General features: G+C 47.8%; 1 protein-coding gene and 1 long non-coding RNA gene across 31 annotated transcripts; one reads left to right on the top strand and one right to left on the bottom strand.

Moving 5' to 3' along the window:
- Window positions 1-12,317: 12,317 nt before the first annotated feature.
- Window positions 12,318-125,882, top strand: LOC139361225 (disco-interacting protein 2 homolog C-like). Of its 30 annotated transcripts, none has more exons than XM_071089784.1 (6): window positions 12,318-13,828; window positions 62,048-62,126; window positions 63,273-66,571; window positions 80,775-80,984; window positions 83,478-83,612; window positions 107,474-108,460. In XM_071089784.1, exons 3-6 carry the CDS (start codon window positions 66,550-66,552, stop codon window positions 107,671-107,673), a joined length of 567 nt encoding a protein of 188 aa, XP_070945885.1. In that variant the 5' UTR covers window positions 12,318-13,828; window positions 62,048-62,126; window positions 63,273-66,549; the 3' UTR covers window positions 107,674-108,460. The 30 variants fall into 30 exon arrangements, 25 of the variants coding, with proteins under 25 accessions (XP_070945885.1, XP_070945891.1, XP_070945889.1 ...); XM_071089785.1 differs by lacking the exon at window positions 12,318-13,828 and adding an exon at window positions 59,968-61,651 and having other exon boundaries at window positions 64,509-66,571; XM_071089782.1 differs by lacking the exon at window positions 12,318-13,828 and adding an exon at window positions 59,968-61,651.
- LOC139361227 (uncharacterized) lies at window positions 66,258-69,026 on the bottom strand. The gene is made up of 2 exons (XR_011618790.1): window positions 68,936-69,026; window positions 66,258-66,655 (listed from the first exon to the last, which is right to left on the bottom strand). It is a non-coding gene; the product is annotated as an uncharacterized lncRNA (long non-coding RNA).
- Window positions 125,883-133,371: the final 7,489 nt, after the last annotated feature.

Genomic DNA, 133,371 nt, shown 5'->3' with positions numbered 1-133,371 from the left:
CTGTCAACTTTCTGTAAGGTTCTTCAGTTCTTTCCTCTTCTGTGGTTAAAAAACCATCTCTGGGTTTAGTCTCAGCCAAGTTCCTCTTATGAGGTTGCCTTACATTTCGCACAGCTGTTGAGAGTCTTCATCATTCGTAGTTAACTTGTTAAAAGCAAAACCTTGTACTAGTTAGATCTGGGCACCTTGAAGGCAGGGCTCTGTTTTATATTTTTAATAAGCAGCAGGGTGATGGCAGGGCTAGGGCCCTTCATCCCATCATGCATTCCTCTGAGCTTTCAGAGCTCTCACTGCATGCTGAGTGGTGTTGGCTGTTTAGGGTTTAAATAGGAAGACGAGGCTCTGCGACTTGGGACGCTCTTACTACCTTCATAGAGAGCTTGGTGACAGTTCAGCATGACAGTTTGTGCCCCTGCTGTGTATACTTTGTTACGGCCTCACAGAAAGGGTATTGATTTAAACGTGACTAATTTCTTCATGTTTATTTTTGCCTTTATTCCTAGTTACAGTCCTGATAATTTTTCTTCCTTTAAAATCTTGCTAATGGTTAGTGAATTAGTGATAAACTATATTTACGTGTTCTCTAAATCTAGCGATTTAATTGGAGGTCATTCTTCTTGCACCATGTGTCAGTGCTATGTCAGGATGGCTCAGTTTTACATTGTCAAAGGATTAACTAGAGCAGGATGCAGCCTTACTGGAAATTGCTCGTTTGTGAAATACAGGCACTTTATTTTTTGTTATACTCGAGGTGTGTTCAAATGTAAACATTTTGAGCCGTGTTAGAAGGATATACAAGATTGTAATGAAGAAAGCAGCAACTTGATCAAGTACTAGCTAATGAATTTTATGTTTTAAGTATATGGACTGTGGACCTTGGCAATCAGTTCTCATCTTGACCTTTTATTGTTTTATTAGAATCTTGCTCTGTCACCCAGACTGGAAGGGTAGAGCCCAGGAGTACAATCTCCATTCACTGCAACCTCTACGTCACAGGTTCAAGCGATTCTTATGCCTCAGCCTCCCTAGTAGCTGGGGTTACAGGGTGTGTGCCACCATGTCTGGATAAATTATTTTTAGTAGAGATGGGGTTTTGCCATGTTGGCCAAGCTGGTCTGCAACTCCTGACCTCAAGTGATCCACCCACCTCAGCTTCCCAAAGTGCTGGGATTACAGGTCTGAGCCACCATCGCTGGCCTGACCTTCTGTTCTAATATTGGTTATTCAGTCTCGATGATAGCACCTGGTTGTATTAACTTGGGGTAGAAAGCACAATTGCAATGAATCTGGTTGTGTATATACGTGCTGACTTAGCGTTCATGGCAGCACTGTGAGGTGGGCATTGTTCCTGAAGGAAGGCCGATGGGCAAGTCGGGGCTTAGATACGGGACTTGTGGGCAATCACTGCTGTCCCATGGCTGAGATCAGGCCTGTCTGTCGCCTGTACCCTGAACTCTGAACACACAAACGAGCAACTGTCAAGAGTCGGTGCTCGAGTGTGATGTGGCCTGTGGTGTTTGCCTCGCAGCGCTGCTTTGGCTCGGGGCAACAGGGCAACAGCTCCCTCCCTCGTTCGGCTGCCTGGGAGTCCCAGGAGAACCCACTGATACCGTTTATAAATGCCGGACATCGAGCGTTCTCCTTGGTACCAGCACATCTGGAATTGGACAGCTCGGTTAGATTCTCGGCCAGCAAACCTGTACAAGAGTGTGTGAACTCTGCGTTTGCTTCGCCCGGACAAAGGTGAATTCGTGGTCACTACTGGATGGCAACAGGTGTGGCCTCAGGAGCAGCACGGAGACAGGCACCCGGGTGCAGGAAGAGCATCTGCAAGAGGGGGTGGGGAAGGTGACAGACACAGGCGCGAGTTTAGCTGTTACCGTGGATGGGGGGTGGTTGGGTAAGACCAGATTTTCTCATTGTTGCCCCTTTCTGAAAAAGACCCTGAATTGACTTCTCTGTGGCTCCTCGCGCCTCCTTGTCAGGTTGGAGGAGACTGCTCTCCTGGCTCAGGCCCTGCTTGCGGCATCACGGAAGCTGCTGTTGCTTGCCCTGCCCTCCCTGTGACGTCCTCTGTGCTGTTGTCCGGGAACAGTTCTGCCGAGCAAGCTTGGACTCTGCTCCCTTCTGCTCTTGGATTTCCTGTCTGGAAAGCTTGTGTTCTTTCCTGATTTTTGATGATGCTGAGCTATGTTTTTGCAAGGATCACGCGTGCCTATAGCAGGGAGAAGCCCCTTTGCAATTTTAACATCTTGACGCTCTCAAGCAGAGCTTGCTATCGAAGTTGACAGCCTCCTGTGTTTTTGTTTTGGCAGAAACTGAATTTCAGTCCTAGGACAGCTTCAGCACACTTGATCCTAGCTCTTCTCTCTCACTGCTCCCCTCGTGTGTGGCAGAAATCATATGCCCTGAAGTTTACCAGTCCCTTCATTTGAAAATCAGTTAGTGTATGTGATCCTCATGAGAATTTTACTTTTTATAAAAGCAATCGCAAAGACTGGGTTTTGCGAAACCAGTGTTTTATGTGTATATTAATTGCACTCACAATAAGCTTTGTCTTCTAAATATTTCATGTTTCAGATTAGCCCTGGAATCATGCCCTGGAGTAGTTTTGCTATTCCGCTTTTATTTTTGGCTAAGGTAAAGTTGAGAACATTGTGATATTAGATGTAGTGAGTCCTTTTAGTTTCTTCTATGTCTGTTTTCCTTTAAGCCAGAACCAGCAGACTGATACCAGTTTGTGAGCACCTGGCATCTCCCAGGCCTTTCCTGGGTCTTCCCTCCGCTGTCTTGTGGACAGGGCAGTCATTGGTGGAAGATGAACTTGAGAATCTGTGTGTGGAATTAAGTAAATGTCATAGCTCTCTTCTGTGACAAACTGAATGACATTAAGCCCAGTAAATTGTAACAGCAGACTTTGCACATACAAAGCATTGAACACCAGGAAGGTAACCAGGCTGCGATGCTTCTGGTCCTGCACAAGACCTCCGGTATCACAGCGCATTTAACATACTGGCAGCATTGAGTGTTTGAAAATGTTGTGTATGTACCATGTCCGTGATTTTCGAGGGCCTGGATAAACACCTCTGGTTATCGCAATCTTTATCAATGGGAGCTTAAGGTTAGTACTGGGGCAGACTGTGTTTTAAAGAATTAAGGTGTCTCGAGTATGTTTCAGTTTTCCCATGAAGAAGAAACATGTCAGCTGTTCTTTCCTAGACTGTGGCTATCACAGTGCCCCACCACGGTCGGTCACATGTTTACTTCCCCTCCATTTAACCGGGCTGGGCTTGGGCCAGAGTACTTCGGTTGTCAAATGTCATATGAGGCTGAGGAACTGTCTTCTGCTTCATCATTAGCTTATGGAAACACTGTTTTCCAAAGCATACTCTCCTTTATCATTTGTGTTTATATAAAATAATGGAATGGTTATTTTAACTGTGCAGTTTCCTATGTTTGGTTATTTAATTGCAGAAAGATAATGGTTTTATTTTGCTAAAATCTGTGCTAGGAATTGTGCAAAATCTTTGTGAAATGCCCAGTTTACTAGCTTAAGTTATAGATCTTTGTATAGAAAAGAAAAAGCCTATTGCTACAAGGAGCATTGTCTTTATCGATGCACAAAGCTTTAAACTTATTGGCCGTGTAGTAGGTAAAAATGCATCAGAATGTGACGAAAATTGAGAAAAGCATTGAAGTTTTAAAATCTGCTCTGCAGTTTTCTTCAACTCCCTTGCAAGATACTTAATTTGAATAAAAGACAGAATAAAGTGTTCCCACTGAGGAAAGTGGCAGGAGGACTGTTTAGAATGTGTTCTGAATCTGAGCAGTCCTGCCACACTCGTCTGTGATGTGGTGGTGTCCATGGTGTCACTTTTACAGAACTTTAAGAATGCCTCTGTGAATAAAATACATTTTATTCTTAGTATTTCTGTTTTGAGTTTTGAGGTGTGTAAAACATGTTAATGGTTTCTTTCCCTTACAGAATTTGCTTGTTCTTTTTTTTTTTTTTTTTTTAAATGCCTACAAGACTCTGAAGCACATTAATCGCTTAAAAAGGAAAGAAAAAAAAAAGGGCCAGGCGTGATGGCTCACGCCTGTAATCCCAGGGCTTTGGGAGGCCGAGGCGGGTGGATTGCTTGAGCCTCGGAACTCGAGACCCAGGGAACCAGCCTGGGCAACCTGGTGAAATCCCATCTCTACGGAAAACACACAAATTAGCTGGGCATGATGGCTGCACACCTGTAGTCCCGGCTACTCCAGAGGCTGAAGAGAATCGCTTGAGCCTGGGAGGCGGACCTTGCAGTCAGTGGAGATCACGCCCCTGCTGTCAAGCCTTGACAGAGTTGGGACCCTGTCTGAAAAACAGCAACGTTCATAACGTATGGGTGAACTGCCCGGCTGCTCTGTCTAGAGTAGAATAAATCTAATTATGTTTTTGCCTTTTATTAGCATTGAAATTTTCTTAATTATCCCTTTGTTTTCATTACATTGTAGCAATATATTGCCGCTTAGAGTCTGGAACAAGTAGGCTTCTCTGGATCAGGTTCTTACTGGATGGCTAAAACTTAGAATGATTTTTCCCTTCCTTGGATGTGACTTATAGAACTTTGCCTTTTGAGGTGATGTGCTGCATTTGATAGCGGACACAGGAATGCCCGAAGAATTCACTTACAGGGCTAAAATATACGTGCTTTGTAGTGTTTCCCTCCTAGAATGAAAACGGTACCTCTCATTTGTGGGTCGATGATGCTATTTGCTGAAAACTTTTAAAATTTTATTTATTTTATTTTATTTTTTTCAGACGGAGTCTTGCTCTGTCGCCGAGGCTGGAGTGCAGTGGTGTGATCTTAGCTCTCTGCAAACTCCGCCTCCTGGCTTCACGCCATTCTCCTGCCTCAGCCTCCCGAGTACGTGGGACTACAGGTGCCCGCCAGCACGCCTGGCTAATTTTTTGTATTTTTGGTAGAGACGGGGGTTTCATCGTGTTAGCCAGGATGGTCTCGATCGCCTGACCTTGTGATCTGCCTGCCTCCTTCTTCCAAAGTTCTGGGATTACAAGCATAAACCGCCGCCCCCGGCCAAATACATGTTTGTTTACTGCCTCAGTCCTACGTTGGGTAGCCCTGTTCTTCGTCGGATATTCAGGGAGCGGGGGCATCTTGAGTCTTGAAAGGTGTGCTCTGCGAGATGGGAATCTTCCGGCTGCTTATTTAGGGAATCCTGCCGGCTGTCATTTACTGGAGAGCGCAGTTTCCTGGCTGCCCTGGTCTTTGAGGGGAGGGAGACTGAGGGGTCATTTTCCCACCTGGACCAATGTGTTTATTAAACCTGGTTTGTGTATCATTTGGATCTTTTTATGAAGGAAAAGCTACATCTGTGACTTTCAGATGAGTGGAAGTCATGTTAAAAAATATATATATATATATAAATATATATATATATAAATATATATATATATATATATATTGGCTACTATGGAGAAGTTTTGTTCTTGTGACCTGTGAATACAGTCACAGGAGAGCAGAATGTTCACGGTGTGGGTGCTTACAGTGTACATGCAGAGTCACATTCTTCACTAGTATTACGTTAAAAAGTGACAAATAAGAGAAAAATATTTTGCTCATTACAACGTCGGTAAGAAGCTGGCAGCACTCTTGTTTTTGGAGGGGTGTGAAGGGAATATTGAGAAAGTGTCATCAACATTAGACTCGCCCACTCTGCAAATCCTGTGCCAGCTGGAGTGAGGATCCCGTGATGGAAAGATGCACCCCTGTTCCCGGAAGGAGTTGAATCTTTGTAGCGCTCAGGACGCATGGTTCATCTCTATATAAAGGCAGAGTGTGAAACGCCGTGGAGGCTGAGAGAAGCGATGTGGTTAGCAAGTATGAGTGAGACGTTTGGGGCTTGTTAGCACCTGGCGTGTGTGCAGCAAGCTTTGCTATCTGCACATGTGTGATCCTTAGAACACTGGCGTCTGGAGCCATGGGGGCTGTCGAGGGCCCCAGCTCCCGGCGGGCTGAGGAGTTCCCTGTTACCACCAGGATAACCGTGATTTTTGAAGGCTGTCACTCAATCCCAAGTCCTGGAAGGGGGCTCCTTTCAGAGAGGAAAACACCCCTAGAGCCTCAGGCAGAATTCAGTGATTTTTCTTATAATGTTGCTTAGATTTCGCAAACATGAAACCAAGAACATATTTCAGAATGCTTATGGTTCTTTTGTAACCATGGAAACAAAGTAAGTTGCAGTCGATGGACAGTTTGCGGAAGCTGAACTGCCTACATCGTGAGCACGGCGCTCTCCCTACCGCCCTGGGCCTTGCTCCGGTTTTCTGGGGAGGCTTTGCAGGGCCTCTTGGCTGGGATACCTCTCTCATGTCCAATGTTGCTACCCCTGGTCACAGCCATACTGCTGGGCACCTGCGACGTGAGGTCACTGAGTGGACACGGAGCCGCGGGGCAGCAGTTGGTCAGGAGGTGGCATCCACATGGTCCGAAACAGGTTTCTGTTCATTAAGAATGATCATTGCAATAAAAACAGAGTGAAAGAAAACTCTACTGACCTGAGAATGCGTCCGCTGAGTTGCATAGGGAAGTGCAGTGAGGAAGGTGAGGGCTGAAAGGAAATGAGGGAGGGAGAGGAAAGGAGAGAAGGGAAGCGAAAGGGGGAGGGCGGATGGGAGTGAAGAGGGAGATGGAGGAGGAAGAAGAGAGAGGGCGGTGGGCAGGAGCCTGGGAAATGTGTCCCAGAGCCGGTTCCTGACCGTCGTGGGTGCGTCAGAGCTGATCTTCCAGGAGAGGTGGCCTGGGAGGGCTGACCCTTAGGAAGTGAGGGCCAGGGGGAGCTGATTTTTTGGCCCTCAGCGGGGCTGTTGTTGACCTGAGATACAGTCGATAGTTTTCCTGAAGAGATCGTCTGCACAGCCACCGTTTGCTGCCAGGTTGGAGACAGAAGTGCTCCTCCCCATGGATTCTTTCTAGTTTGTGGATTTTTCCCAGTTTACCTGAGCAGCCTGTCAGTGGAAATGTCGGGGATTACTAACATGTCTCCATTCTACAGAGCAGTCGACCAGCTTCCGATCCTGTAGTTGTTGGGGGCACCATTCCGGTCCTGTCAGTGCCGGCCCAGCGTGGAAGCCGCAGCCCGAGGCGCTGGGAAACCTGCGGGGCTCTCACTGCCAGGGTTCTGATGGGAATCGACCGCTGGAAGAAAGATGTCCTTAGGGCAGAGCCTGGCGAGGAGGGGGTGCTGCTGTTGCAGCAGTACATGGAATTTCAAATGACAAATGAAACAAGCTTTTAATTATGACCAGAGCCCTATGCTCTGCGTTTCTTCAAATGGAAATGTTGTGCTGAAATGAAATTGCTGTTAATCGGTTGCCTCATGCAAGACGCAAGACGGAGGGCTGGGAGCAAAGTAGAACGTGGACTTATCTACAAAGCTTCCTCCTCTCAGACTATCATCAGCTGGATGGTGCTACACAGGAATATGCGAGAATTCGTGTGAGAAAGGTGATGGGTGCAGACCTGTGTGACCGGCAGGTGTGGGGGAGGTTTGAGAGAAGCTTTTGGCTGAAGTGATGTCAGATGCAGGAGCTGAAGTGTGATGTCTGTCTGGATGGAAGAGCACACACGCCTCTGGGCTGCGGGAAACAGATAAAGGAGGAGGTGGACAGACGTGAGTCGTGTCTTAGGAATGGTAGCAATTCAGGCAGACCCAGGATCAGGCTCCCACGGGGGAGGAGTGGATATCAGGACCCAGGGAGCGTGGGGCGGGGGTCATGCCCAGGCCTCTGCGGGTCTTGCTCTTGTGTCAGCAGGGCCCTGTGCTTGCCCTCCTTAAAACTTTCCTGATCCATAAAACGGGCACGACAAAATCCACCTTGTGACACTGAAGCTTAAATGAGATGATGTACATGGTGTCTTCCTTCCCTTCCTGACACATCCTAGACTCACAGCTATGGTAGCAGCGACAGACTGGATGGAATGCTGGAGCCCCCTTGCGCCTGGTGAAGCCACATGGATTTGTGCAGTGCTGGCGACTGTCTCTGAAAGCCTTTGGTCATGGCAGTGGCAGCCTGGAGTGGCTCCTGGCATACTTGAGTCTGTGGAGTGCAAGGTTGACTGGAGCTCCGGGGCCATTGATACTGTCCAGGGGTGAGCTGATGAGGCCCTAAAACATGGGGGGAAGGCCGAGAGGACTTGGCTGCCAGAAGCATTGTAGATTTCTGGCTTCGAGAACTTGCTGACTTATGGACATAGGAAGGTAAACCCAGATGGCTCCAAAATTGTAAGTCCAGAAGAAAGGTGGGAGGGTACAATTGCTGACTAGGTCATGGTTGCCCTGTCCCTTTGTTTCTGGCCATCGTTTCTCCTCCCTCCCCCTGCCTTTGTGGGCTGGAGGGCCTGAGCCTGCACAGCGGTCTATTTCATGATGACAATGGCCGATTATTACCCTGCAGTAAGAAGTCTCTCCATTTTATTTGGCAGCAGTAGTTAAATAAATTTAAGGAGTGATGGTGTAGTAGTATTTGTTTTGTTTGTGCTTTTTTTTTTTTTTTTTTTTTTTTTTTTTTTTTAGTGTCATTTAACTGAATGTTATTTCCAATTTCACTGATCACTTTGAGAGGCCAAAACATGCTTTGATTTGTTATTTTGTGTTTGAGCTAGTTTATTGCCTCACAGGAATGCCAAGTATTCTGTTGTCACACATCATTAAGTATCTCAAATTGTGTTACTATAATACTTAGCTGAATTACCTCCCTTATTTTGGCTTTTAAAAATCTAAAATCTGTGTGAAACACAGGATGGTGCATCTCCATTGAGGGTTGTTGAGAAGTGTGACTTTTGCTGGCATGCTTGAGAATCAGTGACATTATTTTATAGAAACACTTTGTAACTGACAGCAAAGCTAGAAGCTCCTGTAAAGGGCAGAGTAGGCAACGTGTGATGCTTTGAGGGCCATAGAAGTCTCTGCATATATTTCTTTTGTGAAAACGTCAAAGTGTAAAAATCACTTCTGGTTCCCTGGCCAAGGCTCGGTCGGGGATCGTGGTTTGCAGACCCTTGACAGCAGCTTAGCTGAAAGCTGGTCTCCCATGCGGTGAGCAGGAGCCTACCTCATTGCTTCAGCCAGAAAGATGCTGCCCTCATGCTGAAATTTACTTCAAACAAACTTGAAAGCTCTGGCACCGCTGCTCATTTCCATACTGTTGCAGGCTATCTAAAATACGGAGGATGCCGTGGCGTTTTGATTTTGTTACTCCTCTTGAAGGGCTCTGAGATGGCTCATCGCGAGTTAGACATTTGCAGAAATGATCAAGCAGAGCTGCAGTCATCTTGCAGATCAAGTGACGCTTTTTCTGAAAGCTTGTTACAGGCTTAAATTTCTGATCCCGTTCCATCCACTGATCTTGTATGATTGGTTTTGTTTTGCACCCATTTGGGTCTGTGAAGCGTCTCCCCACCGTGGTAGAACTTTAGCTCTGATTTCATGCATGATTCGATATCCTTACTCCTCTTCTGTGAGGAGAAAGCGCTGTAGCTCCTGCGTGGTTTCCGGCCCCTCCCTGCACGCGGATGGATTGGGAGGTATTTGTGGTGTGTGAACTTGCTACCCCCAAAGGCTCCTTGTTGACTCCCCTGGACCAGACTCTTCCCTACTCCCATGGACTGCACTCCTCCCTCCTGGTTCATTCCCCGGACCACATTCCTCCCTCCTCCTCCCTGGCTCACTCCCCTGGACCACACACGTCCCTCCTGGTTCACTCCTTGGACCACACTCCTCCCTCCTGGTTCACTCCCTGGATCACACTCCTCCCTCCTGGTTCACTCCCTGGGTCGAACTCCTGCCTCCTGTTTCACTCGCTGGGCCGAACTCCACCCTCCTCCCTCCTGGTTCACTCTCCTGTGTCCCCACGCCTCTCTCCTGGTTCACTGCCCTGGGCCCCCACGCCTCCCTGTTGGTTCACTGTCCTGGGCCCCCATGCCTCCCTTCTTCTTCACTCCCCTGAGCCCCCACTCCTCCCTACTCCCCTGGGCCACTTTCCTCCCTCCTGGTTCACTCCCCTGGGTCCCCACTCCTCCCTCTTGGGGTCGTGTTAGTTTCTGCTGTGCTTGTGCCAGCACGATAAGGCTGAGTGGCAGCTCCAGGGCTATGGCTGCGCGCGCAGCTGTGGTGTTAGTGCAGAGAACTGTGGGGATGCAGCTGCCCTTGCTGTGATGCTTCGAGTGTCACAGTCGGTATGGGAAACTGGGTGGGATGTGGATGTCCCAGGAAGGGACAGGAGCCTCCCCTCAGCCTCTGTCAAACAGTTCTCAGCCAGGCATGGTGGCTCATGCCTGTAATCCCAGCCCTTTGGGAGGCCGGGGTGGGTGGATCACCTGAGGTCAGGAGTTGGAGACCAGCTTGACCAATGTGGTAATTTTTGACACGTTAAGGATTAAGGAAAATGACTCTCACTCGTTTGCCTTGCTTTTTAATTGATGATTGGTGTAGCCCAGTAGTCTGAACTTGTTAAGCAACCATTCTTACTGAAAGACTAATGTTTAAAAGTCTCTTCCTCTGGACACGTCTTTGGCTGCTGTAATCAAATGCAATGTAATCAAATGCAATGTAATCAGCACTGGTTAATGGCTTTCCTTGTTTGGCTAACAAATGCTCCTCAGAAACTTTGGTTTCTTGTTATTTTTATTTATAATTATGTTTTAAGCCTTCTAATTTTTCTAGCTTTCCTGCGAGTTGGGAATAACTGTGATGGGTGCTTAGTTTGGGATGTTGACGTATACTCTATGCCCAGCTACTATGCCATTGTGTGAACACTGATTTCTCACTTTCTCATGAAGACTGATTTCACCTAGTTTGGTAAATTCTATTAATTTTAAGGAAGGGAGTGGAATGCCACTGCTGTTAGGAGGCTTTTTTAAGGATCGGGGAAATGTTGCCATGATTATTACCGTTACAGAAGGAACATAAAAATACGTGCTGCCTTCAGTCATGATGAATATGTAAGTCCGCGTCTGGGACTGCAGAAAACGGCAGCCCCAAATCTTAAAATCGTGTGGATGTACCAAGCCCATCTGCAGGGCACTGTGGAGCAGCCTGCATTAGCCGAAGTTGGCCCACAAGCCCTGAGGGATGGTGTCTGAGTTATGATAAGGCTCTGACTTGGGATTTAACAGATCTCCTAATACTGTGATATTCTAAACAAAGACACGATACTGCCCAGGGAGCCCAGTGGGCACCTGTAGGCAGTGTAGGTGAGAAAAGGTTCCAAAGAAGATTCCTGCAGCTCAGCTAGGAGGATTCTGTAAGGCAGTAGACACATCAATGTTCACATAGGAGTGTTGAGCTATATTCATTCCTTTTAAGCAGCCAGGCTTGTGTGTGTTTTTAGGGGCACTCACATAGCGCCCCTTCCACCCTCACTGCCGGTTGTGCCTGTTTGATGTTGCGGATTTCTGTGTTAAGTGTGTCCACTCTCCAAATGTATCTCTGTCTCTAGAATATTTTAGAGTAGATCATTTATTGTTTAAACGCTTGCTTTTAGTGAGGAAGAAATCTTTAAAACGAGCCATACAGACCCTGCTATAAATGTTGAACAATGGAATGTGTAATGTTTAACACGTCGTGTTTAAAGTAGAAGACAGTTTAATTTAGAAATCCTGTTGGAATGCCAACTTAAATTACCACCATCCGTATGCATATGGAAAAGAATGAGAGAGAATGTGTACAGAATTGGAATTTTGTCTATTTTGTCGAGATTCTGTAATGTATCAGGTACAAGCCTCACTTCATGATTTAAATGCATGAAGCTGAAATTACAAAACTTGACAAAAACATGCCTTTGAATAGTGAGCCTTTATCCTCCTTGAAATAGTGATTTATTCACTAAAATGTCCACCTGCAACTTTGTCAAACACATTTGTTGCATTAGTTCTCAAGTGAGCTCAGTTTTCCAGACAGGGAGATTATTATTGCTTAGTGTTTGTCCTGATGATGTTGGTGAACAGGGAAAATCCTATGATGTGGATCCTCTGTGTGTGTTACACAGCAGACGCGGCCTGCCCAACCCTCTGCCTGTAACTGGGAACCTTGACTGTCAGGATCATTGTAGAGAACCTTGAGGAAAGCAAAACAAAAAGCCTCTGGAGTAGCAAAAGATGTAGCTGATTTCATGCAGTAAAACTTACACATTTTTCTTTAAAATGCATCCTTCGGAACCTCAGTTTGCTGATTATTTTAGAATTACTGTAGTCTGCTGACAGCAGTCGTGGGAACAGGTGCATGGCCCGGCTGGTGCAGGGGGTCTCAGAGGGGAGTCACACTGCTGACACCGAAGGAGGGGCTGGAGCCATCACGCTCGTGACTCGTGCAGATGGCCTTGGCTGACCTCCAGAAGAGAAAACGTCAGTATCCAAGGAGGAAAAAGTCTATTAATTTCATGAGTGTTTGCCTTCGCAGTGGCTACAACCCTGAGTTTGTGGCACCTGCTGTCTCTGGAATGAGGAGTCTTCCCTTCCTGGCAGACAAGCTCTAGATGGGCACAGGAGCTGTGGTTGCTGGATTGAAGAGGTTTCCTTCTTGGGGAGGTGGCCTTCGAGCCTGACATGAAGGAAGCTGTGACTGGCGGGAAAGGGCCTTGGAGACAGTGTATTTACCAGCAGGGTCAGTGACTGAGAACCATCCTGTTCCGAGTGTTGCCATTCTGGTTCTAGAGTAAACTTGGGGAGAAACAACAGCCAAAAGCCTCGAGGAATATTCTGTGATGTTGATCACGTTTGGTAGATTTGTTGCTGAGACTCTGAAATGAGAAGCCCGGGAGGTGCAGGTCTATCAGGCCGTGGGACGTGGGAGAGCTGCTGCTTCAGGGGTTGGAGTCCCCGTGCCAGAGGCTCAGTCCTGCAGAGACTTTTGCACAGTGGGCAACTGCTGCCTCTGGTTGATTGTGAGTCCCCCAGATGAATACCCATGAAAGGTACCATGTCAGTAAAGAGTCAAACTCTGTGAAGCATTTGGAGGTTTATTCTGAGCCAAATGAGTTACCATGGCCCTTGATATTACCCTCAGGAGATCCTACGAACGTATTCCCGAGGTGGTCAGAGCCCAGCCTGGTTTTATAGCTTTTAGGGAGACATGAGACAATCGATCAAATAAATGTAAGATGTACATGGGTTTGGTCTGGAAAGGTGGGACAACTGGAAGCAGGGGTGTCCAGGTCATAGGTAGATTTGAAAATTTCCTGATTGACAGTTGGTTAAGAGAGTTGTCAGATAAGGGGTTGTGGAGACCAAGGCTGTGTCATGTGGAGGAAATCCTCCAGGTAGCTTCGGAGAGAATAGATTGTAAATGTTTCCCATCAGACTAAACGTCTAAGTTCTGTCTAATTCCAGAAGGGAGGTAGGGGGATGAGGCAAGTCCGACCCCCCAGCGATCATGGCCTGGACTAGTTTTTCAGATTAGCTTTGGAATGCCCTTGACAAAAGCCGGGGCTGTTCAGATGGCCAAAGTGGCTTCGAATTCTAATGTTTTTACAACCAGAAGGTGATTGTGTTTTTTTCTGTGGATGACAGCCAGTGTGGTAATTAATATTTTGTTAGCAGATTAAGTTGGAAGTCAATGTGTTTTCATGTATGTTAATTATTAAATCATCAACAAACAGAGAAGGGCTTACTTTGAAACCAGCCTGAGACTCAAGAGGCTCATCAAAGAAAACGATGGACTTGGGAGAACTGATTCACGTGTTTACTGCGCCAAGTTTCAGGCATTATGAGAAGTCTGTGCTGATACATTGTGACTTGAGAACTTAAATCTTGATGGACTCTTAAGAGTGAGGCTTTTTTCTTTTTCTTTTTCTTTTAAACGGTCAGCGTTTCTGTCTCCTGTGTTTTGTCTTCCAGCTGTGGAGCACTTTAGGTTTGTGTTCACGTGGCGTTGTTCCCTGAACCACCAGGTTTGTGGCTCCGCGGTCCTGCCCGCCTTGATCGCGTCTTCCCCGCCCCGTGGGTTTTATCCTGAGGACGGTTCTCCGCTGTGTGGAGTGGAGGATCAGTGGACAATGGCTTTACCGACTCATTTTCTATGTAGCTCCCAGTTTCTCAAAATCATAATTGTCTTGGATTCCCTGTGAACTGGGAGTCAGGCCTTGGGCACAGTGCTGGGTGGCCTTGGGTGCAGTACTGGGGAAGGAGGGAGAGATGAGAATAGGAAGGATGGGTTTGTCAGGGGAAGGACCCCTTTGCCGCATTCCTGTGTCTGTTTTAGGTTAAAGATGAATGGCCGGGTGGTGGATGTCTCCCCTGCTGTGGCTGGACCTCGCTGTGCTGAACCCTGAGCAGGGGCCCCAGCAGCTGCCTCCTGCCAGGCCGGGGCCACAGGGCTGGGCTGCTGCCTCTAGGGTGGGTTGCGAGGGCTCGTGCCAAGTTGCAAGGGTCTGCACCGCTCCTGTGTGACCTGAGGGGCATGGGGGAAGCTGGTCTGTGCTCCTTACCTGGGAGAAGTTGAGCTCACCTGGGCCAGAGCCTCTGGGGAGGTATTAAGGCAGAGGCCTGGAATTCCTGCTTTCCCCAGACAGCAAGAAAGCTCAGTGTTGCACCTGCTCTGAGATGCCCTCAGCAGCCATATATAGTTGACTTGAACATGAGGGAAGGTGCCAATTAACCCGGCTCTGTGGAGAGCTTTGAGGAGTCCAGGCCCTGGGCCCCGGGCTTTTTAATATGTTCCTTCCTGAACAAAAAACAACAAAAGATCCCTGTGGCTGATGCCGACTGCATGGGGTAGGACATGCCGAGCTTGCGTGGGGCTTGCCCCTGAGTTTTCCTGGTGCTCCTCCCAGCTCCCACGGACACCAGCCTCTCCAGGCCGAGGCTTGTCCTGTTTAGACCCTTGTTGGTGGGGTCTGTGGTCCTGGATCGAGGGCCCAAGCACTTCTTTCATGATTATAAATGATTCACCAGAGACGCACGGCTGCCCCCAAACATCTCACGAGCATGAGATACAGCCAGTGTCGCCGCCGCAAGCTCATAATTCTAGTGGAAAGAGGAAATTTTACTTTTAATGTGCTCGTGTGACTCAGATGCAAATATTTAATTCCCGTTCAACTTTCAAGACCTTGAGAACCTCTGAGATTCCTTGAAAGCTGTTCCTTTGCCCCACGACTAACTCTCCTGTGGAAGGAGGCTGGGGTGGTCCGCGGCGTCTGGGGTCCTGCTGCGTTCTCCAGGATTCCTTAGGTTTCATCATTAGTCCCAGCTCTTCAGCAGGTGGAGCTGATTGACTCTGACATTTCCATTATATTGTTCTTGTGTTGCCTCAGTTAACTTAGAATAATCAGTATTTACCAGAAATAATTGATGGCGAGATGGGAATTATTGGTGATTCCCTGACACAGGCAGCCTGTATAGATAAGCGTGTTACACGGTGTCTGATTTCTGAGATGTTGGTCCAAACCTTCTCAGCAACACACTTTGAAGGGTAGATTCCTGTGCAGGGGAAGCTGCTTTTCCCCGAGACGCGGTGGCGGCCCCTGCACTGGCATGGCAGGGTGGGCGTGTGACTGGGCAGGGCTGGACCTGCTCCTGTCCGCCCCTGTGCTGGGCGCGTACCTCCGCACCACATGTGTGTCGAGGGTGCCTGCCTTTGTTCCCCCAGCTCGAACTCATAGAATTGTATACCTTCCTGACACATTCCTGCATAAAGATGATTAGATCTGGGGGCTGAATCTCAATCTCACATGCATGTAGGTAAATTATTCACGTAAATGACTTGGGTCCTCCACCTTCAGGGTCAGGAGGCGCGGGGTGGGTTTGGAGACAACTGCCTGGCCTCAGGAAGTTTCTCTCAGAGCCTGTTTCTTTCTCTAGCAAAGTAAATGATGCCTACCTCACGGGGCTTGACACACGCTCAGTACTCAGATGCTGTCTGGTCTTTATTATAGTTAGTATTTGGGGAACAGCATGGCTGGTAAGAAAATGCGTTATCTTTACAATTTATAGAATGTCACACAAGGCAAGCGTGAAACCGGGACTCTACCCTAATCTGAAGGTGCTGGTGCTTAGTCTTCTGAAGCATTTTGTTGTAATTCTGGCGTGTGTCAGCCAAGTCATATGATGGCACCGCATGCGTGATGCCAGCTCAGTTACCTTGGAACGGGGAGCCTGAGGCTGCCAGGGAGCAACCCTCCTACCTCCAGCCTTCGGCGGTTTCTCTCTCTCCTTCCCTCTGTCCCTCCCTATCCCCCACTCCTCCTTTCCACTCCTGCTCCCCTCCCTACCCCCCTCACTTACTCTACAACAGAGGTCCAGACTTTGACAAATCCCAGCTGGGCCTATTTATCACTGGGCTGGGAAACCAGAGGGAAAGGGGCCCAGTTACTACAAAAATAGAGAATTGAAATAGAATGTGAACTACTTTTGCGTATTTTTTATTTTAATCTGAATATGAAAGGCAAGTATCAGCATAAAAAGGGTGCTAACTGCGCCACACAGCTCCAAGTCTGCCTTGTCGGGGCTCCGTGGGTTCCCACGCCCTGGCCTTCTCTATGAGTGTCTGGACACGCCGTGGCTGCGAAAGGAGCATTCAGTTATGGTCCTTTGAATGTTGCAGAGTCATGTTTAATAAAAATCTTCACGTTTACCCACAGCCAAGTCTTGATTTAATAACAGGTACTGCAGGTCTCTGGGTGGGCCTGAGCCTCTGTTTTAGAAGCAGCCGCACCATCCGAGGGGCAGGTCCGTGTGGGCTGGCAGGCGGCCTGGTCCTTGGAGCACAGGGTGGACCTGACCCAGTCCTGGCAGTGGGGGGCCTTGCAGTTCTAGAATGTAGTGATGCAACCTGTGGCATAAATAAAAAGCCTCATGTGCCCCCATGAGAAGCTGGGGCTTCCCCTCAGTAGTGTGGTGTGCTGTGTTTGTGATCGTGCAGATGTAAAAGGGTGAGGGAGATGTCTAAAAACTAGGCTCCCAAAGACAGCCCTTCATGTCGGGTGCTTTCATGTGTGTATGTACACCTGTTTGACGAGTGTACACCTTCACGCGTGCACCTGTTTCACGCATGCACACCTGTTTGTGCATGTGCCTGTTTCACACTTGCGCCTGTTTCGCGTGTGTGTGTGCCTGGGCATTCCCCTTGTATTGCGTCATACGTTGTATTTTACAGATTGTTTTTTTTCAGTTTGTATCGTGAGCTTGTAACGACGTCGTGAAGAAAAGAGGGGATCCTGGCAGCCTTTGGCTCTGAGAAACGTGATGTCACGGGAACAGATGAGACAGCCCGGGTGAGGCCGGCAGAGGCCATCGTGGCCTGGGAGTCCGTGCACATCCACTGTCTGTCGCTGTGTGACAAGTGACCACAAAACTAGGGGCTTAAGGCAAAGTACACGTACGACTGTACAGCTTCTTCAGGTTGCAAATTCAGGGCAGCCTTGCTGAGCGGCTCTGGCCCAGTCCCCCGGGTCACCGTGAAGATGCTGTCCAGGGCTGCAGCCATCTGTAGGCTCAGCTGGGCTGGAGGTTCTGCTCCAGGATGCTGTGCTGACGTGTCTGCGGGCAGAGGCCTGGTCCTCCACACCTGGTCCCTCCCTGGGGCTGCCAAGTGCATTCCTGCCCAGGGCCGCTCCTTTCCCCAGAGACGTAGCAGTGCTGGTCTTATGCCCAGCGTCAAGGTGGCCGGGTCAGGAGCAAAGACTTGTTTCCCCTACTCGGCGGCTACTCCTGCAGGGCTGGGAGACAGTGGAGGTCGCGCAGGAAGGTGTTCGCTGAAGACCGTGCTCTGTGACTTGACGGGTGTTCCTCCCAGGAGGGTGAAATGGAGACTGGACGCTGGGAGCGGCATCCTGCGTGACCCCACGTGTAGTGGGCTCACAGCAGAGCTAAGTCCTTCCTTTACAGATACTTTTCAGAGTTTGCCCGTCTTTAGATTCTCTGATTAACATGTCTGAGGAGGGTCCCAGGAGTCTGCCACCTGCCAGGCCAAGGAGGTTCCCTACATGTAGCTGGTACCCTGACACCCTGAGAAATGTGACTCGAGAGGATCATCTGAGTTTCCTAAATGAGTCACCTGCCTTCTCTTCCCTTTGCTTTTATGCCTCCCCCAGGGTGGGTCAGTCCTGTCAGCCGCAGCGATACCTGCATGCTGGGGTTCCAAGGAGATTGGGGGTGTGTCGGGTCCCCCAGGGAGATTCGGTGACTGAGGATGCTGTCATAGCAGCCAACATGTCCCTATCGTTTTCACTTTTAATGAAGTTCAGTTACTAGGTTTTCTGAGGCACAATGATGTCCTTGTGAAAAATTGGTGATCAGGGAAGCAAGCAAGTGTGGGAAAATGATCCTGCCCTTAAATCTAAAAAATGATGAAACAGCAAAGAGCCCTGAAGAGCCCATGAACCTCCTCATGGGGCAGTGAGGAGACACCTCAGTAATGGCTTAAAAAAAAATGAGATCATACTGAAGAAAAAGTACACTAAATTTTGGGTCTCCTATGGGTAAAGAGATTGTGGTTTACATTTTGGAGGCATGCATTTATATACTTATTTATTTTTCTTTGCTGGATTTAGAATTAGTTGAAATAATTGTGTTTTTTAAATTTAAAAAAATGGGGTATACGAAGTCTAATCTCTTTGTGACATTTCTGTACTGTGAGACTCCACATACAAAAGTGAAGCCCAGACTGTCTGTCTCTAATGAGCCAGAGACAGGTGGTCATCTCCTGCAGGCCGGTCTGGTCTCCAGGCATCTGGCCATCCTCCCAGTCTTGGGCACACCTGCATCACTGGTGCTTCCTGCCAGACTGTGACTCTGCCCAGGTTTCAGGAGCACCCGGAACTGTTTTCCTAGGGCCTCCTGCTTTGTCCTGGCTCCTGGAAGCACAGGCTTTTGATGAAGGACTCTCCCCACTGCTAGGTAAATTGGTGATTGCCCCACAGTCTGTGTTTCTTGCATGGGGCGCAGAGCGTCTGGGCGTGGTGTCGTGGCCCTGGAGCCAGCTCTAGGACTGCCCGGCGGCCTTGCCTCCGCCCCTCATCTGGGAACAGGGCGGTGGGGAGGAGAAGGAAAGCAGGGTCTTGCCCCTTCTGCGTCTCGAGAACACGGGAACACATCGTCCCATTGCCTCGCACCATTCACAGCCCAGGCTTGTGTGAAGTATTATTTTATAACCTCCCCTGACAATGATGTATTTTATATAAGCAGCACATAAAGTGGTAATTTAATACCCTATCGAGGAGGATTAAACAATAAGGAGCAGATATCGCTGTAGAAAAGTTACTTTATCCGGGAAACATTTATCTACTGCAGGTGGATGTGAACCATGGCTTCCTCCTCGGTGGCTCCTGACGAGCCTATGAGATTCTGTCCTGTTCGCCACTGTTAGTTATAAGCTACACCTTTCCTTCTATGATGTTAGTTACAAGCTCTACCTTTCCTTCTATGATGTTAGTTATAAGCTCTACCTTTCCTTCTATGATGTTTATTTCTTGCCTGTTCACCACTGTTACAGTTAAAAGCTATACTTTTCCTTCTGCGATGTGTATTTCTTCCCTATTCACCACTGTTAGTTACAAGCTATACCTTTTCTTCTGTGCTGTATATTTCTTGAAGGCATGGACTAAATCCTAATTCCACAGTATTTGATGAACACGCTCAAGAGATACTTGTTTGAATGAATGGATTAATGGAAAATAGAAGTGGTGACTTCACTTTTAATTCATTATGTCAAACTTTGTTTACATGGAAAATTTTATGGTCCTTTGGATAAACAGGGCCTCTGTGCAGGGTTGTTAGAGATTGTGAGAGTGCCTCAAATGGCTCTGTGGCTCTAGGCCCACAAAGGTCTTTCAGGGACTTGGTGGCGGCACCTGTGTTGAAAACTGAGTTCTGCAAATCCATTCGAGTGACCTGCCAGCACACACAATCCTACTTCCCAATTGATTTCTGCACAGAGGCTTCTCCTGAATGCCCCAGGTGAACGTGGGTTTAGCCAGCACTGCTGGGCTTCCACAGCAAGCCAGGGTGCTGCAGGGATGAGAGAGAAGAGGGGCAGGACCAGGATCTTCTTGGGACCCAGTCCCCGTGTGGGGACGCTGCCTGGCCTGGCTCTTCTGTGGGAGGTCAGGGAAATGATGGCATGGAGGGACTGTTGGCACGAGCTGCTTGCTCAAACATAGATCCCAGTTCTGTGTGAGAGGCAAAATAGAAATTTATGTGGATATCATCAGTAACATAGCAAATATGGGCTTCTTCCCTAGGGTGGCTGTGACCCTCTTGCTCATCTGCTGAGCAAAGGCCAGGCCCGGCCTTCTGGGCCTCCACAGTGAGCTTTTCCCAAGCTCTGTCCACTCCGTGGAGATGGCCAGAGCCAGGGCAGACAATGGGGTGTTTGCCACTTTTTGTTTTTCTTTTTCGAGACGGAGTCTTGCTCTGTTGCCCAGGCTGGAGTACAGTGGTGTGATCTCGGCTCAGTGCAAGCTCCGCCTCCCAGGTCACGCCATTCTCCTGCCTCACCCTCTCGAGTAGCTGGGACCACAGGTGTCTGCCACCACACCAGGCTAGGTTTTTGCGTTTTTAGTAGAGACGAGGCTTCACCGTTTTAGCCAGGATGGTCTCGATCTCCTGACCTTGTGATCCACCCGCCTCGGCCTGCCAAAGTGCTGGGATTACAGGCATGAGCCACCACACCCGGCCAGGTATTTGTCGGTTTTTGAAAGCTACATTTAAAGAATGAAATAGACTGAACAGAATTACTTCCTTTTGAATGTTTAATACTTAATCTACCAGAACACTTAAATACAGTTAATGTATTCAAATAATAAGAAAGAACTTTCCCTCCATTTCCAAAGCAAAAGTATAAACAATCTTTTACTTGGCAGGGATTTCACTATGTTTCTTAAAAGCCGGCAAGCACTTTTCCTGAAATAGACCCGTCTCTTCCTCTGCATAGATCCTATGAACATTTTAGCTACATTTCTGCTATATCTTGATGTGTGATAGATTATAGAAAATTCCTTGCTACTGGAACTTCACGATGCTTTCCTTTTAAACATCAAATAGAAAGTATGGATAGTAAATCTCAGATTAGTTGCCATTCTTGGTCTTGGTAGAGCTGCCACCAACAGCCTCTGTCAATTACAACAGAGTGTGTCTCCCCAGCAACTAGGTTTAGATTGCAGACCAAGCCAGGATCACCCAGGATTCAATGCAACGTCTTCCAAAGCTGTAGCCACTGCTCCTGGAAAAGATTTGAGAAGCCCTCCCTTTGATGCCTGTGCATGGCTGTTCTCAGATCACAGCAGCTGCAGCAGCATCTCGGAGGATGCCGGCAGGGGTGTCCTGGGTACTGACTCCACGGCAGGGGCCTGCAGTATCTGAATGAAATGGCCGTGACACTGTGCACCCTAGAGGAATCCACAGCCACGTTTCAAAGGTGCAGTGGCCCGAGGTGAACCCCAGAGCACTGAGGAGCCTGGAGTTGACCTGTCACAACTCCATTGAGAGAACTGACTGAATTCCGAACCTGTGCGGGCAAAAGATGGCTATTTGCGCTTGGCTCCTTCCCAGGACAGGGCAAGGGAGGTTGTCTGTACAGCTAGTGGGAGCTTGACTCTGTTCACACTCGGGGTTGAGTCACGCTCCTTTCTGTGAGCCCAGGGAAGATAGACATGCCTAGCTTTCCTGGAAGAGGGCCCTGATGAGTCGAAGCTGAGCTTCAAGATGTTCGGTGTTGTGGTGTGCGTGGCGGGTTCCGAGTCGGTGTGTGCTGAGTGGGGACCCGGCTGCTGCTGTCGCTATTGGGCTCAGCAGACGCTGCGGGGGAAGTGGCTCCTGTGGTACTTGGTTTTCTCCTCACAGAGGTGGGTTTCCCTGCGGTGAAGGTGTTGGTGCTGTGACAGGCAGCCTGGCAGGAGGAAAGGTGCTCGTGGGGTTGTGCCCCGAGGTCCCCTTCCACTTGAGGAGTAGGAAGTGGGTTTGGGACCCTGCTTCCCGCTGCGCTCCCTTGCTAGGTTCTTGGCCTCGGGGACCGGGAGAAGCTGAGTAGAGGCCTGAAACCTGGACCCCTTCCACAGCCTCCGCGGCACTTGTGGTGGTATGCGGGACATGGCCCTTGGAACTCCAAGCCCTACCCTGGCATGCCCGCCCACTGGGGCGTCTCGGGCACCTGCTGTGTGCTAGGCTCCGTGGTGGGGTGGGCGGTAGCAAGGGCTGTGGGGTAGAGTGGACACGGTACGCGGATGATGAGAAGCGTCAGGGAGGCAGTGAGAGCACAGCTGAGACCTGCAAGGAGGGGACTGGCTGTGGGTGTTGGGGCTCAGGGAGCTGCCTCTACCCAGAGCCACAGTGGCCAGTGAGGGCAGAGCAGGGGACCGAGGCCCAGGGAAGCCGTGTGTATGGTTCGCATCAGGTGTGCGGGTCTGCCGGGCTGTGCGGCCCTTCTCAGTCCTGGCTGGGCCTGGGGTCCCAGAGGGAATGGAGGGTCTTTGCATCTCCCTCCTCTTGCTTCCCTGCTGCTTCCTGGTCAAGGGATGCTTCTTTATTGCAACTCTGGCAGTTATTGTGCATACTAAGAGGAGTTTCACAAAATCATAGGGGGAGAGGCGGACTAGGGATTCATTTTTTTTTCTCCCCCTGATTTTATACGGAGGCTTCTACTATCCCTTAGTGTGGAGGCAGAGTGCAGATGCTCTACAGTTCTCTGTCCAGGAAGAGAAGAGCTGCTGGGAAGCCACAGAGCTGATCATTGCAATAGCTCTGACATTTTAAAGTGGGAAAATGCTGATGTCTATAATAATCAGAGTAAAACTTCAGTAGCTTCAACATAAAGATTCTGAGATGATCTTAGAGCCATTTCGTCCCTAGATCCTTCTACAGTGTGGAGTGTGACATCTCTACCAGCCGCTGGTCAGTGGCCGCCTGGGGGTAACTGAATGCTTGAAGTGTAAATGAGAACTTCTAATTTTATTTAATTTTAGTCAAATTTAAATAGCTATATGGGCCGGGCACCGTGGCTCATGCGTGTGTTCCCAGCAGTTTGGGAGGTCGAGGCGGGTGGATCATGTGAATTCAGGTGTTCAAGACCAGCCTGACCAACAAGGTGAAATCCCATCTGTACTTAAAAATATAAAAAATGAGTTGGGCGTGGTGACAGGCGCCTGTAATCCCAGCTACTCGGGAGGCCGAGGCAGAAGAATCACTTGAACTCGAGAGGCAGAGGTTGCAGCAAGCCGAGATCGAGCCACTGCACTCCAGCCTGGGTGACAGAGGGAGACTCTGTCTTAAGAAAAAAAAAAGATTTTAAAAAACCCTACATGCCCCTAGTTGCCTCTGTAGGAGACGGCATGGTTCCAGAAGGTAGACTTTGTGTTGAGGACTCTGCAGCGTCAGGCTGGAGACAGTCTCCCTTCCTAGCAGCGTGGGCCGCTGGGTCCTCTACCAGAAGGGATGGTGGCGTCTCTGGGAGGTATTTGTGGACTCAGATCTGTGTGGATTAGTGACTTGTGTTACTCACAGATACTTAATTTTATGGGTAAATGAATACCTGGACTGGCTGCAACTTCAGGGCGAGATTCGGGAGTAGGGAGTGAAAAGTGACGACGGAACCCTGGGCTTGTCCTGCCATCCCCAGGAACCGGTCGGGGTGCCTTCTCGTCTGAAGTCCCAGCACGTGGTCAGGGTACCCCTCCCCTCTGAACCCCCCCGGAAGTGATCGGGGCACCAATCCCCTCTGAAGCCCCAGCACCTGGTCGGGGCACCCCTCCCTTCTGAATCCCCCAGCACATGGTCGGGGAGCCCCTCCCTTCTGAATCCCCCAGTACCTGGTCGGGGCGCCCCTCCCTTCTAAAGCCCCCAGACCTTCCTGGCCTGCGGTGCTGCTTCTCCAAATTCTGCCCTTGGCTGTTTTCTAGGAATCACCTGTACCCGAACAGGCTGCGTGTGTCACTTCTTGTCGGATCTGGGTCGACGGTGAAGCTCATTTATCTTGTCTTCCTCCTCACGTGCCATATCTCACCTGTTGTCTGTCTGAGTTTGTGTGAGTGCGTGTTGTGCGTTCTCAGGCTGTGCTTGGTGCTTAGGTGACAAGAACGTCTTAGAGCAAGGGACTGCCTGCTCCAAAGGACGCTGTGAATGAATGGAGACACGGTTTACTTGTGGGGTTTAAATTTCCTTGGTGTTGGAGGCAATTAGGGGGAAACAAGGTCTAAAAAAGCCCCTGGGGATGAGGAAGGCAATAATGAAAGAAATTACTCTATACACACTTAGCAGTTGGTTTAATTTGTAGGTGAATTTTGCATTTTGAGAACTACTAAAGCTATTGTTTGTAGGGATTCCTTGATGAGCTTCTTGTTTTCTGTCAAGTAGAAAGTAAAGTGGATCGGTTGTGCCTTTAATTCTGACTGACTAGAATCTACTTCCTTTTTCCCCCCCATTCACGTTAGGGTGGGGATTGGACTAGAAGAGCTGTAGGATCTCTTTATTTCTGATCTTAAATGAATTTTTTCTTTAATTAGTTTTTTTGTTTGTTTTGTTTTGTTTTGTTTTGTTTTCGGTGAGCTATTACTTTTTCCTTCAATGCACTGTTCTTTGGTTTGGAAAACGGGCTCTATTTGTACCGTGCTTTAAATGTACACAATGGTTCTAAATTGCTACTTTTCGTTAAGGTTAGATACAACATCTTAATTGAAATGTCATCCATAATTGAGGCACAGTCTGAGGCCTGGAGACCCCTCTTGTCACTTCCTTCCAGCCGTGTCTCCTTCTCTGGCCACGTTGCCCCTGGCCACATCTCCTCCCCCCACCACGCCGTGTCATCCCCCCACCACGTCACCTCTGGTCACATCAACTCCCTCCCGGCCACATCACCTCTGGCCTCACTGCCTGCCTCCCTCTCTCCCTGGTAGCCTCTGTGACTCCTGCTGTCTACCCTCCCGTGGGTCTGTTCAAGGCTCCTTCCCCGTTTTCCACTCCTGAGTGGGTCTCAGGGCCTGGATGTTTCACAGGATGCAAGTTTCTTCCCTTCCAGCCGCGGGTCTCTGAGCGACAAGTCCAGAGAGGGCACTAAGCTCTCCTTACCCACCTCGAGGTCCCGAGCCCTGACCGCCGACCACCAGGGCTTTTCTGCAGGGTGTGGGGCAGACTCATGCGTGAATTGGACAAAAAAGGTGCTTCTAGGAATCCTTGTTTTAAGTGCACTGGAGCAGAGATGGGGAGAGGGGACCACCGGGTTTGCTCAGAATTGGGCCCTGCTCACAGCCAATGAGGCAACATAAGCACCTCCTAAATGAAGCATTCCACACACTGATTTTACACATGACGGTTGTGATGGCTGGAAAAGGCTTCACACAACGAGTGAGTTTGAGCTGCATTTGAAGGAAGAACAGGTCCCTGTAGGTGGAAATGAAAGATAAGGGTGACCCAAGCCATCAGCAGCAGCGGGGGTGGGGTGGTACAGACTCCCCATGGATGGTGGGCATGGCTGAAATGCAGGAGAGGGCAGGGGTGCGAAGGAACAGCAGGGCGGCAGTAAAATTCCCCTGCAGAGAGGGGACGTGACTGAGATATTACCACATGTATACAACTGAGAGATGATCTGAGGATGATTTCTGGGAGCCTATGGGAAGAGCACGTGGTCATCATCAGTTCCCGGGATCTCTTTTTATGAAGTGAAAACAGTCATGCCTCTGCCTATCTTGTGAGCTGTTAAGATCAAATCAGATAATCTTCAGCAAGCCTTGTAAATGCTAAAGGTTATGACAGACTGTTCCAGCCCGCTTGTCTCCACCCTCCTTTCCTATTCGGTAACGTGAACCCTGCTGGGTACCTCACTATCTGCCTGGCTTCCTCCTCCATAACGTGAGCCTTGAGTACTTGCTGGGTACCTCGCTGTGCACCTTCCTTCCTCAGTAACGTGAGCCCTGAGTATTTGCTGGATACCTCGCTGCCTGCCATACAGCTGGCTGTAGAATTGTCAAACGCACTTGACTGGCACATAAACAGAAGTGCTCGCCAGGCCTTGGAAGGGCTTTCTGACATGTGGGTGCCTTCTGTTCCCTGTTAGGCTGGAGCTGCAGGAGCCCTCCTAGACCAGACAGAGGACCAAGGCTGGGGCCTCGGGGTGGGGGCTGGGGGATCTCCCTGGGTGTATTGTGTGGGTGAGAGCAAACTTCAGTCCCGCTGTGGCATTGGGATTCAGGGTTCCTTCTGGAATGTTCTGAGTGAGAAACAGGAAGTGTGCACAGGTGCGTCTTCTGCGGATTTTATGGTTATCTCTTGGGAGAGCACTGGTGCCTCTGAACTATGAACCTGCAGAACCACTTCTTCCACTAACGGCCGCCTTTATATAAAGAATGACTTACAAAAGATGCCACTTCAGATGGAGGTATTTGCAGGTGTGGCCTGAAAAATGAACAAAATGACTTTCATCTCAAGGAAAGTACCTTACATTATTCCCAATGATAGACATTTGAGCTTTCCAGCGAATATTAAAATATAAAAATCTTGTGTCTACCACTTTCTCATGTGATTAATGATATTGATGCGGTTTGGTTTGGTTTGGTTTGGTTTGGTTTGGTTTGGTTTTTTACATATAACGAAATGTGGAAGCTGCTCATAACTCTGAATTAGTGTTATCTAACCAATGTGTGATTACAAAATCGTGTGCTGGTAAAAGCCATTCAAGTGCAAGACGGACCAGTTGACTTAGAAGGAATTGGGGCAGAAAGGTCCAACGAGCAGAGCACAGACTGTGTTGCAGACAGCCTGTACGGAAGTGCCACTTGTTACATTTGGCAGCAGAGAATAACTAAAGTGATCTGAAAACACAGTGAAAATACCGCTTCCTAATTGTATATCAGTATGGGGTTGGACTTTCTTCATAAACTTCAGTCACGGTTCTACAGCCCACTGAACGCAGATGCAGGCATGAGAACCCTGCTGTCTGAGGTGCAGAGATGTTAGGTGTTTTCACAGCACCACAAACTGTTGCCACGCTGCTGCTTATTTTGGAAAATGGTTTCTTCTTTAAGACTGTGTTAAGATGTAATGACTTTATCCTTGTAAAATAAACTAAATTGTTACTTTTTTTTTTTTTTTTTTGAGACGGAGTCTTGCTCTGCCACGCAGGCCGGAGTGCGGTGGTGTGACCTCAGCTCACTTCAACCTCTGCCTCCTGAGTTCAAACGATTCTCCTGCCTCAGCCTCCCTAGTAGCTGGTACTACAGGTGTTCGGCACCATGCCAGGCTAATTTTTGTATTTTTAGTAGAGACGGGGTTTCACCATGTTGGCCAGGCCGGTCTCGAACTCCTGACCTCAAGTGATCCACCTGCCTCTGCCTCCCAAAGTGCTGGGATTACAGGCATGAGCAGCCACCACTCCCGGCTTGATGAGAAAGCTTTTTTGTGCTCTTTAATAAAGTGCAAAGGGTTCCTGAGACCCAAAAGTTTGAAAACCACTGGCTTAAACTGACAAAATTGTCCACGATTCTTCAGTGTATCTTCTAATCTGTTGATGGAGAAAGGACGGTAAGGGATGCTTTACTTTTTGCCTTTCACAACTCAGTGGTGCCGGGACAACTTGGGTATCCACATGGAAAAGGATGGACTGGACCCTTCCTCACCGTACAAGCAAAGCTCAACATGAATCCAACGTAAGGAGCTGACTGAGACCCATTCTGTCAGTCTGCTGGGTACCATAACGGACACCACAGACCGTGCGACTTAGACAATAGCATCTTATTTCCTTTTTCCTGGAGACTGGAAGCCTGGGATCAAGGTGGGGGCAAGGTTGGATTCTCTGGGGCCTCACCCCATGCTGTGTAGATGGCGTCTTCTCTGCGTCTTCACAGGTTTCTCTTATGTGCATGGAGCACTAAGGACTGTGTCTAAATTATCTTAAAAGAACACCAGTCATACTGGATCAGGCCCTACTCTTAAGATCTTATGGGACCTAAATTACCAAGCTAAGGCCCTGTATCTAAATACAGTGACATTTTAAGTTTCTGGGGTTGTGACTTTAACATGGAATCTTGGGGGGCGGGGAATGGGACAGTTCAGCCCATGACACCTTCAGGGGAGAATCCTCGAGAAACTGTTAGGTTGGATTAGGCAATGTTTCCTTGGCTGAGGCGTCTAAAGCTATAACAAGCAACTGAAGGGAAAAAGACGGTATCAAAATTAAAAATGTTCATTTCAGAGGATACTATTAAAGTAAAAAGACAACCCACAGAACAGGATACATTATCACGATAAGGACCTGATATCAAGAATATATTTTAAAGCTCTTAATAAAAATCCAATTTAAAAATGGAAAAAGGATTTGAATAGACATTCTCCAGAGAAAGACATATAAATGCCTTAAAAAGCACGTGAGATGTTTAGCAGAATTCGTCATCTTAGAAATGGAAATCAAAACCACTGAGATACCACTTCACAACCACTGGATGGGTAAAATCCCAGTATTGGACAGTGACTTGGTGGTGAATTTGGGAAAACTGAAATCTTGATATATTGCTAGTGGGAAGGGAAGTAAAATGGTACAGTTGATTTGGAAAAGTCTGGCAGTTCCTCAGAAAAGTTATGCATGAAATCACCATACGACCCAGGAATTTCACTCCTAGGCATATGCCCAAGAAAATTGAAAACATTTTTACAAACAAAAAAAAAAATCTTATGCAAGAATCTTCAGAGCAGCATTATTTGTAGTAGTAGAAACAGTCCAGGTGTCTGTCAACAGGTCACTCACTGTGAGATTCCACTCACCTTGGACGTGAAAGATGTCAGCACCGAAGGTCACGCCAAAGGTCATGCACTGTACGATTCTTCTCACAACAGATGTCCAGAATGGGCAAATCCAGAGAAACGGAAGTCGGCTGGCGATTGCCAGGTGCTGGCGGAAGGAAGGAGCAGGTGCTGACTCTTAATGGGTTCAAGGTTTCTTTGGCCCATGGTGAAAAAGTCCCAGAATTACATACTAGTGGTTGATGTGCAGCTTTGAGAATGTGCTAAAAAGACTGAATTGTATCCTTTAATATTGGGGCTTTTATGGTTTGTAAATTCCTTTCAATTTAAAAAGGAACTCAAGAACTTCTTTGGTGTTGATATTTAGATGGTGAAAGAGACAGTATCCAAAACAAGTTACTATGTAACTCACGTCGACAGAGTTAAACTTCATATTCTGAGGATCTTAAAGGAAGTGTGTGAGCCTAGGAGACACAACGATCCTACACTAGATGTTACACCCCATCTTACTGATTTCTATCTCTCATAACCATATTCAGGGAAAACCGACATGTAAACGTGAGCTACATGCTATGCAGAGGCACACTCCTCTTACCCGGATGATCTTTAGTGGCACAGTAAGAGATGAGGTCATAGCAACGTTAGTTTAGTTAAATTTCTATGGCAACAGAAATTTGGCACATCTGATGAGTTAGATCTCTCTGCACAGCTCCTAATGGGGTTGCCCATTTCTGTCTGGTGTCTGTGTATATTCTTGCTGTGGAAATAAGTGATAGCACCTGCACAAACACTTGCCCGGAAACGTGCACGAAGCTGGTGAAGGCAGAGGACAGGCAACAGGGAAGCATGGCTCAGCCCTGGCAAAGAAGACCGTTATTCCGAACGCAGAAGATTCAGGAACACAGTCGTTGGGAAGACTGGTGATGTCCGTGGATCTCACTGCTGTTGTGTTGTATCTGTGCAGCGAGTTACCGGAGCTGTCAGAACCGCACGTGTTGGTATTGGTATCATCACTCAATGCTTCTGACTTTTCCTGGTGCTGAGGATGACTGCATGTGGCGGAAGCAAAGTACTGACCTAGCACAGATCATCAGATCCCAGTTCTTTTTTATGAAGGGGGGCAGGATTAGAACCATCCCCCCACACTCCCCAATCCTATAAGAACTGGGATCTGATGATCTGTGCTGTTGAGAGAGGCAGGGTTAGAACGCCCCACTCCCCAATCCCATTGTTGAAAATAATAGTTGGCTTGGGAGGGTTTTTTCTCCTAAGGTTGAAGCTGTGCATTTCTGGAGCCTGGGCTGTCAGCCATGGTGACTGGGGAATGCTGGGGCTGCGGTCGTCCGGCCGCTGGTGGGTCCTGCCTCTTTGACACCGTTCATTTCTGAAGCTTGCTTTCCCCGGTGTTGGAAGTAGCAGCACTGGAAGAATGGCCGCCTTCCTACAGTGAAGCTCTGGCAGAAGAGGAGAAGACACGGAGCGTCTGTTCAAGGACGTGACGTTCTGGGCACCGCACCATGCGTTCTGCTTCTCAGCGGTGCCTCTTGGTTGATGTTACCATCACCTGGCATTTCCCAGGAGGTAACTCGCAGATGTCACACTGATGGAAAGCCGCAGCAGCGCGGTTCGAGTCCAGGGCCAGCTGGAGCACATCAGCAAGGTCAGGCTGGATACATGTGCTTGCTGACAGGAAAATGACAGGAAATATGTCATTTCAGGGAAATGACAGGAAATGTGCTTGCTGACAGGAAAATGACAGGAAGACGACAGGAAAGAGGCCCATGAGGAGAGGAACCAGTGGATTCAAGGCGGGGAACTGAAGGAGCGAGTCATCACAGGGTGGGAGGCTCAGGAGCCAGCAGGCAAGTGGGATGTGGCCTCAGGGTGCTGCTGGGTTGGTGAGGGGCCTTCTGTGACTTTTCTAAGAGTGCAGTCAATTGTAGGGGTGGGTGCCGGCTCCCGGCTCCCGCACATAAGAGCCAAGCGTCTTGCAGGAGACCAACGTGTGCACTGGGAGTTCCTAGTTGCGTGTCCCAGCATGCGGCCCAGAGGCCCCTGACAAAGCTCAGTGCACCAGGGACACAGTGGACTTTTGGTTCCTGACCCAACGAGGAAGTGAGGGAGTGAGTGAGGGCCGAGACACAGATGCAAGGATGCACAGGATGGGGTGCAGTCAGGTGGAGAGTCATGCTGTGGGGTCCGGGAGAGATGGGTTCGAGAATAAATGGGACCGGGTTGCAGTCAAGTGGAGAGTCATGCTGCTGGGGTCTGGGAAATATGTTGTGTTTGCTTCTATGTGAACAGCGGGACCTGAGCATGTCTGTGCTTTGACGTTTAATCTGTACACTATCCTTGGCAGGGTGTGTATCTCTGTGGCAGAGGACACCCCGGCCACAGTGGATGTCAGTGGCGGTGGCTGGACTCACGGTCCGTGAATGTTGCATGATCGAACGCGTTTGGTACATTCTCAGCTCCTGCCCAGGTGCCTCCCGAGTATCCGGTGCTGTGGCTCCCCACACCCTTCCCATCTGTGTGTAGCATGACCACCATCTTCCTACCATGTGTTTGTGCTACCACGGCTGCCATGTCTAACGGGCGCTTTGCTTTCCAGCTACTTTCCTATAACCAAACCCTTGAACGACTTTGCCTGCGTTTCAGAGATGATTAGGGTATTAGTCTTTCAAGATTGCTCTGAGGATTTCCAAAAGCAAATGCAACTTACAGGGTGCAAGATATTGGAAATGACAGTAATTATAGATGAGTTTTCTCAGTGTGTTGATTGCGGTAAAATTACATAGCACTCTATTTTTAAGTGTATGGTTTGGAGGCATTAAGTGTGTTCACACTGTGGTGCCACGATCACCGCCATCCATCTCCAGAACTTCCTGGTCTCCCCACGCTTGAAACTCGGTCTACCCAACACCAGCTCTCCTCCCGCCCCAGCTCTGGGAAGCACTACAGGTTGCTTACAAAATAGGCTTTTTCAGTAAGAGAAGGGGAAGGAAAAGAGCTCTAAAGACTGTCTTGAGATTTGAGGAAGTGTTTTAGGTTTTGTTGTCTGGTTCCCGGTGTAAAGGAACTATTGAAGACGTGGGAAGGCGAAGGTCTGTGATCTCAGGAAATGCTGGGCTGGGCAGCTTTCCCGCTGTGACGGGGGCACTTGCCCTCAAACCCGCCTGAGATAATCGCGTGAGGATGGTGCTGCATTGTGACAGCTCTGAACTTGGTCTCCTTGAACGTTGCCAAGTACATAAGCTTTGGCGGTTACCGTCTAATGTCTGCGGGAGACCTAGAATTTGAACATTGTTGACTTTAGAACACTCTCATTTTTATAACACTCTACCTGTTCTCAACAATAGGAAATATGCTGTGTCCTTTTTTTTAACGCCTTAATATTCTGTGTTGCGGTGGCAGTAGTTGCAGCGGACGCTACTTCTGGTTCATGGTCATCGCCAAACACAAGCTTCTGGAAACCGTGTGAAAAATGAAGGGGAAAGTGCTTTTCTGCAAAGGGCTTTTTTGAACATCCTGTTTTTTTCTGGAATATCTGTTGTGGTGTAAAACGTTTTCATATTTAGGGGTTTGTAACGTGTTTTATACTGGTTAGCTTTGAAACCCCATGTTTTTGCATGTCATGGGGCTGCTTTATCCTATTCTGTGATATAGCTGGTTTGCAAAACTATTGGTTATTTCACTTTAAAAACCAAAGCAGCTTACAGATTGAGTGTGATTCCTGTAAGAATTTAATTGTAAAATTGATTTGTGTTCAATAAGCTTACTGGAATGGCTAGATCCGTGGACAAAAAGATAAGAACATGTCAAGTCTCTGGGCCAGGAAGGACTTCCAAATAATACAAGTGATACACGGTAATTTCTTAACAAACAATTAGATTTAGTATATAACTGGTTTAAAACCTCTATATTTTCTATTATAGCCATTCCACAGTGCCCATGGGGGTGGGCTGCAGGACTGCCTATGGAATCCAAGGTCTGTGGGCACTCAGGTCCCTGCAATAAAATGGCATCGTGTTTGCATATGACATATGCACATCCTCCTGCAGACAGTCATGTCAGGGTTGCTCGTAACAGCTATACCATGCACATGCCATGCGAGTAGTTGTTTAATGAATAATAAAGTCTGAATGCTTAGTACAAACACATTAAAAAAAAATCTTGATCTATGGTTGGTTGAATCCACAGGCCTGGAACCCCGGGAGAGAGTACAAACTCTAGAAGCAAAACGAACAAAGCACTTGAGGTCAGCAGTGACGGGTGTGGAATCACACTGAATCTCATGTGTTTTGCTGTCTGTGTCACTGTGTCCCGTGTAAACGGGAATCATTTGTAGCTTAAGGTAAAATAGGTAACAGGAAACACTACAGAATGGGCACGAAGGCGCGCCACTCATTACCCCGTGTTACAGCCAAGCATCTGCCTCCTGGGGAAGGATCTGTTCTGTGGGGAGACTAGATGTTGATGATTTCCGCATGTGTGAAGGGAAACTCCCTCCGAGAAGCGTGGCTTTGGCCGGAGCACATCAGATGAGAGTTAGCGCGGCATGGAGTTTCCACAGTGCCCCTCAGGCCTGCTGCTTCTCTCCTCTCCCCACCCCTGGCCCTGACGCTTACCAAGGGAGGAAAGTTCAGCTCCAGCTGAGCCCCGCACAGGGCTGTGGGTCTCTAGGGCAGGTGCCACCTTCGTCTGAACAGGCTGTGTCAGAGGAGGGTCTGGCTGTACTTGAGCTGTGAGAGATGCTCTGAGAGATCCAGCATCCTGAAAACCCAGGTGCTGAAGGTTCCTCCTCTTCCACCATCCTGCGGGGAAGGGGGTCTTATCCTGCTTCCCCTCAACCCGAGCTGACTTCTTGTCTGTTCTGTACACCTAGGTTTTCAGAGCAGTTATTGTTAATCATCTAGCAGACAAACAACCATAAGGTGATAGCCTGGGAGGGTAGACGGCGCTGGAAGGTAGTTTTCTGAATAACAGCGTTCAGTTTCCTGTTTTGCCGTCATTTGACCCAAGGCCCCAAGATAATTGAAATACCGTCAGCCAAACACCGATTTTTTACCTGAGGTTTTTTTTTTTTTTCTTTTTAAGTTATGGGTGCAAACTTATAACCAGGGACCTGACAAAAGAGAAGGATTTATTTGCAAAGTGAATGTCGGGGATGGTTGGCATTTGCCAACTCTGACTAGCAGGGACCCAGGCTGCTTCCGTTCTGCCGCCCGACTCCTGACCCTCCAGCTCCTGACCCTGTTCCCACCAGCAGGAAGAGGAGCGGGAAGGTGCCTTTTCCCCTTTAAGGGGATGAGGTGAGAGTTGCACCTGCCAGTTTGCTAGTCCCTGGGGTGATTCTCCAGCATGGGTGGGAGTTGGGTTTGGAGGCCTGAGCCCCGTGAAGCTGGGGTTGCTGTTCCCTGAGCAGCAGGAAACTGGACTCTGGGAAGTGGGGTCAGAGGGTAGCATCCGCAGGAGGGGCCTCTCGTCCCGTTTGACATCTTCACTGCAAAAGGGGGTGTGGGCTTCATGGTCCATTGACAAATAGAACGTTATTTTTGTGTTGTTTTTTAAGCACATCGAATCCTAATTCCTTTGGCCTTTACTAAAGTGGCATTTTGTAATTCCACATGATTTCATTGATATACTCGCAGGAAAGAATGCTTCCTGTAAACCAGAAGGATCTCTGAGACGGTTCTCGGCCCATAGAGAGTTCATTTTCCCAAGGTGAAAGACACAGCCTCAGGCGGGGTTGAGGACACACTGCAACAGCCTCAGGAAGTCCTGGACATGTGTCCAAGGTGTTTGGGACACAACTTGGTCTTACACATTTTAGGGAGACGTGAGACATCAATATATATGAGATGTACGTTGGTTCGGTCCAGGAAGGGAGGCACGGCTCCAAGCAGGGATGGGTTTCCAGGTCACAGGTAGATCAGACAAATGTGTTTCTGGTGTACCTTTCCAGAGGAAGCAGCCAGATCCGCATTTATCTCCGTGTGCAGATGGGGACTTTGAATTCTCTCCTCTGTCCATGAGGAATTTCCTTGTGGATCGGTTGTGAGGGAGGTACGTGGCTTTTTTTCCTCCCCCCAGTAGCTGTCTCTGTTCGGAAGAGCATGGGAGGCAGGTTTGCTCTAAGCTCTTCCTCACTTTGACGTCCCTTTATCGTAGTGATTTTGGGGTCCTGAGATGTAGTTTCAACTTCATGTTTCTGAACACACTGGCACTGGAAACAGTATTGTAGGAGGCATCTAACTTACTTAGAAGAAGAATCTATTTGGAAGGACTTGAGCACATTCCTCCTTGAGAGAACCAAGCCTTTGTTTAGTTTGCTTTGCCCCGAGGCTGTTACGCTGCCCCAGGCTGTGCGGCCTTAGAAAGCTGTGCCCCTGTGAGCTACTGCCTGTGGAATCTGGTGACTTTGAAGTTAATCCAGCAGCTACATGTTTTGGAAAGCAGATTGCCTCTTAAAGTGTTGGTGATTATGATTCTAGCACTAGAATTTCAGTGTGTATTTTCCACCTTCTTACTTTGTCTCCTCATACACTGAGATACTGCTGCATTTGCCCTTAGGCTTCACGGAGGGAGGGTCAGTTCTCACCCTTTCTTAGATATTGATCTTGAACGGACAGAATCGAGATTCAGAAAAACTCTCGAGCTGTGAGAGTGTGCTGATATCTATGTAAGTGGGGTTCATGTGTCAAACTCAGGTTTAAGAAAAACCAATTCTAGGCTGGGCATAGTGACTCACACCTGTCATCCCAGCACCTTGGGAGACTGAGGTGGGCAGTTCACTTTTGAGCCCAGGAATTCGAGACCAGCCTGGGGAACATAGCAAGACCCTGACTCTACAAAAAATTAAATAGGAGTGGTGATGTATACCTGTGGGCCCAGCTACTCGGAAGCTGAGGCTGGAGGTTCACCCAAGCCTGGCAGGTTGAGGCTGCAGTGAACCATGATAGCACCACTGTACTTATGGTGCACTGTGCCTGAGTGACAGAAGAACAACCACCCCCCCACACACAAAGTATCAATTCATGCAGTGGCCAGTTCTGCTGGGACCACCTGTTAAGGCTACTCTGGGCCTCACGGTGTGAGAAGGGTCTGTCCAGCGGTGAGAAGGAGTGGCTTGAAGGCCTAAAAGCCAGTTGCTGTGGTTCAGCATGACTGCGGGTGTGGAGTTGGGGGAACGGCTCTCCATGGCATGAGTGGGTAAACGGATGGGCTTCCAGAACGAGCCCCTGTGACTTTGCCTGGTTTGCATCCGTCCAATACAAATCCACAGGCTCTTACTCTAGCAGCTTCTGCCGGGGCTGATGGACTGGCCTGGGGACAGAGGGTGCCCTCAGAGCCTCAGGGTGCTGTCTGGTTTAGGAAGAGCACTTAGTCACCTAGATCTAGGATTTATGACACTACAAGGGGACTTGTCACACTCGGAGCAGCAGCCATCTGCATTCTAGACTTGGTTCTAGGTGAAGTATTTTGGAGCCTGTTGGTACCCTGTGTTCTGTTTATGTGTAAAACAAGTTAGAGTTATAACTAGTTAAAACCTATTTTTAAAATTTTGCCACAGAATATGGCAATTGTGGTGGAGCCTGGCCAGAGACCCCCACACTTGGACGCTGCCATGTGCTGGGGCTGCAGGCGTTGACTGCATCTGCTGTCCCTCCCGGCGTGTCTGTGTTCTTGACACGGGCGCCCATCGAGGCTCGGCCTGTGAGAATCGTGCCACCGTTTGTCTCCATGTTCCTCTGAGGTTCCGCAGACTTCACGGTCCCATGGCAGAGCGTACGGTATCTGCTTGCGTACGCTCTGATTTCCCCAAACCCCAGGACAGGCCAAGAGTTCGTTACACACAACTGCAGAGGGCCCCGTGGTGTGGATTTGCGGTGACACAGCCTTTCCCCAGCTCGGCCTTCGTCTCCAGAGTTGGCTTTAGGGCGATAGAAGCTTCCTTCAGACTGGGGGGCCCTGAAGCTTTGGTGCTAGGAATTCGGTGAGCAGCACGGATGATACCCCATTTCTCTGCATTTGTAGCAATAGTTGTTAACATGACCACGAGATGTACAGAGGAAGGAAAAAGGAGGTTTTATTTTCAGAGTAACACTCTGTGCTTTGGGAAATGTGGTCTTGGGGGAGCTGTAAGCACACGCCCCTCAGGAGGAGAGGAGGCCGCGGCGTTACACGTTCCGGGGTTTGTTGGCTGTGTGTGTTCATCGGGCTCAAGGAATGTCTGAACGTTTACAGGGAAAGTGGGGTTTGTTCATCCGGTTCGTGCAATGTCTGAACACTTACAGGGAAAGTCTAGCACACATGCAGTGAGTTAACCTGTAACATCCATGTTCGCCTTGGGGCGAGCGTAACATTTGAAATGAAGTGGACTGGGCGTGTCATATACAAAGGTGAGCTGTTGGGTGCAGATGTTTATGCGCAGCCTCAGTCACAGCCAGGACTGGCTCAAGGTCTGCAGCTTGTGGCGGGAAAGGACACTCACGAGGTCATTCTGTCCAGTTGGGGCTGCCGGCAGGGTCCGGGGGGGGGGTTGTCTGGTCAGCCAGCGTCTGGAGTCCACCCAGGTCCCGTGGACAGCGTTCCTCTAAACCAGGCTTCTGATTGTGGAGGAGACTTCATGCTGGTTAACACACTTTACAGGAGTACTGCCGTGGGGCTTTGGGGTTGACCTTCCCTATGATGCCAGTTACATTTCTCTCCAGATCTCATCATAGCCACAGAGATTGTACCTCCTCTGACAGCTGGGGGTGCCATGTTGATATAGTAATTTATTGTATTAAACTTTTTATTACTATTTTAATAACCTTTTTTTTTTCTTTTTAAAGAGATAGGGTATTGCTGTGTTACTCAAGCCAGTCTTGAACTCCTGGCCTCAAGCAATCCTCCCACCTCGGCCTCCCAAAGTGCTGGGCTTATAGACGTGAGCCAGTGCGCCCAGCCTACAGCCATGTTTTTAAAACTCAGCAGTTTAAAAATCCTACTCCTTTCACCCCCTCAAGCAGGCTGGTTGGCCTTGTGCAAACTGGGGTGTCACGATCTTAGCCTCCCCCTTTTATTTTTCTCTTTGGCCTCAAGTTCTGATGAGAACAGCAGTTACAAAATGGGCATTAGGTGATTCTTCCGTTACTAAAGCCAGAATTCTCACCAGTTGGAGATGTTTGTCCCCAGGATCCCAGAAAGCTGTTTTGAATCAAGCCCGTAGTAAATAAGTAAGGAACTAAACTCTTGGTCCTCTACTTAGTACCAGGGGAATGGGTTAGTTGCTGATGCCCTTTGATCTGTGCTCACGTGCTGCATCTCATCACGGGAAGCAGAGTTGCCCTGTGGAATAAAGCCCGGCTCATGGTGGCAGGTCGAGACGCTCGGGGCTGTCAGTCCCTTATACAGCGGCAGACTTGGAGACTCAGCATCGCGTGCAGAGCCCGGGCAACCGGAGTGCATCCACTTTAGAGACCACACGGACGGTCGGTAAGGTGGACGTCCGGGCATATGGCCTTGATAGGCCCACTGCGAGATGAATTAGGAATTCGTTAGCAAAGAAATCAAACTCGCCTATGGGTCCCAGCTGCTTGGAAGGCTGAGGCGGGAGGATTGCTTGAGCCAGAAAGTCAAGGCCGCGATGAGCCATGATTGTAATACTGTACTCCGGCCTGGGTGACATAGCGAGACTCCAAGTCAAAAAAAAAAAAAAACACAAAAAAACCCCTCAAACCTTACTCTTCATAGCAGGAGGGAGAATTTGTCAAAGTAACTGCAACAAAATCTTAGATGATATAATTTCAGTGGCTAAGTGAGCTGTCCATCCCACGTGGCTGGCTCACAACGCAACAGAGCCAGGTGCTGCTGCAACTGCCCCCCTCCCCACCCGATTGCTTGTGGACATTTTCTGTTTCCCCATATCTCCCTTTTGGATACATAGCTCGCTACTTTATAGCTAAGCATCAGTAAAACAGGTTGTCTATTTTGAAAAGTAACTATTATGTCTTTTAAGGACAGAAAATGAAGCAGGTGACAATAGCATGGCGATCTGGTGAATAGATTTAGAGGAATATTTAATACTTGGCACCACTCTGAACCCTTCTTCTCTCATGCTAAGTTACAGCTACCGCCTTCTAGGACAAAACACTTTCAGCTCTGTGAGTAGGAATTAAACATGTTCTAAATCAGAAGTTTTAGTTAAGCAGTATTTTACGTGAATGCCCAGATCCTAAGTGTTTACTGTACTGGGGTGTGGTGTTGAAGAAGGAACGAGGGCTTGGGGCTGTGTTTATGGTGCAGCGTCCGGGTTCCCATATGTGAGATGAGGGCCATGAGACACGGCCTGGAAGGTTCAGACTGTGGGATTGAATGGATCTACCCACTCCTGGAAAGCCTCAAGTCTAACTTGACTTGGGCTGGTTTTAGGGAGATGCTGGCAGCGCTGCCCTCACAGGTTACCGGGAGGGGCTCTGGCACCGTCCCCGTCAGGTGTCTCATGATCAGTCCAGCTTGCTCTTCTCAGAAGCTGCTGGTCGTGTTCTCGTTCCTGTTGTTTGTTGCGTGTTATTTAGGGTTCTGTTCATGTGGGGACCTAGGAATTTTTCACAGTGAGAGGAGAGCCGCTGAGCCGCCTTCCTGCCTGGACGCCAGCCCCACGGAGGACCGTAACTGCTTGAGGTTGGCTTCTGCCCCCGGCCTCACCTGTGGAGGCATTGATGCAGTGGTACTTTCTAAGCTCCTGGGGCACACAGTGCTGTTGTGTGGATCCACAGGCTACTGTGGCGTCCAAGCACGTGCTCCCGGAGGAGAGGACTCTGCGGGCACTGATAGTGGGAGCTGGCTGAGAGTCCAGCAAGTGAGACTCCCTGTGACGTGCACAGCTGCCATCTGCACAGCCCCTCCTGACGCCAAGATGGTCGTGCGATAAATGTACAAAGCGCGTCTCCAGCAAAAAGCCGCCAAGTGTCCACATCCAGGATATCCACCAAGGTGGCCTTTTGGTGTTAATCCGATGAATGTGAGCGGCAGGTGGTCTGCATTGAGTGTGACTGTGCCACTGCAGTTTTGTTCTCATGTCTTGATGAGCATGAACGGTTCCTGACGAGGGTAGGTAAGGATGCTGTGACCTGAGACTCTGCAGTACTGTAGCTTGAGGAACCAAGGAGTTCTTCTCTCTTGCAAAGCCGTCAGGGAGGATGTTCCAGGCTGGTGACTGCTCCATGAGGTATTCAGAGATCCAGGTTTCTTCCCGACCCCTGCTCTGCATTCCCAGGGACATGGCTGTCCTTGCTGTGGTTGGGACTGGGTGATTGCCATGCTGGCAGGGGAGGCTTAAGGTGAGAGTGGCCGTGATTTACCTAAGTTACATAATGGCAGGGAGCCTGGGAGTAAAGTGTAGCCGTAGCCTTGAGGATGGATGATGGGTGTTGGTGAACGACTGGCTGCACTCACCGCACCTGGCCCAGGAATGGGGAAGGATGGCTGAGTATGCCATTCAATGGTACCTGGTTCTTTCAGATTTGACTTCCTTACGGATTTTCTGCTGTAAAGAGGAGAGAGCCTGTGGTTCTAGGCCAAGCATCTCACTCATCTCATAACATCTTGTATCCCTCAGCCAACATTTATGTCAAGTTTTAGAAGTCCTATCAAACTGGCAAGCATTTCTCAGTTTGGTTTAACCATTGGATTTTATATCTGTGTCTGCATCTCTATTTTACATCTATGTGGTTATTTGACACTCTGTAGTACCTTTGTAATAGGTTCTCTTTGGTGGAAGTTACTTTCAACAAACCCTTGCTACTACTTGAATTTTCAAGGTTGCAAGTAGAAAGGAGAGAATAAAAACCACATCTTCTCTAATTTTAAAATTTGTTGTTTCTCAAATCACACCAGAAGTACAGATATTACAAATTACAAAAGCAACCAGAATCAAGGTTAAGAGATTTCTGGGCGATTCTGGCTAATCAGCAGTATTTGCTGAGGTGTGTGCAGCAGACCAACATGCCAAAAAGCCCGGGACGGGGGAGAGATGGGAGGCCAGGCTGTGACTTCGGAGGTGCTGTTGCCTCAGGGAGAGGAGCCTAGATGTAGAGAGGATAAATGGACACAGGTGTGACCACCGCCATCCTTGCCGTGGCACGGAGGTCTTTGTACAGGGACCTTTGTGAGCTGAGTTAAAAATTGAAACAGAGAGTGCAATGCATTCTTAGTTTTTAAAATAAAATGCTAATAGAGAACATTTTGTTTGTAAGAATGTAAAATGTTACATCTTTGTTAAAGAATAATAATTTGCTTCTGAGATCTTTGTGACTGAGATTTGAAATCTTAAGTATGGTTTTTTCTTCCATGTTTTATACATATGCACGTATACACATACATGTAAGGTATATAAAAGGAAAATAAGCATATCTGTATTCACATTTATATACACTTCCATAATGTGTATACTTCTAGTCACACATAAGTCTAAGAGACTATGACTTGACTTGATAACCATGAGAGGGTAATTAAATAATTTATCTGCTCTTAGCCTTGCTTTTGTATGTGAGCAGGGACCCTGCGAAACGCGCCTCCCGCGTTCCAGGCCTCACACAGCCCGTGCCAGGTTTTGGAAGCAGGAGTTTGTCTGCAGCCACTTCGGGAAACATGTGGTTGCCAGGATTGCCTAGAGCTCCAGGCTGTCTCCAGTCCCAGCCTCCCTGGGGTAGAAGCTGCCCTACCAGGGGCCTGGACATGGACGTTAGGGCCTGGAGCCAGGGAGCGCTCCTGAAGCGGGGGGCTCCCCTCACGGTTGGGCATGAGAACCGAGGATAGGAGGCGGAACCAGCCTCGGGCCAGTGCACGGCCTCCCTGAAGTGCTTGCGGGAAGCCCCAGCTGTACTTTGCTGACCCCATAGACAGCACCACACTCTGTGAGATCCCCCTGGCCCACCCCTCAGGTTCCTAAAATGATGAAGGTTTCCTGAGCTCTGAATTTTTAGGTCTAGGCTAAAAAGTCCTGGGACAGGCTCACAGGGTTCTTTATGTAGAAATGATGAGTGTGCTGGTGACTCAGAGCAGGCACTGTACCCTCACTCCAGGGTCCTTTGTGCCAGGTGGAAACGAGCGTGTGGGTCACCCAGAGTCCCTGCATCCTCACTCCAGGCACTGCTCTTTGGTTTCTTAATTAAAAGCCTAAAAGCCTTGATAATGAAAATGCATTCTCCCCAGAGAGTCGAGTTTCCGGTTATGGAGGCTCACCTGTAAATGCCGTGCCAGGTCAAATATGCTGAGATCTGGGCCAGGTCCTGCTTCCTGCTCACGGCCAAAGCAGGTACTTCATTTGGGAGGTGACCCAGGGGGATATCTGAGAGGCCTGCCGGTCCCCGAGGGATGAATCCGCTGGCCTTCACATTCTGCTCCGGCCTCCATCAGCTCCTTCCTACCTGCAAACTGCCAGCTTTGACGTTGCCATCATTGGAGATATGTTAGGGACTTGGTATGGGTTGACACCCATAGGACCAGCAGATCGTGAAAAGGTGGGAACCAGGGCTGGGAGGGTGGTGACCACGGCCAAACTGAGAACCGTGGTGGGCTGGGAGGTCCATCTTCTGTCTGAAGTGTTTTTTAAAATAAAAAACATTGTCTCAGGAGCATGAGAGGGGAGGCCACAGACGGGGAGAACGCATCTGTAAAAGACTCATCTGATAAAGGCTGTTATCCAAACCGTGCAAGGAACTCTCAAAACTCAACAAGAAAATGAACAACCTGATTAAAAATGGACCAAAGACCTGGACAGATACCCCAACAAAGAAGATACACAGATGGCAAATCTACACGTGGAAAGATGGCCCGCGTCTTATGTCATAGGGCGAGGCGTCACTGTGCACCCATCGGCCTGGCCAAAACCTGAACTCCGACACCACCACGTGCTGGTGGGTGTGTGGGCATCAGGACCCTCACTCATCGCTGGGGGAAGTGGGGCAGCTCCTGTGGGAGGCAGCATGGCGGTTTTCCGTGGAACTAAGCTCTCCGACCACAGAAGCAATCACAGTCCTGGCCGTTTACTCGGAGGAGCTGAAAGCTTACTTCCATGCGGAAATGTGCACACAGACATTGACAGCAGCTTTATAATTGCCAAAACTAGAAAGCAACCAAGATGCCCTTCAGTAGGTGAATGGATAAACTGTGGTATGTCAGATACTGGGATATTATTCAGCACTAAAAAGAACTGGACCCCTAAGCCATGAAAAGACACAGAAGGATCATAAACGCATGTTGCTAAGTGAGACTCCAATCTGGAAAGGCTGCCTGCTGTCTGAGTCCAACCACAGCACAGTCTGGAAAAGGCAAAGCTGTGGAAACAGTCAAACAATCAGCGGCTGTCAGGGGTTGGGGAGGGGAGAGATGAATGGGAGGAGCATAGGGGGTGTGTAGGGTGGGGCAGCAACTCCAGGTGGGGCTTTCATGGGGGATCCATGCCGTTCCACGTCTGTGAAACCCACAGAGTGAGCAGCAGCAGGCCGAGTCCTCGTGTGAGCTGTGGACTGTGGGTGGTGGTGCCGTGTTGATGCGGGTCTGTCGGTCGTAGAGACATGCTGGTCTGGTGAGGGCAGGAGAATGATGGAGGCTGTGCCTGTGCTGGGAAAGGATATGTGAGGACTCTCTGTACTTTCCTCTTGATTTTGCTATGAACCGAAAACTGCTTTTAAAAACGTCATTGAAAAGGCAAACAAAAAAGTGCTGGCCAGACAACATCAGTGTGAGGGTGTGGCCTGTGTTCTACGTTCAGAATTTCCCTTTTAGAATACACGTATCTAAATTTTTCAAAGTTAAACCTTTGCATTAAGTAACTCACTACAAAGTTACAGTATCAGCTTGAGCACTGCCAGGATGGCCAGGATCCTGTATCCTGACAGGCTTCTCCCCTTACAGGTGCAGTTGACGTCCATGGCCACATCCCAGTAAGCGGCAGGACTGGAATCAGGAGTCAGGCTTTGCGGGACAGAGAGGAAGTGTGAGATCTTGTAAGCACGTGGCTGAGGGCGGGCAGGGAGGAGCCCGTGGCGCAGGGAGCCGGCAGGGATGACTTTTTGACCAGTTTTCCTTATCGCTGAGGCCTTCTTAGACTTGGGGAGTTGGGAGTCCCCACTCTCGGGTGCCTCAGAAACCAAAGGCTGCTTGTAATGCTCAAGTTCCAGATGCCTCAGGGAGAGGTACCTGGGTTGTTGGGTACAGTTCCGTTATTTGCTGCTCGGTGGGATTTGCCCGCAACATTTCTGATTGTTTTTAAGAGCTGATGTTTGAGCTGCTTAAAATCACATATGGATGTCGATTTATCTATAAAAGTTAAGAATGGAATTTGAGTGCAAAGAGTTGTGAAAATGCTCAAGGTGATGTACTAATGTATACATTACATTTGTGGAAATATTTGAAAGTTCAGGATTTACATTAAACACTTCTCTTGATTTTTGTAATATCTACCTGTCATTTTCCCATTTGATTAATAGATGTCAGAGGGCTTAAATTTTGAGTGCCTGAATTCACTGAAATTAAAACTTCTTACATCAAATGTAATTAAACTGAATGTAGCAACAGTGCATGCTTTTATAAGTACTGATCAAAAAATATATAAAAACACATATCCATGAACATGCAGATGGGGGCAACATATTAAACCATGGAAGTAGAATTAGTATTGTTTTCTGAGAAGACAAATTTTTAAAAAGCTAAGGGGTCTTATAACTTTCTAGTTTCCAACTTATTTACCCTAAAGTGGAAGATTGACAGCAGCAGAAGAGGAGATCCTGGGCCAGTGCAGGCTCTGGGAGCAGCGGGGTGAGTGCTGGAAGGAGCTGGCTGGAGGCAGAGCCAGGGAGGTGCTCAGGCAGGCCAGGACGGCCTCAGGGCACGCGGCTCAGTGAGTGAGAAAAGGTTCACATTTCTTGGAGAGCCCTTGACTCTGCCCACGGAAAACCCAAACTCCTTCCAACGGGGATGTGCATCTCATGTAAAAGTTGTTACTCCCAGAAAGAAAACCAGTGGATGTAGAAATATTACGTATGCAGAAATTACTTCAAATTTGTTTCTAACCTTATCCTTTTCTTCCCCCATCTTAATGTGTGGTGACTTTCTGCAGGTGACGCACACATCTTAGGAGAGGGCTGTATTTCAGTTGCTGTTGGCTCTGATGTGACTTTGTGGTGTCCGATGTTCTTGTTCTGAGGTTCTGCCCAGAACGTGGCTCCTCCCTGCTGAGCGTTGCTTGTTGAAGGCCCGTGTGGAAACTTTCCCTGTAAGCTCGTTGACCGCAGCAGTCTTGGTTAAGAAACCTTTGGACCTCCTGAGACTTCACACAGCCTTCTAACCTTTCTAGTGTGTCCTTTTCATTTTACTGTTCCCCGTTAACCCAGATGTTTTCTAGAATGTAAGTAATCTGCTGAATGCACGGTGGGGGGTGCCCTCCGTTGGCTCTGGGGAGAAGCATCGCTGTTTCTCCGGGTGGAGCTTCCCGCCCACCATGGTGTGCTCCAAGCCGCAGCAGGGTTCTTTGGCAGAAATAATCGTCGAAGGCCTGCGTCTCCGTGGCAGGGTGGCTGTGGGTATGGGACCTCGCGGCCATACCGGCCCCTCCCTATCAATGGCACCACGGAGAGGAGCAGGGGGAGGCCTGGGATCTGTCTCCAGAGTCACAGCTGTGCTTCCGAGACTGCGTCGTCCGTTTGTAACTAGACATGCAGAGAAAGTGTTGGAGATCAGCAGGAGACGGTGTCTGTCCCTAATGAGCTCAGGCGTGCCCTTGAGAGGGTCAGGTTTCTGTGCGGCTGATCTGGACTCAGCCTGGCTGTGGCAGTGCAGGTGACTGCTGGGCTTTGGCAAGGCTGCACCCACTATCCGTCTGAAATGGCCCCCTTCCCTGGCTCGCGGTGTCAACTGGGCCCCCAGGCCTGATTTCCCGCCAGGACGGAGGCCCTGTGTATGTGTCGGGGATGGGGGAGGTGGGGGTCCTACTTTATTGCCGTATCCAATGCCACGCGGGGTCAGCACTCAGGAAACATGTGCTGTGTGGGTCAGCGATTGAGTTCAGAAACCTGGAAAATTCAGCAGTGTAGGCTTTGGGCATGACCCGTCCAGCCTTGGGGCTCTTTCTTTCTCTGAATTTCCTTCCATGGCATCCTCCTCATCCCAGGGGCCCCTGTTCCCATATGGCTGTTGGCAACTTCACAGGTTCCTCTGCCTCCCCTCCCGGGCCCTGGTGTGGCTGGGGCAGCTAGTAGCTGTGCAGACCCCACAGCCAGTAGATCATTGGTGCCAACGCCTTGGGCCTGGTTTACTTGAGTCAAGGACGGCAGTACATGGCTGAGCCCACCCCGAATGCCTGGATCGGAAGGCCTTGGGTTGCAGAGGGGTGGGGGTTGGATATTGAAGGACAACCTGCAAAGCAGAAGGGGAAATGGCTGTGCTGATGGGCAGCTAGAGGAGTCTGTGCAGAGCCTGGGACCCAGTGCAGACACAGAGCTGACATGGGCAACGCAGTGACACGGCCACCGTGGAAGTGGGCAAAGTTACAGGCCTCAGACCGATATGGAGGGGCTGGTCTAAAAGGATCCTCATTTTCCTTTAATCCTAACAATTGCTGGCTTACAGGGTGGGGGAGTGAGATCTGTGGTGGCCGCGAGGAGAGACAGGGATTTTAATTAAACCCCTCTTTCTGGGAGAGGGGAGTAGCCGTTTCTGTAGGGCGGTGAGCATCGTCATCTCAGGCAGCTCAGGCTGCTGTAACGAAACACCATTGACTGAGCGGCTTATGAACAACAGGAATTTGTTTCTCACAGTTCTAGCGGCTGGAAGGCAGGATCAGGGTGCCGCACGGGTGAATTCTGGTGTGGGCTCTTTCCTGGTTGGCACACACCTTCTCTCTGGCCCTGACACAATGGGAGGGTGAGGGATTTGCTGGGCCCCTTTCTGAGGCACAAATCCCATTCAAGGGTCTCCAGCCTCGGGAACTCATTACCTCCCAAAGACCACCTGACAGCATCACATTGAGGCTGAGGATTTCAACCTGTGTTTTGAGGGGCAGGCAGGCAGTTTGTAACCGTCACCCTCTTTGTGTATTTCTGACTCAACATTGAGTCTGCCTTTGGCTCTCCAGTGGACAGAGCCTGTGTGGACACTGAGCAAGGTCAGAGCTGCAAGCATGTACACATCGGGGGCAAGGGAGCTGCCAGGGGTGTGAGAACGGGGTTTCAGCATCAATCGGAGCTGCTTTCCTGGCAAATGTACTCATAAGCTATCCTGGCAACATTTGCTTTTCACGAAGAGTCGATGAGGCAGTGGGGGCAGCAGGCGGTGTTGCCAGAAGCTTGGAACTGATGAGCAGCAGAGAAGGGGCAGAGGCCACGACCTTGGGGTAGTCAGCAGTGCCAGGTGTCTGCCCTCCAGGCCTCACGTCTGTGACTGTGTAGAGACCGAGCCGACCGGGGCTTGCCGGCCAGTGTGGCTCTCATACAGGTGATTATCGCGTTGTGCTTTCTATGTAATGTTCCCTCAACCCCACGCCCACCCCACCAATTTCTGTGCCTAGCAGAAATCATGCTGCGTTTCCTTGATGAAGCCTTGAGTTTCCTGTGGAGATGTAGGAATAGCATGATTTGGCTCACGTCAAAATACTTTGCAGTGAAGCTGCACGGAAGAGGTTTCTAGGCTTCCATTTGACGTTTTCAACAATGCCTGAGTGTTACAGGACCGTCTTGCTTGTTAATAAAGCACCAGATGAAAAAGGCTACTGGTTAATAAAGGAGACTTTTTACATTAGCACAGAGAGGGTGGCTTGAGATAAATTCAGCGTAACGTAGGTGTGTTGGTAAGCCATCAAAAGGACCATCTCTCTGCTGGTGACACATGTTTTCCGGTATTGGTTTTGTTCTGTAAAAGGATGACTGGCATTCGGCAGAGTCATTCCAGAATTCACCTGGAAGGCGTCCACATGGTGCCTTGTTTTCTCCTGACATTCTGGGCACCACGAGGGATTATTCCTGTCTTCAGCACTAGCAGGAGACTTTTCCTGAACACCTGCTCCTCTTTGGCGTTGTGGGTGTGAAGGGGTCAGAGTGAGCCTGTCTTCATGGAGTTTTCAGACACCATGGGGATAGTGTGGCACGAGTGTCGGGCTCGGGTGGGAGGGAGACTTTCCCCAGAAAACAGCTGCCGTTTCCAGGACGGCCCTCGAGCCCTCCTCCCTCTGTTCCTCTGCGTCATGTCTGAATTAAGGCTGTTCTATCGTAGCGGGGGTGTCATGTTAACTGGAAGTGTGCTTTTTTACTGGGCAGTAAGTAAATTAATGGTACATTTGCCAAGGACAGCGAGGTTTGATTTGATGAATCCAGTGGGGGAAAGGAGAAGGGGCTTGGCTGTGTGGGGATGTATGTGATGGGAGCAGAATGGAGTAGCCATGCAGGCTGTTGGGATGGAGGGGCCACGCCCACATTTCCATGGGATCCGTCGCTGTTTGTGCCACTAGACCTGAACCTCTGTCTCTACTTCTAACACCCGTATAGTGAGGAAGCCCCTGATGGGCCTGAGTTGTTACTTCCCATGGCCATTGCTGGGAAATGCCCCAGACGCCTCTCCAGGCTGGTGACGGCCCTGGGGCTGGACACTGGCTTTGTCCTGAGTTGTTTCTTCTTGTGGCCATCGCTGGGAAGTGCCCCGGACACCTCTCCTGGCTGGTGACGGCCCCAGGCCTGGACACTGGGTTCGTCCTGAGCTCTGCGAGGGGCTTTGGCTCCACGTGCAGCAGGCATCTGTGCATCCCTTTGGATGTGAGATGTTGGCGCTCGGCTTGGAGGCCAGCGCAATCTGGGTGTGGTCAGGATCCAGTTCATCCTTTGGAGAGAGAGCACCTGCCCAGGGACCCCTCTGAGGTACATAGTCATGCAGTGCCCTCACAGGATGCCCGGTCCCCCGAGAACTTCCCGCCATTCCCCTGGACCCTCAGGTATGGGAGTCAAGTGTGGTGTGTGTGTCACAGGCGGGGGTACTGAGGACACCACGTGCCTGCTCGTGCGAAGACCTGAAGTGCTGCTTGAGCTCGTTCCCAAGGGGCCGTTGGCATCTGGGGGCCTGTGGGTGTCTTTCCACTGGCAGGAAATAATGGGTGGCCCATGTTACCTTTTGTGTCTTTTTTTTTCTTTGCCGAAAAGCCCTAATGCCAACGTCGCTGTCCTGCTATTGGAACCGCCCACCTCAGGCTCACTGGCCCTCCTGTTTCTGGGCTGCTGCAGTGTTGTGTTGGGGTAACTGTGTTAACTTCGTTTGAATTTTCTTCCTGTTCTTTTGGAATAAGTGTTGATAGTTTGTGCTGCTTGTTCACCCCAGAGGCGAGGATGTCCTTTAGGCCTGGAGGAGCACAGCCCCTAGAGGGAGGTGCCGGGCCTCTACCTCTCATGTCATCAGCAGCCCTCTCCACACGTCTCCTCTTCACTCCTCGTGCCCACGGCTGGGGTCACGGGCCGCTCGCTCTGCTGTTTGAGATCCTCGGAAAAGATGTTTGCCCTGAAGAGAGATTGGGGGTGTGTGGCTGATTTTAAATAGGAGGAAATGATTGTAACAGAATGAGCAATGCCTAGCACTTAGTCTCAGGCTTGAGAAATTGTGTTTTAGAAGCAAGGTATCCCCAACTCCGGTTTCCTTCAAATTAAATCTTTTAAAGAGTCCACAAATATAAATAGTTAAAGCCTAAAACTATGCAACAGAGGGCCTAGAGCCCAAGCCACTGCCACCTCTGACTCCAAGACACCTCAAAAACTTGGCCCTCCTCCTCAGAGAACCCCCCTTCTGCTCCTCCTTCCACACTGCTCCCTCCACAGTGCTCCCTCCACAGTGCTCCCTCCACACTCCTCCCTCCACACTCCTCTTCCGCCCCTCCCCTTCTTCCTTCCCTTTCCCTTCTTCCTTCCTTCCTCTCCCCTTCTTCCTTCCTTCCTCCCCTTCTTCCTTCCTTCCTCCCCTTCTTCCTTCCTTCCTCCCTTTCCTCCTCCCTCCTCTACCTCCTCCCTCCTCTTCCTCCTCTTCCCCCTCTTCCCCCTCTTTCCCCTCCCTGTCCTTGGGCAACCTCCATGGAACTCTGGTTCAAAGTCACTGGTCTGTGGGGCCGCCCATTTGATAGACGACCACGCTGGGGATCAGACACAAGTGACTGACTCAGACCAGCTCGCATGTCGTCTCCTGCCTCCCGTAACACCGGGTTGTCCCTAATGGAAGAGAATCAATGATGCTGCTTCACTGATCTCCAGGGAAAACAGGTTGATAACAGGTTATAAACATGGGAATGTTTTGGAAAAAGCGTCGTCCACTTGTCAGCTCCATCTCTCCTGCCCGGAAGATGTAGGGGAAACCTGCCTTCAGCCCACCCTCATCCCATAACAGGACAGAGGACAAAGGGGCAGAGACCCAGGTCCTGTCAGTGCCCTCAGGAAACCCCCCATTTCCTCCTCATGGTGGAAGTGGAAACCATCCCACTGGACTAGATTTTCCCGGGAAGCCCCTTCACCCCGAAAGCAAGGAATCTGGTTTGAGCACACACCATTCTCGGTGCCATGACTTTCTGCTGCTGAACCCTGCATACGTGGCCCATTGATCTTGCTAGTCCAGTGTTACTGGGTCCTGGGAGTTTCTGTGGGCTGATGGCAGGTGTTTACCATTGTGTTCAGAGGGGAGAACAGAACTTTATTTGTCGAAATCAGATGATAACCATTGCCATGTGATTCCTTGGGTTGGTTTGGGTGGGGGGGTGCTCAATGCTTTTCCTGAGGGCTAAGTTCTAGTTTGAGATCGTCTCTCTTTGTCGCCCAAGCTGGAGTGCAGTGGTGCGATCTTGGCTCACTGCAACCTCTGCCTCCTGGTTTCAAGCAGTTCTCCCTGCCTCAGCCTCCCAAGTAGCTGGGATTATAGGTGTGTGCCACCACGCTTGGCTAATTACAAAAATATTTAATATAGGCTGGGTTTTGCCATATTGGTCAGGCTGGTCTCGAACTCCTTGCCTCAAATGATCGGCCCACCTTGCCCTCCTAAAATACTGGGATTACAGGCTTCAGCCACTGTGCCCGGCCTGATCCTGACATCTTTTAAAGCTGCCTTCATGTACCAAAAGCCAGTCTATGTTTGAAAATCAGTCTTGAAGAGCCTAGGAGGAGAGGGATAAGCTTCAACTAGGTGAATAACTATGCATATGTTAAAAATATGGGCCAAAATCCTACCCCAAATGTTAACTCTTCTGCTTTGCGTATTATATCCATTTATAGTTATTTCAGCACTAAGATTTTTAAAGACTCTTTTGATAATTATGGAGAAATTACTATTAAAACTCAGCTGCATTTGTAACACTTCAAAGAACTAATTGGATGACATCATTTTTCCCAGAGGCATTTTGGATTGTTATATAATTAATGTTTATCTCTTTGCCAGAAATCTTTTTTTTTTCTTTTCCAGAACAGATACCTGAAAAGAAAATTTCCTTTGCATTAAGTGTTATTTCACTGTGTGACAATCAATTTTTGAACGTGAGAACAAGATCATCATGTATTTTTGGGATAAATCTTGCTTAATAGTGATAATGCTAAGTGTTAAAATTATGCAACAATTTGTTTCTTTGAAAATTACTATTTGCCTGCTCACCAGGTGGGAGCTGATGAGAACGTGGATGTAAAAATTAAATTGTATTTAGCTTGTATAAAAGAAGTTTTAAAAAAAAAAAAGCTTTTTTTTTTTGTTTTGTTTTGTGCTACTACTGAAGTTGCTTCGTTGTGGAAATGAGGTTATTGCAGGCACCTAGAATTTTATCTCCTTGTACAATGGGAAGAAATTCTCCAACAAGCACAGGAATCTGACTTTCTGATATTGAGACTCCTAGGCATCAAGCCCCGTGGAAAGGTTGGTGATTTACGTGAGCGTTGGCGTTGATGTGGGCACCCTCCAAGCCGGACGCAGGGAGCAGGGAAGGGCAGAACAGGCCCCTCAGGAGCCATGAGAAAATCAAGTGTTGGCAGCAGTGGTGAGGGTTGATGTCAGGGGCCAGGAGGAGGTGGTGAAGGGAGTATGTGCCTCAAGGCAGCCCTGGAACCCGTGGTCCCTGCAGTGAGGTCTGATCTGCAGGGGATGTGGACGGCCATGTGGCGAGGCCCACGGACAGCCTGGACTTGGCTGCCTCAGAACTCTGGTGGACGTTGCAAACGGCCCCACAGGGTTGCAGTGCACATTCCTCGGACAGAGAGAAGACGCTTGTAACTGTTCTCGGCACGAAGCCAGCGCCCTGTGAACAGTGGCCACTGCTGTCGTGACTGAGTGCCGTGCAACTGGAGGCATTTGCTCTGCTCAGTTCACTTAATTGGGCCAGGAATGGGGTTGCCCTGCCTTCAACAAGCTTGACGCATTGAACGAGGACTCAGTAAAGTACTCTGTAAATATGCTCTCCTGGCTAGAGTGAGCAAAGCCCAGGGAGAGAGTGGTTCCTCAGTATTAGACAGGTGTTTGGCGGGGCCAGCTGTGTGGCTGCCAGAGCGAATGTGACCAGGAAGCCTCTGTTCCCCCGGAGGTGGCCAGCGTAACTGTTACACGTGCCGTAGGTAGAAAGTGGGCACTGCTGGGAAACTTGCTCATGCTGCTGTTTCCTGATTGGAAATTCAAGGTTTCTGAGCATCCTACATCGAATTTGTACATTGCTGAGACTGTACACCTTTCAACACTTGTTTTTTCCTGCTTTTCGGATCTATACAACCTGATATTTGGCCGTGGCTTCCAGAACAGGCTGGATGCAGAGTGAAGTCCTCTCCTCACTGTCAATCTTTGCAGATGTCTTTCTTGAGAGTCTCAATTAGGTTTTTACTTAACTAGACTTTTTAAATTGCCATGCACATAACTCTACCAGTTACAATCGTGAGCTAACATGGGATTTTGGTTTTACTTTGATGAATGTTTAACATTTGCATGCTGGATGTAGGGGTGGAGGTCATTTATCTGCTTTTCATTTCCTTCTTGGTTATACTTAGTGACTTTCAGGTACGGTGTGGAAAGCCTGGTACAGGGTGAATTGCAGGCTGCAGTGTGGCGCGGTGGACGAGAGGCGTGGGCTGCAGTGTGCACAGTGGATGAGAGTGAAGCTATTTCCATCCTGGAGGGAAACACACAGGAAACAATTTAAAAAACTGATCATCTAGCTTGAATGAGGTCCAACAAATTCAGTTTGCAAAGTTTAACTTCCAAGTTAACTTAGTAACTTTTCCCCTAAGTCATTAATTTAGTAGCTTATGTTTATTGCCTAAAGCATAATAGTCATAAATTCTAAAATGAAGGACTAAACATGTAATAATTTAGGCATACAGCACCTGAAGGGAAAACTGCCAGTATGCTAAAATATTGGATACAGATGCTCAAAAAATATAATGTAGCATTCTTACAATGCATGTGCTTTTAGCATGTAACTTGGTGAGTAGTTTTGAGCTATATTTGTAGGAATGTGTATCTTGAATACTTTAGGACACCACTGGAGATGTGTGCTTGAGAGGTATAAATACTGAATGTTCTTCTCCCTTCCTTTAAATGAAAAACATTAGCTCCCTTGATTTTTATTTTTATTTTTTGAAGTGGACTCTCACTCTTGTTGCCCAGGCTGGAGTGCAGTGAGGCAGTCTCGGCCCACTGCAACTTCCGCCTCCAGGGTTGAAGTGATTCTCCTGCCTCAGCCTCCCCAGTAGTTGGGATTACAGGTACCCACCACCATGCCCCGCTAATTTTTGTATTTTTATTAGAGATGGGGTTTTGCCATAGTGTCCAGGCTGGTCTCAAACTCCTGACCTCAGGTGATCTGCCCACCTCGACCTCCCAAATTGCTGGGATTACAGGCGTGAGCCACTGCGCCTGGCCAGCTCCCTTCTATAATGATTTATACAGTTGTTTTTGCTTTTCGTTTTTTCGAGACGGTGTCTCACTCTGTCGCCCAATCTGGAGTGCAGTGATGCAAATCTGGGCTGACTGCAGCCTTCACCTCCTGGGCTCAGGTGATCGTCCCACCTCAGCTTCCTGAGTTGCTGTGACTAGACACACGTCACCATGCCCAGCTTTATTATTATTATTATTGGTATTTTTAGTAGAGACAGGGTTTTGCCATGTTTTCCAGGCTGGTCTCGAGCTCCTGGGCTCAAGCAATCTCCTGGCCTCAACCTCCGAAACTGCTGGGATTACAGGCGTGAGCACCACATTTGGCCCATTTTTTTTTTTCTTCCAGGATTAGGAGTCGACTTTCAGAAAATCCTTCAACCTTGCAAGCTTAATTTTCCATAAAAGTATTCCTCTAGGATAAAAACAAGACACAAAGAAGTACGTGTGGACTGCAGTTAAAAATTTTCAACACAACTTAGCTTAGGAAAGTTGACATTTACAAAGAGCAGGAGGCCCGTTCAGTGCCTTCTAGGCACTGGGAATGGCGGTCTGTGGGCGACCCTAACATGTGCGGCGTCCTGAGACGTGATCGTGGTGTTCACGCTTTTACCGAGGGCTTCCCGGGAGTACCAGAGGCTGTTCTTCTGCAGTCGGCCAGCCAGGCAGCAGCTGCTGGAGAAGGAACAAATAGCAAAAGACAGATGTACACGGTGTTATTGTGGCAGAGAGGTTAAAACCAGGGTCACTTTGTTCTTACAGTTTTAAAAAGCTAATAATGAAGTCCTTAAATATGTTTAGGATTTCAAAGTAGTTGTGGGTGTGTCTGTGTCTCTAGCTCCCGTTCGGGTGCTTCCTGCGAAGAGAGCTCAGAGACGCCACCTTTCCTTGATGAGGTGACAGGGCCTGGAGAGGTGTGAACCCCGTGGTGGGGGGATGACTGACCTGGGGTGAGTCTGGGTCAGTGTGGGGATCCAACCCCACTCCACATTCCTGTAGGGAATCCATAGTTCTAAGTCTTTATGATAGGGGTAAAAATAACCTGGAAGAGGTGTTATTTTTTAAGAAGTAAGTGCCATGCTCTTTTTTCCTCATACTTTTCCGTGTTTAAGCAGCATTGAAGGATAAGGCACTAGTAGCATGTTGTTTTGAAAACAATGTTGTTGGTTATTTTACGTTGAATATGGTACTAAGGTTGCCTGGTAACAGAAGTTTTCCTTAAACAACATAGAACTCTGTTGAATCTGTTGCCCCATTGGCTGAGCCGTCTGAAATCAGTGCAGTAGCAGCTGAAGAGGCCTCTTCCCCTTGGAGGAAGCCGCTGGATTGGCAGGAGGCACCGCGCTTGACTGAGGGAGTGAGGCTGGTTTGCAGAGACCCCACGTGGCCCCTGCAGCTCTCTCCTGCCCCCTGCTGGTTGGCCAAGCAGCCTTGCGACAGTGTGCTCAGTGTGAATGTTCACTGGGGCAGGCCAAGGCTTTTGTTCCAGAAACACTGACTTCAGAAATGGCCGGCTGTGTGTGTTGAGCATGGCAAGAAAGACTTACGTGTGTCTTAAACCTCTTGAACAAAGCAAGTTGATGTTTCAAATGCATCTCGAAGGCTAATGACTTTGCTATGGTCAATATTCAGGAGAAAAGAGGGTTTGATGAAACAGAAAGACAGGAGTGGCAAGGGACGTGCTTGTGCCCCGTATGACTAAGCGATGTCCTGGCCGTTCCACACCACGGCCTCTGAGCAGCCAGCCTGCGGATACTGGGTCAATTTAGATACCCTTGATCTCTGCAGAGGTTTGATCAGGTAGCCCAAGAGCAGATAAACACAAACGCTGACTGGAAACCCTGGCACACGGAGACACTGGAAACAGCAAGCTGCTATTAACATCATAGTAAGAGAGTCGCCTGCTCTCAGGGGTGTCAGTTTCTTTTGCTTCTAGACGTTCATCTGCGTTACAATACAGTTTTGCTCAGTTTATCCCCATTACTCCACTGTCTTCGCTGTTAAAGTCTCAGCCAGCACTTAGCTCTGACACTGCAGGAGTTTCACTGTGCGGCTGACCAGGCCTACCTGGCTTGGCTGTAAAGCAGGTGAGATTTTCCGGAAGGCAGTAACGAGAACCCGAGGCAGGAAAGAGCATTGCTGGTCTACATAGGGCAGTGCACCTGCAGCAGAGCATGTACGTGCACGTTCAGGCTAAACAGGTGTAGGAGAGAAGAAAATCACCTACAATTAGTCACTTAAAATGCCACACACCCAACCCTTGAGACCCTAGCACATAGAGCAGTAGTGGTCTTGGAGATGGCAGGTGTGCTGAAGTCTGATTTTCTCACTTAGCTTTTCCAGCAGCGTTTTCCTCATCTCTAAGCTGGGGCTAACAACTGCCACGCGTAGATTTGTGCATGGAACCGTGCGTGTAAAGTGGGGTAGCCCCCAGGACCTAGGAAGGACTCGTGGTCAGTGTCGGTGGTCATGCGTGCTGTACGGGTCCCCCAGGAAGATGATTGCTACAGATAACTCCCTCCGTTCAATGTCACTGAATGTAAAAGGTGGGACATTGGCTTCTGATGTGTCTGGTTTGCTGTAGGCCACGCTGCACCCCGTGGTTCCTGAGCCCTGAGCTGAAGTACATCCTGCTGCATCGCCTGTGTCGCTTTTGCTGTGTCACTTAGAGCTCCTGCCCTGGGAAACTTCCTCGCGCCTGACGAGCACCACAGTTTGCAGCAAGACCTGTCCAAAGCGTGGACTGCGAGAGCCCCGCTGTGGTCCTCTCCTCTCCATGTTGGGAGCGACTTTGTGGGGTTTGTCGGCCCTTCTCTCAGGTGTCCTGTGTCTCATGGATCAGCCGACGAGCCCCGTCTGGAGGAGCACTCTGCAAAACGCTGCCGGCCACCCAGATCTCCTAGCGCAGAGTGAGGCCACATCTGCAGACTTGACCGCACAGAGTCCCGAGGCATTCGGCAAGAAGGGGAGTGGGATGTGTGTGAGATCCCACTGCGGAAGCCGGCTCTGCTCCGTACTCTGCGTGCGGGGTGCCTGATGTTCAGACCTGCTGTGTCTATCGGGGGCCATGGCGGGGTGGTGGGAGTGGGGGCAGGGAGCAGCGTGGATGGATCCAGGAAAGGACTTAGTTGAATCCCAGCTGCCCACATACCTGTTGCTGGTCTTGGACAAGGTCCCTAGTTTCTCTGGGCTTTCGGTTTGATTGTAAGACTAGGACGCCGCCCTAGTCTGAAGATGTCGGTGTGTGCGGGAATGCCTGGCGCAGTCACCATGGGTTTTCCTTCAGCCTCCTCCGTGCCCCTCCCTGGGTCAATCAGTATCCATGCGTGCCACAAGTAAATTACAGTCCCTCCGAAAACCAGTTGACCCGAGTTTTATGGTCGAGCATGGTGAGTGTCCTTGCCAGGAAATGCCACTAGATGTCTTGGGCCTGCTCCTCTACCTCCACAGCAATCCCCGGAACAGGCTGGTTCAGGACGTGGGAGGTGGGAGTCGGTGTTGTACCTAGGACAGGCTGAAGTCAAAGGCTCATTTGCTCTGTGAGGGGTGATCAGGATGACACATCAAGTGGAGCCCCATGGCTGACCCTGGAGGTGGACGGTCGGGTCGGATTGGCTGCCCTCCAGCACGTGTTTCGAGTGATGCCTTCCCTGGGTTACGCAGCCCTGATCTGTAGGGCACAACTTCCCAGCTCCAGCCAATCTGGTCTTGCCGTCTCCTTCCAAGAAGGTAGGTGCGGCGCAGTTGCCTTTAAGCGGCTCCTTCTGGACACCGCAGGGCAGCAGCAAGCAAGCATGGGCGACTTTTTTCTTACGTTGACCACAATACGCGGGGCCAGCTTTGCACGATCCCATTCAGCATCACACGTGTGCATCGGCCACTCACCTGTCCATCTGCCACAGACAGGCTTGGACAGGACCATTGAGTGGCCTTTACGGCAAAGAGCCTAAAGGGCTCACAGGAAACCTGGACCCAGCGCAATGGTAACAGCGCAGCAATACCTGTCATTGATCAAGGGGTATTCTGGGCCCGACATGGTGTTAAGTGATCCAGTTCGGTTAGCACTCTTAGAATTAACCCCCTTTTGCCTATCAGGAAATCGAAGACGGAGGGCATTAACGCCAGGGAGCAGGGAGTAAGGGGACACACAGAGGGGCTGAGGGGCTGGGCATTCTGAGCCCACGGATCTGCCCACAGGCCCCGGCTGCACGGGCACCAGGGCTGCTGCTCTGGAGGGGATGAGGAGCTCTGGGGAAAAGATGGAGCCTGACGTGGGTAAGATTTGGATATTTTCAGAAGAGATTTTCAGCCTGGAATGAGGGTGTAAGTGACTGAATCGGAGTGATGAGCCAGATAGCCCGGCTGCGGGAGCTCCCCTGTGGGGTGAGGGAGGAAGGCCTTGGGGGCGTGTGGCTGAGCAGAGGCGCTGGGTCGCCAGGAGCCGCCGCGGGTTTGGAAAGGGGGAGAAACGCAGCGCCCTGCACTGCAAGGGCACCGAGACGTGGTTGTGGTTCTTCCTGACCGTGACAGGCACAAATGGTGCTGATGGTGGAATGCACGGAGTTTGCCTTCAGAGAACTCCTGCTGTCTTTTAAAACCTGGGCCTCTCATTTAAACTTGGTGGCCTCAGGTGAATGGTCAGAAACAGTTTCTGATGAGGTTGCAGAGACTGTGCATGGCCTCTGATTGTGCACATCCTGTGATTGTGTATAGTCTCTGATTGTGGCCTCTGGCCTCTTTGTGGCCTCTGATTGTGTGGGTCTCTGTGTGTGGTCTCTGATTGTGTGTGGTCTCTGATTGTGCTCAGTCTCGGATTGTGCGCGGCCTCTGATTGTGTGCGGCCTCTGATTGTGGGTTGTGTGAGTTTCCCGGGATTAAGTAGATGAGCCTCGTGCTGGAGCAGGTGTGCCTTGTGTTGGGCATGTGGATAAAGAAGTTTAACCCATCCCCTCTTTGAGAATGGCAGGGCAGTAACAAAGGCGGTTGATTTATACATGGCCATCCTCGTGAGGTGAGGACCTGAAAGGTTTACTGCTTTCCCGGAAAGCTGCTCTGGGCGTCACCATCACTGATCATGGACAGCAGCTCAGAAGCCCCCTTAAGGTGCAGGGAGGGACCGGCGCTGGTCCTGTCTGTGCCCAGGCTGCTGGTCACCCTGACGGCCAGGCGATGGCTGCCTGTGCACGAAGCTGGGGTTAGAGTGAATTTGGGCAGTGTCGGCTTTGATTTAGGTCAAGACTGATCAGTCTTCCTAAAATACTAGCCATGAAAGCTTTCATAGATTGTAGTTCTTTGGGAGATTTATATGTGGTTTTTAAAGCACAGGGCCCATGGCCAGTGTTGAATTACATTTTGTTCAGTGTAACTGACAGGACACTGGACCTGAGTCTCAGGCCTGCCACAGGGTTCAGGGAGCTTCAGAGAGGGAGATGTTTGTGCTCAAGTTTTCGCAGATGGGATGGGACATGGGCATGGGGCTGGAATGCTCTAAACTTCAATCTTCAGTCATCGGTATCACCTGTGCACACGCATATCGTTTTCAAAGATGGACAAGCTTTTGGGAAATATCTGAAGACTTTTCCAGTTTTGAAAGAAGCCGGGATGACACTGGAAACGTCAGGTGTCTTGGCTGCTGATCAGGTCCATCACCACGCACATGGTCCCTAACCTGGCCCACCTCTGATCATGCACAGCGGGTGACGAGGTCCATAACCTCACACTTCTGTGCACAGCAGGTGACCAGGTCCCTAACCTCAAAAGCTTCTGATTGGGTGCAGCTGGTGACCAGGTCTGTAACTTCACATGGCTCTGATTGTGCAGAGCTGGTGACCAGGTCACTAACCACCCACACCTCTATTCATACCCAGCGGGTGACCGGGTCCATCACCTCACACCTCTGATTGTGCATAGCAGGTGACCAGGTCTGGAACCTTGCACACCTCTGATCGTGCACAACGGGCGACTAGGTCCATGACCTCACGCCTCTCTGCACAGTTGGTGACCAGGTCCATAACCTCACACCTCTGATCGTGCACAGCTGGTGGGCGCAGGACCCACTTCAGTGAGGGGCTGACTTCCCAGGTGTGAAGGGGGAATGTTGTGTGGCTCGCTAAGCCCCTCCATGCTTTGGGGGCTCCAGGCTGTGGCCGGCAAGTAGGAGGTTGTCCCAGGAGGCTGCTGTGTGTTGGGGATGGGAGGCAGCTGCAGGGTGGAAGTACGATGTTGTCGTAGGGGGCCACTGTGGGGGGGTGGGACGGGAGGCAACTGCAAGTTGGAAGTAGGATGTTGTCCCAGGAGGCTGCTGTGTGTGGGGGAGGGAGGAGGCAACTGCAGGGTGGTGTGGTGGTCCCCGTGCCACTGATTTCAGGTTAAAATAGAATGTGGACCTCTTTTTACCATAGTTTTTAATTACTCCGCTAGTTTGTGTTGCTGTCTCTTGCTATGAAGTCCACAGTCTGATGTCTCTGTGGTCCCCATGTTTCCCTTCTGCTTGTGTTACCCGATCCTGTGGGTCAGCTGTGAGGAAACCACTCTCCACGCCTCATCTGGAGTGGTCTCGAGCTGGGTGTGCTGGTCTCCTTGTGGGCTAAAGTGTTCTTCTGTTACTGTTTTCTCTGTTTTTTGACCAAATTTAGCAGACTTGTGTATGATACAAACACTTTAAAAAACGTCTTTTGCCTTTATGAAAAAAACACTTGCATTGCTTTAAAATGAACCTTTCCTGTGTCTCCATCCTTCCTCACAGATTGCTCTGTGTTAGAAACTCGGTGGTGTGTGCGCTTCATGGCCTCATTCCATCAAGCACTGTAACCTCTGATTGCAAAAGTGACTACACTCAAGGCAAAAAACTTCGCAAATGTTGGAAATAATGAACAAAAACAATATATTGTTCTCTTGTCACCCTGAAATGGCTACTCTTAATATTTTGATGTAGTTCTTTGAATTCTTTTTAAGTAAAGTTGCTTCTAACACAAGCACTTTGATTATATTGATCAAATTATATTCAGGAAATAAGGAGAAAGTAAAAAGAATATCCAGTTTGGGGCAAAAAGGAAGACGACATAGAAAGAGGCTGTAAAACTCCCTGCAACTTGAAAAGCTGGGTTGTGGTGGCTGTGGTTTTGTTTTTACTGTGAGAGACCACAGGATTCTTCTTGGCACTGAAGGGCAATAAGATAATACCCTGTGTGTGTGCTGGTGGCTGTATAAACCGAGCCGCATGTCCTCTTTCGAAGCAGAGAAAGCATGAGGTTTGAGGTAGTGGTTTGGTAACTTTTGGAAAGTCTGTTTGTAGGACTGCACTGCAGAGATTAGGTCAGTCTGAATTAGAATCGAATGATCTGTTCAGGCCTTGGGAGCTTTCTACACCGGGTGTACGCCTGTTCTGGATGTGGTGTAGAAGGAACAGGACTGGGAGGGTTTCTTGCTTCCCAGTCATAGAAATGCCTGCAATTATCACTGTTTGTTGTTTCTCGGGAAGCTATTTTGGGAAGGAAGTGTACGTTCCAAGGCTGCTGGTTGGCCTTTCATCACCCTGGGGGTCTTGGTGTGGGTCACGGGAGCTGTGACTGCTCACGCGTGCAGCTCTGTCTCTCTCGCTGCCGCGCCGGTAGACAGCTGGTCACCAACACAGTGTGTGTCCCAGTGGCCTTTGAGAAGAATTCTCTACATCATTTTTATACAAGGTCCTTTTTCCTTTCAATGTCAACATCGTGCCTTCTAGCCAAGCGATATGTTCTTGCAGAAACAGGAAGTGTGGCCCAAGTGAGAAATGAGGGAATTGATCCATAACTGCTATCAGTTTTTATAGAGTTGAGCCATTGTAATTTATACACAAACATGTTAAATCTGTAGAAGTGAGTCACGGTGCCAGACCCTCACAAATGCCGAATGTCTACGTGGGACCTCTCTTCTATCGGGTCCACATCACAAGAAGAAAAGTCGCTCAAATGCAGGACGGAGTGGACGTGAATCTCCGAAAACTCCATGAATCAGAGTGACTGCTTTCCCAATTGCTGGTCTCCCCATTTGAGGTTGTGAGATTCCCGTTCTGAAGCTCCTTCAATTTCCCAGCATCCATTTCACTCCTTCATGGAGATAACAGACTCACACTGATACCTTGTTCTCAGATTTTCTAATTAGAAAAAGCACATATTTCACAAGAATTGTCCAGCTAACTCACTCCTTAGCCTGGGGTAAGCCACATACCTCTTTTCTCTTTAAAATACTCACCTTTCAGAACTCTTGGTAAATAAGAATAGGAAGGTACCATGACTTTGGCCACAAGCAGTATTATGTATAATGTGCAAGTGAGTGCCTTGAGAGCCATGGTTGCTAAAAACAAATTTTCTCAGAAGAGAAAAATGTAAGCAGTTCTTGACATGATCGTTAATTTTGTTTTGCCTAAATAACATCTTGTCGTTGTACAGGGATACAGGACGTTGCTGAGTATTGACCGGGGCGAGTGGGTCCTGCTGCCCCACTGTGTGATCCTGAATATCGACAGGGGTGAGTGGGTCCTGCTGCCCCACTGTGTGTGACAAGCCCTTTGTTTCTGGCCTGGAAATGTCCTGGCTCTTTCAGTGCATTGGGGTGGTGCTGGCCCCCTTTGTTAGTTTGCATGTGAGGCAAAATCTCACGCCTTTCACTCTTGTTGACATACAGATGCCAAAGCTTTGAACAAATTCTTACTAAATCAAACCCAGAAATATGTAAAAGGGATAAGAATACCATGAACACTTAGAGTTTGTTCTCATGATCTGTAGTTTTGCATTGCACATTTGGCTCATCATTCAAAAATCAATGTAATTCACCATATTAACAAAAAATAAAGCAGAAAACCCATTTTATCCTCCCGGTAGACACTGGAAAACATCTGTTGAAATTTAATAGTCCTTATACGAATTTCCTATCACATCAGGAACAGAAGGGAACTTTCTCCGTTTGATAAAGGCCACTCCTGAAAAACAAGAGCTGACCCCCCTCCTCGGTGGTGGCAGCCGGGGAGCTCTGCCCACAGTCAGGGGTGTCGGGAGCATGGCCATTCTCCGTGCTTCAGGTTCGCATGGTGCACACTGGGGCCCTCGTCCGTGAAGTTAGTTAGGAGAACTAAAAGGCATAAAGACTTGGAAGCAGGGGGAGATGCTTGATGTACAGAAGACACAGGGCCTTATTTAGAACATTTTAGGAAATGTACAAACAACCAGAAATGGTGTGAATTTTGCAAGCATGCAAGATGGACTCTTCGCAACAGATGTATACAGATGCCCAGTGGCCCATGAGAGGTGCTCACCAGGGAGTCATTGGGTAAGTACAACTTAAACCCGCGAGGTTCCCCTTCACAAGAGTGGAGAAGGGAGGACAGTAGCAGGTGCTGGTGAAGATATGACAGACTGGATCTCAGACTGATGGAGACTTAAAATGGCACAGCCACTTCAGCAAATGTGGCAGTTTCTTTAAAATGTGTACACTTACCATATGGCTCAGCAGGTATGCTGTAGACGTTCACCAAGGAGAGCAGAAAATGTGTGTCCTTGTAAAAGAATGCACATTATCTCCAGAGTAAATTGTCATAGCCAAGAACTGGAAACAACATAAATCTCTCTCATCTGGAGAAACATGAGCAAATTCTGATATATTCATACATTGTCCTAGTTCCCAGCAGGAAAAACGTACAAAATGCTGAAACCAAAACAGACAACGGGGATGAGTTCCAGGAGCCTTGAACTGAGCAGAGAGTGAACACCACGCCGTGGAGTCCATGTGACAACGGAGAATCTATGCGAGTCTCGGGTGACGGAAGAGCGCCAAGAACACTCCTCGAGAATGAACAGTGGCTGTCTCTTGAGGGCTGGGATTGACTGGGAGGGGACTTGTGGGAACTTTGATGCAAAAGATTTGATTAGGGTAATAGATTTCCATTTATCGAAATGCGCCAAGTGTACTCAAGATCTGAACATTTCACTGTGTATACTTTGTACTCCCTACCTTCCAAAAAAACAATGAAAAAATAATTACAAATGAGCACTGAACTCGATAGATTTTTCACCGTGGTATTAGATAGCAATTCTGAAAGCATTTCTGTATCTCCAGACTTAAGCAAATAAGCTTAATAAATCAGTGAATATATTGAGTGCTGCAGGTGCCAGGTTTCTTTCTTGGTAAGAGGTAGAAATAAGAAAAGGCCAAAGCCTGGAATGGATCACGTGGGATTAGGTTGCAGCAGGAGGTACAAGTATCAGCTGGTGGCTCCCGACAGATGTAGACAGGGATAGAAGTGCCTGTGGATGGGTGTGGGTGCACATGCGTGTACATGCGTGTGTGTGTTCTACTTGCCGGCAATGCCCAGCAGCACCCGGTGCCCACTCTTAGCTTCCAAACTCCGTTCTTCACTAGAAGGAGCCCTGGTCTAAGGGCTGGGGAATCCGGTGTCAAATCTGGGACCAGTTGAGCAACAGAACAAACCATTGTAACTATGAATCATAACCCACGAAGCCAGACTCCGTGAGTATATATGGACATATGTAAATGAATGCTGAAAGATAAAATTATTTTTCAGTGAATATGGAAGATCTAATGATTTAGAAGGAATGACAGGAAATCAGTGGATGCTAAAACTAGTAGTGGAGAATTCATGGAAAACAGAATATGCACATAGTGTCAGGGTGTCTCCTCCCAAATCTTAATTTCAACGCGAGAAGTAGCATCTTTGCTTTGGAGGCACTTAAGCACCACCTTCACTGAGTTGCCGATGTTAACATTGTCACGTAAGACAGACTTCTGCGGTGTCCCTGCTAAAATGTATACTCCTGAGTCTAGTCCGGAAGATACCAAAATAAAGGACAAGCTGTGAAATAACTGACCTGTATTCTTTAACATTTCCAATTTCAGGAAACACAAAACCTGAGAAACTTGGATGCTGGACGGGTAAAAATCACATGACAAATCAATTCATCATCCTGGATTGGATCGTAGAAGAAGACAAAGTAAGAAAATTATGGAGACAGTTGACAGCATTTGAAAGTGAACTTTGTATATGACAGTTAAATTTCCGGATCTTGAGGAAAGTGAATGTGAGAGCATATCCTTGTGTTTAGGAAATACATTGAAACATTTAGGTATGGAAGGATATAGTATCTGATATTTATTTTCATTTGACTTAGAAAATTCATGGGGGAGGGGGGAAAGCAGTGATGTAAGATAGGAGCAGTTGGGCCTAAGTTGAGCCTGGTAAGTTATGTGGAAATTCACTACGCTGGTCTTGCAGATTTTCTGTGTCTTTGAAATTACATCCAAAAAGTTTAAAACGGAGAATATGCAAAACAAAAAGCGATTTGTGGAAGTGAGTGGACTGTCACCTCATTGATCCCTTCAGTTTTCGGCCATGAGCCAAGTCAGTCACATAATGGTTTTTGACCTGGGAATTAGAAATAGTGGCCAGATGACCAGGCTCTTTATCTAGTTAGGGAGAGAAGTGTGCACAAAGGCTGACAAGACCAAGCAGTGCGATGAGCTGCTTGTGGGCGTGATGCTGAGGGTCTGGGTCCTGTCTCAGGTGGCAGCTTGGGGGTTTTAAGCCAGAAAGCCACGTCTGATTCTCTTTCAGTGGGATCATTCTCGCAGCTTCAGAGAAAACTGCCCCAACTCGTCTTCACTCACGCTGGCCATTTTTGGTGGTGGTGGTTTTATTCTGCTAACACCGTTCTCACTGACAGTTTAGGGCCTTTGAGCGGATTTTTGCCTGTGTCTCGAAGATTCTCGTCTTGACAGCCGGTATGTTTCATTCCTGTTGTTCCGATTCTGTGTTAAGAGGGTTCTTCCCTGGCTTCACAGTTTGGAGTTGCTGCTGCATCTGTCTCTGCTTTAATTCTCTAGCCCATCTATCACTTGTCTCATCCCTTAAGAAGTGGCCTGCGTGAGATGCCATGAGACTGTCTGCCTTATCACCACTGCGACCCCAACCCGTAAGGACTTACAGAGAAGGCATTCAGTGAATGTGTGGAATTAATGTAATGGGTTAATAGCCACAAAATGTCTTAATGGTTGTTTTAGTCCATTTCCATGCTGCTGATAAAGACATACCCGAAACTGGGAAGAAAAAGATTTAGTTGGCGTTGCGGTTCCGCATGGCTGGGGAGGCCTCAGAATCATGGTGGGAGGCGAAAGGCACTTCTTACATGTCAGCAGCAAGAGAAAACGAGGTAGAAGCAAAAGCGGAAACCCCGATAAGCCATCAGATCTCATGAGACTTATTCACTATCACGAGAATAGCACAGGAAAGACGGGACCCAGTGATTCAGTTACCTCTCCCTAAGTCCCTCCCACGACACATGGGGATTCTGGGATGTAGAATTCAAGTTGAGATTTGGGTGGGGACACAGCCAAACCATAACCATAGCCAACACAGTCCTGGCCCATGGCCGGTGTTGAGCTGAGCTGCGACCGTGGCTGTGTGAGTTGGGGTGCGAGGCGTGCACACGCCTCTCAACGGTACAGTGAAAGGATTTGGAGGCTCAAACGTGTGACCTACAAAGAATCTCCAAAGATCAAGGTGCATTCACCCTAAAAAGAAAAATCTCAGTGCAGTTTACACCCAGTGTTTGCTTGCGGATATGGATTCTACAGTAATAAAATGAATAATTAAAAGTCTGTGAATAAATTTTAATGTCTTTATGGAACTGTAAACACTGATTTTCTTTCCTCACCCACCCATCTGTTGGTGAGTTTCAGAAGGTGGATGAACCGTGCTGCGGGGACAGAGAGGAGGGTGCAGCTTGGCCTCTGGGACCTAAGCTGAGAACTGAGTGACTGAGCTCTCTCCATTTCAGACGTCCACACGGAAGCTGTCCAGGCGGCTCTGGCCAGACACAAAGAGCAGAAGATGGCGGTGCCTATGCCTTCCAAACGCAGGTCCCTGGTCGTGTAGACCTCCATGGACGCCTACACCCCTCCAGGTAAGGGACACGCTCCCCGACGCTGCCTCCTGAACATGCTGGGCGCCTCAGAATTGACCGCTAGCCCAGAAGTTGGGTTTTTGCCTTCAAAATCATGGTGCAGAAATGCAGATTTTGTGAACCAGAAGTCCGAAAACAGTGCATGAAAAGTAACACTATGTATCTGTATAAATACACATTTTTAACTTTTCATCAAGATTGATACATATGATACATACCAGTAAAATCTCACACAGTTTTATTCATTTAATTCCTTGTAGGGAAAAGGGAAGAGTTTGTAACCCTATGGGTGGAATTGGACTTTTCTTCTGATTAGGCTGTTGCATGCATATTCTCAAATCTTCAGATAAGTGTGCTACATTATTGGATTGTTTTAGAACAAGCGAATTGGACAGTTTAGGCAGCTACCCGAATCAGGTCATAAACTTTGCCTGCAAGGTGCCAGCTAGTATTTTAGTTCCTGCAGGCCATAAGGTCTCTCACAACCACTCAACTCTGCCCTCAGCCATGGGTGACAGCAAGTGCGTATGACTGTCTACCAATAAAACTTTATTTACAAGAACAACGGACCAGATTTGGTGCAGGGACCTGCCAACCCCTGATCTAAATTACTGAAGGTAATAGCCAATTTATATTTCTGCTATATAATACTGCTTTTCTTTAATCTTGAATTTTACATAACTACCCCAATTCTCTCTTTTCTCTGCCCAAATAATTATAAACTACATTTCATGATCTTCACACCCAAGTAAAGCAGAAAGTTTAGTTATCCAGATACTTGTTAGAGACACGGATTGAACCTATGCTATTTGGTGTTTAGTTTCTGTGATTTTGATTCCAACATTATTCATGCCGTTGTTGCAAGCTTGTCTTCTCAAAGGACCTGAATCACCTTACATCCCACGTTGAAGCTACATATCACTTTAAATGACCCAGTATTTTTGCTCCAATACCAAAGAAACTTAAGGTACAATACGAATAGTTGAAAATGTACAACATTTTCGGGAGTATTTTTACTTCTGAAATTTAGCTTAGTCTTGGCAAGCAGTGAGACAGAAGGACGTGCTTCAGATCAGAGCTGAGGTCAAGCGTACGTCCACATTACTACAGGCAGCTCCTGAGTTTCACCTTTACATACCTTTACAAATGAAGGTACTGGAATTTAAAGGACAGAACTTAGAGTGCATCATTTTGGGTTTTCGTTGCTTTTTGTTTTGAGACAAGGTCTTGCTCTGTCACCAAGGTTGGAATTCAGCATCATGATGGCAGCTCTTGGCTCACTGCAGCTGTGACCACCTGGGCTCACGCGGTCCTCCCACTTCAACCTCAAGCAGCTGGGACCACAGGTGCTCGCCACCACACCCAGCTAATTTTTAAGTGTTTGTAGAGACAGGGTGTTCCTATGTCGTTTCTGTTTCTCATTGACACATAACGTGTTCTTCATCGAAAGAACGCAGTGCCAGCCAGGCAAGGGAGTGAATGCCATGCTAGCAAGTTGTTGACAAGGGAGCCCTTTCTGCCAACGTGCTCCTTTGGGCTCCTCCCTTTCCTTATTTTAATATTAAGCCACAGCACATAATGAAGGACTGGGCACGATAGCTCATGCCTATAACTGCAGTAATTTGGGAACCCAGGGCAGGTGTATGGCTTGAGCCCAAGGGTTCAAGGTCAGCCTGGACAACATGGCAAAATGTACAGAAATGCCTTTTGTACATCTTGTCTTCACCAAAAGTACAAAAAATTAGCTGAGCCTGGTGGTGTGCACCTGTAGTCCCAGCTACTTGGGAGGCTGAGGTGGGAGAATCACTTGAGCCCGGGAGGCAGAGGTTGCTGTCAGCTGAGATGGCACCACTGCACTCCAGCCGGGGCAACAGAGCAAGACCCCCATCTCAATTAGAAAAAAATAACGATAATAAATGCAGACTCTTTAAAAATGATTAGGCCAGGCATGGTGGCTCATGCCTCTAACCTCAGCAGTTTGGGAAGCCAAGGCAGGCAGATTGCTTGAGTTCCCAGCATTTGAGACTAGCCTGGGCAACATTCCAAAGCCCATCCCTGCAAAACATACAGAAATCAGCCAGGAATGGTGGTGTGTGCCTGTGGTCCCAGCTGCTCGGGAGGCTGGAGTGGGAGGATCAGGGTGCAGTGAGCCATGATCGTGCCACTGCACTCCAGCCTGGGCAACAGAGCAAGACCCTATCTCAAAAATAACATGCTTACTCCTGTTTGTTTAGTTAATGGTTATAATTTGCCAAAACTTATGGCAAAATAATTGTATTTGTATGTGTTCTTTGTGTAACTAACAACATGGACGTAAAACATTTCAAGGGTTGAAATATTTTAAACCAAATTTTTGGCACTAACCAGTATGTAAGGCAACGGGCATTTTTCTTGACCACTTTGTATAAGAGAAAAGACTTTGAAATGGAAGAAACAGTGCGGTTACGGTTATTTGCTTATTTCTCGTATTGAATCCAACCGCTGACAAATGTTACTGGGTCATGTGTGATGAATAACCTCCTTGTACAGATGTCTGCAAAATATAAAAGAATATTATTTGAAATGTTATTTTTGTGAAATATTTGGATTTGACCAACAGTTTTATATAAGCCATAAAGCATCCTTTGTAAATTTTCATCAGGAGTCCTCTTGATATATCATATGGGGCAGTTTTGTAAAATCGTAAATGTCAATGTCATAAAAATTTTTTACTCCCAGCCTATTTGTGCTTAGCGATAGTTTGCATGTTTATTACCGTACTTACTTGATCCAAATCTTAGCTGCATTTTCTTACCTATTTTTCTTGGTTGTTGGTAACAGTGGTTAGATCTTACTCAGTTTCATTGCCCTTCAGAGAATGTTCTTGAAGTTTATCTTCTATGAAATGACTGGCTGCTGACCTGGATCCTAGTTTCTGGAGAAACTCTCATTAGGATTGTCGCAACGCTAGTATTCTATGGGTGAAACTTTCCTTTAGTTTCCGAATGTAAAGATAAAAGAATAATTTGCCAAAACTACTTCTAGCCATGATGAGAGAACAGGGACCCAAATCACCCATCTGCCCTAAACAACTGTAAAACTGCACAAAACGAATGAGGTGGCTGTTTTTAGTCTGTGACCACAGCTGTACCAGCCAGAACCTGAGGGCGAGGGCAGGAGAATGAATGAGATGCACCCACAGTACACTTGCCCTCTGGAGAACACCTGCAGACCGTGGTGCCGAGAGTTCAGGTGTGGGCGGAGTATGGCCATCCTACCACATCCAGAAGGCGGAGCTCGGAGAGAGCTCAGGTGTGGCGGAGCATGGCCACCCTACCACGTCCAGGAGGGGGGGAGATCAGAGAGAGCTCAGGTGTGGCGGAGCATGGCCATCCTACCATGTCCGGGAGGGGGAGATCAGAGAGAGCTCAGGTGTGGCGGAGCATGGCCGTCCTACCATGTCCGGGAGGGGGAGATCAGAGAGAGCTCAGGTGTGGGCGGAGCATGGCCATCTTACCACGTCCAGGAGGGGGAGACCCAAGTGGGTGCAGGATGGGAGCTCTCCACAGATTCACACCAACAGCGAATCCAACCAAGCCTGCCCATGTCACGATGACCCAGCCGTGCCTGTGCTAACTGCTAAAACAAGAGCTGGAAAGCTTCAGAGGGAGGTTAGGGATCCTGAGTGTGCTCAACAAGTTACCCACAATGTGTAATATTCAGCAAATAATCACCGCATACACAGAGAAACGGGGGGTAGAATCTGTGGTCAAGAAAAAGGCAGTAAAAAGTGCACACACATGCAGGATGGTCTCTGTCACTCACCACATGCGGCGGCTGAGCACATGACGTGTGCCTGGTCTGAACTGGATTTGCTGCGTGAAAGACATGCCAGTTAATATAAAAAATAGAAAATATTGTATTTGTTTTTTTTTTTTAATTTGAGACGGAGTCTAGCTCTGTTGCCCAGGCTAGAGTGCAGTGGTGTGATCTCGGCTCACTGCAATCTCCGCCTCCCGGGTTCATGCCATTCTCCTGCCTCAGCCTCCCAAGTTGCTGCCCGCTGCCACGCCTGGCTAATTTTTTGTATTTTTAGTAGGCACGGGGTTTCACCGTGTTAGCCAGGATGGTCTCGATCTCCCGATCTCGTGATCCACCCGCCTCGGCCTCCCAAAGTGCTGGGATTACAGACTTGAGCCACCGCATCCGGCCTATTTGTATTTCTTATTGCAAGTATAGCATGAGCATTTTGAGTTAAAAATATACCAGTAAAATTAATTATACCTGTTTATATATTTATATGAGGCTACAAGGAAGGTTTCAAGTTCTATAACAGGACTCTCATAATTCTGTTGGAAAGTGCCAGTCTACATGTCTGATACAGCAGAAAACTGAGTTTTTAAATCTGCAATTATAAATATTTAGGGAATCAGAGTACAACGTGTCAGAGAATGAAAATATTTTAATTCTTGAGCCAGAGGAAGGGAAGACACTTTTCACTATAATGCAGTTGGGGAATTTCAGGTTCTGTACACGATAATCTTGAGAATTGTCACTCCCTCCTCACAGGTAAAAAGCTGAGCAAACTGAAAAATCAGCAGCTCTTCTTAAACCTGCAAGAGACGTGAGGTCACCGGCAAGCCACTGTCCCCAGATTGGCTGGACAGGTAAAGCAGATGAATCACCATACACTGGAGCACAATGCTCCAAGGAACCCACGCTGGGATTGGAAACCCTGAACTGGAATTGACAAATTGCTGTGGTGAGGTGTGGCCACGTCTGAGAGTTAAAACCTCCAGGAGGCCTGTGCATATGGGTCTCATGCTTTTGTGAGTTGTATCATCAGAAGCTCAATCAGGTTCTCGAAGTAAACATCAGAGAAAAATCCCCTCATACTTACTACAGGGGAAAGAGAATAGGAATCATTTTTCAATATGCAAGTGCACTCTTCACTAGGTCCACCTTCCTGAGAAGCTAGTTAAGTGGAGACTAACCTGGTGGGATTTTATCAGAGCCTTCTGACCTGGGAGAAAGGGAAATACCCAACTCCAACCTCCAGAGCTGAAAAGCAAAAAAGAACGGAGTATCCAAGCACTATGGGACTTCCACAGAGGCATAAAATATGCATAACGGTAATACAAGGGGGAAGAAAGAGGAACAGAAGAAATATTTGTAACAGTAATAGCTGAATTTCCTCAGATTAATGCCAGACACCAAACCATAGATCCAGGAAGCTCAAGAAACACCAAGAAGGATAAATGTAAAAACGATGACGACAAAAACAAAACAAAAATAAACTCTATTTGGGCATAAAATATTGAAACTATGGTGAATCAAAGATTAAAAAGCAAAGAAACCAGAGTAATCTCCTTCCCTATGGAGGATCAAAGATAAGAATTATTTTCAACTTCCCCTCAAAAACCATGAAAGCAAGAAGTGGAGTGAAGTATTTAAACTATTGAGAGGAAAAAAATTCCATTAACCTAGAAGTCTATACTCTGTGAAATTATCTTTCAAAAGTGAAGAAAAAGAAAAGACCTTCTCCGACAAAAATTGAAAAATTTGTTGCCGGTAGACCTGCCTTGCAAAAAATGTTCAAAGTTCTCTAGAGAAAATAGTAGAGGTCAGTAACTCAGCTGTGCACAAAGAAAGGAAGAGCACAGTCTGTTTACAGGGCTCACAGCTGTCATCCTAACACTCTGGGAGGCAAAGATGGGAGTAGAGCTGGAGGCCGCTTAGTTGAGACCAGCCTGGGCAACGTTGTGAGACTCTGTCTCATTAAAAAAAAAGCCAAACGTGGTGGCCAACACCTATAGTGCCAGCTACTTTGAGAGGCTGAGACGGGTCACTTCTTGAGCCCAGGATCCCGTTCAAGGCTGCGGTGAGCTATAATGATGCTGCTCCACTCCAGCCTGGGCAACAGAGAAAGACCTTGTCTGTTTAAAAAAATAAATAGAAAAAGAAAAAGCATTAAAGAAGAAATAGTGAAGGTAGAAGAAAATCTTTCATTTTTCTTAACAGATCTAACTTAACAGTTCATTCATAATAGCGACGGTAAATATACTGTATTATATGCTTATGTATATGTCATATACACACACTTAAATATAAGTGAAATGAATGAGAGCAGTGATACCCAAGGGATGGGAGAGAGCAATTAGGAATTAGGGTTATTTTGTTATTATAGTGTGCTTGCATTATCAAGAAACCAGTGTAGTGTCATTTGAAAGTGGACTTGGGTTACTTGTAAATTTATATTGCAAATTCCAAGGCAGCCACTTAAAAAAAAAAAAAAAAAAGTAACTGATATGCTAAGAAAGGAAAGAAAATAAATCATAGAATATGCTCAATAAAGACCACAAGGAAAAAAAAGTGAAAGACAAAAACAAAGAACAAGGGCAACAAATAGAAAATAGTAACAAATATGGTAGATGTTAATTCAACTGTATATTATTACTTTCAATGTCAGTCCAAATGCACCGAACTATATATTATCTATAAGAAATCCACTTTAGATATAAAGACATACATATAGATCAACAGTAAAGGGATGGCAAAAGATATAAATGTTAACACTAATTTTTTGGTGTGCAATGGCCTGATATCTCACTGCAACCTCTGCCTTCCAGGTTCAAGTGATTCTCCCTCAGCCTCCCGAGTAGCTGGGATTACAGGCATTTGTCGTCATGCCTGGGTAATTTATTTATTTTTTCTATTTTTGTACAGATGGGATTTCACCGTGTTGGCCAGGCTGGTCTTGAACTCCTGACCTCAGGTGATCATTCTGCCTTGCCCTTCTAAAGTGCTGGGATTACAGGCATGAGCCACCGTGCCCGGCCAACACTCATTTTGAAAAATGGAAGTGGTGATATTAATTTTAGACAGAGTCGACTTTACATCAAGGAAAGTTACCAGAGATGACTATTACGTAATAAAGAGGTCAATACTCCAAGAAGATGTAACAATCCTTAAATGTACTTTTGCTAACAAAGTATCAGAATTCCAAAGTAAAAACTGATAAACTTCAAGGAGAAATAATTAACCCACTATTATAGTTGGAGACGTTAACACCCCTTTATCAGAAATGGACCAATTCAGTAGCCAGAAAAGCAGTAAGGACAAAATTGAAATCGGCATCCTCAGTCAACTGTATGTAACTGAAGTTTATAGACTATTTCCTCCAACAGCAGCAGAATACACAACATTCACCAAGACATACCATGTTGTGGTCCATTAAACACACCTTAACACATTTAAAAGAATAGGAATCAAACAAGTATGTTCTCAACCACAGTAAAGTAGAAATCAATAATGGACGACTGGAAAATATATTAGGATATTAAACAGTACACTTATACATAATACATTGTTCAAGGAAGAAACCTGAAGATTTCTTTGAATTTTTGAAGTAAATGAAAATGAAAACTTGTTAAAATTTGTGAGCTGCAGTGACAGTAATGTTTATAGGGAAATTTATAGATTTAAATGCATACGTTAAAAATAAGATCTAAAATCAATCAGCTTCCACCTTCGAAAACTAGAAAAAGAACATCCAATTAAATTCTAAGCAGGAGACAAATAATGAAAGAGCAGAAATCAATACATTGAAAACAGAATATCAGTAGAGAAAAATCAATGAAACCAAAAGCTGGTTCTTTGAGAGAAAATCTGTAAGCCTCTAACAAGAAAAAGAAATACAGCAGATAAATTACCAATATCAGAAATGAAATAAGGGACATAACTACAGATCCCATGGACATTAAAAGGATAATAAAAATTATGAATAACTCTATGGCCACAAATTTGATAACGTGGATGAAATGAACCAATTTCTTTAAAGACAGAATTTGCCAAAATTTGAACAGGAAGAAACGATCTGTATGGGCCTGTATCTGTTAAATTGAATCAGTGGTTAATAACCTTTCAAAACAGGAAGTGCCAGGCCCAGATGGGTTCACTGGTGAATTCTACCAAATATCTAAGAAGAAATTATACCAATTATCTACAATCTCTTTCAGAACATAGAAGCTGAGGAATACTTCTTAACTCATTCTATAGAGCCAGCATCATTTTAATATCAAATACCATTTTAATAACAAAATATTACAAGAAAACTACAGAACATCTCTCATGAACATAGATGCAGTAATCTTCAATAAAATATTAGCAAATCTAGCAAAAATTGTGCACTAAAACCACATGGAATTTCACGTATCCAAAGCCGGTTTAACATTGAAAAGCCAATTAACGTAATTCATCACATTAATGGGTCAAAGACTAACAGATGCCTCATCTAAGAAGATATAGAGATGGCAAATCGACGTATGAGATGATGCTTCACATCACGTGTCATAGAGAAATGCAGATGAAAGCAACAGTAAGATATCACTACACCAGAATCCAGAACACTATCAACACCAAAGCCTGTGAAGATGTGGAGCTGTGGGAATTCTCTCTCATTCATGGCGGGTCTTAATAAAAATAGAACAGCCTTTAGGAAGACAGATTGGTGGTTTCTTACAAAACTATACTCTTACCATATGATAAAGCAATTACACTCCTTGGCATTTGCTCAAAGCAGTTGAAAACTTATGTCTACACACAAAAGCCTGCAAGTAGATATTTAGAGCAGCCTTATTCATAGATGTCAAAACTTGGAAGCAACCAAAATGCCCCTCAGTAGGTGAATGTATAAGTGAGCTGTGGTACATCCAGACAATGGGATATTATTTGAGGCTGAAAATAAATGAGCTATCCATAAAAAGACACGGAGGAAACTTAAAGGGCATATTGCTAAGTGAAAGAAGCAATCTGAAAAGGTTGTTGTATGATTCCAGCTTTACAACATCCTGGAAAAGGCAAGACTATGGAGACTGTAAGAAGATCAGTTGTTGCCAGGGGGAGGCAGGGATGAATAGGCAGAGCAGGAGAGTTTTTAGTATCATGTGATCTCTGTATGATACTGTAATAGTGGATACATGTTATGCATTTGTCCAGAGCCATATATTGTACAACACCAAGAATGAACCCTGATGTGAATGATGGAGTTGGAGTGGTAATGATGTTTCACTGTAGAAGTATCAGTTGTGACAAATGTACCAGTCTGGTAGGCAATGTCCATGATAGGAGACGCTGTGCATATATAGGGTATACATGAGACATCACTATGAAGCTGGAAAATATGACACTGAGATGAAATGGCGCTGATGGGCTTAACAGGTTGGAGAAGGAAGATGAAGTCTGTGGGCTCGAAGGGAGATGAAAAGGAATTAACCAAAGTGAAGCCCAGAGAAACAAAATGAAAGGAAAGCCAACAGAACCTCAAGCTCCTGTGATACGTCAATATACTTGTAATACAAGAAGGAAAAGAGAAGAGCAAGAACCTTTGAAAACAGGAGTCAAAATTTTCTCAGATTGATGTCAAACACCTGTGTCCGGCCCCGAGAAGTTCAGTGAACTCCAAGCAGAACAAGTATAACAAGAAGCACATCCGAGTTCATGATAGCCAAAGTACTGAAATCCCAAGATTAAGAGGAGATCCTGAAAGGACTCAGAAGGAAAAGACACGTTACATACCAGAGAAGCATTTCAAAAACGCGTGACTTCTGTGAAGATACAGTGGAGACCAGAAGACCATGGAAAGACATTTTTTTAAAGCACTAAAAGCAGGAGAAAGGCCTGTCAACTCATATCCAGGGAAAATCTCCTTTATAAACAGGGGTGAAACAACACATTCCCAAATATGAAAGCTGAGAGAATGTGTTATCAGCAGAACTACACTATAAACGTGCTAAAGAATGTACTTGGCTGATTGCAAAGGATATCAGATGAAAGGTTAGCTCTACGGAAAAGAACCCTAGAAATCATAACAGTGCACTCTAAATTTTCTAGAATATAAAATCATAGAATATTTTACTCTGATTTTATGGTTTTTGGTTTTTTTATGATCTTATAATTTTATGATATAAAATCATACAATGTACACACTTCTCTATGCCTCCTTTACCTGTTTTGAAGTCCTTGCTGTACCATGCACCAGTAGTTTATTTCTTATTATTTATTTATATTCTATTTGATAGATATGACACATTCTGTTTATTCATTTACCAGTTGGTTATTCATTGTTTCCATATTCAGCTGCCATTGACATTAATGTACATATCTTTGTGTATGCATATAATTTCTTTTATCTTAAGTGGATGCCAAGTAGCATGATTGAGTCTTATTGTAAGTTTAGGTTTAGCTTTTTAAAAACTGCCAAATTATTTACAAAATAACTGCACCATTTCACATTTCCACCAGCAGCATATGCTCATCCCAGTTTCTCCACATCATCACCACCAATAGTTACTGTTATTTTTATTTTTGTCATTCTAATTGATGTGGAATGGTATAGCATTGTGTATTTACTTTGCAACAATGAATGATGCTAAGCATTTTTAATGTGCTTATTAGCTTTTAATGTGCTAATTCCTATTCATAGCCATTTGTATATATTGGTAAAATGTTCAGATTTTTTGCTCATGTTGTAAATGGGTTGGTTGTCATCTTATGGGTTACAGGTGCCTTATGCAATCTGAATATAAGAGTTTTACAGATGTAACGTTTCTCAGTGAAAGAACAAACTACTATGTAGCAGACGGAACAAAGCCTTTCCCCCAAGATACCCAGGTCCTATTCCCCAGAACTTATGAACCTGTTGTCTGAAGTGGTTAAAAGGCATTTTGCAGCTGATTAATTTAAGATCTTGAGATGGGACCATTATCCTGGTTTAAGTAGGTAGACCCACTGTAATCAAGAAGGTCCTTAAAAGAGAAAAGAACTGGAGACTGGATTGATGCACTTTAAAGATGAAGAGGGGCCATGAGTCAGGGACACAGGTGGCCTCTAAAAGTTGGGAAAGGTAAAGAAATGGATTCTCCTTTGAAGCCTCCAGAAGGAACGTAGTTCTGCTGACACTTAGATTTTACACTTCTGACTTCTTCATCAATAGGATAATAGATTTGTCTTGTTGTAAGCCACTAAGATCAAGGTAATTTGTTACATTAGTTATAGGGAGATAATCATCTTTTAAAACTTACTAGTTTTCTATTTTAATGAAGTCCATTTCACTAATTTTCATGGGTTGTGTCTTTGGGAGTTTTAGAAGTGTCATGGTCTTACTGTTCTTTCATTTAGGTCTGTGATCCATTTGGAGTTAATTTTTGTGTGTGCAGTAAAGATCTAAGTCGGATTTTTGTTTTCGTTTGGTTTGGGGGATTCTTTCCCCCACGGTTTTTCTTTTTGGTGTGTGGGTACCCAGTTGCCACTGCAACATTTGTTGAAAAAACAAACTACCTTTCTTTTACTGAATTGTCTTGAGACCTTTGTCAAAAATAAATTAATCATAAATATAAGGCTTTATTTCTGAGTTTAATTCTGTTCCTTTGATGTATACATCTATTTTTGTGCGAATACCACTGCCTTAATAACTATGACTTTATGTAAAGTTTTGAAATCAGATAGTGAAGTCTTCCAACATTGTTTCCCTTTTTCAAATTTATTTTGGCTATTGTAGGTCCTTTGTATTTCCAGATAAAATTGAGAATAAGCTTTCCATTTCACACACAGCCTTCTGGGATTTTATTAGGCAGTGCCTTGAATTAATGGAACAGTTTTGGAAGAATTGTCTTGATAATGCTGCGTTTTCGAATTCACGATCATGAATCTGCCTCCATTTATTTAGTTTCCATTTATTTGGATCTTTAATGTCTCTCCGTAATGTTTTATAGTTGTCATTGTACACATTTTGCACCTTTTTGTTAGAAGTTCAGCTGAATGTCTTCTGCTTTTGATGCTATTGTGAATGGAACGATTTTCTTAATTTTATTTTCAGGTTTTTTATTGCTAGTATATGTATATCTTTATCTTGTGTCCTATGATCCCATCAAACTTTGTTTTAGTAATTTTTGGTGTACTTCTTGCCATTTTCTACATGCCAAAGTCAGGTCATCTATGAATAAAGACACTTTTATTCCTTTCTAATCTGGATGTCTTTATTACTAAACTTGTTAATTTATTTCACCAGCTAGAACCTGCCAGATAATGTTGAATAAAAGTGGCAAGAGGGGACATCTTTGTCTTGTTCTCCATCTTAGGGAAAACGCATTCTATTGTTTACCATTAAATACAATGTTAGCTGTGGCTTTTCAGGAATGTACTTTAACAGGTTGAGGAAATTGCCTTCTATTCATGGTTTGTTGAGTTTCGTTCTCTTGAATTTGTCAGTACTTTTCTATGTCTCCTAAGGTTAACACGCGGTTCTACTCCGTAATTCTTTACCGCGTATGACATTAATTCAGTTTTGAATGTTAAATCAACCTGACTTCCTGTCCCCATGGTGTGTAATTCTAGTCACCACTGGTCATGCTGTATCATCCATTTCATATGCTGCTTGCTTGGTTTGCTGCTATTCTGTCGAGTGTCTATATCACATTATTCTGCAGGTTTCTTGGAAAAGGTAGGTGGGAGTGAGGAATGAAAGATTGGAAAGGGTTTTGAGAAGACGTTCTGGGGAGATGGTTGTGCTCCAAATGGACACCTGGTTGTGTACCTTTCTCAAAAGTCTCAAGGCTGTGTCAGTTTTACTTTTACTTTTATATAAATTGTGTAAGTTTTCTTAAAAGGCAGGGTCGGCCAGGCGCAGTGGCTCATGCCTGTAATCCCAGCACTTTGGGAGGCCAAGGCAGGCAGATCATGAGGTCACGAGGTCAGGAGATCGAGACCAGCCTGGCCAATATGGTGAAACCCCGTTTCTGCTAAAAATACAAGAATGAGCCAGGCATGGTGGCACTTGCCTATAATCTCAGCTACTTGGGAGGCTGAGGCAAGAGAATCACTTGAGCCGGGGAGTGACAGGTTACTGTGAGCAGAGATGACACCACTGCACCCCACCCTGGGCAACAGAGCAAGACTCTGTCTCAAAAGAAAAAAAAGCAAGATGATAGAGAATTTTCAGGCTCCTAATATTATTGCTTGTCTAACAAGTAAACTTTTTAAAAAATTCCCAAACAGCGTAAGTCATGTGACAGTGGTAATAAGTGTGAATATTGTTTGCCCTTACTGTCTTTTAAGAAGCAAACCAGTGTCTTAAGATTATTTGCTGTGACTCCTTCTCTCACCCAATGATCTGGAGCTGCTCACCTGAGCCAGCGCCTCCCATCACTCACTTGTAGGTAGGATTCTGAGTGTCATTCTTACGTTGAAGTTTAACAAATACAGCAGCAATTTATTCCCAAAAACCTTGGTGCTGCATGAAAAGTTATTAAATGAAAAATGTTCTCGCGAATTATAGTGAAAAAAGGGATGTATTTTCTCATAATCCAAGATATCCAATTTGTACAGATAGAAAAATCAATAATGACAATGTATAAGAAACGAATAGTGTAAAGGTGAATAGATTTGAGTGCAAAATGTAACATGAGGGTTTGTTGTGTGCCCCAGAGGAAAGCGGGGAGGTGGAGGGGCCGCTCTATGTGAGGCACATTCTGCTTTCCCTCCTGTTACCATCATCAGCGTCTTGATCCTTAGAGAGCTGCATGGGTATCGAACACACCGATGTAGAAATAAATCAGCTGCATGGGTATCTAACACACTGACATAGAAAGAAATCAGTTGTATGGGTAACTAACACACAGACGCAGAAATCACCTGCATGGGTATCTAACACACCGATGTAGAAACAAATCAGCTCTATGGGTAACTAACACACAGATGCAAAAATCACCTGCAAGGGTATCTAACACACACACCAACGTAGAAATAAATCAGAGCCCAGAAGAGCATCTCAGCCCCATCTCGGGGCTAAACATAGTCACACTGAGACTCCTGAGAGCTGCACAGGCCCTCCGCCTCCCCTTGCCCTCTCACTTTCTGACTGACACAAGAAAACACTTGGTTTCTTCCCAAACTGCTGTGTAGAGGAAATGTGTCAGTGCATCTTTGAGATGACAGTATCAAACATCTTATAGCATGTTTGTATAAGGTGCTTTGGAAGCAAAATTCATTATGCTAAAATAAATGGTTCATTATCTGAAAAGTGGTTTAAATTCTCAAGAGTGTCTACGGCAAAAAGTCATTAAACAACTGTTCAGACTTGCGTGAAGTAAATCTGTGTTGGAGGGACTGAGATTGTAGTGCCTGTTTTTGCTACAGCATATAGCAAATTGCCTTTCTTCTTACACAGATACCTCTTATGGCTCAGAAGATGAAGGCTCAGTGCAGGTGGACTCCCAGGGCGCCCCGACCTCCAGCCAGGGCAGCATCAAAGTGGAGCACTGGATCAGTCAGGCCATCCACGGCTCCACCACGTCCACCACCTCCTCGTCCTCCACGCAGAGCGGGGGCAGCAGAGCTGCCCACAGGCTAGCGGATGTCATGGCCCAGACCCCCATGGGTGAGCACGCTTCACAGTGTCTTTCTGTGCCTGTTGTCTAAACCCCTTTGTGTGTGCACGTTTTCCTCTGTTTGTATCTTGGCTGTGGAATCCCTTAGTGGAAAGAGCGCAGAGCCCCTCTGGCCCCTGGGGTGCTTTGGTTGGATTGTTTCTGGAAGCTGCTGTACTGCTTTTCTCATGCCCAGGTTCCTCCCACAGCTGGAATTCCAGGGGCCTTGTTACTGGGGAATCCCGCAGCCATATCCGAATTCCAGGGGCCTTCTGTTTTATAAGTCCTTTCGTGTTCCTGGGGAATCCTGCAGCCATATCCGCTTCTATCTTTTCTTCTCACTTATGCTCCTGCGTGAAACCTTAACAGTCCCAGTCAACAGGACAGGGTTTTAAAGTGTGCTCCTCCTGACCACGGGAGTCATTTAAGGAAACGAGGGCTTTAAGCACGGCCGCTTTACGCTGCTGTCTGCCACAGGTGTTCAGATTTCTTGGGCGTGGCGCACTGTCTTGTGTAGGTTCTATGACAAGGGAGATCCTCTGTATTAGAAAAAGAGCAAAGTTAGGATCACTGCCCTACAACGTTTGAAGATGCCGTGGAAAAGGAGTGAAGTGAGAATTACTAGAGCTAGAGTCGACACGTGGGGGAGCCACGATGAGCCTCGCGTCGCTCTGCCTTTGAATGGTTCAGGAGAAAATGTTTTCCATCAAGTATGGGACTTGGGTTGAATAGGTTTTGGTGTGTGTCTCTATTAAAGCAGTAACCGGAGATGACTGTGTACCACTTCGCCGATGACGGAGCACGAGCCGCAGGCTCAGACCCTCCCGGCACCAGCTACCACAGGAAAGCCTGATCTCTGCAAAACCCTCAGTGGGAAGCAGGTGGACGTCATGTGTGATCAGATAGCCGACAGACACCCCAGAACCCCAGAATGTTCACTTCTAGATCACTGACTCCTTCACACCCAGAGGTGTTTGGGATTGACTTGGGTCCCAGCCCCTTCGGTGCTCACTGACACTGAAAGCGTCAACTGTTTTCTGTCTGGAACAGGAGTTTGCTGTCAGGAGAGCTGGGTCTGTCTCACTTTTCCCAATTACTGCTGCTGGGATCTTGAAGTCCCTTCTCCTGCTTTAGGCTTGAGTGAGGGAAAAAAAATTGAAAACAATAATTTTTCTCTCTCAACTGTTGTGAGTATAAAGGAGAAAACAGAAATACTCTTTAAAAGTTTGCAAAGTAGTACTCAAATGCAAAGCAGTGTTAAACTTCAGTTTGACACAGTTTCAGGAACATGTACACTCGTTTATGTGAATTAATAACCCTACCTGAAATCACAGCAGGCTAAACATTGAACAGAAATGTGTGACTGCTACGTATTTTTCCATAATAAAATTCCATGTGTATATTGGATTGCAGGATAGTGGCCAAGGCTCTGCCAGACGTGAACGGGGAGGCCAGACACCGCCTCTGCCACTTGGTGGAAGCATTTGTATCCTCAGATTTTATTCAATTTTAAGAAAATGCACAGAATCTTACCAAGGAAAACACATATTTTTGAATAAATGGATCACTGCCCTTGGGCCTCCCTGTGTGGGTTTACCCTTTCAATACTGGAGGAAGTTTTAGTACAAAGAATTAATTTATCCAAACTATGAGGGGCTCCTAACTCATGTACGTCAGGGCTCAGTGTGACCCAAATGTAACTCTCGGCTGATCGCGTTCCGGTAATTTCTAATTGGGCACAAAGATAATCCTCCTAGACTATCTGGAAATTTTCTATAAGTTTGGGAGTTTTTTGGAAAAGCTGTGACAAAATAATGAAACTTGAAGAGCAGAAATATTTTGTGTGGCAAAAGAAGAGAAGTAAAAAGTCAGATGTGCATTTGACCTTCTGAGATAATCAGAAGCCTGTGAATGAGAACTTAGCATCTGTGATCATGTGTGCGTGAGTGTTCTAAGGAGTCCAGGCACAACATAGTCACACTGGCCAACCCCCCCGCCCCGATCCTACATGGTCATAGCCATTACTGTTCCCATTTGATGAAGAAACTGAGGCACGGAGAGCTTTAGGGACATCCCCAAATCCCCAGAAGTTTTCAGAGCTGGGTTTCCATTTCCAGGCCCTGGGCTCCAAAGCGCGAGTAAAGCCCTGGGCTGTGTGGACGGTGGCCGACAGGAAACGGGACCCTTCCATGAACACACACACGCTTCCTGGCGCCCTGCCATTGCCGGTCTAACGTTATTCTAGTTAAAATGCCGCTGACGTGGCTCCTGTTAGGAAATTGAGGTTTCACCGAACTCTACTCCATTTTCGGCAACATGAGTTATGCTGGGGTCCCCCTTTGTGCCAGATGTTTGTGGCAGACGTGGCTGAGATCGGCTTTGGCTTCTCACGGCACCCCCAGGGTGAGCGTCTGCGCTCCCGTCTCTTCCTGAGCTATGGCTTGCTCAACCTGCAGAGCAAACGCCACAACCACCAGAAACACTCACGATGTGCTTCTTTACAGATAATCATTCTGCACCTCCTGACGTAACCACGTACACCTCAGAGCACTCCATACAGATGGAGCGACCACAGGGTTCCACGGGGTCCCGGACAGCGCCCAAGTACTGCAACGCCGAGCTCATGGAGACCGGGGATGGTATGTCCCAAAGCAGAGATGCGTTTTTTTCTGGGAAACGGTTTGTGCTGATGTCCCGTTCTGTGCCCGTGACTGGGTGTGTTTCTTCCTGGGGTGCAATCTGCTGCCATTTTATCTGCTGAATAACGAACAGTGGTTCAGCAACTGAGAAATTCTTGTTCAGGTGTTAAGACCGTGAACAGTCACTTAGAAGGGCAAGATGAAGTTAAATGTACAACAGAATTACTGTTAGATGGGCCGATATGTTGCTTTAGACTTCGGAGGAAAGAGGGTCTTTTTATCCATGTTGGACAGAGATGTCAGCGACTTGGTAACAGGCTGCGGCCCAGGGCTGCTTCTTCCTTCCTGTGGCCTGGTCTTGGTATGTTCTGATTACAGCGGCGGTTTGTATCACCTAGCCGCTGTTCTATTTAAGTCTTAGTCCTTCCCCGGGGTCATAAAAGTCAGTGTAGAACCTAGCAGTGAATGAAATACAATGCCCCCGTGTGAAGCCTCATCGAGCAGCCTTGGAATGGCGTAATCTTGTAGTGCACGGGACTCGCAGGCGGACAAGGCGGCCTATCCGAGCCCCAACAGGTAGACACGGAGGACTATCGGAGCCGCAACAGGCACAGTGGACAGGCACAGTGGCCAGGGAGGACAGCGCGGTTTTGTGGATCCACAGGACACTGTGGCGTCCAAGCACGTGCTCCCAGAGGAGAGGACCCTGTGGGAGCTGATGCTGGGAGCTGGCTGAGATTCCAGCGAATAAGACTCCCTGTGACATGCACAGCTGCCATCTGCGCTGCAGCTCCTGATGCCAAGATGGTCGTGCGATAAATGCACAAAGCGCATCTCCAGCAAAAAGCCGCCGAGTGTCCACATCCAGGATATCCACCACGGTGGCTTTTTGGTGTTAATACGATGAATGTGAGCAGCAGGTGGTCTGCGTCGAGTGTGACTGTGCCACTGCAGTTTTGTTCTCATGTCTTGATGAGCATTGAACGGTTCCTGACGAGGGTAGATAAGGATGCTGTGACCTGAGACTCTGCAGTATTGTAGCTTGAGGAACCAAGGAGTTTTTCTGTCTTGCAAAGCCGTCAGGGAGGATGTTCCAGGCTGGTGACTGCTCCATGAGGTATTCAGAGATCCAGGTTCCTTTCAGACCGCTGCTCTGTGTTCCCACGGACACGGCTGTCCTTGCTGTGGTTGGGACTGGGTGATTGCCACGCTGGCAGGGGTAGGCTTAAGGTGAGAGTGGCTAGGATTTACCTAATCTACATAATGACAGGGAGCCTGGGAGTAAAGTGTAGCCATGGCCTGGAGGATGGATGATGGATGTTGGTGAACGACTGGCTGCACTCACCTCAGCTGGCCGAGGGATGGGAAGGACGACTGATGATGCCGTTCAATGGTACCTGGTTCTTTCAGATTTGACTTCCTTATGGATTTTCTGCTGTAAAGAGGAGAGAGCCTGTGGTTCTAGGCCAAGCATCTCACTCATCTCATAACATCTTGTATCCCTTAGCCAACATTTTTGTCAAGTTTCAGAAGGCCTATCAAACTGGCAAGCATTTCTCAGTTTGGTTTAACCATTGGATTTTATATCTGTGTCTGCATCTCTATTTTACATCTATGTGGTTATTTGACACTCTGTAGTACATTTGTAATAGGTTCTATTTGGTGGAAGTTACTCTCAACAAACCCTTGCTGCTACTTGAATTTTCAAGGTTGCAAGTAGAAAGGAGAGAATAAAAACCACATCTTCTCTAATTTTAAAATTTGTTGTTCCTCAAATCACACCAGAAGTACAAATATTACAAATTATAAAAGCAGTCAGAATCAAGGTTAAGAGATTTCTGGGTGATTCTGGCTAATCAGCAGTATTTGCTGAGGTGTGTGCAGCAGAGCAACATGCCAAGAAGCCCGGGACGGGGAAGAGTTGGGAGGCCAGGCTGTGACTTCAGAGGTGCTGTTGCCTCAGGAAGAGGAGCTAGATGCAGAGAGGATAAATGACCACAGGTGTGACCACCGCCGTCCTTGCCGCGGTACGGGGGCCTTTGTATGGGGCCCTTTGTGAGCTGAGTTATGAACCAGATGAAGGCTGTGCAGGCGTGTGAGAATCCAGGCCAGACTCGACGGGTGGAGGCTTGGCAGAGGTGAGGGGCCAGACAGCCTCGCTAAATGTGCAGTGGCTCACTGCAGACAGTGCCCATCAGTCGCCGGACAGACCGGCTTGAACTTCAGCCCCCATGGCAGCTGCCTTTACCTGTCTGCCTCCACCTTCTGAGGCCTAGAGGCGTCGCAAATGTGTGGTTTTTAAACAGATTTGGATGAGTTGTTTTCTGCACAACACACTTTGACAGACGGAGGCTGGTTCTCCACAGTGGCCCCAGGGACTTGGCAGGGACTGGTGGGACAGAGCCTCAGAGCACAGCACCAGCTCCCTGGGAGAAGACGGTGCCCGTGGGACGGAAGAAAGAGGAGGCACACAGTGCTGAGGCGTGAACTCTAGTTTGCTCTTAGACATGACACACATGCCTTCTGGAAGTTTGCATGAAGCACTGCTAAAGCCACCAGTGCGGATAGGTCCTTAGATCAGGAGACCCAGAACACAGTTGTATTTGAAATCCTTCACATGCTGCAGTCTCTTCAAAGAGGACTACAAGTCATCTCTAATAACGTTGTAAAATTAATTTTTTATTAAATGCCATGGCTTTTTTTTTTTTTTTTTTTGTGGGGTAGGGCCAGTGTGTGACAGTAAAACAACAGACGCAGTGACACAGCTGGTGGGTGTTGGCTCTGGGCCCCAGTTGGGCAGTTGTATGAAAAGAAACCGAAAAGTCTCTACAGTGGTATGAACCGAAACACCTGGATTATGTGTTTTCATGTATTTGACATAAATGTGCACATTTGTACGCTAAACGCACATTTTTCTATATGTAATAAAATTCACACCTTTAAATAGTTAACATATATTTTATTTTAGGACCTCCCCCACGATGTGAGGACTAATAGCCACCCCCTCTCCCCCCCGAATATTAAGAGCCACATCGCAGGGCGGTGAGGCACCCCTCGCGAGGTGGGGACTAATCGCCACCCCCTCTCCCCCTCTGGCTATTAGGAGTCACCTCGCAGGGGGGTGAGGCACCCCCACAAGGTGGGGACTAATAGCCACCCCTTCTCCTCCCGCTGGCTATTAGGGGCCATGGTGGACTCACAGCCTGTTTATGATATTGTGAGTAATATCATCTCCCTCTCTGGAAATTATGAACTCTTTCACAGATGGGTGTATACCCTCAGTGTGTACACCGTCAGAGGGTGTACACCCGTCTGTATTGGGAGTAATATCCTCTTCCTCCCTGAATGTTAAGAAGAATATCCCAGGACTGTTTGTACTCCCTGCATTATTGGGTGTCATATCTTCCTCTCCCACGTGGAAATTAGAAACAATATCACTGGGGGCATGTACACCTTCTGTAATATTTAAAGTAATATCATCCCCTTCCCTCCAGGATCATGGGAACAATATCCCTGGGGAGTGTACACTTTCTGCCATATATGTCATAATATCATCCCTCCCGCCTTGAAACATTATGAAGGACCATCTCACACGGGGTGTACAACCCTTGGTGCGATATTGGGAATGCAATTATTCTCTTTTCCCCCGGCATATTTGGAAAAATATCAGAGTGAGTGTACCCCTCCTGCCATATGAGGATTACTATCCTCTTCTTCCTTTCTGGATATTAGAAAGAATATCACACGTGGGTTTGCACTTTCTTCGATATCTGGAGTCATGTCATCCTCTCTTGTTTTGAATGGCAAGAACAGTGCCTTGGGGGGGATGTACACACCCTGTCATATTGGGAGTAATATTGCACTCTCCCCTCCTTGATAATTAGGAACAACATCCCATGCTCTCTGTCCCTGGATATTAAGAACAACATCACAGGTAGGTGTACACCCCCTGCGGTATTAGGAGTAATATGATTAATTATTAAACATCCATGATCGATATTAACAATTATCAATGATACTATTAATAGGATACTGTTATGGATAATTATTTTAAATATATGATTATGCATGCTTAAAATAATTGCTAATATTGTTATTTTATTACCAGCATCACTTAATATTGATTTAAGTAACAATTGCTGATATCATTATTTTATTAGTAGTGATATTACTACTGATTATTAATGCTAATCGTTAACATTTTTAACTATTTTACTATCTTTATTGTGATTATTAATGTCGATGATTACTCTTAATTTTTCTTATATTTATTAATATTAATAATTAATAGACTTGTTCCTGATATCCAGCGGGGAGGGGATGATATCACTCCCAATATCGAAGAAAGTGTACACCCCACTATGATGTTATTCCTAACAGCCAGGGGGTAGAGGATGACATTATTGAAACTATGGCAGTGGGTGTACCTCCCTTCGGTCGTCTTGTTCCTTATATCCTGGGTGGGAGAGGATGATACAACTCCCAATATCGAAGGGGGCGTAGACCTCCCCCGTGATATTGTCCCTAACATCCAAAGGTGGAGAGGATGATATTTCTTCTGATTTTACAGGGGGTGTACACCACCCCTATGATATGGTTCCTAATATCCAGGGGGCGAGAGGATGATATTAGTCTCCATATTGCAGGAGGTGTACACTCCCTAGTGATATTGTTCCTAGTATCCAGGGAGGGAGAGGACGATATCACTCCCAGTATCGCAGGGGGTGTACACCTCCTTGTGATATGGTTCCCTATATCCTGGGAGGGAGACGATGATACTAGTGGCAAAATCGCAGAGGGTGTACACACCCACTGTGATATTGTTCCAAATATCCAGAGGGAGAGAAAATGATATGACTCCCAATATCACAGGGGGTGTACATCCTCCTGTGATATTGTTTCTTATATTCAGGGGGAGAGGATGATATTACTCCCAATATCGCAGAGGTTGTACACACCTCCTGCGATATTGTTCCTAATATCCCGAAGGGGAGAGCATATTACTCTCAATATGGCAGTGGGTGGTACACCTCCATTGTAATATTGTTCTTAATATCCATGATGGGAGAGGATATGACTCCCAATATCGCAAGAAATGTACGGCCGCCTGTGATAGAGTTCCTAACATCTAGGTGGGGAGAGGATGATATTACTGCCCATATCGCAAGAGTTGTAAAACCCCTTCGATATTTTGCATACAGTCCTGAGGGGAGAGGATATTATTCCCGATAGCGGAGAAGGTATACACCCCCCTGTGACACTATGCTTAATATCCGCATTGGGAGACGATGACGTTACACCCAATATCACAGGGGATGTACACCCACCCTGGGATATTGTTCCTTATATTGAGAGGGGGAGAAGATGCTATTGCTCCCAGTGACGCAGGGGCTGTGGCTGTACACCCCTCCTGTGATATTGTTCTTAATATCCTAGGGAAGAGAGGATGGTACTACACCCAATATCTCATGGGCTGTACGGTGTCCGCTCAGAGATGTGTGGGGCTCTCTTACACAAGTAACTCCTTCTCTAACTTTAGCCACATGCTGGTCATCCAGGGGCCTCCTAAAATCCAGGAGTATAAAAACCAGTGGAATTTCTGAGAACCAAAGATGGCGCATGGCTCTGGTTGGGCTGCCACAGGCAGTTTTGTGAAAAGACAGAGATGTATTTCTCATAGTCCTGGAGTCTGGAGGTCCAAGGTCAAGGTGGGTTCAGGACTGGCTCCTCCTAAGGCATCTCTCCTTGACTGTCAGATGGCATCTTCTCTTGTGTCCTCGTGCGGTTGTCCCTCAATAGATGTCTGTGTCCTGATCTCTTCTTACAAGGGCATCAGTTCTAATGACTTCGTTACCTTCATCACCTCTTTAAAAGGCCTATCTCCACATACAGACACATTCTGAGGTCCTTGGTTAGGACTACAACCTGGGAATATTGGGGTATGCAATTAAACCTGAAGCAGATGGGGTCTTATAACCTGTGTCACCCAAGCTCATGCCAGAGCCCCATGAGGAAGCCCCAGGTCCCCCCTTTGATATGGTTTAGCTGTGTCCCCACCAAAATCCCGTCTTAAATTCTCATGTGTTGTGGGAGGATGGAAGTGATAATTTGACAGCAGAGAAGACAGTTGCTGCCAGGGAGGGGAGAGGGGACTCCAGACCTCCGAAGGTTGGAGGGTCCCAGGCCCTGGGCAGAGCAGGCAGCCCCACCCCTGTGACACCCCTGAGGATGGCTCAGGAGTCGGAAAAGGTGGAATCATATGTAGAGGCTGGTTGGGGAGATAGGAAGTTGTTGAATGAGTTTTTAAATGTTTCCATCAAAATTCTTACTGCACCCTTGGTGTTGGTGGGGACCAGTGGCTTCTCCATGTGCCTGGCTTCTTCCTGGCTCTGACTCTGGGAGCCTGGCCTGGCCTAGGGCTGCTGGTTGGATTCATTGCTGGCAGCAGGTAGAAGGTGGAGGAGGGAGAGGAGCTGTCCTCAGTCCTCTCTTACTCATGCCTGTCCACGTTAGCAGCCCCTCCCCAGGCATCCCTTGCCCATAATCTGGGGAGTGCTATTCTCACTTCCCTTGGGCCCTGCCCACCGATCTCCAAAGAATCCCGTCAGTGACTCCTTTTAATCACCTCTTTGCCTGTGACAAAGTCTTCTGGGACCTCCTGACTGATACAAGGGGAAGCCTGGCTATCTGTGCAACTTGTAAAAGTGAAGTGAGTCATTCACACTGGCATGTATCTACAAGTCACACAGCTTTGCAACTGGAGTGACTTTAAGCTCATCTAACCAAACCTTCCATGACAGATGAGGACACCCAGAATCATAGGATAGAAGTGACTTGCTCCCATCTGGGTCCGCCACGCTGAGACTCAAGCGCAGAGTCTAGCAAAGCACACTTCGTCCTCCCTTAGAAGGAAGATCCTACCCGCACGGCTTACCTCCAGCTACCCTAGGTCCCCCCACTCTCCCTTAGAGGGAAGTTCCTGCCAGCATGGCTCACCTCTACCTACTCTAGGTCTCCCCCACCCTCCCTTAGAAGGAAGGTCCTGCCAGTATGGCTCACCTCCACGTACCCTAGGTCTCCCCACCCTCCCTTAGAAGGAAGGTCCTGCCAGCATGGCTCACCTCCACCTACTCTGGGTTTCTCCCAACCTCCCTTAGAAGGAAGGTCTTAGAAGGCAGCACGGTTCACCCTCTCCTAACCTAGGTCTCCCCCACCCTCAGAGGGGAGTCTTTGGGTCAGTCACAAGACTACTCCGGACATCTGTAAGAACAAATGGTTTCCAGCACAGTCCTTTCCTGGGGTCTGCATTTTCCCTCTGGGATGCTTGGAAGTTGAAGGGGTCAGGCAATTCAAGTTCTCCCTGGTATCTCAGGGGCCACTGACACACAGGAAAATGTGCTGCTCTGCTCGCTGTTTGACTTTGATGGATGCAAATTTGTTCTAAATGAGCCTGACATTCATTAGCATGTAAACATATGTTACTGGTGGCGGCTCGCAGGGCCACATGCTGATGGATTTTATGGGCTGCCCCCGCCGGACATCACCAGGCTGCCTGGGTCTGTGCTGCTTCTGGCTAAGGCTCCAGATGTTTTGGTGCACTGTGAAGTAGACATTTTCGCTACAGGGTTATGTTTTTTTCCAAAAAAGAAACACAGACAAATCTGTGAAAAGAACTTGAGTTTATGCGCCGATCTACTGGAAGGAGACTCTTAGAATGTCAGCTGCTCAGTGTCTGCTTTGACTCCCGGGCAGTTCTCTCTGTCCTGTGGCTCAGATTCTATGGGGCTGAATTATACATTTGATTCCAGTTCTGCTCAATATTTCCCCACAAGTAGTGCTGTGGATGCGACTGATGCCTTTAGAGATATCTGCAGCAGGAACAGTGCAGAGAATACAACACGCCATGCTAAAATATTTTGAGCTGAAAGCAATTAAGAAGCGCTCTGGCCTTCCCTCTAGTTTCTGAAAAGCACACAACATAATCATATTATACAAAGACAAAAGTGCCCTTTCTCCCCTCTCTGCCAGAAAGGACGCAGCTCAATCTCTGTAGACAACTTCAGACCCTTATTCAGGAAACAGCACCAGAGGAATTTACACAAAAATCTATCATTTATTGGCCTTCCCACAATTTGTTGCCCCCAATGACCCAAAGTCCTTTTACTTTGTCTTGGCACTTCTAGAAACATTTATTATCCTTGTTGAAGATGTTATATAAAAGAAAGGTCTGAGCTGTCTCTTTGAGATTCCCTCATTCCCTGTGTATCTCTCATGTATATATGAAATATACATGCTAATAAACCTCCGCTTGCTTTTTTGGGGGTTCATCTGTCTTTTGTTATAGGAACCCCAACCAATGAAGCTAAGATGGGTGGAAGAAAAGATTACATTTTTCTCCCCTGTAGTAGCATTATTCTAGCAATAGCATTATTATTATTTTTTTTTTGGTAGATTTCTGTTGAATACACACACACACACACACACACACACACACACACACACACACACACAGAGCAATGTAAAAAGAAAGAAGTGTGGGGAGTTCTGATGAAATTTTAGGTCCCAGAGATACCTAAATATGTTGAGAAGTTGTCTTTAAACATTGATTTTTTTCCCACATTTATTCTCATATTTTTGATATTTTTTTCTTCTGAGATACCATTTCTAGATTGTTTTCTCTACATTTCCTTGCAAGTCCGAGAGAGTATGCTGGTTAGTAGTGTGTCCAATGCACTACCTCTGTCCTTGTCAGTAAAGAAATGTAGAAATTGAGAGGGATGTGAGAGTCACGCTACACAGAGATGGAAACACAGATAGGAGGTAAGTAAAAACACGTGAAAACCCAGCATTTCTGGAACTCTCACCTACTCCTGTGCCGATATTCATCCTTCAGCTCTGCCTCCGTTCTTCCTTTCTTTTCTCATGCTATGGGGTCTGCTTTGGAGACGTTATCTACTTTCATTCTTCCAAAGTCAAGCTTCTAGCTTTGGTTGGAACTGCAGACCCATTTACTCATTCAGCAAATACTTTCTAAGCACATGGATAGTCACTGAGAATACCGTGGTTCACCAACATGACCGTGGCCCCTGCTCTCACGAACCTGCAGCCTGATGGGGAGAATGGGCACTAATAAGACAATCACTCTAATGGGTTTCTGATGAAGAATTCAGGAAAGCACACCAAAGAAAGGGAAGCGGGGTTCTCTAAATTTATGCTGTAAAAGAATCTGGCGTATCTTGGGATGAGAGGTAGAAAACTGATGCATTCTGGAAGGTATGATCCCCTTGCAGTCTGGAGAGAAGTAGAGGTTGATTGTTGAGGGCGGTGGAGTGTAGGGACACCACGGTCTAAACAGAGATGGGGGTGCTGCAGAATGCCTCTTGCAGCAGGAAACAGGCACGTGCAAGGAAGTAAGCACGGGAGAAAGTGGCACAAGACAAGAATGAAGGAAGGCAGGCAGGGGCTGGGAGATGATGGTAGATGCTTTATTCTCTTAATAACAGCAACAGGATGCTGTTGAAAGCACTTGAGGGAGGTGGGGAAGTGGGTATGACATGTTTTGTGTTTGTAAAATTATCACATTGTCTTACCAAACTATACTCCCTATTTTTTAAATTTTACTTTAAGTTCTTGGATACATGTGCAGGTCTATTACATAGGTATACATGTGTCATGGTGGTTTGCTGCCCCTGTCAACCCATCATCTAGGTTTTAAGCCCTGCATGCATGAGGTATTTGTCCTAATGCTCTCCCTCCTCTTGCCTCCAACCCCCAACAGGCCCCCGTGTGTGTCGTTCCCCTCCCCGTGTCCATGTGATCTCATTGTTCAACTCCCACTTATGAGTGAGAGCATGTGGTGTTTGGTTTTCTGTTCCTCTTTTAGTTTAGTTTGCTGAGAATGATGGCTTCCAGCTTCATCCATGTCCCTGCAAAGGACAGGAACCCATTCTTTTTTATGGTTGCATAGTATTCCGTGGTATATACGTGCCACATTTTGTGTATCCAGTGTATCATTGATGGGCACGAGATATCCTCTTAACATGTGATCCAGCTATTGCACTGTTCAGTATTTATCCAAAGGAGTTGAAAACTTGTGTTCACAGAAAAACCTGCACACGGACATTTATAGAAGCTTTAATCATAATTGCTAATTTTATTGCAGCTTTATTCATAATTGCTCAAACTTGGAGGCAACGAAGAAACCAAAATGTTCTTCACTAGGTGAGTGGATAAATAACCTGTGATATATCCAAACAATGGCATATTCTTCAGCACTGAAAGGAAGTGAGCTGTCAAGCCATGAAAAGACACTTAGGAACTTTAAACATGCACGGCTACACAAAAGAGACCCATCAGAAAAGACTAAAGGACATTCAGAAAAAGGCCAGACTATGGAGTGAAACTATCCGTGGTTCCCAGGTGTTGGGAAGAGGGAGAGATGATGAGGTGGAACATGGAAATTTTTAGGATTTTAGTGCAACTGCTCTGTACGATGCTATCATGGTGGATACATGTCATGACACCTTTGTTCAAACCCATAGAACCAGCACCAAGACGGAGCCCTCATGTAAACTGTGGACTCTGGGTGACAATATGTCAACGTCGGTTCTTCAATTGTTACAAACGCTCCCTCTGGGCAGGAGAGTTTTTAGTGGGGGAGGCTGTGCACGTGGGGGAAGGGAAGGCATATAGAAGGACTCTCTGCACCTTTCCCTCAATTTTTCTGTGAAGGTGAAACTGCCTAAAAGATAGTGTATTTTTTAAAAATAAAGGAAAAAAAGGAAACAAAAAGTCCTCACGAAAATCAAATGAGAAAATGATCACACTGGGTGCTTCAGGTCAAAATGGAAGAACAGGGGCTGTATTTACCATCCCACCTGATGACTTTTTCCTCACTGCTTTTCAGCATTTTTTTGGAGTCTAGTCAGTGCAATAAGGCAAGTTAAAATATATAAAATGCACCCTTATTAGAAAAGATTTAAAACTATCTGGATCTGCAGGTGACGTGATCACCTGTGTGGAAAATCTCCTGAAATCACAAAAAGCCACTAAAACTAATAATAATAAATTACTTACTAATAAGTGAGTTTGGAAAGCTTGCAAGATACAAGCTAAACACATAAGCAATATCTCTTTATACACTGGCAAAGAAATAATTGGAAATGGAAATTTACAAAGCAATATTATAGCACATCAAAACATGAAATACCTCAGACTAAATCTGACAAAAGATGTGTAAGATCTATACACTGAAAAGCAGGCAGTGATGTTGAAATAAATTAAAGAACTAAATAAATGAAGTGATATATTGTGTCCATGGATCAGCAGGCTCAATATTGTTAAGATGTCAGTTCTGCGCTTGTGGATCAGAGGTTTAATGCAATTCCAATCAAAATCACAGCATGATTTTTATTTTTATTTTTATTTTTCAGTAGAAATGAACTAGCGGATTCCAAAATGTGTCTGGAAATTTAAAGAACCCAACAGAGCTAAGACAACTTGGAATAAAACGGTGGAGGACTTACCTGAACTACCAAGATAGTGTGGTATTGGTATAATAAGAGAAAACTGGGTTAATGAAACCTCCTAGAGGGTCTAGTAATAATCTCACAAACATGTTACATATACGTAGTAGATTTTTGAATAAAGGTTCAAAGACATCAAATTAGAGAAAGGACGATAATGATAGAAGGATTAAATACCGTAGGCCAAAAAGAGAAAAAAGAGCTCCTGTTAAATATCTTCACATTGTTGTCACTCATGCAATTCAATTCACATTTTGTGTGTCTAAAAGTTGAGCAGACTTCTTCATTCTCTTTCCCCAATTCACTCCACAGAGATGCTGATGTCTTTCAGTGGAACTTGGAAGTTTGCTCTTCTTCTTAAAATGACTCTCTTAGATACTGTTTATGCAAGAAGTTGTGGGACTGTAACTTACAAATACTGTTCTAAACCTTGGAATCACACGTTCCCCTTTTTCTCTACTTATCGTTTCTAGTAAGTTTCCCATTTCCTCTTTCTCCTTCATATTTACACTGCATTCCTTTTAGTTCAGGCTTTTGTTACCCCACTTGATCTCTTGATGTGGTCACCTGAATGCCCTTCGTGTCCCAGCCTCCTGGAATCCTTCCTTCATGACCCTGCAGAACTGCCCTCCAGACCCGCAGGTGTGACCCGGAATCAAGGATCTCAAAGCCGAGTGGGATCTGAGAGGCTATCTAGACCAATCCTCCATTACAGACGTAAACCTTTTGATGACTTCACTTCAGAGCCCAAAATATTTGCACTGCAGGCAGAATCACCTAAATCACTTAATGTGATGTTCAGTCTTCCCGTGGTATCTTCCTCTCTGCATCTCCCTACTTTCGGTCAGCCATTTCTCACTCATGACACCGAACCCTTCATTCACATCACATTATTGTTCTTCTCCACACACACACACACACACACTTGTTTTCTGCCTGGGTTTTTTGTTATATTATTCCCTCTGCTGGAACTACCATTTTCCAAGATCTGACTACAGAATTTTAACGTATTCCTCAGAATGACTCACATATCACATATTCGACCAAATGGCTGCAGATTCTGTCACCTCCTCTCTTGTCCTATGGCAACATGGAGACTCTTCTTCTCTTAGCCAATAGGATTTATCATGGTCCTTCTTTATCTTAACAATAGTTTAGCAGGACTGAGAACTGGGAAGTAGATTTTTCTCCCAGGGGTGAGCACTGTCTTAGTTTAGCAGATCTCCCTGGGTCTCCACTCTGGTTGTAGAAAAGCAGCCCATAGGGCATGGTGGGGAGGAGAAGAAGGGGAATTAAGCTGTGGTGCATGAAGATGGACAGTTGTGACCCGTACTCCGGGGTTGGGAGTTGAGGCCACTAGGAAGGAGAAGCTGTAAGGATGAAGACGAGGCATAAAAAGTGATGCAGGCCGGGTACGGTGACTCATGCCTGTAATCCCAACACTTTGGGAAGCCAACGTGGATGGATCACGAGGTCAAGAGTTCAAGACCCGTCTGACCAATATTGTGAAACCCTGTCTCTACCAAAAATACAAAAATTAGCTCGGTGTGGTGGCACATACCTGTAGTCCAGCTACGCGGGAGGCTGAGGCAGGAGAATCACTTGAACCCAGGAGATGGAGGTTGCAGTGAGCCAAGATCATGACACTGCACTCCAGCCTGAGTGACAGAGCGAGACTCCATCTCAGAGAAAAGAAGTGATGCATAGTAACAAGACTGCCCGAGGAGAAAAGGAAATCAGCAACCTTCTCCAGGGTGGGATAGCTGAAGACCCTTTAAGAACAAAGGTGTCTACTTTCCTTCTTAGGATGCTCTATCGTGATTTAATGAACCCCTCACAATCTACTGTATTCAGTATTTGGCATGAGTCAATTTAGGGGAATTCTAGAAAACATAGCTGGCTGTTATCAGGTTAATGTAGATTGGGAGGAAGGGAAAAACCCCAGGAGCCACGTAGGAAGGACAATACGTGAAAACAGAAGAAACTTGGAGTCAGTTCACCCTTCAAACAAAATCCAGTTTCCAGAAGACATTGTGAGGGCTGCTGGGTCTTCCTCACCTGCAGATGGGGGATTCCAGATACTTATACTTGAATCTCACAGGATGGGGTGATCACCACCTGCTCTCAAATGGGATGAGTTACAATATCTTCTATCGGGAGGCAGTAAATAAGAGGTTAGGTACACGTCTGTAGTCATCACAATTCTGTCAAGATTGCTATTTTTACTTCCATGTCATAGATGGAGAGCATGATGCTTGTGGAAATGATTTGCTCAGGGTCTCACCATCAAAAGTGGCAGAGGAAAGATTCCAACATGTTTTAAAAGCTGCAAACTGAGCCGACTCCCATCCATGCTGTCATACCGACTGAGATTTCAATCCTCCTGAAGGCAGGAAACTTATTCCATTTGCTTTTATACTCTCCATAACACTAATGAGCAAGTTTTGCTCAAAGTAACACGGAATATTTTGCTGACTCAAGGGGTAAGAGAAGAGACTTAAATGACACCATCACAAGTCAACATTCAAGGAACAGAGACATTTAGCATTAGCTGTCTCAGTCAAATCAACAAACATGCACATTTATCCTTTACATGGGAGTAAGACAGCAAACACAATTGAAAAAATGAGCCAAGTGTAAAAAAAATGTGTCACAAAGGGATGGATTTAGACAGGAGAGCAGTGAAGTAGGTTATAAAATGGTCAGCATAATCCATTTTAATGAATTATTAGCTGAAACATGCAAAGCATTTAGGATTTCTGGGAGAAGTGTACAAACACACCAAATGTTTGTCCGACATTTTCTTCACTGCTTCTGTCTTTCCACAGGGCTAGAGATGATGTTGACCAACGGCCTTGGGAGGAGAGGTTGCAGCTGAGCCCACACCCTCTCAAACTCCTTCAGACTGTTTCTGTTTTTGTAGACTACTTTACCATTAACAACAAATCCTAAGATTTAATCAGTACAGCAGTCATTGGCCAGAGTTCAAATTTCTGATTTGAAGGAATCTGCACTCTGCCTGCCAGGATCGACTATTAATGGCTTCGTCCAGAGAGGAGCTATGTCTTTGCTCACTACAGAACAGTATTGAGGCTTCGAAAGGGGTATTTTGCTGGTCACCTCCTGGTCATCCTTCTGCTCACCAAGAGCAGATACTGTTCTCAGCCCCTTACATTTACAAGGTCGTTTAATTCTCACATAGCCCTTTCAGATAGATGCGACTATTACCCCCCTTTTACAGAGGAGGAAACCGAGAGGCAGAGGACATAGGTGAATTGTCCCAGATCACAGAGCTGGCTATGGAGCTGGGACTTGCACCCGGCCAGCCTGGCTCCAGAGTTCACTGCCCTCCTCCTGTACAGCACGTGTGACCTGCAGTAATCACCGCCCAAACAGGCAGGCACTGCGGATAGCCAAGCACACCTCTTCCGACTTCAGCACGGAGGAAGGTTCGTTTTCATTCTGGTGTTCAGCTCAGTTAGGACTGTTTTTATCACAAGGACGCACAACCCAGAAAGCTCAGTCACGTGCCGTTGCCTTCTACGGTCATGGTTTTCTACTTTTTGGCCCCATTTTCCTGAGGACTTGGCCTGCTGGGACGTGAATGATGCGTTACTACTGTAGAGACAGAGGTTCAGGTCTAGTGGCACAAACAGCGACAGACCCCATGAAAATGCGGGCGCGGCCCCTCCATCCCAACAGCCTGGATGGCTGCTCCATTCTGCTCCCATCACACACGTCCCCACCCAGCCACGCCCCTTCTCCTTTTCCCTACTGGATTCATCAAATCAAACCTCACTGTCCTTGGCAAATGTACAATTAATTTACTTACTGCCCAGAACAAAAGCGCACTTCCAGTTAACATGACACCCCTGCTGTAATAGAACAGCCTTAATTCAGACATGATGCAGGAGGGCCGTCCTGGAATCGGCAGCTGTTTTCTGGGGAAAGCCTCTGTCCCACCTGAGTCCCACCTGAGCCCGACACTTGTGCCACACTATCCCCATGGTGTCTGAAAGCTCCATGAAGACAGGGTCACTCTGACCCCTTCACACCCACAACGCCAAAGAGGAGCAGGTGTTCAGGAAAAGTCTCCTGCTAGTGCTGAAGACAGGAATACTTCCTCGTGGTGCCCAGAATGTCAGGAGAAAACAAAGCACCATGTGGACACCTTCCAGGTGAATTTTGGAACGACTGTACCGCATGCCAGTCATCCTTTTACAGAACAAAACCAATACCGGAAAACATGTGTCGCCCGCAGAGAGATGGTCCGTTTGACGGCTTACAAACACACCTACGTTACACTGAATTTGCCTCAAGCCACCGTCTCTGTGCTAATGTAAAAAGTCTCCATAATTAACTACTAGCCTTTTTCATCTGGTGCTTTTTAACAAGCAAGACAGTCCTGTAACACTCAGGCATTGTTGAAAACGTCAAATGGAAGCCTAGAAACCTCTTCCGTGCAGCTTCACTGCAAAGTATTTTGACGTGAGCCAAATCGTGCTATTCCTACATCTCCACAGGAAACTCAAGGCTTCATCAAGGAAATGCAGCATGATTTCTGCTAGGCACAGAAATTGTTGGGGGGGGGGGCATGAGGTTGAGGGAACATTACATAGAAACCAACCCCGATAATCACCTGCATGAGAGCCACACTGGCCGGCAAGCCCCGGTCGGCTCAGTCTCCGCACAATCACAGGCGTGAGTCCTGGAGGGCAGACACCTGGCACTGCTGACCACCCCAAGGTCGTGGCCTCTGCCCCTTCTCTGCTGCCCATCAGTTCCAAGCTTCTGGCAACACCGCCTGCTGCCCCCACTGCCTCATCGACTCTTCGTGAAAAGCAAATGTTGCCAGGATAGCTTATGAGTACATTTGCCAGGAAAGCAGCTCCGATTGACGCTGAAACCCCCTTCTCACACCCCTGGCAGCTCCCTTGCCCCCGATGTGCACATGCTTGCAGCTCTGACCTTGCTCAGTGTCCACACAGGCTCTGTCCCCTGGAGAGCCAAAGGCAGACTCAATGTTGAGTCAGAAATACACAAAGAGGGTGACGATTACGAACTGCCTGCCCCCCAAAACACAGGTTGAAATCCTCACCCTCAATGTGATGCTGTCAGGAGGTCTTTGGGAGGTGATGAGTTCCTCAGGCTGGAGACCCTTAAATGGGATTTGTGCCTCACAAAGGGGTCCAGCAAATCCCTCACCCTCCCATTGTATCAGGGCCAGAGAGAAGGTATGTGCCAACCAGGAAGGAGCCCACACCAGAACCCACCCAATAGCACCCTGATCCTGCCTTCCAGCCTCTAGAACTGTGAGAAACAAATTCCTGTTGTTCATAAGCCACTCAGTCAATGGTGTTTCGTTACAGCAGCCTGAGCTGCCTGAGATGACGATGCTCACCGTCCTAAAGAAAAGGCTACTCCCCTCTCCCAGAAAGAGGGGTTTAATTAAAATCCCTGTCTCTCCTCGCGGCCACCACAGATCTCACTTCCCCACCCCAAAAGCCAGCAGTTGCTAGGATTAAAGGAAAATGAGGATTGTTTTAGACCAGCCCCTCCATATCGGTCTGAAGCCTGTAACTTTGCCCACTTCCACGGTGGCCGTGTCACTGCATTGCCCATGTCAGCTCTGTGTCTGCACCGGGTCCCAGGCTCTGCACAGACTCCTCTAGCTGGCCATCCAGCACAGCCATTTCCCCTTCTGCATTGCAGGCTGTCCTTTGATATCGAACTCCCACCTTTCTGCAACCCAAGGCCTTCCGATCCAGACATTCGGGGTAAGCTCAGCCATGTACTGGAGTCGTTGACTCAGGTAACCCAGGCCCAAGACGTTGGCACCAACCGTCTACTGGCTGTGGGATCTGCATAGCTACTAGCTGCCCCAGCCACACCAGGGCCCGGGAGGGGAGGCAGAGGAACCTGTGAAGCTGCCAACAGCCCTATGGGAACAGGGGCCCCTGGAAGGAGGAGGATGCTATGGCAGGAAATTCAGAGACAGAAACAAAGAGCCGCAGGGCTGGACAGGTCATGGCCAAAGCCTACACTGCTGAATTTTCCAGGTTTCTGAACTCAATCGCTGACCCACACAGCACATGTTTCCTGAGTGCTGACCCCACGTGGCATTGGATACGGCAATAAAGCAGGACTCCCACCTCCCCCTTCCCCAACACATACACAGGGCCTCCGTCCTGGCGGGAAATCAGGCCTGGGCGCCCAGCTGGCACAGCGAGCCTGGGAAGGGGGCCGTTTCAGACGGACAGTGGGTGCAGCCTTGCCAAAGCCCAGCAGTCACCTGCACTGCCACAGCCAGGCTGAGTCCAGATCAGCCGCACAGAAACCTGACCCGCTCAAGGGCACGGCTAAGCTCATCAGGGACAGACACCGTCTCCTGCTCATCTCCAACACTTTCTCTGCATGTCTAGTTACACACGGACGACGCAGTCTCAGAAGCACATCAGGCCTCCCCCTGCTCCTCTCTGTGGTACCACTGATGGGGAGGGGCCGGTATGGCCGCGAGGTCGCATACCCACAGCCATACCACGCAGGCCTTCGACGATTATTTCTGCCAAAGAACCCTGCTGCGGCTTGGAGCACACCATGGTGGGCGGGAAGCTCCACCCGGAGAAACAGCCATGCTTCTCCCCAGAGCCAACGGAGGGCACCCCCGACCCTGCATTCAGCAGATTACTTACATTCTGGAAAACATCTGGGTTAATGGGGAACAGTAAAATGAAAAGGTCACACTAGAAAGGTTAGAAGGCTGTGTGAAGTCTCAGGAGGTCCAAAGGTTTCTGAACCAAGACTGCTGCGGTCAACGAGCTTACAGGAAAAGTTTCCACACGGGCCTTCAACAAGCAACACTCAGCAGGGAGGAGCCACGTTCTGGGCAGAACCTCAGAACCAGAACATCGGACACCACAAAGTCACATCAGAGCCAACAGCAACTGAAATACAGCGCTCTCCTAAGATGTGTGCGTCACCTGCAGAAAGTCACCACACATTAAGATGGGGGAAGAAAAGGATAAGGTTAGAAACAAATTTGAAGTAATTTCTGCATACGTAAAATTTCTACTTCCACTGGTTTTCTTTCTGGGAGTAACAACTTTTACATGAGATGCACATCCCCGTTGGAAGGAGTTTGGGTTTTCTGTGGGCAGAGTCAAGGGCTCTCCAAGAAATGTGAACTTTTTCTCACTCACTGAGCCGCGTGCCCTGAGGCCGTCCTGGCCTGCCTGAGCACCTCCCTGCTCTGCCTCCAGCCAGCTCCTTCCAGCACTCACCCCGCTGCTCCCAGAGCCTGCACTGGCCCAGGATCTCCTCTTCTGCTGCTGTCAATGTTCCACTTTAGGGCAAATAAGTTGGAAACTAGAAAGTTATAAAACCCCTTGACTTTTTAAAAATTTGTCTTCTCAGAAAACAATACTAATTCTACTTCCATGGTTTAATATGTTGCCCCCATCTGCATGTTCATGGATATGTGTTTTTATATATTTTTTTTAAATCAGTACTTCTAAAAGTATGCACTGTTGCTACATTCAGTTCAATTACATTTGATGTAAGAAGTTTTAATTTCAGTGAATTCAGGCACTCAAAATTTAAGCCCTCTGACATCTATTAATCAAATGGGAAAATGACAGGTAGATATTACAAAAATCAAGAGAAGTGTTTAATGTAAATCCTGCACTTTCAAATACTTCCACAAATGTAATGTATACATTAGTACATCACCTTGAGCATTTTCACAACTCTTTGCACTCAAATTCCATTCTTAACTTTTATAGATAAATCGACATCCATATGTGATTTTAAGCAGCTCAAACATCAGCTCTTAAAAACAACCAGAAATGCTGCGGGCAAATCCCACCGAGCAGCAAATAACGGAACTGCACCCAACAACCCAGGTACCTCCCCTGAGGCATCTGGAACTTGAGCATTACAAGCAGCCTTTGGTTTCTGAGGCACCCGAGAGTGGGGACTCCCAACTCCCCAAGTCTAAGAAGGCCTCAGCGATAAGGAAAACTGGTCAAAAAGTCATCCCTGCCGGCTCCCTGCCACGGGCTCCTCCCTGCCCGCCCTCAGCCACGTGCTTACAAGGTCTCACTTCCTCTCTGTCCCGCAAAGCCTGACTCCTGATTCCAGTCCTGCCGCTTACTGGGATGTGGCCATGGACGTCAACTGCACCTGTAAGGGGAGAAGCCTGTCAGGATACAGGATCCTGGCCATCCTGGCAGCGCTCAAGCTGATACTGTAACTTTGTAGTGAGTTACTTAATGCAAAGGTTTAACTTTGAAAAATTTAGATATGTGTATTCTAAAAGGGAAATTCTGAACGTAGAACACAGGCCACACCCTCACACTGATGTTGTCTGGCCAGCACTCTTTTGTTTGCCTTTTCAATAGACGTTTTTAAAAGCAGTTTTCCGTTCATAGCAAAATCAAGAGGAAAGTACAGAGAGTCCTCACATATCCTTTCCCAGCACAGGCACAGCCTCCATCATTCTCCTGCCCTCACCAGACCAGCATGTCTGTACGACCGACAGACCCGCATCAACACGGCACCACCACCCACAGTTCACAGCTCACACGAGGACTCGGCCTGCTGCTGCTCACTCTGTGGGTTTCACAGACGTGGAACGGCATGGATCCCCCATGAAAGCCCCACCTGGAGTTGCTGCCCCACCCTACACACCCCCTATGCTCCTCCCATTCATCTCTCCCCTCCCCAACCCCTGACAGCCGCTGATTGTTTGACTGTCTCCACAGCTTTGCCTTTTCCAGACTGTGCTGTAGTTGGACTCAGACAGCAGGCAGCCTTTCCAGATTGGAGTCTCACTTAGCAACATGCGTTTAAGATCCTTCTGTGTCTTTTCATGGCTTAGGGGTCCAGTTCTTTTTAGTGCTGAATAATATCCCAGTATCTGACATACCACAGTTTATCCATTCACCTACTGAAGGGCATCTTGGTTGCTTTCTAGTTTTGGCAATTATAAAGCTGCTGTCAACGTCTGTGTGCACATTTCCGCATGGAAGTAAACTTTCAGCTCCTCCGAGTAAACGTCCAGGACTGTGATTGCTCCTGTGGTCGGAGAGCTAAGTTCCACGGAAAACCGCCACGCTGCCTCCCACAGGAGCTGCCCCACTTCCCCCAGCGATGAGTGAGGGTCCTGATGCCCACACACCCACCAGCACGTGGTGGTGTCGGAGTTCAGGTTTTGGCCAGGCCGATGGGTGCACAGTGACGCCTCGCCCTATGACATAAGACGCGGGTCATGTTTCCACGTGTAGATTTGCCATCTGTGTATCTTCTTTGTTGGGATATCTGTCCAGGTCTTTCGTCCATTTTTAATCAGGTTGTTCATTTTCTTGTTGAGTTTTGAGAGTTCCTTGCACGGTTTGGATAACAGCCTTTATCAGATAAGTCTTTTACAGATGCGTTCTCCCCGTCTGTGGCCTCCCCTCTCATGTCCCTGAGACACTGTTTTTTATTTTAAGAAACACCTCAGACAGAAAATGGACCTTCCAGCCCACCACGTTCTCAGTTTGGCCGTGGTCACCACCCTCCCAGCCCTGGTTCCCACCTTTTCACGATCTGCTGGTCCTATGGGCATCAACCCATACCAAGTCCCTAACATATCTCCAATGATGGCAACGTCAAAGCCGGCAGTTTGCAGGTAGGAAGGAGCCGATGGAGGCCGGAGCAGAATGTGAAGGCCAGCGGATTCATCCCTCGGGGACCGGCAGGCCTCTCAGATATCCCCCGGGTCACCTCCCAAATGAAGTACCTGCTTTGGCCGTGGGCAGGAAGCAGGACCTGGCCCAGATCTCAGCATATTTGACCTGGCACGGCATTTACTGGTGAGCCTCCATAACCGGAAACTCTACTCTCTGGGGAGAATACATTTTCATTATCAAGGCTTTTAGGCTTTTAATTAAGAAACCAAAGAGCAGTGACTGGAGTGAGGATGCAGGGACTCTGGGTGACCCACACGCTCGTTTCCACCTGGCACAAAGGACCCTGGAGTGAGGGTACAGTGCCTGCTCTGAGTCACCAGCACACTCATCATTTCTACATAAAGAACCCTGTGAGTCTGTCCCAGGACTTTTTAGCCTAGATCTAAAAATTCGCAGCTCAGGAAACCTTCATCATTTTAGGAACCTGAGGGGTGGGCCAGGGGGATCTCACAGATTGTGGTGCTGTCTATGGGGTCATCAAAGTGCAGCTGGGGCTTCCCGCAAGCACTTCAGGGAGGCCGTGCACTGGCCCGAGGCTGACTCCGCCTCCTATCCTCGGTTGTCATGCCCAGCCGTGAGGGGAGCCCCCCACTTCAGGAGCGGTCCCTGGCTCCAGGCCCTAACGTCCATGTCCAGGCCCCTGGTAGGGCAGCTTCTACCCCAGGGAGGCTGGGACTGGAGACAGCCTGGAGCTCTAGGCAATCCTGGCAACCACATGCTTCCCGAAGTGGCTGCAGACAAACTCCTACTTCCAAAACCTGGCACGGGCTGTGTGAGGCCTGGAACGCGGGAGGCGCGATTACCCTCTCATGGTTATCAAGTCACGTCATAGTCTCTTAGACCTATGTGTGACTAGAAGTATACACATTATGGAAGTGTATATAAATGTGAATACAGACACGCTTATTTTCCTTTTATATACCTTACATATATGTGTACACGTGCATATGTATAAAACATGGAAGAAAAAACCATACTTAAGATTTCAAATCTCAGTCGCAAAGGTCTCAGAAGCAAATTATTATTCTTAAATTCTAAACAAAGATGTAACATTTTACATTCTTACAAAACGTTCTCTATTAGCATTTTATTTTAAAAACTAAGAATGCATTGCACTCTCTCAATTTTGATTTTTAACTCAGCTCACAAAGGCCCCTGTACAAAGGCCTCCGTACCGCAGCAAGGATGGCGGTGGTCACACCTGTGGCCATTTATCCTCTCTACATCTAGCTCCTCTCCCTGAGGCAACACACCTCCGAAGTCACAGCCTGGCCTCCCAACTCTCCCCCGTCGCGGGCTTCTTGGCATGTTGCTCTGCTGCACACACCTCAGCAAATACTGCTGATTAGCCAGAATCGCCCAGAAATCTCTTAACCTTGATTCTGGCTGCTTTTGTAATTTGTAATATCTTTACTTCTGGTGTGATTTGAGAAACAACAAATTTTAAAATTAGAGAAGATGTGGTTTTTATTCTCTTTCTACTTGCAACCTTGAAAATTCAAGTAGCAGCAAGGGTTTGTTGAGAGTAACTTCCACCAAAGAGAACCTATTACAAAGGTACTACAGAGTGTCAAATAACCACATAGATGTAAAATAGAGATGCAGACACAGATATAAAATCCAATGGTTAAACCAAATTGAGAAATGCTTGCCAGTTTGATAGGACTTCTAAAACTTGACATAAATGTTGGCTGAGGGATACAAGATGTTATGAGATGAGTGAGATGCTTGGCCTAGAACCACAGGCTCTCTCCTCTTTACAGCAGAAAATCCGTAAGGAAGTCAAATCTGAAAGAACCAGGTACCGTTGAACGGCATACTCAGCCATCCTTCCCCATTCCTGGGCCAGCTGCGGTGAGTGCAGCCAGTCGTTCACCAACAACCATCATCCATCCTCCAGGCCATGGCTACACTTTACTCCCAGGCTCCCTGTCATTATGTAGATTAGGTAAATCACGGCCACTCTCACCTTAAGCCTCCCCCGCCAGCATGGCAATCACCCATTCCCAACCACGGCAAGGACAGCCGTGTCCCTGGGAACGCAGAGCAGGGGTCGGGAAGAAACCTGGATCCCTAAATACCTCATGGAGCAGTCACCAGCCTGGAACATCCTCCCTGACGGCTTTGCAAGACAGAAAAACTCCTTGGTTCCTCAAGCTACAATACTGCAGAGTCTCAGGTCACAGCATCCTTACCTACCCTCGTCAGGAACCGTTCATGCTCATCAAGACATGAGAACAAAACTGCAGTGGCACAGTCACACTCGACGCAGACCACCTGCTGCTCACATTCATCGTATTAACACCAAAAAGCCACCGTGGTGGATATCCTGGATATGGACAATCGGCGGCTTTTTGCTGGAGATGTGCTTTGTGCATTTATCGCACGACCATCTTGGTGTCAGGAGGGGCTGTGCAAATGGCAGCTGTGCAGGTCACAGGGAGTCTCAACTCGCTCGACTCTCAGCCAGCTCCCACTATCAGTGCCCGCAGAGTCCTCTCCTCCGGGAGCACGTGCTTGGACGCCACAGTAGCCTGTGGATCCACACAACAGCACTGTGTGCCCCAGGAGCTTAGAAAGTACCACTGCATCAATGCCTCCACAGGTGAGGCCGGGGGCAGAAGCCAACCTCAAGCAGTTACGGTCCTCCGTGGGGCTGGCATCCAGGCAGGAAGGCGGCTCAGCGGCTCTCCTCTCACTGTGGAACTTCCTAGGTCCCCACATGAACAGAACCTAAATAACACGCAACGAACAACAGGAACGAGAACACGACCAACAGCTTCTGAGATGAGCAAGCTGGGCTGATCATGAGACACCTGACGGGGACGGTGCCAGAGCCCCTCCCAGTGACCTGTGAGGACGGCGCTGCCAGCATCTCCCTAAAACCAGCCCAAGTCAAGTTAGACTTGAGGCTTTCCAGGAGTGGGTAGATCCATTCAATCCTACAGTCTGAACCTTCCAGGCCGTGTCTCTTGGCCCTCATCTCACATATGGGAACCCGGACGCTGCACCATAAACGCAGCCCCAAGCCCTCGTTCCTTCTTCAACACCACACACCAGTACAGTGAACACTTAGGATCTGGGCATTCACATAAAATACTGCTTAACTAAAACTTCTGATTTAGAACATGTTTAATTCCTACTCACAGAGCTCAAAGTGTTCTGTCCTAGGAGGCGGTAGCTGTAACTAAGCATGAGAGAAGAAGGGATCAGAGTGGTGCCAAGTATTAAATATTCCTCTAAATCTATTCACCAGGTCGCCATGCTATTGTCACCTGCTTCATTTTCTGTCCTTAAAAGACAAAATAGTTACTTTTCAAAATAGACAACCTGTTTTACTGATGCTTAGCTATAAAGTAGCGAGCTACGTATCCAAAAGGGAGATATGGGAAAACAGAAAATGTCCACAAGCGATCGGGGTGGGGGGGCAGTTGCAGCAGCACCTGGCTCTGTTGCGCTGTGAGCCAGCCACGTGGGCTGGACAGCTCACTTAGCCACTGAAATTACATCATCTAAGATTTTGTTGCAGTTACTTTGATAAATTCTCCCTCTTGCTATGAAGAGTAAGGTTTGTTTTTTTTGTTTTTGTTTTTTTTTTTTGACTTGGAGTCTCGCTGTGTCACCCAGTCCAGAGTGCAGTATTACAATCATGGCTCATCGCGGCCTTGACCTTCTGCCTCAAGCAATCCTCCCGCCTCAACCTTCCAAGTAGTCGGGACCCAAAGGCGAGTTTGATTTCTTTGCTAACGAATTCCTAATTCACCTCGCAGTGGGCCTGTCAAGGCCATATGCCCGGACATCCACCTTGCCGACCGTCCATGTGGTCTCTAAAGTGGATGCACTCCGGTTGCCTGGGCTCTGCACGCGATACTGAGTCTCCAAGTCTGCCGCTGTATAAGGGACTGACAGCCCCAAGCGTCTCGACGCGCCACCTTGAGCCGGGCTTTATTCCACAGGGCGACTCTGCTTCCCGTGATGAGATGCAGCACGTGAGCACAGATCAAAGGGTATCAGCAACTAACCCATTCCCCTGGTACTAAGCAGAGGACCAAGAGTTTAGTTCCTTACTTATTTCCTACGGGCTTGATTCAAAACAGCTTTCTGGAATCCTGGGGACAAACATCTCTACCTGGTGAGAATTCTGGCTTTAGTAACGGAAGAATCACCTAAAGCCCATTTTGTAACTGCTGTTCTCATCAGAATTTGAGGCCAAAGGTAAAAATAAAAGGGGGGCTAAGATCGTGACACCCCAGTTTGCACAAGGCCAACCAGCCTGCTTGAGGGGGTAAAAGGAATAGGATTTTTAAACTGCTGAGTTTTAAAAACGTGGCTGTAGGCTGGGCGCACTGGCTCACGTCTATAAGCCCAGCACTTTGGGAGGCCGAGGTGGGAGGATTGCTTGAGGCCAGGAGTTCAAGACTGGCTTGAGTAACACAGCAATACCCTATCTCTTTAAAAAGAAAAAAAATGGTTATTAAAATAGCAATAAAAAGGTTAATACAATAAATTACTATGTCAACATGGCACCCCCTGCTGCCAGACGAGGTGCAATCTCTGTGGCTGTGAGGTCCGGAGAGAAATGTAACCGGCATCATAGGGAAGGTGGACCCCAAAGCCCCACAACATTACTCCTGCACAGTGTGTTAACCAGCATGAAGTCTCCTCCACAATCAGAAGCCTGGTTTAGAGGAACGCTGCCCACTGGACCTGGGTGGACTCCAGATGCCGGCCGACCAGACAGCCCCACCCTGGGACCCTGCCGGCAGCCCCGACTGGACAGAATGGCCTCATGAGTGTCCTTTCCCGCCACAGGCTGCAGACCCCGAGCCAGTCCTGGCTGTGACTGAGGCTGCGCATAAACGTCTGCGCCCAACAGCTCACCTTTGTACATGACACGCCCAGTCCACCTCATTTCAAATGTTACACTTGCCCCAAGGCGAACACGGATGTTACAGGTTAACTCACTGCATGTGTGCTAGACTTTCCCTGTAAGTGTTCAGACATTGCACGAACCGGATGAACAAACCCCACTTTCCCTGTAAACGTTCAGACATTCCTTGAGCACGATGAACACACACAGCCAACAAACCCCGGAACGTGTAATGCCGCGGCCTCCTCTCCTCCTGTGGGGGCATGTGCTTACAGCTCCCCCAAGACCACATTTCCCAAAGCACAGAGTGTTACTCTGAAAATAAAACCTCCTTTTTCCTTCCTCTGTACATCTCGTGGTCGTGTTAACAACTAGTGCTACAAACGCAGAGAAACGGGGTATCATCCGTGCTGCTCACCGAATTCCTAGCACCAAAGCTTCAAGGCCCCCCAGTCTGAAGGAAGCTTCTATCACCCTAAAGCCAACTCTGGAGACGAAGGCCAAGCTGGGGAAAGGCTGTGTCTCTGCAAATCCACGCCACGGGGCCCTCTGCAGTTGTGTGTAAGGAACTCTTGGCCTGTCCTGGGGTTTGGGGAAATCAGGATGCAAGCAGATACCGTATGCTCTGCCACGGGACCGTGAAGTCTGCGGAACCTCAGAGGAACACGGAGACAAATGGCTGCACGACTCCCACAGGCCAAGCCTCGATGGGCGCCCGTGTCAAGAACACAGACACGCCGGGAGGGGCAGCCGATGCAGGCAACGCCTGCAACCCCAGCAAGCAACAGCGTCTCAGTGTGGGGGTCTCTGGCCAGGCTCCACCACAACTGCCATATTCTGTGGCAAAATTTTAAAAATAGGTTTTAACTAGTTATAACTCTAACTTGTTTTACACATAAACAGAACACAGGGTACCTACCAACAGGCTCCAAAATACTTTGCCTAGAACCAAGTCTAGAATGCAGATGGCTGTTGCTCTGAGTGTGAGGAGTCCCCTGTAGTGCCATAAATCCTAGATCTAGGTGACTAAGTGCTCTTCCTAAACCAGACGGCACCATGAGGCTCTGAGGGCACCCTCTGTCCCCAGGCCAGTCCATCAGCCCCAGCAGAAGCTTCTAGAGTAAGAGCCTGTGGATTTGTATTGGACGGATGTAAACCAGGCAAAGTCACAGGGGCTCGTCCTGGAAGCCCATCCATTTACCCACTCATGCCGTGGAGAGCCCTGCCCCCAACTCCACACCCGCAATCACGCTCAACCACAAGAACTGGCTTCTAGGCCCTCAAGCTACTCCCTCTCGACCCTGGACAGACGCTTCTCAAACCATGAGGCCCAGAGTAGTCTTAACAGGTGGTCCCAGCAGAACTGGCCACTGCATGAATTGATACTTTGTGTGTGGGGAGCCTTAGCTTCCCGAGTAGCTGGGACCACAGGTGCACATCACCTCTCCTATTTAATTTTTTGTAGAGTCAGGGTCTTGCTATGTTGCCCAGGCTGGTCTTGAATTCCTGGGCTCAAAAGTGAACTGCCCAACTCAGCCTCCCAAGGTGCTGGGATGACAGGTGTGAGCCACTATGCCCAGCCTAGAATTGGTTTTTCTTAAACCTGAGTTTGACACATGAACCCCACTTACATAGATATCAGCACACTCTCCCAGCTCGAGAGTTTTCCTGAATCTCGATTCTGTCCGTTCAAGATCAATATCTAAGAAAGGGTCAGAACTGACCCTCCCTCAGTGAAGCCTAAGGGCAAATGCAGCAGCATCTCAGTGTATGAGGAGACAAAGTAAGAAGGGTGGAAAACACACACTGAAATTCTAGTGCTAGAATCATAATCACCAACACTTTAAGAGGGAATCTGCTTTCCAAAATATGTAGCTGCTGGATTAACTTCAAAGTCACCAGATTCCACAGGCAGTAGCTCACAGGGGCACAGCTTTCTAAGGCCGCACAGCCCGGGACAGCGTAACAGCCTCAGGGCAAAGCAAACTAAACAAAGGCTTGGTTCTCTCAAGGACGAAGGTGCTCAAGTGTTTCCAAATATTCTTCTTCTTCTAAGTAAGTTAGATGCCTCCTACAACACTGTTTAGAGTGCCAGTGTATTCAGAAACATGAAGTTGAAACTACATCTCAGGACCCCAAAATCACTACGCTAAAGGGACGTCAAGGTGAGGAAGAGCTTAGACCAAACCTGCCTCCCATGCTCTTCCTAACAGAGACAGCTACTGGGGGTGGGGGGAAAAGCCACGTACCTCCCTCACAACCGATCCACAAGGAAATTCCTCATGGACAGAGGACAGAACTCAAAGTCACCATCTGCACACGGAGATAAATGCGGATCTGACTGCTTCCTCTGGAAAGATGCACCAGAAATGCATTTGTCTGATCTACCTGTGACCTGGAAATCCCTCCCCGCTTCGAGCCATCCATCCTTCCTAGACTGAACCAACGTACGTCTCACATGTATTGATTCCTCACGTCTCCCTAAAATGTGTAAGACCAAGTTGTGCCCCAAACACCTTGGACACATGTCCAGGACCTCCTGAGGCTGCCGCAGTGTGTCCTCAACCCCTCCCTAAGGCTGTGTCTATAACCTTGGGAAAATGAACTCTCTATGGATCGAGGACTGTCGCAGAGATCCTTCTGGTTTACAGGAAGCATTCTCTCCTGCGAGTATATCAATGAAATCATGTGGAATTACAAAATGCCACTTTAGTAAAAGCCAAAGGAATTAGGGTTCTATGTGCTTCAAAAAAAAAAAAAAAAAAAGTAACGTTCTATTTGTCAATGGACCATGAAGCCCACACCCCCTTTTGCAGTGAAGATGTCAAACGGGACGAGAGGCCCCTCCTGAGGATGCTACCCTCTGACCCCACTTCCCAGAGTCCAGTTTCCTGCTGCTCAGGGAACAGCAACCCCAGCTTCACGGGGCTCAGGCCTCCAAACCCAACTCCCACCCATGCTGGAGAATCACCCCAGGGACTAGCTAAGTGGCAGGTGCAACTCTCACCTCACCCCCTTAAAGGGGAAAAGGCACCTTCCCGCTCCTCTTCCTGCTGGTGGGAACAGGGGCAGGAGCTGGAGGGTCAGGAGTCGGGCGGCAGAACGGAAGCAGCCTGGGTCCCTGCTAGTCAGAGTTGGCAAATGCCAACCATCCCCGACATTCACTTTGCAAATAAATCCTTCTCTTTTGTCAGGTCCCTGGTTATAAGTTTGCACCCATAACTTAAAAAGAAAAAAAAAAAAACTCAGATAAAAAATCGGTGTTTGGCAGACAATATTTCAATTATCTTGGGGCCTTGGGTCAAATGATGGCAAAACAGGAAACTGAACGCTGTTATTCAGGAAACTACCTTCCAGCGCCGTCTACCCTCCCAGGCTGTCACCTTATGGTTGTTTGTCTGCTAGATGATTAACAAAACTCTTCTGAAAACCTAGGTGTACAGAACAGACAAGAAGTCAGCTCGGGTTGAGGGGAAGCAGGATAAGACCCCCTTCCCCGCAGGATGGTGGAAGAGGAGGAACCTTCAGCACCTGGGTTTTCAGGATGCTGGATCTCTGAGAGCATCTCTCACAGCTCAAGTACAGCCAGACCCTCCTCTGACACAGCCTGTTCAGGCGAAGGTGGGCACCTGCCCTAGAGACCCACAGCCCTGTGCGGGGCTCAGCTGGAGCTGAACTTGCCTCCCTTGGTAAGCGTCAGGGCCAGGGGTGGGGAGAGGAGAGAAGCAGCAGGCCTGAGGGCCACTGTGGAAACTCCATGCCACGCTAACTCTCGTCTGATGTGCTCCGGCCAAAGCCACGCTTCTCGGAGGGAGTTTCCCTTCACACATGCGGAAATCATCAACATCTAGTCTCCCCACAGAACAAATCCTTCCCTAGGAGGCAGACGCTTGGCTGTAACACGGGGTAATGAGGGGCGCGCCTTCGTGCCCACTCTGTAGTGTTTCCTGTTACCTATTTTACCTTAAGCTACAAATGATTCCCGTTTACACGGGACACAGTGACACAGACAGCAAAACACATGAGATTCAGTGTGATCCCACACCCGTCACTGCTGACCTCAAGTGCTTTGTTCGTTTTGCTTCTAGAGTTTGTATTCTCTCCCCGGGTTCCAGGCCTGTGGATTCAACCAACCATAGATCAACATATTTTTTAATGTGTTTGTACTAAGCATTCAGACTTTATTATTCATTAAACAACTACTCGCATGGTATGTCCATGGTATAGCTGTTACGAGCAACCCTGACATGACTGTCTGCAGGAGGATGTGCATATGTCATATGCAAACACGATGCCATTTTATTGCAGGGACCTCAACGCCCAAAGACCTTGGATTCCATAGGCAGTCCTGCAGCCCACCCCCATGGGCACTGTGGAATGGCTATAATAGAAAATATGGAGGTTTTAAACAGTTATGTACTAAATCTAATCTTTTGTTAAGAAATTAATGTGTATCACTTGTATTATTTGGAAGTCCTTCCTGGCCCAGAGACTTGACATGTTCTTATCTTTTTGTCCACGGATCTAGCCATTCCAGTAAGCTTGTTGAACACAAATCAATTTTACAATTAAATTCTTACAAGAATCACACTCAATCTGTAAGCTGCTTTGGTTTTTAAAATGAAATAACCAATAGTTTTGCCAACCTGCTATATCATAGAATAACAGGATAAAGCAGCCCCATGGCATGCAAAAACATGGGGTTTCAAAGCTAACCAGTATAAAACACGTTACAAACCCCTAAATATGAAAACGTTTTACACCAAAACAGATATTCCAGAAAAAAACAGGATGTTCAAAAAAGCCCTTTGCAGAAAAGCACTTTCCCCTTCATTTTTCACACGGTTTCCTGAAGCTTGTGTTTGGTGATGACCATGAACCAGAAGTAGCGTCCGCTGCAACTACTGTTACAGCAACACAGAATATTAAGGGAAAAAAAAAAAAAAAAAGGCCGAGCGCGGTGGCTCAAGCCTGTAATCCCAGCACTTTGGGGGGCCAAGACGGGCGGATCACGAGGTCAGGAGATCGAGACCATCCTGGCTAACACGGTGAAACCCCATCTCTACTAAAAAAAAAAAAAAAAAAACCTAACCGGGCGAGGTGGCGGGCGCCTGTAGTCCCAGCTACTCGCGAGACTGAGGCAGGAGAATGGCGTAAACCCAGGAGGCGGAGCTTGCAGTGAGCTGAGATCCGGCCACTGCACCCCAGCCTGGGCGACAGAGCGAGACTCCCTCTCAAAAAAAAAAAAAAAAAAAAAGGACACAGCATATTTCCTACTGATGAGAACAGGTAGAGTGTTATAAAATGAGTGTGTCCTAAAGTCAACAATGTTCAAATTCTAGGTCTCCCACAGACACTAGATGGTAACCGCCAAAGCTTATGTACCTGGCAACGTTCAAGGAGACCAAGTTCAGAGCTGTCACAATGCAGCACCATCCTCACGCGATTATCTCAGGCAGGTTTGAGGGCAAGTGTCCCCGTCACAGTGGGAAAGCTGCCCAGCCCAGCACTTCCTGAGATCACAGACCTTCGCCTTCCCACGTCTTCAATAGTTCCTTTACACCGGGAACCACACAACAAAACCTAAAACACTTCCTCAAATCTCAAGACAGTCTTTAGAGCTCTTTTCCTTGCCCCTTCTCTTATTGAAAAAGCTTATTTTGTAAGCAACCTGTAGTGCTTACCAGAGCTGGGGCGGGAGGAGAGCTAGTGTTTGGTAGACCGAGTTTCAAGCGTGGGGAGACCAGAAAGTTCTGGAGATGGATGGCGGTGATCGCAGCACGACAGTGTGAACACACTTAATGCCACAAAACCATACAGTTAAAAATAGAGTGCTGTGTAACTTTACCACAATCAAAAAACTGAGAAAAGTCATCTATAATTACTGTCTCCAATATCTTCCATCCTGTAAGTTACATTTGCTTTCGGAAATCCTCAGAGCAATCATGAAAAACTAATACCCTGTCGTCTCTGAAACGCAAAGTCGTTCAAGGGCTTTGGTTATAGGAAAGTAGCTGGAAAGCAAAGCGTCCGTTAGGCACAGCAGCCGTGATAGGACAAACACACGGTAGGAAGGTGGTGGTCATGCTACACACAGATGGGAAGGGTGTGGGGAGCCACAACACCCGATGCTTGGGAGGCACCTGGGCAGGAGCTGAGAATGTACCAAACACGTTCGATCATGCAACATTCACGGACCCCGAGTCCAGCCACCACCGCTGACATCCACTGTGGCTGGGGTGTCCTCCCAGCCTGTGATGGCTCGCTCCTTCGGTTAACTGCCTTGAATCTACTGGTTCCTCTCCTCATGGGCCTCTTTCCTGTCGTCTTCCTGTCATTTTTCTGTCAGCAAACACATTTCCTGTCATTTTCCTGAACTGACATGACATTTCCTGTCATTTTCCTGAACTGACATGACATTTCCTGTCATTTTCCTGAACTGACATGACATTTCCTGTCATTTTCCTGTCAGCAAGCACATGCGTCCAGCCTGACCTTGCTGATGTGCTCCAGCGGCCCTGGACTCGAGCCGCACTGTTCCATCAGTGTGGCATTCGCGAGTTACCTCCTGGGAAATGCCAGGTGATGGTAACATCAACCAGGAGGCACAGCTGAGAAGCAGAACGCATGGTGCGGTGCCCAGAACGTCACGTCCTTGAACAGACGCTCCGTATCTTCTCCTCTCCTGCCAGAGCTTCACTGTAGGAAGGCGGCCATTCTTCCAGTGCTGCTACTTCCAACACCGGGGAAAGCAAGCTTCAGAAATGAACGGTGTCAAAGAGGGAGGACCCACCAGCAGGGCTACCGGCAGCCAGACAACCGCAGCCCCAGCATTCCCCAGCCACCATGACTGACAGCCCAGGCTCCAGAAATGCACGGCTTCAACCTTAGGAGTAAAAACCCTCCCAATCCAACTATTATTTTCAACAATGGGATTGAGGAATGAGGTGTTCTAACCCTGCCTCTCTCGACAGCACAGATCATCAGATCCCAGTTCTTATAGGATTGGGGAGTGGGGTGGGGTGGGGTGGTTCCTAACCCTGCCCGCCTTCATAGAAAAGAACTTGGATATGATGACCTGTGCTAGATTAGCACTTTGCTTCTGCCATATGCAGTCATCCTCAGCACCAGGAAAAGTCAGAATCGTTGAGTGATGACACCAATACCAACACACGCCGTTCTGCGGCTCTGGTAACTGGCTGCACAGATACAACCCGATAGTGGTGAGGTCTAAAGACATCACCAGTCTTCCCAAGGATTGTGTTCCTGAATATTTTGCGTTTGGAATAACGGTCTTCTTTGCCAGGGCTGAGCCATGCTTCCCTCTCGCCTGTCCTCTGCCTTCACCAGCTTCGTGTGCGCTTCTGGACAAGTGTTTGTGCAGGCGCTATCACTTATTTCCACAGCGAGAATATACACAGACACCACACAGAAATGGGCAACCCCGTTAGGAGCTGTGCAGGGAGATCTAACTCATCCCATGTGCCAAATTCCTGTTGCCATGGAAATTAAACTAACTAAACTAACGTTGCTATGATCTCATCTCTTACTGTACCACTAAAGATCATCCGGGTAAGAGGAATGTGCCTCTGCATAGCATTCAGCTCACATTTACATGTCGGTTTTTCCTGAATATGGTTATGTGAGATAGAAATCAGTAAGATGGGGTGTAACATACAGTATAGGATCGTTGTGTCTCCTAGCCTCAAACACTTCAAGATCCTCAGAAAATGAAGTTTAACGCTGGGGACGTGAGTTACATAGTAACTTGTTTTGGATACTATCATATCAACACCAAATAACTTCTTGAATTCCTTTTTAAATTGAAAAGCAATTTACAAAGCACAAAAGCCCCAATATTAAAGAATACAATTCAGTCTTTTTAGCATATTCTAAAAGCTGCACATCAACCACTAGTATGTAATTCCGGGACTTTTTCACCACAGGCCAAAGAAACCTTGAACCCATTAAGAGTCAGCACCTGGCTCCTTCCTTCTACCAGCCCCTGGCAATCACCAGCCAACTTCCTTTTCTCTGGATTTGCACATTCTGGACACCTGTTGTGAGGAGAATCGTACAGTGCATGACCTTTGGTGTGACCTTCGGTGCTGACATCTTTCACGTCTAAGGTGAGTGGAATCTCAGTGAGTGACCGGTTGACAGACACCTGGACTGTTTCTACTACTATGAATAATGCTGCTGTGAAGATTCAGGCATGACATACTTTTTGGAAAAATGTTTTCAGTTTTCTTGAGCATATGGCTAGGAGTGAAATTGCTGGGTCGTACGGTGATTTCATGCTTTTCTGAGGAACTGTCGGACTTTTCCAAATCAACTGCACCATTTTACTTCCCCTCCCACTAGCAATATATCAAGATTTCAGTTTTCCCCAATTCACCAACATGTCACTGTCCAATACTGGGGTTTTACCCACCCATCACGGTGGTTGTGAAGTGTTATTTCACGGTGGTTTTGATTTCCATTTCTAAGATGACGAATTCTGCTAAACATCTCATGTGCTTTTTAAGGCATTTATATGTCTTTCTTTGGAGAGTGTCTATTCAAATCCTTTGTCCATTTTTAAATTGGATTTTTATTAAGAGTTTTTGAATATATTCTTGATATCAGGTCCTTATCGTGATAATGTATCCTGTTCTGTGGGTTGTCATTTTACTTTAATAGTATCCTCTGAATTGAACATTTTTAATTTTGATACCGTCTTTTTCCCTTCAGTTGCTTGTTATAGCTTTAGACGTCTCAGCCAAGGAAACATTGCCTAATCCAACCTAACAGTTTCTCCAGGATTCTCCCCTAAAGGTGTTATGAGCTGAACTGTCCCCCTCCCCCAAGATTCCATGTTAAAGTCACAACCCCGGAAACCCAAAATGTCACTGTATTTACATACAGGGCCTTTAACTTGGCAATTTAGGTCCCATAAGATCTTAAAAGTAGGGCCTGATCCAGTATGACTGGTGTTCTTTTAAGAGAATTTAGACACAGTCCTCAGTGCTGCATACACGTAAGAGAAACCTGTGAGGACACAGAGAAGAAGCTGTCTACAAAGCATGGGGTGAGGCCCCAGAGAATCCAACCCTGCCCGCACCTTGATCCCAGGCTTCCAGTCTCCAGAAAAAAGGAAATAAGATGCTATTGTCTAAGTCGCACGGTCTGTGGTGTCCGTTATGGTACCCAGCAGACTGACAGAATGGGTCTCAGTCAGCTCCTTACATTGGAACCATGTTGAGCTTTGCGTGTAGGGTGAGGAAGGGTCCAGTCCATCCTTTTCTATGTGGATACCCCAGTTGTCCCAGCACCATTGAGTTGTGAAAGGAAAAAAGTAAAGCAACCCTTGCTGTCCTCTCTCCATCAACAGATTAGAAGATACACTGAAGAATCATGGACAATTTTGTCGGTTTAAGCCAGTGGTTTTCAAACTTTTGGGTCTCAGGAACCCTTTGCACTTTATTAAAGAGCACAAAAAAGCTTTCTCATCAGGCCGGGAGTGGTGGCTGCTCATGCCTGTAATCCCAGCACTTTGGGAGGCAGAGACAGGTGGATCACTTGAGGTCAGGAGTTCGAGACCGGCCTGGCCAACATGGTGAAACCCCGTCTCTACTAAAATACAAAAATTAGCCTGGCATGGTGCTGAACACCTGTAGTACCAGCTACTAGGGAGGCTGAGGCAGGAGAATCGCTTGAACTCAGGAGGCAGAGGTTGAAGTGAGCTGAGGTCACACCACCGCACTCCGGCCTGCGTGGCAGAGCAAGACTCCGTCTCAAAAAAAAAAAAAAAAAAAAAAAAAAAAGAACATAATTTAGTTTCTTTTACAAGGATAAAGTCATTACATCTTAACACAGTCTTAAAGAAGAAACCATTTTCCAAAATAAGCAGCAGCGTGGCAACAGTTTGTGCTACTGTGAAAACACCTAACATCTCTGCACCTCAGACAGCAGGGTTCTCATGCCTGCATCTGCGTTCAGTGGGCTGCAGAGCCATGGCTGAAGTTTATGAAGAAAGTCCGACCCCCTACTGATATACAATTAGGAAGCAGTATTTTCATTGTGTTTTCAGATCATTTTAGGTATTCTCTGCTGCCAAATGTAACAAGTGGCACTTCCGTACAGGCTGTCTGCAACACAGAGTCTGTGCTCTGGTCGACGGGCCTTTCTGCCCCAATTCCTTCTAAGTCGACTGGTCGGTCTTGCACTTGAATGGCTTTTACCAGCACACGATTTTGTAATCACACATTGGTTAGAAAATACTGGTTCAGAGTTATGAGCGGCTTCCACATTATATGTCCCCCCAAAAAAAAAACAAAACAAAACAAACAAAACAAAAAAAAAAAACCCCACGTCAGTATCACCATTGGTCACATGAGAAAGTGGTGGACACAAGATTTTTATGTTTTAATATTCACTGGAAAGCTCAAATGTCTATCATTGGGAAAAATGTAAGGTACTTTCCTTGAGATGAAAGTCATTTTGTTCATTTTTCAGGCCACACCTGCAAATACCTCCATCTGAAGTGGCATCTTTTGTAAGTCATTCTTTATATAAAGGCGGCCGTTAGTGGAAGAAGTGGTTCTGCAGGTTCATAGTTCAGAGGCACCAGTGCTCTCCCAAGAGATAACCATAAAATCCACAGAAGACGCACCTGTGCACACTTCCTGTTTCTCACTCAGAACATTCCAGAAGGAACCCTGAATCCCAATGCCACAGCGGGACTGAAGTTTGCTCTCACCCACACAATAAACCCAGGGAGCTCCCCCAGCCCCCACCCCGAGGCCACAGCCTTGGTCCTCTATCTGGTCTAGGGGGGCTCCTGCAGCTCCAGCCTAACAGGGAACAGAAGGCACCCACATGTCACAAAGCCCTCCCAAGGCCCAGCGAGCACTTCTGCTTATGTGCCAGCCAAGTGCGTTTGACAATTCTACAGCCAGCTGTACGGCAGGTAGCGAGGTACCCAGCAAATACTCAGGGCTCACGTTACTAAGGAAGGTGCACAGCGAGGTACCCAGCAAGTACTCAAGGCTCACGTTATGGAGGAGGAAACCAGGCAGATAGTGAGGTACCCAGCAGGGTTCACGTTACTCAGGAGGAAAGGAGGGTAGAGACAAGGGGGCTGGAACAGTCTGTCATAAGCTTTAGCATTTACAAGGCTCGCTGAAGATTATCTGATTTGATCGTCACAACAGCTCACAAGATAGGCAGAGGCAAGACTATTTTCACTTCATAAAAAGAGATCCCGAGAACTGATGATGACCACGTGCTCTTCCCACAGGCTCCCAGAAATCCTCCTCAAATCATCTCTCAGTTGTATACATGTGATAATATCTCAGTCACGTCCCCTCTCTGCAGGGGAATTTTACTGCCGCCCTGCTGTTCCTTCGCACCCCTGCCCTCTCCTGCATTTCAGCCATGCCCACCATCCATGGGGAGTCTGCACCACCCCACCCCCGCTGCTGCTGATGGCTTGGGTCACGCTTACCTTTCATTTCCACCTACAGGGACCTGTTCTTCCTTCAAATGCAGCTCAAACTCACTCATTGTGTGAAGCCTTTCTGTCATGTGTAAAATCAGTCTGTGGAATGCTTCATTTAGGAGGTGCTTATGTTGCCTCATTGGCTGTGATCAGGACCAAATTCTGAGCAAACCAGGTGGTCCCCTCTCCCCATCTCTGCTCCAGTGCACTTAAAACAAGGATTCCTGGAAGCATCTTTTTAGTCCAATTCATGCATGAGTCTGCCCCACACACTGCAGAAAAGCCCTGGTGGTCGGTGGTCAGGGCTCAGGGCCCCCCAGGTAGGTAAGGAGAGCTTAGTGCCCTCTCTGGAGTTGTCGCTCAGAGACCCACGGCTGGAAGGGAAGAAACTTGCATCCTGTGAAACATCTAGGCCCCGAGACCCACACTCAGGAGTGGAAAACGGGGAAGGAGCCTTGAACAGACCCTCGGGAGGGCAGACAGTGGGAGCCACGGAGGCCACCAGGAAGGAGGGAGGCAGGCAGTGAGGCCACAGGTGATGTGGCCGGGAGGGAGGTGTTGTGACCAGAGGTGAGGTGGTGGGCGGATGACACGGCGTGGTTTGGGGAGGAGATGTGGCCAGGGGCAATGTGGCCAGGGAAGAAGACACAGCTGGAAGGAAGTGACAAGAGGGGTCTCCAGGCCCCAGACTGTGCCTGATTTATAGATGACATTTTACTTAAGATGTTATATCTAACTTTAAAGAAAAGTAGCAATTTCGACCATTGTGTACATTTAAAGCACGGTACAAATTGAGCACATTTCCCAAACCAAAGAACCGGGCATTGAAGAAAAAATTCATTTAAGATCAGAAATAAAGAGATCCTACAGCTCTTCCAGTCCAATCCCCACCCTAACGTGAATGGGGGGAAAAGGAAGTAGATTCTAGTCAGTCAGCATTAAAGGCAAAACCGATCCACTTTACTTTCTAGACAGAAAACAAGAAGCTCATCAAGGAATCCCTACAAACAGTAGCTTTAGTAGTTCCCGAAATGCAAAATTCACCTACAAAGTAAATCATCTGCTAAGTGTGTATAGAGTAATTTTTTTCATTATTGCCTTCCTCATCTGCAGGGGTTTTTTAGACCTTGTTTCCCCTTAATTGCCTCCAACACCCAGGAAATTTAAACCCCACAAGTAAACTGTGTCTCGATTCATGCCCAGCGTCCTTTGGAGCAGACAGTCCGTTGCTCTAAGACGTTCTTGTCACCTAAGCACCGAGTACAGCCTGAGAACGCACAACACGCACTCACACAAACTCAGACAGTCAACAGGTGAGATACGGCACATGAGGAGGAAGACAAGATAAATGAGCTTCACTGACACCCCAGATCCGACAAGAAATGACACACGCAGCCTGCTCTGGTGCAGGTGACTCCTGGAAAACAGCCAAGGACAGCATTTGGAGAAGCAGCACCGCAGGCCAGGAGGGTCTGGGGGCTTAAGAAGGGAGGGGCGCCCCGACCAGGTACTGGGGGATTCAGAAGGGAGGGGCTCCCCGACCAGGTGGCTGGGGGATTCAGAAGGGAGGGGTGCCCCGACCAGGTGCTGGGGCTTCAGAGGGGATTGGTGCCCCGATCACTTCCTGGGGGCTTCAGAGGCAAGGGGTACCCTGACCACGTGCTGGGACTTCAGACGAGAAGGCACCCCGACCGGGTCCTGGGGGCAGCAGGACAAGCCCAGGGTTCCGTCGTCACTTTTCACTCCCTACTCCCGAATCTCGCCCTGAAGTTGCAGCCAGTCCAGGTATTCATTTACCCATAAAATTAAGTATCTGTGAGTAACACAAGTCACTAATCCACACAGATCTGAGTCTACAGATACCTCCCAGAGACGCCACCATCCCTTCTGGTAGAAGAACAGCCCAGGGGCCCACGCTGCTAGGAAGGGAGACTGTCTCCAGCCTGACGCTGCAGAGTCCTCAACACAAAGTCTACCTTCTGGAACCATGCCGTCTCCTACAGAGGCAACTAGGGGCATGTAGGGTTTTTTAAAATCTTTTTTTTTTCTTAAGACAGAGTCTCCCTCTGTCACCCAGGCTGGAGTGCAGTGGCTCGATCTCGGCTTGCTGCAACCTCTGCCTCTCGAGTTCAAGTGATTCTTCTGCCTCGGCCTCCCGAGTAGCTGGGATTACAGGCGCCTGTCACCGCGCCTGACTATTTTATTTATATTTTTAAGTACAGATGGGATTTCACCTTGTTGGCCAGGCTGGTCTTGAACACCTGACCTCACATGATCCACCCGCCTCGACCTCCCAAACTGCTGGGAATACACGCATGAGCCACGGTGCCCGGCCCATATAGCTATTTAAATTTGACTAAAATTAAATAAAATTAGAAGTTCTCATTTACACTTCAAGCATTCAGTTACCCACAGGTGGCCACTGACCAGAGGCTGGTAGAGATGTCACACTCCACACTGCAGAAGGATCTAGGGACGAAATGGCTCTAAGATCATCTCAGAATCTTTATGTTGAAGCTACTGAAGTTTTACTCTGATTATTATAGACATCAGCATTCTCCCACTTAAAAATGTCAGTGCTATTGCAATGATCAGATCTGTGACTTCCCATCAGCTCTTCTCTTCCTGGATAGATAACTGTAGAGCATCTGCACTCTGCCTCCACACTAAGGGATAGTAGAAGGCTCCGTGTAAAATCAGGGGGAGAAAAAAAAATGAATCCCTAGTCCGCCTTCCCCCCTACGATTTTGTGAAACTCCTCTTAATATGCACAATAACTGCCAGAGTTGCAATAAAGAAGCATCCCTTGACCAGGAAGCAGCAGGGAAGCAAGAGGAGGGAGATGCAAAGACCCTCCGTTCCCTCTGGGACCCCAGGCCCAGCCAGGACTGAGAAGGGCCGCACAGCCCGGCAGACCCGCACACCTGATGCGAACCATACACACGGCTTCCCTGGGCCTCGGTCCCCTGCTCTGCCCTCACTGGCCACTGTGGCTCTGGGTAGAGGCAGCTCCCTGAGCCCCAACACCCACAGCCAGTCCCCTCCTTGCAGGTCTCAGCTGTGCTCCCACTGCCTCCCTGAGGCTTCTCATCATCCGCGTACCGTGTCCACTCTACCCCACAGCCCTTGCTACCGCCCACCCCACCACGGAGCCTAGCACACAGCAGGTGCCCAAGACGCCCCAGTGGGCGGGCATGCCAGGGTAGGGCTTGGAGTTCCAAGGGCCTCGTCCCGCATCACACCACAAACGCCACGGAGGCTGTGGAAGGGGTCCAGGTTTCAGGCCTGTACTCAGCTTCTCCTGGCCCCCGAGGCCAAGAACCTAGCAAGGGAGCGCAGCCGGAAGCAGGGTCCCAAACCCCCTTCATGCTCCTCAAGAGGAAGGGGGCTTCAGGGCACAACCCCACGAGCGTCTTCCTCCTGCCAGGCTGCCTGTCACAGCCCCGACACCTTCACAGCAGGGAAACCCACTCCTGTGAGGAGAAAACCACCAAGTACAACAGGAGCCACGTCCCCCGCAGCGTCTGCTGAGCCCAATAGCGACAGCAGCAGCCGGGCCCCCACTCAGCACACACAGACTCCGAACCCGCCACGCACACCACAAGGCCGACCATCTTGAAGCTCAGCTTCCACTCGTCAGGGCCCTCCTTCCAGGAGAGCTCGGCATGTCTATCTTCCCTGGGCTCACAGAAAGGAGTGGGACCCAACCCCGAGTGTGCACAAAGTTAAGCTCCCACTAGCTGTGCAGACAACCTCCCTAGCCCTGGACTGAGAAGGGGCCAAGCGCAAACAGCCATATTTTGCCCGCACAGGTACGGAATTCAGTCAGCTCTCTCAATGAAGTCGTGACAGGTCAACTCCAGGCTCCTCAGTGCTCTGGGGTTCACCTCGGGCCACTGCACCTTTGAAACGTGGCTGTGGACTCCTCTAGGGTGCTCACTTTCACGGCCCATTTCATTCAGACACTGCAGGCCCCTACCGTGGTGTCAATACCCAGGACACCCCTGCTGGCATCCTCTGAGATGCTGCTGCAGCTGCTGTGATCTGAGAACAGCCATGCACAGGCATCAAAGGGAGGACTTCTCAAGTCTCCTCCAGGGGCAGTGACTACAGCTTTGAAAGACGTTGCACTGAATCCTGGGTGAGCCTGGCTTGGTCCGCAATCTAATCCGGGTTGCTGGGGAGACACACTCTGTTGTAATTGACAGAGGCTGTGGGTGGCAGCTCTACCAAGACTGATAATTGCAACTAGTCTGAGATTTACTATCCATACTTTCTATTTGATGTTTCAAAGGAAAGCATCGTGAAGTTCCAGTAGCAAGGAATTTTCTACAATCTATCACATTAAGATACAGCAGAAATGTAGCTAAAATGTTCATAGGGTCTATGCAGAGGAAGAGATGGGTCTATTTCAGGAAAAGTGCTTGCTGGCTTTTTAGAAACATAGTGAAATCCCTGACAAGTAAAAGGTTGTTTATACTTTTTCTTTGGAACAGAGGGAAAGTTCTTTCTTATTATTTGAATACATTAACTATATTTAAGTGTTCTGGTAGACTGAGTATTAAATATTCAAAAGGAAGTAATTCTGTTCGGTCTATTTCATTCTTTAAATGTAGCTTTCAAAAACTGACAAATACCTGGCCGGGTGCAGTGGCTCACGCCGGTAATCCCAGCACTTTGGGAGGCCGAGGCTGGTGGATCACGAGGTCAGGAGATTGAGACCATCCTGGCTAACACGGTGAAGCCCTGACTCTACTAAAAACGCAAAAAAATTAGCCTGGTGTGTTGGCGGACACCTGTGGCCCCAGCTACTCGAGAGACTGAGGCAGGAGAATGGCGTGAACCTGGGAGGTGGAGCTTGCACTGAGCCGAGATCACACCACTGCACTCCAGCCTGGGCGACAGAGCAAGACTCCATCTCAAAAAAGAAAAAATAAATAAAAAGTGGAAAACACCCCATATCTGCCCTGGCTCCGGCCATCTCCATGGAGTGGACAGAGCTTGAGAAAAGCTCACTGTGGAGGCGTAGAAGGCCAGGCCGGGCCTGGCCGGGCCGGGCCTTTGCTCAGCAGATGAGCAAGAGGGTCAGCCACCCTAGTGAAGAAGCCCATGTTTGCTATGTTACTGATGATACCCACATAAATTTCTATTTGCCTCCCACACAGACCTGGGATCTATGTTTGAGCAAGCGACTCATACCAACAGTCCCTCCATGCCATCATTTCCCTGACCTCCCCCAGAAAAGCCAGGCCAGGCAGCGTCCCCACACGGGCACTGGGGCCCAGGAAGATCCTGGTCCTGCCCCTCTTCTCTCTCGTCCCTGCAGCACCCTGGCTTGCTGTGGAAGCCCAGCAGTGATGGCTGAACCCACGTTCACCTGGGGCATTCAGAAGAAGCCTCTGTGCAGAAATCAACTGGGAAGGAGGGCTGTGTGTGCTGGTGCTGGCAGGTCACTCCAATGGATTTGCAGAACTCAGTTTTCAACACAGGTGCGCCACCAAGTCCCTCAAGCCCTTTGTGAGCCTAGAGCCACAGAGCCATTTGCGGCATTCTCACAATCTCTAACAACCCTGCACAGAGGCCCTGTTTTTCCAAAGGACCATAAAATTTTCCGTGTAGACAAAGTTTGACATAATGAAATAAAGTGAAGTCACCACTTCTATTTTCTATTAATCCATTCATTCAAACAAGTATCTCTTGAGTATGTGCATCGAATACTGTGGAATTAGGATTTAGTCCATGCCTTCAAGAAATATACATCACAGAAGAAAAGGTATAGCTTGTAACTAACAGTGCTGAACAGGCAAGAAATAAACATCATAGAAGGAAAGGTAGAGCTTGTAACTAACGCGTCATAGAAGGAAAGGTGTAGCTTATAACTAACAGTGGTGAACAGGACAGAATTTCACAGGCTCATCAGGAGCCACCGAGGAGGAAGCCATGATTCACATCCACCTGCAGTAGATAAATGTTTCCCGGATAAAGTAACTTTTCTACAGTGATATCTGCTCCTTATTGTTTAATCCTGCTCGATAGGGTATTAAATTACCACTTTATGTGCTGCTTATATAAAATACATCATTGTCAGGGGAGGTTATAAAATAATACTTCACACAAGCTTGGGCTGTGAATGGTGTGAGGCAATGGGACGATGTGTTCCCGTGTTCTCGAGACGCAGAAGGGTCAAGACCCTGCTTCCCTTCTCCTCCCCACCGCCCTGTTCCCAGATGAGGGGTGGAGGCAATGCCGCCGGGCAGTCCTAGAGCTGGCTCCAGGGCCAGGACAGCACGCCCAGACTCTCTGTGCCCCATGTGACAAATACAGACTGTGGGGCAATCACCAATTTACCTGGCAGTGGGGAGAGTCCTTCGTCAAAAGCCTGTGCTTCCAGGAGCCAGGACAAAGCAGGAGCCCCTAGGAAAACAGTTCCGGGTGCTCCTGAAACCTGGGCAGAGTCACAGTCTGGCAGAAAGCACCAGTGATGCAGGTGTGCCCAAGACTGGGAGGATGGCCAGATGCCTGGAGACCAGACCGGCCTGCAGGAGATGACCACCTCTCTCTGGCTCATTAGAGACAGACAGTCTGGGCTTCACTTTTGTATGTGGAGTCTCACAGTACAGAAATGTCACACAGAGATTAGACTTCGTATACCCCATAATTTTTAAATTTAAAAAACACAATTATTTCAACTAATTCTAAATCCAACAAAGAAAAATAAATAAGTATATAAACGCATACATCCAAAATGTAAGCCACAATCTCTTTACCCATAGGAGACCCAAAATTTAGTTTACCTTTTCTTCAGTATTATCACTTTTTTTTTTAAGCCATTACTGAGGTGTCTCCTCACCGCCCCATGAGGAGGTTCATGGGCTCTTCAGGGCTGTTTGCTGTTTCATCGTTTTTTAGATTTAAGGGCAGGATCATTTTCCCACACTTGCTTGCTTCCCTGATCACCAATTTTTCACAAGGACATCATTGTGCCTCAGAAAACCTAGTAACTGAACTTCATTAAAAGTGAAAACAATAAGGACATGTTGGCTGCTATGACAGCATCCTCAGTCACCGAATCTCCCTGGGGGACCCGACACACCCCCAAACTCCTTGGAACTCCAGCATGCAGGTATCGCTGTGGCGGACAGGACTGACCTACCCTGGGGAGGCATGAAAGCAAAGAGAAGAGAAAGCAGGTGACTCATTTAGGAAACTTCGGTGATTCTCTCGAGTCACGTTTCTCAAGGTGTCAGGGGAGAGCCACATGCAGGGAACCTCCTTGGCCTGGCAGGTGGCAGACTCCTGGGACCCTCCTCAGACACGTTAATCAGAGAATCTAAAGGCGGGTAGACTCTGAAAAGTATCTGTAAAGGAAGGACTTAGCTCTGCTGTGACCCCACTACACATGGGGTCACGCAGGATGCTGCTTCCGGCGTCCAGTCTCCATTTCACCCTCCTGGGAGGAACACCCGTCAAGTCACAGAGCACGGTCTTCAGCGAACACCTTCCTGCGCGACCTCCACTGTCTCCCAGCCCTGCAGGAGTAGCCGCCGAGTAGGGGAAACAAGTCTTTGCTCCTGACCCGGCCACCTTGACGCTGGGCATAAGACCAGCACTGCTACGTCTCTGGGGAAAGGAGCGGCCCTGGGCAGGAATGCACTTGGCAGCCCCGGGGAGTGGCCAGGTGTGGACGACCAGGCCTCTGCCCGCAGACACGTCAGCACGGCATCCTGGAGCAGAACTTCCAGCCCAGCTGAGCCTACAGATGGCTGCAGCCCTGGACAGCATCTTCACAGTGACCCGGGGGACTGGGCCAGAGCCGCTCAGCAGGGCTGCCCTGAATTTCCAACCTGAAAAAGCTGTACAGTCGTACGTGTATGTTGCCTTAAGCCCCTAGGTTTTGGGGTCACTTGTCACACAGCGACAGACAGTGGATGTGCACGGACTCCCAAGGCCACGATGGCCTCTGCCGGCCTCACCCGGGCTGTCTCATCTGTTCCCGTGACATCACGTTTCTCAGAGCCAAAGGCTGCCAGGGCCCCCTCTTTTCTTCACGACGTCGTTACAAGCTCACGATACAAACTGAAAATACCCAATATGTAAAATACAACGTATGACGCAATACAGGGTGAACGCGCAGGCACATACACAGGCGAAACAGGTGCATGCGCGAAACAGGTGTATGAACACAGGAACAGGTGTACATGCATGAAAGAGGTGAACGTGTGAAGGTGCACACGCGTCAAACACGTGTGCATATACACATGAAAGCACCAGACATGAAGGGCTGTCTTTGGGAGCCTGGTTTTTAGACATCTCCCTCACCCTTTTACATCTGCACGATCACAAACACAGCACACCACAGTACTGAGGGGAAGCCCCAGCTTCTCATGGGGGCACATGAGGCTTTTTATTTATGCCACAGGTTGCATCACTACATCCTAGAACTGCAAGGCCCCCCACTGCCAGGACTGAGTCAGGTCCACCCTGTGCTCCAAGGACCAGGCCGCCTGCCAGCCCATACGGACCTGCCCCTCAGATGGTGCAGCTGCTTCTATAACAGAGGCTCAGCCCTACCCAGAGACCTGCAGTACCTGTTATTAAATCAAGACTTGGCTGTGGGTAAACGTGAAGATTTTTATTAAACATGACTCTGCAACATTCAAAGGACCATAACTGAATGCTCCTTTCACAGCCACGGCGTGTCCAGACGCTCATGGAGAAGGCCAGGGCGTGGGAACCCACGGAGCCCCGACAAAGCAGACTCGGAGCTGAGTGGCGCAGTTAGCACCGATTTTGTTTGACACTTGCCTTTTATATTCAGAATAAAATAAAAAACAAGACGCAAAAATAGCTCACATTCTATTTCAATTCTCTATTTTTGTAGTAACTGGGCCCCTTTCCCTCTGCTTTCCCAGCCAAGCGATAAATAGGCCCAGCTGGGATTTGTCAAAGTCTGGACCTCTGTTGTAGAGTAAGTGAGGAGGGTAGGGAGGGGAGCAGGAGTGGTGAGGAAGATTGGGGGATAGGGAGGGACAGAGGAAAGGAGAGAGAGAGAGAAACCCCCGAGGACTGGAGGCAGGAGGGATGCTCCCTGGCAGCCTCAGGTTCCCCATTCCAAGGTAACTGAGCTGGCATCACGCACGCGGTACCGTCATATGACTTGGCTGACACACGCCAGAATGACAACAAAATGCTTGAGGAGAAGACTAAGCACCAGCATCTTCAGATTAAGGTAGTGTCCCGGTTTCACGCTTGCCTTGTATGACATTGTATAAATTGTAAAGATAACACATTTTCTTACCAGCCACGCTGTTCCCCAAATACTAACTATAACAAAGATCAGACAGCATCTGAGTACTGAGCGTGTGTTAAGCCCGGTGAGGTAGGCATCATTTACTTTGCTAGAGAAAGAAACAGGCTCTGAGAGAAACTTCCTGAAGCCAGGCAGCTGTCTCCAAACCCACCTCGTGCCTCCTGACCCTGAAGGTGGAGGACCCAAGTCATTCACGTCAATAATTTACCTACATGCATGTCAGATTGAGATTCAGCCCCCAGATCTAATCATCTCTATGCAGGAATGTGTCAGGAAGGTATACAATTCTATGAGTTCGACCTGGGGGAACAAAGGCAGGCACCCTCGACACAGATGTAGGGCGGAGGTGGGCGCCCAGCGCAGGAGCATGTCCAGCCCTGCCCAGTCACACAGCCACCCTGCCATGCCAGTGCAGGAGCCGCCACCGCGTCTCGGGGAAAAGCAGCTTCTCCTGCACAGGAATCTACCCCTCAAAGTGTGTTCCTGAGAAGGTGTGGACCAACATCTCAGAAATTAGACACCGTGTAACACGCTTATCTATACAGGCTGCCTATGTCAGGGAATCACCAATAATTCCCATCTCGCCATCAATTATTTCTGGTAAATACTGATTATTCTAAGTTAACTGAGGCAACACAAGAACAATATAATGGAAATGTCAGAGTCAATCAGCTCCACCTGCTGAAGAGCTGGGACTAATGATGAAACCTAAGGAATCCTGGAGAACGCAGCAGGATCCCAGACCCCGCGGACCACCCCAGCCTCCTTCCACAGGAGAGTTAGTCGTGGGGCCAAGGAACGGCTTCCCAAGGAATCTCAGAGGATCTCAAGGTCTTGAAAGTTTAATGGGAATTGAATATTTGCATCTGAGTCACACGAGCACATTAAAAGTAAAATTTCCTCTTTCCACTAGAATTATGAGCTTGCGGCAGCGACACTGGCTGTATCTCATGCTCGTGAGAGGTTTGGGCACAGCCGCGCATCTCTGGTGAATCATTTATAATAATGAAAGAAGTGCTTGGGCCCTCGATCCAGGACCACAGACCCCACCAACGAGGGTCTAAACAGGACAAGCCTCGGCCTGGAGAGGCTGGTGTCCGTTGGGGCTGGGAGGAGCACCAAGGAAACTCAGGGGCAAGCCCCACCCAAGCTCAGCATGTCCTACCCCACGCAGTCGACATCAGCCACAGGGATCTTTTGTTCTTTTTTGTTCAGGAAGGAACATATTAAAAAGCCCGGGGCCCAGGGCCTGGAATCCTCAAAGCTCTCCACAGAGCCGGGTTAATTGGCACCTTCCGTCATGTTAAAATCAACTATATATGGCTGCTGAGGGCATCTCAGAGCAGGTGCAACGCTGAGCTTTCTTGCTGTCTGGGGAAAGCAGGAATTCCAGGCCTCTGCCTTCCTACCTCCCCAGAGGCTCTAGCCCAGATGAGCTCAACTTCTCCCAGGTGAGGAGCACAGAAAAGCTTCCCACATGCCCCTCAGGTCACACACGAGCGGTGCAGACCCTTGCACCTTGGCACGAGCCCTCCCAGAGGCAGAAGCCCAGCCCTGTGGCCCCGGCCTGGCAGGAGGCAGCTGCTGGGGCCCCTGCTCAGGGTTCAGCACAGCGAGGTCCAGCCACAGCAGGTGAGACATCCACCATCCGGCCATTCATCTTTAACCTAAAACAGACACAGGAATTTGGCAAGGGGTTCCTTCCCCTGACAAACCCATCCTTCCTGTTCTCATCTCTCCCTCCTGCCCCAGTACTGCGCCCAAGGCCACCCAGCACTGCGCCCAAGGCCTGACTCCCAGTTTCACAGGGAATCCAAGACAATTAAGAATTTGAGAAACTGGGAGCTACACAGAAAATGAGTCGGTAAAGCCAGTGTCCACTGATCCTCCCCTCCCCACAGCGGAGAACAGTCCTCGGGATAAAACCCACGGGGCAGGGAAGACGCGATCAAGGTGGGCAGGACAGAGGAGCCACAAAGCAGGTGGTTCGGAGAACAAGGCCACGTGAACACAAAGCTAAAGTGCTCAGCGGCTGGAAGACAAAACACAGGAGACAGAAACACTGACCATTTAAAAAGAAAAGAAAAAAAAAGCCTCACTCTTAAGAGTCCATCAAGATTTAAGTTCTCAAGTCACAATGTATCAGCACAGACTTCTCATAATGCCTGAAACTTGGCGCAGTAAACTCGTGAATCAGTTCTCCCAAGTCCATCGTTTTCTTTGATGAGCCTCTTGAGTCTCAGGCTGGTTTCAAAGTAAGCCCTTCTCTGTTTGTTGATGACTTAATAATTAACATACTTGAAAACACATTGACTTCCAAATTAATCTGCTAATAAAATATTAATTACTACACTAGCTGTTATCCACAGAAAAAAACACAATCACTTTCTGGTTTTAAAAACATTAGAATTCGAAGCCCCTTTGCCCATCTGAACAGCCCCGGCTTTTGTCAAGGGCATTCCAAAGCTAATCTGAAAAACTAGTCCAGGCCATGATTGCTGGGGGGTCGGACTTGCCTCATCACCCCACCTCCCTTCTGGAATTAGACAGAACTTAGACGCTTAGTCTGATGGGAAACATTTGCAATCTATTCTCTCCAAAGCTACCTGGAGGATTTCCTCCACATGACAAAGCCTTGGTCTCCACAACCCCTTATCTGACAACTCTCTTAACCAACTGTCAATCAGGAAATTTTCAAATCTACCTATGACCTGGACACCCCTGCTTCCAGTTGTCCCACCTTTCCAGACCAAACCCATGTACATCTTACATTTATTTGATTGATTGTCTTATGTCTCCCTAAAAGCTATAAAACCAGGCTGGGCTCTGACCACCTTGGGA

The sequence above is a fragment of the Macaca nemestrina genome, unplaced genomic scaffold, assembly GCF_043159975.1.
Source record: "Macaca nemestrina isolate mMacNem1 unplaced genomic scaffold, mMacNem.hap1 Scaffold_110, whole genome shotgun sequence".
NCBI classification, from domain to species: Eukaryota; Metazoa; Chordata; class Mammalia; order Primates; family Cercopithecidae; genus Macaca; species Macaca nemestrina.
Note: the sequence above shows the minus strand (reverse complement) of the source record. Positions and strands in the feature narration are given on the sequence as shown.

Coding starts and splice junctions, on each gene's coding strand:
- LOC139361225 (XM_071089790.1), top strand. CDS start 66,550: ATGGACGCCTACACCCCTCCAG. Junction 80,985..83,477: donor CATGGCCCAGACCCCCATGG/GTGAGCACGCTT, acceptor GCTTCTTTACAG/ATAATCATTCTGCACCTCCT. Junction 83,613..107,473: donor GCTCATGGAGACCGGGGATG/GTATGTCCCAAA, acceptor ATGCCTCCACAG/GTGAGGCCGGGGGCAGAAGC.